This window comes from Macaca nemestrina, chromosome 13 (genome assembly GCF_043159975.1).
Source record: "Macaca nemestrina isolate mMacNem1 chromosome 13, mMacNem.hap1, whole genome shotgun sequence".
NCBI lineage: Eukaryota > Metazoa > Chordata > Mammalia > Primates > Cercopithecidae > Macaca > Macaca nemestrina.
The window spans coordinates 66,279,364-66,423,542 of record NC_092137.1 but is presented as its reverse complement, the minus strand read 5'-3'; positions in this window follow the sequence as shown (position 1 = coordinate 66,423,542).

Here is a 144,179-nt window from a genome sequence, read left to right as displayed (position 1 = left end):
AAACCTGTTTGCCTCCCACAGCCTGGATCCCAAGGCATGCTATTTGACTCACATGAATGCTGAAATCCACTACCGGTTAAGGTATAAAGAGTGTAGAATTGGCAAGCTCTGAAAGGGGAATGGGAAATCATTTACTGTCAGAGTTGCTGTGATGGACAAAGTGAGAAGAAGCAGGCCCGGATTTCACAGTCAGCTTCAGCCTGTGCAGACATCTGGCCTCTCAACAGACACTGAGGCTCACTTAGTACTCTACATACTCTAGGCCTATCCCGGGCTCCCATTGTCTCTATACATTGAAATGCATTTTCCATTATTTAAAGGCAGCTTTTAAGGAAGTATTTGTGGGTATGATGGATGCATCCCCAAGGACCTGCTTCTGTATTCTTCCTGCAGGCACACCCCATTGCCAGTCACATTTGCATTTGTCATGAGAAATCCTGCTTTCACCAGCCTCTTCAGCTCATGTTGATTCCTGATACAGTCACTGCTTCTCAAAAGACTGAGTCTCCCAGGCCTCTGCTGGAGAATTTAGTTAAGTCCTCAATCCCTGGCTTGGCTTCACTCCTGGTAGCCTGACTTAGCCATATTGCTAAACCTGGCTGCTCCAAGTGATGTTTGACAAGTGCTTTCTCTCTCAGGGTCTCCAGGGCAAGTCAGGGAAAAATGATCAGGTTCAGGTTCCTTTTTTTACCCCTCTTCATAAAAAGTCTAGAGCGTAAAGCCCTAACTTTAAACATGTTGCATATTCAAAGGGTTCATCAGAATTGCGGAAAGTCGTTGCCTCTGGAGAAGATCATGAAGACCACCAATCTGTCACCTCAGTCAGAACTGAGCACAGCGAGGCTCACAGGGGGGTATCTATGCGGTCCCAGGCTGGTCAGTGGTGGAGCCAGGAGGACCACAAGTCAGCCAACCCTTTCCTCTTCCCTGTGCTCCATAGCTAGAGCCTCTCAGAATGAGAGAGAGCCAGTCTACGGCTACTTCTTCCCTTCTCTCTTTCTTTCTTTTATTCTTTCCTTCTTTTCTTCCTTTTTTCTCCCTTTCTTTCTACCTTTATTTTCTTCTTCTTCTTCTTTTTTTTTTTTGGTGGCAGGGATGTAAGGAGCTTGGAATATATTACATAAAGGAAGAAATGCTGAAATAAGTTTAAAGAAAATTTTATATATTTTATACATTTGTATTTAAATTGTGCTTTTTATAAGAGATGTAGAAATTTTTTTAAAAATAAGGCATAGCGCACTCTGAACAAGACCATATATAGTCATGCCTTCTGCAATAGTTTGAACACTTATCCTCTCCAAAACTCATGCTGAAATTTAACCCCCCATGTGGCAGTGTTGAGAGACTGGACCTTTAAGAGGCGATTGGGTCAGTTGCAAGGGCTCTACCATCATGAGTGAGCTCATCCATTCATGGATTAATGGGTTATCATGGAGTGGGACTGGTAGCTTTATGAGAAGTGGGAGAGAGACCTGAGCTAGCATGCTCAGCCCTCTTGCTCTATGATACCATGTGCCACCTGGGATTCTGCAGAGGGTCCCCACCAGCATGAAGGCCTTCATCAGATGTGACCCCTTGACCTTAGATTTCTCAGCCTCCATGACTGTAAGAAATAAGTTCATTTTCTTTATAAATTGCCCAGTTTCAGGGATTCCTTTATAAGCAACTAAAACACCTTCTTTCAGTCCTTTGGTGTATCTCTGTGACATGTATATGATCTTGTCTGGGGATAATCTCTGAACTTGAGCCCTACGGGGATGCAAGACCAGTGACATGACCCTCTCAACTCAGCTTCTTGCAACTCAGCTTCTTGTTTCCCTCCCAGACCCCCTGGAATGGGCTTTATCTACACCACAGCGTTTTCCATTCTGAACAGAGGGAGAAGTTAAGATGTCAGAGAAGGTGATCACAAAAGGAGTAGAAAACAAGAGAGTGAAGAGGAGGAAAGAAAAGGAAAAAGATAGCCAGGTGTGGTGGTGTGCGCCTGTAATCCCAGCTACTAGGGAGGCAGGAGAATTGCTTGAATCTGGGAGGCGGAGGTTGCAGTGAGTCAAGATCGCGCCACTGCACTCCAGCCCGGGCCAAGACTCTGTCTCAAAAAAAAAAAAAAAAAAAAAAGGAAAAAGGAAAAGAAACACCTGGTTGCCTTGCTTCTATTCTCATTCATTTAAAAAATTATTCACAGATAAAGCACCGACAGGGGATTACAGTGGAAAGGGAAGCTGGATTGAAGAGGAGCTCTGTGTAAATGTGCACCCTTCAAAAATGTGTGAAATAGAATTCAAGCCATGCAGATGAGGCAGAGTGTGTTTCTGGCCCCACATGTTCCCCCAGCCTCAAATGCAGCCTGGAGCTAATGAGTGCTGCTCAGGTCCTCAGCTCTTTCCACCCAGAGACAACCTTTCACTGCACACACACACATCTTTATAAATAGATAATATGGGCTTGTTATATTATTGTAGATAATTGTTGAATCAAAATTAAAATGAACTGGCAAATGCATTAAGCAGTTCAGCATATTTTCCTTTTTAACAAAAGCTAATTTTAAATGAAATGGGAGCTCTAGCTACACCATAAGAAATCACAGAAAAACTCAAAAAGGGAGTAGAGTCCTCATTTTGAATAGAGTGGCTGCATTGCCTATGCAGCATTCCATATTTAGAGAGGTGTACAGTTGGTTGGATGGTAGAATGGTCAAGGAGATGGGGAGACAGGAGGGACCATGGAAGGGTCTTCATTCCCAAGGAGGGTCCTGGATGCACAGGAGCAGTAGACGAGTGATCCAGCTTTGCTGTCACAGAAACTCCAGGTCAAGAGAAAGGATTTTTTATGATCAGCAAGAAAGATGTGCAACAATGAACCCTCCAATGAGCAGAAGGTAATAACAGATGAACGTGTACAAGTAATTGAACATGACTCCCCAGTCAAGACATCCTGAAGGGAGGGGAGAAACACAATAAGAATTTGAAAAGTCTCCAATATTTGGAACCTTTGAAAAGGCCAACAATAACAAAAACAACTTGTGAAAAATCTAAGAGATACATTGCATCTGGGAGGAGATATTTTCTCACACGGAACATACTTATAATAACCTGGCAATATATTTCGATCTGAATGTCTAAGCCCAGAGTTCAACACAGCATTTTGTAGTTTCAAATAGAGAATTTTCCCTTCAATATGGTTTGTGACCCTATTCCTGACTGACATCTCTTAGAAAATAAGAAGCATTTTACATTGCAGTTAGAAAAAAAAATTATATATATATATATTTTTTACCCCAAAGAATAGGAGTTGATATTTAATGTCCTTTCTGACTCTAAACTCAACATCTTTGAAATTCTAGTGCTTGTCTCTATCCACCATCATAAGCAAAGGCTGAGACTGGAGGAATTTTGTTAACAGCATAAATATTAAAACAGCATTGGTCTTCCGCATACCAACAGCATAAATAGTATAACCTAAGAATTAAGCAAAGCACATCTTGCAAGTCTGTACAAATGTGCAGGAGTATATAAACTCCTTTCTCTATTTCTGGAACCTAAGAAATCTCACTTGTAAAACAGTTTTTCTTTCCTGCCCTTTTGTTAGTACACCCCCTCCCAATAATTCTCTAACTTCAACTGTTGTTACTCTTACTGTAAGTGCAGTATTTTTGTTCATTGTTTTTTTTTTCCCTGTTGCAAAATGCCAACTCTATCTCCATCTCTTTTTCTCATGACACAGTTTGCACTTTATGAAGTGAAAGGTTATTTTTTAAAAAAACTGAATGTCTAGTTAAATTATTAAAAAGATATTTCTATTTCCCCTTGATGTGGTTGCTAAACAATTCTCATATTGGCCAAAATTTTGGAAAAGCTATAATTGAAATGTGAAAAATATTTTGGAGAAGATCTCCAGAAGGTCCCTAAGAAGGGTGTCTCAATTTTATATTCAGATAAGATATGCATGGTACAATAGTAAGCCTACCATGTGCCTGCATTCCATGGAAAGATTGAATGAATTTGTGGATGTTGAGTATCGTGTCTGATTATCCAGATTGTAAATTAGCAGGCTCTCCTGCCTTTCTTCATTTCCTCTTGGCTGACCTTTCCCTGCCCACTAAAAACCTCAGGTTCAGCAGACAATTTTGAGCAACTACTGTATATTGTAGGTACTTGCTAGGAAATGCCTAATTTGTCTTCTCCAAAAGTCTCCAGATTCTAAAAGTCAACCTTTTCCCATTATATCACAGCAACTCCTGTCCCAGGTGGTCAAGAGGAAGGAAGAAAGAGGGTGACCCTCACATGAATTTATATGCAGTTCTGGTAAAAGACTTGAAGAAGCCTAAGGCCAAACAGAAACTTCTGGCCAAAATGAGGCTTCTGAATTAACTGTGCATCCCAAGGACCTGCTTCTGTATTCTTCTTCTGTATTCTGTATTCTTCTTCTGTATTCTGTATTCTTCTTCTGTATTCTCTATTCTTCTTCTTTCCTTCTTTTCTTCCTTCCTTCTCCCTTTCTTTCTTCCTTTATTTTCTTCTTTTTTTTTTTTTTTTTTTTTTTTTTTTTTTTTTTTTTTTGGTGGCAGGTGTGTAGGAAGCTTGGAATATATTACATAAAGGAAGAAATGCTGAAATAAGTTTAGAGAAAATTTTATATGTTTTATACATTTGTATTTAAATTGTGCTTTTTATAAGATACGAAATTTTTAAATAAATAAGGCATAGTGCACTCTGAACAGGACCATATATAGTCATGCCTTCTGCTATAGTTTGAACATTTATCCTCTTCAAAACTCATGTTTGAACCCCCCATAGGCTGGGCGCGGTGGCTCACGCCTGTAATACCAGCGCTTTGGGAGGCTGAGTCGGGCGGATCATGAGGTCAGGAGATTGAGACCATCCTGGCTAACACAGTGAAACCCCATCTCTACTAAAAATACAAAAAATTTAGCCGGGCGTGGTGGTGAGCACCTGTAGTCCCAGCTACTCGGGAGGCTGAGGCAGGAGAATGGCGTGAACCTGGGAGGTGGAGCTTGCAGTGAGCCAAGATCCCACCACTGCACTCCAGCCTGGGTGATAGAGCAAGACACCATCTCAAAACAAAAAAAGAAAGAAAGAAATTTAACCCCCCATGTGGCAGTATTGAGAGATGGAACCTTAAGAGGTGTTCCCCGATAATGGGGAAAGAGAAAGGTTGTATTTCTTCACTTAATAGATGAGATATTCTCTGCAGAGATAGTTCTCCATAAGAAGTCATTTTTCAAAGATTTCTGAAAGCAAACAGGCTTCTAAGAAAGCTACACTTGCTGAAATTCATGATTACATATGGGTGAAACCAATCCTAATATACAGGAAAGGGACCAAGAGACATTGTTCAAAAAGTTTAAGACTGGTTTACAAACAAGCTATGGCTTATTAGATTCTGTAGGTTAAGAATAAACATGAAACGTCAGGACTAGATGCTTTCTAAGGTCTCTGGAAGCTCAGACCAGCCACAGTCCCATAAGATCAAGGCTGACATATGGCCAATACATACTGGTTGTTAAAATATTGAAGTCCTCCCATATCAGTTTTGAACAACTGCTGCTTTGAGTCCACTGATGCCGCCCCACTAACCTGACCTGACATGACAGGAGGCTCCATGTCCTGTGCTGTGGCTGGCATCTATGCCATGATGGTTGTTTAATACTTTTAATATTACCCCTGTATAAGACATGAATCACACATCTATCCTGACTCAAAAGTCTTGGATGCTTAAATAGCCTTTGATCATCAACATCATTGCTGTCATATTACAAACCCGCAAAAATACTTAGCACTTTCAGTGAAATGGTAATCATTTATTCATTCATAGTAAAAAACCAAACATGCAAGTTTCAAAGACACTTCCATCAGTGAGTTAATTGCTTCCTTGCAGCCAGGAAGACCCTTGTGAGCATTGAGAGGGAAACAGTTGATTTCTCCTTCTTTTTAAAATATGTCCAGTTCTTACCTAGTTAACATGAAGAAACCACTGTCTCCAGAAGAAAGCTTTTTTTGCAGTATTAGTGAATCACTGAATAGCTTAAGTATGACTATCTAAGTTATAAGTTAGCCTTTAGTGGGTTTTAAGTAGGTTTTCTGACCCTTTTGAAAAATAACTACATAAGTACTTCTTGTTGCTGGATGAGAAATACTACTTTATAGACAGTTTTGGTTTTCTATTTGCAGATATGATTGATGTATTACACCAAAATAAAGCATTTTTATGTTTATAAAGTGTAATTTTATGTTCACTTAGAATGTATTTAATAAGTTAAAATTTTTTGGCACATTGTTAAATGCAAAAACTCCTTTCAAAACAAGAAAGAACTACCTTATATTCAACATTTAATGTTCTTGGTCTCTGCTTTTATGTCTATGCAATATACTGAGCTCAGTATGGTCTCCAAGAGTGTCCTGTATGGATAGACACATGGACTCCTTCCAGCAGTGGGTACTAATTCCAGACTACAGATGCCTATTATTAGTTAGGCTTCTGATTTTGAAATCGTACTGAATGTGTGAAGAGCAAAATAAAACCAAATCCTTATTTTTTTTTTTTTTTTTTTTTTTACAGTTTTGAAGTTTATACTTAGAATTGACCAACTCCCCAGTCACCTGGAGAGCTGTGCAGTGTGTAAACCTGCCTTTACCCTGCATTGATTGGTACGGTATTTTTGCATCTGTGGGACCTACCTTTTCATTCAGTAGTTTGAACTGTATCTAAACTGTACAATCTGTACAGTTTTTATAGAATAAATATTCAGGTGTGAAAACTGGCTAAATAAAACTAATATTTCTTAACACACACATATGCACAAAAAAGAAATTTGGAGATTCCCTTGTAGCCGTGCTGATAGAATTCTTTAAAAACTACCTAATGGTATTGAACTATAAATTGAAAAAGAGATCATTCCACTGTATCCCTTCCCTAAGGTTTCCCTGCGGTGCTGAGGGAGGGATTAAATCATGGCTTTTGTTTGTTAGATAATTCAGGGGGTCTGGATGTGGTTTGTACAACTAGATATATTTTCTAAACTTACATCACAGTCATATGTATGCATCTAAATGGACACACACACATATTCGCACATACACACAGTTTGAGTAGTTACCTGTTAGAACACACAGGATGGCATTTTAGTGGAGACCTTACTATACTAAGCTAACTATTGTGACTATGAATATGGCCATGGTTTCCAGCCTGCAGGAGAGAATAGGAAGGTATTTCAGCAGGAGATAAAGAACAGAGATATTACCCAACCAATCAACAAATACTTTTAGAGTGTCTATCGGTGCCAAGCACTTTTCTAGAACAGGGTCCCTGCCCTTAAACAGTTACATTCTAGAGAATAAAACATAAACAAATCAATAAACAAAATAACTTTAGGTTCTGGGAAATATTACATAGAAACATTTAGCTGAGATAAGAGAAAGTATTAATAACTGAGAGTGACCAGGGAAGAATCTGGAGGTGGAACATTTGAGCTAAGACCTGAATGGCGATAAAGTGCGACCATGTGAAGAATTGAAGAAAAGAGCCTTTTCAAGAAAACAAATAACAGGTGAAAAGGCTCTGGGACAGCTGTGAGCTTTTATGTGTTTGAGTTATAGTCCAGTGTGGCTGGCATGAAGTGAAGAAAGTGAAGGTCCAGGGAGATGAGGTCATAAAGTTAAGTAGAGGATTTTGCTTCCAGTGGTGTAGCACATCCGCTACTCTGAAAATCAGTCCTCCTGCTGCAGAACCCCTGGTACAGAATCAGTTACAACATATTGTTTAATGCACAGCTGAAGTTGCCTAAAAATAGGGGAGACCCACATGCGTGAATAGCCGCCTGGTGAACTGATGGGTTCACCTGGTAAGCTAATGTGCGAAGCTGGGTCTGCCCTGAGGCAAACACTGTTAGGAGTCTAGTGCTTTGAGGGATTAGTGGTCACAGAGGGCACAGGAGACTACACTGAGAACACACAAGATTGGGGGAAGACACACAAGATGAGGCCCCCACATTCAGTGAAACAACAGGCCAGAAAAGGCAGCCACAATGAAAACTTGTATTCTGCAATTCCAATTCCAGCTGGAAAAATACTAGTCTAGGGTTCAAAGTTATTCTATCCTGGAGAGTAGGGAAACTTCAAACTGAGAAATGAAACTAAAATGGCCCACTATTGTGCACTCGGATCCCTATAAAAGGAAACACAAATTTTCCTAGAATGATGTACCTTCTATGCAGATCTATCTGGATCTTACTTCAGTGAAATAGGAGATCTTGATTAAAAATTACTGAGTTTGTAAGAAAGCAAGCTACTGAAAGAGCCATCAGAAACAACAGACATTTAGACCTCCATGAACTTTAGCTGATGGAATTCTTAGATACAGAATATACACTAACTGTGTGTAAAATATTTAAACAAGGGCTGGGCACAGTGCTCACACCTGTAATCTCAGCACTTTGGGAGGCCAAGGCGGGCGGATCACGAGGTCAGGAGATCAAGACCATCCTGGCTAACACAGTGAAACCCTGCCTCTACTAAAAAATACAAAAAAAAAAGTAGCCAGGCATGGTGGTACGTGCCTGTAATCCCAGCTACTTGGGAGGCTGAGGCAGGAGAATCACTTGAACCCAGAAGGCAGAGGGTGCAGTGAGCCGAGATCACACCACTGCACTCCAGCCTGGGTGACAGAATGAGACTCCATCTCAAAAAAATATATATATAGATATATATGTGTGTATATATATGTGTGTGTGTATATATATATGTGTATATATATATTTAAACAAGGAAAAATAGAATAGAAAAACATAAGCAAAGAGCAAGCATTTCAAATGATCAATATGAAAAAAAGATTTTCTGGGAATGAAAAATATAATAGTTAATATTAAAAACTCAGTGGATGATTTTCCATGAAAAAGTCACCTGGATAATTAAAAAATAAAGGCCAGTATCACACACACACACACACAAAATAAATAAATAAAAGGAGAGAGGAATGTTTTAGATTAAAAGACTCTAAAAACAGATGATAACCAAATGCAATTTGAGAACCTTGATTAGATACTGGTTTTTAAAAAGCGCTATAAAAACATTTTACTGACAATCGATGAAATAAGAATGACTACGAATTAAAGTATTAAGCTATTCTTAGTGTTCTTATTGGATGATGTAACCAGTAAGATGTTGTAACCAATTTTTTACATATCAATTTGTAGTCCCAGAAGAAGAGACTAAAGAGAAAAGGGGAGAATAATTTTTTGCAATAGCTTTATAGAGATACAACTTGCAGACTATACAATTCACTCATTTAAAGTATGCAATCGAAAAGGGGTGCACCCAAGATGGCCGAACAGGAACAGCTCCAGCCTCCAGCTCCCAGTGTGAGTGACACAGAAGACAGGTGATTTCTGCATTTTCAACTGAGGTACCGGGTTCATCTCACTGGGGCGTGTCGGACAGTTGGTGCTGGTCTGTGGGTGCAGCCCGACCAGTGAGAGCTGAAGCAAGGCGAGGCATCGTTACACCTGGGAAGCACAAAGAGGAAGGGAATTCCTTTTCCTAGCCAAAGGAAATTGAGACACATAACACCTGGAAAATCGGGTAACTCCCACCCTAATACTGTCCCTTACCAAGGGTCTTAGCAAATGGCACACCAGGAAATTATATCCCACACCTGGCCCAGAGGGTCCCATGCCCACGGAGGCCCCCTCATTGCTAGCACAGCAGTCTGAGATCTAACTGCAAGGTGGCAGCGAGGCTGGGAGAGAGGCGCCCACCATTGCTGAGGCTTAAGTAGGTAAACAAAACCCCCGGGGAAGCTCAAATTGGGTGGAGACCACCACAGCTCAAGGAGGCCTGCCTGCCTCTGTGGACTCCACCTGTGGGGACAGGGCATAGCTAAACAAAAAGCAGAGAAACCTCGGCAGAGGTGAATGGCCCTGTCTGACAGCTGTGAAGAGAGCAATGGATCTCCCAGCACAGAGGTTGAGATCTGAGAATGGACAGACTGCCTACTCAAGTGGGTCCCTGACCCCTGAGTAGCCTAACTGGGAGACATCCCCTACTAGGTGCAGACTGATACCTCACACCTCACATGGCTGGGTACACCCGTGAGACGAAGCTTCCAGAGCAAGAATCAGACAGCAACACTCACTGTTCAGCAATATTCTGTCTTCTGCAGCCTCCGCTGCTGATACCCAGGCAAACAGGGTCTGGAGTAGACCTCAAGCAAACTCCAACAGACCTGCAGCTGAGGGTCCTGACTGTTAGAAGGAAAACTAACAAACAGAAAGGACACCCACAGCAAAACCCCATCAGTACATCACCACCATCAAAGACCAAAGGCAGATAAAACCACAAAGATGGGGAGAAAGCAGTGCAGAAAAGCTGGAAATTCAAAAAATCAGAGCGCATCTCTCCCTCCAAAGGAATGCAGCTCATCGCCAGCAATGGAACAAAGCTGGACGGAGAATGACTTTGATGAGTTGAGAGAAGAAGGCTTCAGTTGATCAAATTTCTCAGAGCTAAAGGAGGAACTATGTAACCAGCACAAAGAAACTAAAAACCTTGAAAAAAGATTTGATGAATGGCTAACTAGAATAACCAATGTAGAGAAGTCCTCAAAAGAACTGACAGAGATGAAAACCATAACACGAGAACTACATGAGAAATGCACAAGCTTCAGTAACCGACTCGATCAACTGGAAGAAAGAGTATCAGCAATTGAAGATCAAATGAATGAAATGAAGCGAGAAGAGAAGTGTAGAGAAAAAAGAGTAAAAAAAATGAATAAAGCCTCCAAGAAATATGGGATTATGTGAAAAGACCAAATCTACGCCTGATTGGTGTGCCTGAAAGTGGCGGGGAAAATGGAACCAAGTTGGAAAACACTCTTCAGGATATCATCCAGGAGAACTTCCCCAACCTGGTAAGGCAGGCCAACATTCAAATTCAGGAAATACAGAGAATACCACAAAGATACTCCTCGAGAAGAGCAACTCCAAGACACATAATTGTCAGATTCACCAAAGTTGAAATGAAGGAAAAATGTTAAGGGCAGCCAGAGAGAAAGGTCAGGTTACACACAAAGGGAAGCCCATCAGACTAACAGCAGATCTCCCAGAAGAAACTCTACAAGCCAGAAGAGAGTGGGGACCAATATTCAACATTCTTAAAGAAAAGAATTTTAAACCCAGAATTTCATATCCAGCCAAACTAAGTTTCATAAGTGAAGGAGAAATAAAATCCTTTACAGATAAGCAAATGCTGAGAGATTTTGTCACCACCAGGCTTGCCCTACAAGAGATCCTAAAGGAAGCACTAAACATGGAAAGGAACAACAGGTACCAGCCATTGCAAAAACATGCCAAAATGTAAAGTACATTGATGCTAGGAAGAAACTGCATCAACTAACGAGCAAAATAACCAGCTAATATCATAATGACAGGATCAAGTTCACACATAACAATATTAACCTTAAATGTAAATGGACTAAATGGCCCAATTAAAAGACACAGACTGGCAAACTGGATAGAGTCAAGACACATCAGTTTGCTGTACTCAGGAGACCCATCTCACATGCAGAGACACACATAGTCTCAAAATAAAGGGATGGAGGAAGATCTACCAAGCAAATGGAAAACAAAAAAAAGCAGGGGTTGCAATACTAGTCTCTGATAAAACAGACTTTAAACCATCAAAGCTCAAAAGAGACAAAGAAGGCCATTACATAATGGTAAAGGGATCAATTCATCAAGAAGAACTAACTATCCTAAATATATATGCACCCAATACAGGAGCACCCAGATTCATAAAGCAAGTCCTTAGAGACTTTCAAAGAGACTTAGACTCCCAAACAATAATAATGGGAGACTTTAACACCCCACTGTCAACATTATACAGATCAACGAGACAGAAAGTTAACAAGGATATCCAGGAATTGAACTCAACTCTGCACCAAGCAGACCTAATAGACATCTACAGAATTCTCCACCCCAAATCAACAGAATATACATTCTTCTCAGCACCACATCACACTTATTCCAACATTGACCACATAGTTGGAAGCAAAACACTCCTCAGCAAATGTAAAAGAACAGAAATTATAACAAACTGTCTCTCAGACCACAGTGCAATCAAACTAGAACTCAGGACTAAGAAACTCAATCAAAACCACTCAACTACATGGAAACTGAACAACCTGCTCCTGAATGACTACTGGGTACATAACGAAATGAAGGCAGAAATAAAGATGTTCTTTGAAACCAATGAGAACAAAGATACAACATACCAGAATCTCTGGGACACATTTAAAGCAGTGTGTAGAGGGAAATTTGTAGCACTAAATGCCCACAAGAGAAAGCAGCAAAGATCTAAAATTGACACGCTAACATCACAATTAAAAGAACTAGAGAAGAGCAAACACATTCAAAAGCTAGCAGAAGGCAAGAAATAACTAAGAGCAGAGCAGAACTGAAGGAGATAGAGACACAAAAAGCCCTGCAAAAAAATCAATGAATCCAGGAGCTGGTTTTTAAAAAAGATCAACAAAATTGACAGACCACTAGCAAGACTAATAAAGAAGCAAAGAGAGAAGAATAAAATAGAAGCAATAAAAAATGATAAAGGGGATATCACCACCGACCCCACAGAAATACAAACTACCATCAAAGAATACTATAAACACCTCTATGCAAATAAACTAGAAAACCTAGAAGAAAGGGATAATTTCCTGGACACTTACACTCTCCCAAGACTAAACCAGGAAGAAGCTGAATCCCTGAATAGACCAATAGCAGGCTCTGAAATTGAGGCAATAATTAAGAGCCTACCAACCAAAAAAAGTCCAGCACCTGACAGATTCACAGCCGAATTCTACCAGAGGTACAAGGAGGAGTTGGTACCATTCCTTCTGAAACTATTTCAATCAATAGAAAAAGAGGGAATCCTCCCTAACTCATTTACAAGGCCAACATCATCCTGATACCAAAGCCTGACAGAGATACAACAAAAAAGAGAATTTTAGACCAATATCCCTAATGAACATCGATGCAAAAATCCTCAATAAAATACTGGCAAACCGAATCCAGCAGCACATCAAAAAGCTTATCCACCATGATCAAGTGGGCTTCATCCTTGGGATGCAAGGCTGGTTCAACATACACAAATCAATAAACGTAATCCAGCGTATAAACAGAACCAAAGACAAAAACCACATTATTATCTCAATAGATGCAGAAAAGGCCTTTGACAAAATTCAACAGCTCTTTATGCTAAAAACTCTCAATAAATTCGGTATTGATGGAACGTATCTCAAAATAATAAGAGGTATTGATGACAAACCAACAGCCAATATCATACTGAATGGGCAAAAACTGGAAGCATTCCCTTTGAAAACTGGCACAAGACAGGGACACCCTCTCTCACCACTCCTATTCAACATAGTGTTGGAAGTTCTGGCTAGGGCAATCAGGCAAGAGAAAGAAATAAAGGATATTCAGTTAAGAAAAGAAGAAGTCAAATTGTCCCTGTTTGCAGATGACATGATTGTATATTTAGAAAACCCCATTGCCTCAGCCCAAAATCTCCTTAAGCTGATAAGCAACTTCAGCAAAGTCTCAGGATACAAATTCAATGTGCAAAAATCACAGGTATTCTTATACACCAGTAACAGACAAACAGAGAGCCAAATCATGAATGAACTCCCATTCACAATAGCTTCAAGGAGAATAAAATACCTAGGGATACAACTTACAAGGGATGTAAAGGACCTCTTCAAGGAGAACTACAAACCACCGCTCTTAGTGAAATAAAAGACGACACAAACAAATGGAAGAACATACCATGCTCATGGATAGGAAGAATCATTATTGTGAAAATGGCCATACTGCCCAAGGTAATTAATAGATTCAATGCCATCCCCATTAAGCTACCAATGACTTTCTTTACAGAATTGGAAAAAACTGCTTTAAAGTTCATATGGAACCAAAAAAGACCCTGCATTGCCAAGACAATCCTAAGCCAAAAGAACAAAGCTGGAGGCATCACTCTACCTGACTTCAAACTATACTACAAGACTACAGTAACCAAAACAGCATGGTACTGGTACCAAAACAGAGATATAGACCAATAGAACAGAACAGAGCCCTCAGAAATAATACCACACATCTATAACCATCTGATCTTTGACAAACCTGACAAAAACAAGAAATGGGAAAGGATTCCCTATTTAATAAATGGTGCTGGGAAAATTGGCTAGCCATAAGTAGAAAGCCGAAACTGGATCCTTTCCTTACTCCTTATACGAAAACTAATTCAAGATGGATTAGAGACTTAAATGTTAGACCTAAAACCATAAAAACGCTAGAAGAAAACCTAGGTAATACCATTCAGGACATAGGCATGGGCAAGAACTTCATGTCTAAAACACCAAAAGCAACAGCAAGAAAAGCCAAAATTGACAAATGGGATCTAATTAAACTAAAGAGCTTCTACACAGCAAAAGAAACTACCATCAGAGTGAACAGGCAACCTACAGAATGGGAGAAAATTTTTGCAATCTACTCATCTGACAAAGGGCTAATATCCAGAATCTACAAAGAACTCAACCAAATTTACAAGAAAAAAAACAAACAACCCCATCAAAAAGTGGGCAAAGGACATGAACAGACACTTCTCAAAAGAAGACATTCATACAGCCAACAGACACATGAAAAAATGTTCATCATCCCTCGCCATCAGAGAAATGCAAATCAAAACCACAATGAGATACCAGCTCACACCAGTTAAAATGGTGATCATTAAAATGTCAGGAAACAACAGGTGTTGGAGAGGATGTGGAGAAATAGGAACACTTTTACACTGTTGGTGGGACTGTAAACTAGTTCAACCATTGTGGAAGACAGTGTGGCGATTCCTCAGGGATGTAGAACTAGAAATACCATTTGACCCGGCCATCCCATTACTGGGTATATACCCAAAGGATTATAAATCATGCTGCTATAAAGACACATGCACATGTATGTTTATTGTGGCACTATTCACAATAGCAAAGACTTGGAACCAACCCAAATGTCCATCAGTGACAGACTGGATTAAGAAAATGTGGCACATATACACCATGGAATACTATGCAGCCATAAAAAAGGATGAGTTCGTGTCCTTTGCAGGGACATGGATGCAGCTGGAAACCATCATTCTCAGCAAATTATCGCAAGAACAGAAAACCAAATAGCGCATGTTCTCACTCATAGGTGGGAATTGAAAAATGAGATCACTTGGACACAGGAAGGGGAACATCACACACGGGTCCTATTGTGGGGAGGGGGCGGGGGGAGGGATGGCATTAGGAGATATACCTAATGTAAATGACGAGTTAATGGGTGCAGCACACCAACACGGCACAGGTATACATATATAAAAAACCTGCATGTTGTGCACATGTGCCCTAGAACTTAAAGTATAATAAATAAATAAAATAAATAAATAAATGAAAAAAAGAAAAAGAAAAAAGAAAGAGATGGGAAAAAAAACTCATCAACTGCAGGACATTTAAGTAAATTAATCTTTCTGATTGTTCTATGAAGGAGATCTTTTACTGTAAAAGTTCACTTTTAAATGTAATCTTTTAATAATAGATTCTTTCTCAATTTTGTCACCCGATTTCAAGAAAGGAATCTCTAATTTCCCAAAAATTAGACATACACTTGCAATATAGCAAAATGCTTGTGATCCGAAACAGCTTTCTGTTGTTAAAGAAAGCACCCTCTTAATCAAAAAAAAAAAAGTATGCAATCAACTGTTTGTAGTATATTCACAGATATATGCAACCATCATCACAGTCAATTTTAAAACACTTTCATCACCTCAAAAAGAAACTTCATATTCTTTAGCTATCATCTCCCTGTCCCTCTAATACCTCCCCACCAACCGTAAGCAACCATTAATCTACTTTCCATCTTTATAGATTAGCATATTTTCAAAATTCTTTCATACTGTATCATGTATTGGTATTCATTCCTTTTTATGGCCAAATAATATCTTATGGTTTGGATATACCAGATGTCATTTATCTATTCATCAGTTTATGGACATTTCAATTATTTTCATTTTTTAGCTATTATGAATAGTGCTCCAATAAACATTGACACAAAAGTTTTTGTATAGATGTATGATTTTATTTCTCTTGGAATGTTTCATTTGAGGAACTGCCCAACTGTTTTCCAAAGTGGATGCACCATTTACATTCGCACCAGCAGTGTGTAGGATTCCAATTTTTCCATATCCTTGCCAATACTTATTATTACCAGACTTTTTGATTATAGCTATCAGAGTGGATGTGAGAGAATAAATTTTTGAAGAGAAAATTTTCTAAGATTAAGGGCAGAAATGAATCTCCAAATATAAGAAGAATAAATATGCTCTTCAAAGGAACATGGAACATTCGTCATTATAAGTCATTTTCTGGGCAATAAAACAAACTTGAACATACTTAATTATACAATTGAAATTGTATAATGTATGTTCTCTGACCACAGTTAAATTAAACTGGAGGCCAAGAGAAGAAAGATATTTGTTAAACTCCTAGTGTTTGAGCATTAAACAATACACTTCTAAATAACTCATGCTGGCCAGGCATGGTGGCTCGTGCCTATAATCACTGCACTTTGGGAGACCAAAGCAGGCAGATCATCTGAGGTCAGGAACTCGAGACCAGCCTGACTAACATGGTGAAATCCCATCTCTACTAAAATTACAAAAATTAGCCAAGCATAGTAGTGGGCGCCTGTAATCCCAGCTACTTGGGAGGCTGAGGCAGGAGAATCACTTGAACCCAGGACGCAGAGGTTGCAGTGAGCCGAGATCATGCCATTGCACTCCAGCCTGGGTGACAGAGCAAGACTCCATCTCAAAAATAAATAAATAAATAAAACTCATGCTTCAAAATAGAAGTCACAAGGGAAACTACAAAATATTCAGAATTAAATTAAATGAAAACATAATATACAAAAATTTCTGAGATGTGCTTTACCAGAAAAGATGTAGGGATGGCAGTGAAGCACATGAAAAGATGCTCAATATCATTAACCATCAGGGATTTGCAAGTTAAAACTATAATGAGACATCCCTAGTCACCTATTAAAATGGTTAAAAATAAAGTCCTGAAAATACTAAGTGTTGTCAAGTATGCTGAGCATTGGAATCTCTCAGTACTTGGGGGTGGAAATGCAAATATTATAGCCACTTTGGAAAACAATTTGAGAGCTTCTTATAACCTTAAATATGCACTTACTATACAATCCAGCAATCTTACTCGTAAGTATTTACTTACCCAGAAGAAATAAAATGTATGTACACATATAAATCTGTATGAAAATGTTTTATATCAGCTTTATTCACAATCACTAGAAACTAGAAACAACCTAAGTGTCCATTAGCTAGTAAGTGAATAAACAAACTGTGATTGTCTTAGTCTGTTCAGATTGCTATAAAAAAATACCATAAACTATGTAGCTTATAAACAACAAAAATTTATTTCTGAAAGTCCTGAAGGCTGGGAAGTCCTAGAAACAGACAAATTCAGTGTCTAGGGAAAGCCCATTTTTCACTGTGTTCTCACATGGAGGAAGGGATAATGGGTCTCCCTCAGGTCTCTTTTATAAGAGAATTAATCCCATTCATGAGGGCTCCACCCTCAAACCTCCACCTAATAACCTTCCAAAGGCCCCACCTCTTAATATCCTGAGCGTGGCAGTTAGGATGTGAATATATGAATTTGGGGAGGGATCACAAAGATTCAAGCCATAGCAGTAGCACACCTATACAATGGAATACTTATACTCTAAGACATGAATGAATAAATCTCGAAAGTATTATGCTAAGTGAAAGAAGCCAAACTGAAAAGGTAACATTCTCTCTGATTCCATTAAGTCATATTTTGGAATAGGCAAAATTATAGGTACAGGAAACTGATGAGTTGTAGCTCGTTGTAGTTTACATCATTATTGGGGTGGAGCTTACATGACTTTATATGACAATTCGTAGAACTGTATACTTAAAAACAGTGAATTGTACCTTAATAAAACTTACTTTCAGAACCTGTTAAGGTGACCAGACATAGAGTAGACAGCTTCCAAACAAGAAAAAGGGGGGAAATGCAACAAACAAGAAAAACAACTCAATCTAAGAAAAAATAGGCATAGAAAAATTTGGACATATAAAAGCCGAAACATAAGATGGTAGAAATTAATCCACATACATTTAAAATGATAAGAAGTAGAATAAATGAATCAATTTTTAATAGACTTGGTCAGATTGAATTTTTTTTAAAAAGAACAAAATCCAGTCATATGCCATTTTCAAGAGACTCACCTAAAATACAATGGCGCAAAAATTTTACAAGTAGAACAGGAGAAGGTTTTCTTAAACAACAGTCTCCAAATACAGAGGAAAAAAGCAAAAACAAAGAGGTAAAAACCACATTAGGCTGGGCGCCGTGGCTCACACCTGGCCACTTTGGGAGGCCGAGGTGGAGGAATCACCTGAGGTCAGGAGTTCGAGACCAGCCTTGCCAACATGGTGAAATTCCATCTCTACTAAAAATACAAAAATTAGCCAGGCATGATGGCAGGCACCTGTAATCCCAGCTACTTGAGAGGCTGAGGCAAGAGAATCGCTTGAACTCAGGAGGCAGAGGTTGCAGTGAGCCGAGATCACACCATTGCACTCCAGTCTGGGCAATAAGAGCAAAACTCTGTCTCAAAAAAACCCAAACAAAAAAAACAAAAAACAAAACAAAACAAAAACAGATTATGCAAAGTCTTACAAGTTATGACAAGAAACTTGGATTTAAGGCCATGGGAAGGCATTGAAGGATTTAAAGGAAAGGAGTAATGTGGGTCTAATTTATGTTTTAGAGAGATCCCTCTGGCTGAAAAAGGAGAAAAGGGAAGCAGGGTCAAAGGAAGAGGCAGGGAGAGCAATTAGGAAGCTATTGCAATGATTTAGGAAGAAGACGATGATGCCTTGAGCTAGATTTGTAACAGTAGGGACGATGAAAATGTTCTGATTTGGGAGATGTATTGAGGTGAAGCTGATGAGATGTACTCAAGGGAGGCGTGAGAGAATAAGGGAATTAACCTAGATTTTAGGTCTGAGATTTTAGAGAGTGTGGTGGTTCTATTTACCAAGATGGAAAAGGCTTGAGTGAGCATGTGATGAGGTGGAGTACTTTTAGAATTTAGAGAGGTCACAAAAGATTTGGGCCATATTAATTCTGAGATGCCCAGTAGGTATCTAAGTGGAGATACTGAATAGGCCACTAGATACAGAAGTCTGAAGCTCAGGGATTTACATTTGAAAGTCATTTACATACGACTGGGATTTGTACTTGAGGGAATTGAAGATTTCCAAGAAGACAGTGAAGAGAAAAGAACTAAGGACAAAGTTATCCAGCGCTTTAATAGTATGAGGTTTGGAAATTTGGGAGGAGTGAAAAGAGTAGGAAATCAATGAGGCAGAAGGAAAACCAGGTGAATGTGGAATATAGATAATCTAGAGAAGAGAAGCTTTCAAGGGAGACAGTGTGGCTTACTGTGTCAAAAAGTATTAAAAGTAGACTAAAATAAGAACAGGTAGCTGATTATTAGTTTTTTAAAAAGTAAGTTATTGGTGACCCTAATGTGAAAAGGAGTGTTCTATTTTAAAAAACTATTAATCCTATGAAGGCTTTTATATGCTAATGGTATAATTCAGTAAACAGGGAGAATTGACGATTGAAGGAGAATGATAGTACAGTCAACCCTTGAACAACACGGGTTTGAACTGTGTGGGTCCACTTATACAAGAATTTTCTTCCACCTCTGCCACCCCTGAGACCAAAAGACCAACCCCTCCTATTCCTCCTTAGTCTACTCAACATGAAGACCATGAGGACAAAAACCTTTATGATGAGCCACTTACACTTAATAAATAGTAAATATATTTTCTCTTCTTTATGATTTTTTAATGACATTTTCTTTTCTCTAGCTTGCTTTATTGTAAGAACACAGTGTATAATATATGAAACATACAAAATAGGTGTTAATTGACTGTTTATGTTATTGGCAAGGCTTCTGGTCAACAGTGGTGCTATAGTTGGATATTTGTCCCTCAAACCTCATGCTGAAATTTGATCCCAATGTTGGAGGTGGGGGCCTAGTGAAAGGTGTTTGGGTCATGGAGATGCATCCTTCATGAACAGATTAATGCCCTCCCTGGAAAGGGGAAGAGTGAGTTCTCACTCTATTAGTTCTCATGAGAACCAGCTGTTTAAGAAAGCCTGACACCCCCCCTCTCCTTGCCTCCCCTCTCTCCATGCTGGCTCCCCTTTGCCTTCTGCCATGGATGGAAGCAGCTGGAAACTCTCATCAGAAGCTGGCACCATGCTTCTTGTACAGCCTGCAGAACCATGAGCCAAATAAACCTCTTTTCTTTGTAAGTTACCTAGTCTCAAGTATTCTTTTACAGCAACACAAAACAGACTAAGATAAGTAGGCTATTTGTAGTTAAGTTTTGGGGAAGTCAAAAGTTGCATGTGATTTTTGACTGTGCTCCTAACCTCTGCATTGTTTAAAGGTCAACTGTCCAAAGTGGTTACAGGCAAACCTAGAGGTGGGCTGGGGGCATCTCCTTACATGAGTCTTTGCTGCGGCTGAAACCCCTGCGTCTCTGGCCCAGCCCTGCTACTCTCTATGTACTAGTTCCACTTTGAGGTCCATCAACCCTGGGTCACAGTCAGGATAGAAGAGTTGACTGTGGGCCTCAGTGATGCCAATCTGACCAAACCAAGTGCTCTCCCCTTCTTTGGGGAATCTCCCCAATACTCCTCCTCCTCCAGCTGCTGTTATTCTTCCCATGGCCTAACTTGCAAACAAGTTAATTCCATGTCTTCCCCTTCTAGAACTGTCCCTCCTTCCAAGGGTGTGTGTGTGTGTGTGTGTGTGTGTGTGTGCAGAATGAGATCCTAAAACCAGTTTGTTTCTTCCTAATATATGAATATATGCCATATATATATATATGGTATATACCATGTATATATATACACACATATATATATGGTGTATATATATATACCATCTGCCCCAGATGCCCCCAGCCCACCTCTAGGTTTGCCTGTAACCACTTTGGACAGTTCACATAAACACTGACAAGCTGCCATCTTAAGTTCCTGACCTCATCTAAGGCCAACTTCTCCTCCTACATTTTATCAGCCATCTACTCAGAGATTTCAATTCTGCAATTACAGTTGACCTTTAAACAATGCAGAGGTTAGGAGCACAGTCAAAAATCACATGCAACTTCTGACTTTCCCAAAACTTAACTACAAATAGCCTACTTTTCTTAGTCTGTTTTGTGTTGCTGTAAAAGAATATATATATATATATGGTGTATATATATGGCATATATTAATATATACCATATATATATATATATATACACACACACACACACATATATATACCCAAGCATAATGACTGGTAGGGCACCTGTATCACAGGCTTGGACTGACCATGGAATCCTTGGTCAAGAAACATTTAGTGTCTGCCATTTCTATTCTGTAAGAACTAACACCCGACCCACCCAAAGAAACCAGTTGTGATTGTTGAGATCAGCAAATCTAGTTTTGAACATTATCTCATGAGAGCTCCAGCTTATGATGTATTTTTCTCGGCTGTTCTCTGAAGGATAGAGGTCAGATTGTTAAAGACGGTGTCACAGGGACACACAGACAGGGCTCAGGGGTGCTTGCGACAGCTGAAACCTCGTCTCCAGCTGACTCACAAAGCATCTCTTTTATAACAAGGGCTCTTTGGTGAAAAACAATATGACCTTTTTCATTGACTGTCAAGTGGGTGGAAGGTTACCTTTGCTTCATGAAGGAGTGAAAATGGTTTGATTTTAAGCACCAGGAGCCTAGCAAGAATGAGGAGAGGAGGCTTGTGTTTTTGGACAGGGATCCCATTCTGTATCTTAAATGGCAGTGGAGAGTGGGGTGGGAATCTGGCAGAGTTGTGCATCTTATCAAGTTTATGTCTTTTGTCTATTAGGATGCTACATCAGATTTGTTTGCAAAATGCATTCCACTTCAATATAAGCTTGAATATCTCTTGACTCTATAATCTCTATGGTTAATTTTTTTAACAATCATTTATTGTTTGTATTAATTTTATAAGTAAATTTTGGTTTTTAAAAATAATCATTATTTGTATTAATTTTATAAGTACCTTTTCCACAATTATGTTTCTTACACCCAGTAAGTTTAACTGATTATATTCAAAATAATCATAGTGCTAACAGATGCCAGGCATCAATTTCTTCGGATTTTGAAAAAAAAAAACTTAAAGGTGTTTGAGGATTGATCACTGTCTGACTGGAGTTATTTAAGTCAGTGGCTTGCAAGTGTTTGCAAGCAAGTTCTCCTCTATCTATCTGCAACAATGCCCTTCTCAGCTCCATGTGCCCTTTCTCTGTGTCCTTGAGGCCTCTTCTAAATCTTAGGGTTCTGGGAAACACGATTTGCAGAGCCCTAATTTAGTCATTTTATCACAGAGAGATGCTTTGCTATCAGCTGGTAGATCCCAGCCACCCAGAAAGACACTTTCTGCTTGGCTTGCTTCTGGAGACCTAATAGAAAATGTAAATAGAGCCCTAATTTTTGCTTCTATAAAATGGGGATGTTTCCTACATAGCAGGGATATTACAAGAATCAAATGAGATACTGCAGTATAAAGTTATAGCTTGGTCCCTAATACAGAACACACGATGTTGTTAGGTTGCGCTCTTTGTTGTATCCTCAAATAGAAGATTCCAGGGGTCTAAAGGCACATGATTGATTTAACGAAAAGTACATGCTCTATTTTACTAACAAATACTAGTGCATATATTTCTTGGCAACAACATATAACTTTAGTAGTGCAATTTAAGTTTGAGTCCAAGATTTTTTCACATTAGGAATGAAATAAATTTTGGGACCCACTCTTGGCCATGTGCATCCATGCTTAGTATCACAATGGAATGGGGCTTTCCTAACCCGTGCTAGTACCTTTGACCTCTGCATCCTCAGGCTTGGCAGGAATTGGAGGCAAACCAAGTGAAACTAGGATTTCATCTGCATTTGTGACTTGGGTAAACTCATAGTTTTGATATCTTACTGGACATGAAACAACATCTCTGGAGTGTAGTTAGGAATCTCTTCATTGAGAGACAGTCGCCACCTGGCTGAGACTCCTGTTCAACCCACAATCCGGCTAAATGACTTTTCCAAGCTTTGAGAAGTCTATGATATCTCATAAGACATGTGATGATGTCTCCTTTAAATTGCCTGATATGTACACAATAATGTATTTCTCTGTGGTCTGTAATTCATGATCATTGTGAAGATACTGACACATAGTGATTCTCAAGGTTTGTTGTGCATTAGAATCATCTGGGGAGAACAATTGCATCAGAACCTCTGTGTGTGAGACCTAGGCACCCATGTTTTTAAAGCTTTCCAGATGAATTCAATGTAGAAACAAGTGTTTTATGGAAGTGAAGAAATTTGACCTCCATGTGGTACCCCAGCATGGACAACTGAGGTGACAAATGGATAAACAAGTTGTACAGACCACACATTTCACACATCTTCAGGCAACAACTCAGATGTCACAAATTAATCTTTTGCTTAGTAGCTATACAATTTTTTATATGATTGCTACACACCAATTTCAGAAAAGTGAACATGCAAAGAAACATATAGCTTAGAATTTGAGAAATGCAGTATTAATATTGGTACACAGAGGGTAAATGTCCCTCACACCTTTTCAGCCATAATATTCTTGTTTTAACTTAAAATTTGGATTCTGACTTTAAAAAGTTTGGCCAGGCATGTTGACTCACCCCTGTAATTCCAGCACTTTGGGAGGCCGAGGCAGGAGGATCACTTGAGCCCAGGAGTTCTAGAATAGCCCAGGCAACATAGTGAAACCCTGGCTCTACAAAAAATTAAAAAATTAGCTGACTGTGGTGGCACTGTAGTTTCAGCTACTTGGGAGGCTGAGATGGGAGGATTGCTTCAGCCCAGGAGGTTGAGGCTGCAGTGAGCTGTGACTGTGCCACTGTACTTCAGCCTCAGTGACAGAATGAGACCCTGTCTCAAAAACAAAACAAAACAAGCTATCACTCAGTGAGGTCCAAGAACTGACAGCCTTGCATTGCCTGAGAGCTTGTTAGAAATACAGAATCCTTTCACTACATGTGGTGGCACATGCCTGTGGTCCCAGCTACTCAGGAGGCTGAAGCAGAAGGATCACTTAAGCCCAGGAATTAGCTATGATCATGCCACCGCACTTCAGCCTGGGTGACAGAGTGGCACCCTGTCTCAAAAAAAAAAAAAAAAAAAAAAAAAAAAAAAGATTGCTGCCCCACACCAGACCTGCTGACTCAAAATCTGCATTTTTAACAACACTCCCAGGTGACTCAAATGTACATTTAAGTTTGAAAGGCACTGATTCAAGGCACTACAGGGAGAAACAAAACCAAGCGTTAAAATTTGACAACTCAAGAGGTTTAGATATTTTACAAACTCACTAATGAGACCCTTTAAAAGAGTGTTTGGATTTCACTGCTTAAAAAGAAAAATCATTTTGTTGTGGTTTCATCTTCTACCTCTTACCAGCTGTGTTTACAAGACACATCTTTCTTGGAAAGCTTGGAGAATGATCGCATCGAGCAGCACAGGGGAGGCTGATGTGCCAGCGTCTTACGTTATATATCTCTCCTGTAATTTTGGTTACTAAGAATATTTACATGATAATGGGATCTTTGTTGCTTAGAAGTCAATCTGCTCCTTCAGTTGATTACCCACCTGAAGTCATTGTGCTTGGCTTGTGACATCATGATTGCCTCCCTGGCAAATGACTATGATTTCATAAACTGAGAATTAAGATTGCAGGTGAAGGGTTAGCAGCAAGAGCTGATGTGCTCTTAAACAGCAAAGCCCCTGTGTTCATATAAACGACCTAAGTAAACAGGCAGACATAAATACTAAGCATTACACACACATACGCACACAGGAAAAGGGGAGGCCAAGAAAGAATTTGAGATCATCGTGATTCAACAGGGTGTTTTTCAAAGTTGTGACTAGTCTTTAATGCTTCTAGGCTTATAAAACTTCTAAAACAACGAGATGACATATCATCCTACCTTTGCACATGATTATTCCAACCCCTGCTTTTTGCTTTCTCTGGCTTTGCAGGATGACAACATTTAGCTGAAAGCACACAGCCATAGGCTCTTCAAAAGGAAGCAGGCTAACCTGCCAGAAGAATTGTTTTATTTTTTCAATATCCTGGAACAAATGGAGCATACCCACCTCTCCAATGACCAAAACACACATGCAAGACTGTGCATCTGTGCCTTCATATAGTACATCTCCCTAAATATTGACATGTTTTGCTCATTTCAACAGATATTCCTCAGACACTTACTATGTGAAAGGCACTCTGCAGGGCTCTTCAGGGAGCACCCAGATGAGTCACAAAAATACCCACTGATATCTCACAGTACATTACATTTACATGATGCCTGCCACATTCGATAAAATCCTTGAGCTTCAAAAGAACACTGTGAGGGAGAAAGGGAATTATAATAGCAGTAGGTAAACAATATGGGAGGCATGCCTTCCATGTGTTGTTGCATTTGACCATTATAACTAGTTCTGTAGGTTCTGGTTTTTATCTCCTAATTTTGCTGATTCTGTTTTGAGGACAAAATGACATGCCCAAGGACTCACAAAGAGAAACTGCCAGAGCTGGGATCCGGACCCATTTCCCATGCTCTGCCCATGAGCCCCAGAATTTATAATCCAGAGAGTGACTATATGATCTAGAAACATATATAACTTGATCATGTATCTTAATGTAATATTAGTGAGTCATTTATTATTTACCTACCACCCTGCAGTGTGTGTGTGTGTGCATGCACATGTGTCTGTGTGCTGGCATAAAGGAGGAGGGTATCACAGCGAGTAAGGTAAGCGCCAAGAGAAAAGAAAAATAGTAAGGTTTCCCACACTTTGGATCACTTTATGGAGAAGTGGCATTTGAACTGACCCTTTATAATAGCTGAGATTTTAATGGGCAAAGGCAGAGCAAAATAATCCAGGTGAGGAGAGAACACACACAGGAAACAGGGAGACTACCAAGCTCGTATAGTGGGTTGAATGCACATCTGATTTCCCTCCTTTCAGAAACCCTAAACCATAGTAAACGAATATGTTTTGCAAAGGATGTAAAGGAAGAGGAGACGATGACAACTAAACTCTGAAAGCTAGAAAACCAGTCAGCGATTGAGCAGACCTAAAACAGGCAGAGGGGAAAGCTGAGACCCAACGCCACTTGTACTGCAAGATCGTCAAAATATTCAGCAAAGTGCAGCACCAGGTCCCTCTGGAACTGAGGACAAAGAGATTACTGTAAGGAAGACTGGGGAAAAGCTGTTTGATGACATTTTTTTGGTTTTATTTTTTGAGTTAGATTATAATCTCTAATTTCCTTCCAATACTCCAAGGTGCTGTAAGGACCCCCTTCCCCAACGGGTGAGACACAGAGACGATAGTTTTCTGGGGAAGGTGTAACAGAGGGTCTCTGGATTGTGAGCTGCCATGGCAGCTGAGGACATGGGCGCTGTGCCAAAAGAACCACATCAGTGCTGCTGCTGAGACCCAGTCTTCCTCCCCTACTGGATCCCAGAAGCTGGAAGCCAAACTCTCGTCCTCCATGCAGAAGATCAGAAAATCCTCTGTGGGGAATTGGATCAGCCCAAGAGGAAAGATCTACAAGATACTGACTTTAGGCCTTTCCCCAAAGAACAGGCCAAATTACTCCCCAACTCAAGGTGCACAAGCCACACCCACATGCTCAGAATTGTTATCATCTGTTTAGCTCCCCAATCTTAGGCATGGGCAGAAAGACATGAATTACCAAATTTCTAAGGAAAGCTTCTAATACAAAAGGTGGACACACACACACACACACACACACACACACACACACACACACACTCTCTAACATGTTGAAGAAACTTCAAAAAAAATCAATAATATCTTCAGACAGATAAGACGGTATATTGTATCTATGAAGCAAAACTAGAAAGCTATATAAAAAAAGAACATTTATAAAATTTAACTAAGGTTCTTGGCAATTAAAAATATATGAGCAGAAATTTTTAAAATTCAAAGTAAAGGCTGGAATATAAAGTTGAAGAACTCTTTCAGAAAACAGAGCAAGAGTTGGAAAACAGACAAAAGGCAATCAAAGACCAGTTCTGGGAATTGAACATGTTAAGAATGAGAGTTTCAGAAAGAGAGGAGAAATAAAATAGATGAGACGAAGTCATCAACAAAATAATCACAATATAAAATTCATAACTACAAGATATGAGTTGTGAGACTAAAAGGGTCACTAAGTCCCAGGCACATGGCGGGAAAGCAGGTCCACATCAAGGCACATCACTAAAAAATTTGGACACAAGAGAGACAGTAGGGATGCGAGTGCACAGAGGAAAGACCACACGAGGAAAGAGCAACCAGGGATAGAAAGTGGATCCCATAAGCTCCCAACAAGAAAGTTCAGGAGGACGATGAAGGAGGATTCTGGGATAACAGCTGAACACTAGATACAATGGCAAGTAGCTCAGATAGGAGCACTTTGACACAAGAAAAAATATTCAGGGCTTTCATCACCAACATCTCCTATACCACTGTACTGCCTTTTTAAACCAAGAATGGAGTGCCCAGGTGCACTTGACCCACATTCTGATCTGTACTTGGCTTGTCTTTACCATGTGCAGATCAAGTTTCTACCATCCACACTCTGCTGCCGGATCAGATGATGACGCCCCTTTCACCCATAGAAGACTTGCGCCTGAGAGCTGGAGCTAAGACAGAGCATAAAGGGCATCCCCTTCTGTGCTAGTCTGCTCAGGCTGCCAGAACAAAATGCCACCTACTGGGAGGTGTAAATAACAGAAAGTGATTTTCTCACGGTTCTGGAGGCAGGAAGTCCGACATCAAGGTGTAGTCATCAAGACTGGTTTCCTCTGAGGCCTCTCTCCTTGACTGCCTTGTTGCTCTTTCCTCATGTGGTCTTCTGTGCACGCACATCCCTACTGTCTCTCTTGTGTCCAAATTTTCTTTCCTTAAAAGGACACCACTCAGATTGGATTGGGTGAGCTCCACAAATGTACTACATACTTGACATGTGTGATCTCACTATCTCTGCTTTGATAGTGAGGTAATGGAGCAAGAATTGTTATACCTCATTTTACATATTGGGAAACTGAGGAAACTGTCCTTAGTTCCTTCCCCAGGTTCATAAGGCATTTCATGGTAGATTCGGGAGCTACACCCCTTTTGTCTGCCTCTGAAGCCCATGCTTTTTCTGTGATGCCATGAGAGATTTTATCCTTCCATTTCCAGCCATAGCCTTCTCACATGGAGTGATGAGGAAATGCAGAGATGAGCTTTTACACCACATAGCAAACCCGCCTGCAGCATCTCTGAGCCATGGCCACCACCCACTGCTTGCAACCTATCAGTGATGGCAGCTTTCTCCACTGTGCTGCCCAGCTGTGATCGACCCTCCTGTAAGTTCACTTACTGGTCTTTGCTCTGTGCTCAAGAACAATTCAGAGCAGATTCATCCATCTTCCCTGTGGTAGCTTTCAGATATTTGAAGGCAGTCATTTCCATATGACTTGGGCTTCTCTCCTACATGTTCAGTGCTCCTATTTGCTCACAGAGAACATCCTCAGGCTGTCTTCTTACTTGTCAATAACCTTCTAAATATGTCACAGAGAGAATGGACCACAGTACTGCAGGTGTGGGCTGGCCACTGAGTGAACACCATGAATTGTTCATTAGCTCCTCATGTATGTCTTATGTCCCTCACCAGATTCTGGAAGATTCCGGGAGATTCTGGATTCTAAATGACTCATCGCTCTTTTTATTTCACAGTGAATTGCGAATAAAAGATGCTCAGTGCTCAGTGGTATTTCTTGATCACCTGACTCATTTGTTCAGGGATAGTCTTTCTGTTTTGGAGAGAGTCTCATTCTGTTGTCCAGGCTAAAGTGCAGTGGTCCCATTATAGCTCACTGTAGCCACCAACTCCTGGGCTCAAACGATCCTCTCACCTCAGCCTCCCAAGTAGTTGGGATTACAGGCACGTGTCACCACACCTGGCTGATTTTTTCCTAATTTTCATAGATAGAGAGTCTTGTTATGTTGCCTAGCTTGGTCTCGAACTCCTGGATTCAAGCAAGAGCACCCTTTCAGCCTCCCAAAGTTCTGGGATTACAGGTGTGATCCACTGTGCCCAGCCCAGGAATATTCTGTTTTCATTGTTCCTTGGAGCCCTTCATATGCTCTATATTTTCCAAAGAACAGGCTTGAGGAGTTAGGATCAGCATGGTCGGGCTGCTCCCTATAAGCCATGTACATCTAAGAACCTCTTGAGGGTAGTGATAAATGTAACAAGGTCCATAAAAATGAAGGTCTATGATGAATCATAAATGCAAAGGTCTATGAAATACTTGTCAATAATACACATAAAACTATTTTATGTCAATATTTATTGTACTTAAATGATAATCTATCAGAATACACTCTGAAACACCAGAGTCAAATTCCTTGTGTATTAGTTATCTATTGCTGCATAACAAATTATTCCAATCAAAATTTAATGGCTTACAAAAATAATAATTGTTTTTTCTGGACATTGCTCGTAGTTTCTTAGGATCAGGAATTCAGGTGTGGCCTGGCTGAGCAAGTCTGCTCAGGATCCCTCTGGAGGTTGCATCAGACATCAGCCTAGGCTTGACTGGGCCTAGCCTACCTTAACTGGGGCTGGTGGATTTGATTCCAAGGTAACTCACCTACATGGCTGGCAAGTGGTGATGTCTAATGTCAGAAGGCCTCAGTTCCTCTCCCCATGGGCTTCTCCACAGAACTGCAAGGGTATCTTCACAACTTGGTGACTGGCGTCCTCCAGGACAAGCAAGCTAAGAGACTCCAAGGCATAAACTCCAATACATTTTCTTTTTAATTTTTGGACTGGGCCTTGAAAGTCACATACTGTTATACCTGCCATATTCTATTGGTCACACCAACCATCCCTGATTTGAAGTACAGGGGTTACAAAGGGGTCACAAGAATCCACGGAGATCATCTTAAAGGCTTTACTGGGTATTTTATAGGTAGCCCTCGGCTCCAATTCCAGTTGTGAGGCTGTGCACCATCTTCACACAGACAGTTGATTGCTCAAGTATAGGGATTCATTAGAAAAAGATAAGCCACTTACATTCATGAGGTATGAACATAATGAGAGCGATCCAGATGTCTACAGTTCATTCATTAATTTGACTAAATACTTATGGGGGTTTTACTGTATGTGAAGCACTTCTCTAAGTGCTAGAAACATATCAGTGAGCAAAACAAAATAATAAGCAAGTATATTGCTATGATCTGAATGTATCCCCACAATTCGTATTTTGAAACTTAATCACAAATGTGAAAATATTCAGATGTGGGGCCTTTAGGAGGTGATTAAGTCATGAGGGCAGGGCCCTCATAAATGTGCTTAATGACCTTATAAAGATGTTGAAGAGAGCACTCTTCCCTTTTTGTCCTTCTCCTGTTCATCATGTGAGGACACCAAGCCACCATCTTGAAAGTAGGAGACACAAATTCTGCTGGCACCTTGATCTTGGACTTCCCAACCTCCGGCACTGTGTGAAATAAATTTCTGTTGTTTATGAATTACCCACTCTCAGGTATTTTATTATAGCAGTACAAATGGACTGACAGATATCCATTCCTCAGCTGTCCTCTCTCAAGATTTGGTACAGAGGAGATTGACATTTTCTGATTTCTGAATTTCTTGAAAGCCACTCTGCTCATTTCAAAACCTGGTCTCCATACATGTGAAACTAAAGCAAAAATAACAACAACAATTATTAGTATTAAATAGATAGTACTTGTTGGACATTTACTGTGTGCCAGGTATGTGCTAAGCAGTTTACATTTATTATATCATCTGATACTCTTAACAGCTCTATGAAGTAAGTCCTATTATTATCAGCATTTTTTTTCTTACAAATGATGAACAACCTGAGGCTCCAAGAGGTTACTAACTTGTCTAAAGTTATTACTTACAGTTAGTAAGTGGGAGATCGAGGATTCACATCTAAAACTGTCTTACATCAAAATCTGTGTTCTTAAGGTTGATGAATCATCCCCTAGCAGACACTGAAACTCAAATGCCTCTAGAGGCAAGGTAAGTGATGTAAGGGGAGAGAGCTAATGGGAAAATAGGGAGTAGTGAAGACATTGGTGAGCTATCAACTCACGTCTGTCTCAAGGCATAAAAGTTCACATGTTTCCAAAACACTGTGTTAGCCAAATAAAATACATCCCAGGGCCAGATTCAGCTAGCAAGACCCAGGTTTAAAATTTAGGTGTCTTGTTTTATGTTACATTAATTTCTCAACCACAAGAATCGTTAACAATCTTGTGCAGCTTGGTTTTCATCCAAAATTCAGATTTAAAATATTGGTTTCTCATGATGAATAAGACAGAGAAGATAGCAAATGACTAAGGCTTCATTCCTCATTTATTCACTCAAGAAATACTGAGTGAGAGCCTTCTGTAGCCTAAGCTCTGAGGTGAAAGCAGTGAACATAACAGACATGGTTCTTGCCTTCTTGAAGCTTACTCAGGTCTAGTTAGTGAGTGTGGCATGGACACTTTTCAAGAGCAATACTCAGTGTTTCTCAGACTTATTTCAATATTTTGCAAGACCCAAGTGTTCCAAAGGAAAAGTGTTTGGGAAGCACTTTGCCCTATACCAGAAGATGTAAGATGGCAGTATATATGCTGCAGACCTGCCTTGTTTGGCCGGCACAGTGATTGATAGAGCTTTTGGAAATGTCTTTAGGAAAAAGTCTAGAGCCTGTACTCTGCTGTTGGCTAGTGTCACTAGCTGCTTTTCACAACACAGAACCTCTGATGCTCTGATATGCTCACGGCACTCAGGGAAAACTAAGAAATAACAAAAATTGGTAATGTAAACCTTCCAGGTAGAGGTGAAGCCTAGGCAATCACTGGGAAGCAAGAAAGTACAAGTCAAGATAGGGAAACAGTAGCAACTCCAGGCATCTCTGTGGAGTAGGAGGAAGCTGAAATGTTGTCATGGGAAAATGACTTGGGAGACAAACCCACAGGGAATAAAATGAAATCTGATCCACATTGCGCTGGGGTGCAGTCAAAATGGGACTCCTCAAGAATAGGATTGCCAGATAAAATACAGAATTTCCAGTGAAATTTGAATTTCAGACAACCAAGGAATATTTTTTTAGCATAAGTATATTCCAAGTATTGCATAGGATATACTCACACTAAGAAATTTTTCCTTCTTTATCTAAAGTTCAAATTTAACTAGTGCTAAGGATTTTTATTTGCTAAATCTGGCAACCCTACTCAAGGGACAACTAACCAGTGACTGGTGGCAACCTGTGGGTTTTATTTTTTTCTTTTCTTTTTATTTATTTTTTTGAGATGGAGTCCCACTCTGTCCCCCAGGCTGGAGTGCAATGGCATGATCTCAGCTCACTGCAACCTCTGCCTCCCAGGTTCAAATGATTCTCCTGCCTCAGCCTCCTGAGTAGCAGGAATTACAGGCACCTACCACCACACCTGGCTAATCTTTGTATTTTTAGTAGAGATGGGGTTTCGCCATGTAGGCCAGACTGGTCTCGAACTCCTGACCTCAGGTGATCCACCCACCTCGGCCTCCCAAAGTGCTGGGATTACAGGCATGAGCCACTGTGCCTGACTTTTTTTTTTTCTAATGTAGAGGAAATAAACTAGAGGTCACCTCCCCACTTTAGGGGCTCCATCAGTGGCCTGATTCTGGTAGGAAAGACCTCAGGCTACTGCAACCATCAGAAATGCAGGGAGGCTGAAGTCAAACCATTTGAGAGTAGAATCAGTGGCTATAGGGCTGGAAGTGAGCCTTACAAGCCATCTAATCCCACACTCTGAAGGAATCTTATGGAAATGGCCAAAGTGCTGGCTTAGCTATGAACCAGATGGAAAAAAAATCTCCACTCCAGGGCATGGACATAGTCCCCTGGATATGTATCTTGTTTCTGGACAAAGAGGACATATCCAGAGGCTGACCATACAGAACACCAGTCCCAACACTGGCCAAGAGTGAGAGGAAGAAAAAACACCTGTCAGATCACTTTCTTTCAACATCATCAAAGTTTGCTGTACTTTCTTCTAGGTGCTTAGAAAAAAAAGCTTTTCATTCATTATTGTTGTTGTGTTGTGTTTTGTTTTTTCCTGTTTGTTCATTTAGAGAGGTAGTCTCGCTGTGTCACCCACACTGGAGTATAGTGGTGTGATCTCAGCTCACAGCAACCTCCACCTCCTGGGCTCAAGCAATCCTACCACCTCAGCTTCCTGAGTAGCTGGGACTATAAGCACATGCCACCACGCCCAGCTAATTTTTGTATTTTTTATAGAGATAGAGTTTATGCCATGTTGCCCAGGCTGGTCTTGAACTCCTAAGCTCAAGTTATCTGCTTGTCTCGGCCTCCCAAAGTGCTGGGATTACAGGCATAAACCACTACCCCTGGCCATTTTTATTCATTACTTTTAATATAAAGTATATCAAATTCTGTAAAGACGTATGTGTCTTTAAGGACACAGTCTTGGTCATTTCTTAGACCAAGTTTTACTTCCTTGGAAAATCATGGAATTGGAATGAGGACCACTGTTGCAATTTAACATTAAGTTGGGATTCACTGAAGAAAATTCTCATTATGGTGATCCATCATTCTCAAAGACTCTCATAAACAGACGGGAGTATCACTGTGCAAAGCTTCCTTCCCCGGACATACTGATATTTGAGCTGCAACAGTTTTCTAAAAAATCAGACTTTCACCCTAGGAAATTCTAACAGGAAAGAGAGAAGGGTGTGAAGAGTTTCCAGGGCCAATTTTTCCATTTCTTAGCCAGACAGAGGAAATGTATGAGACATAGGGGGCTGTGTACCTCTGATTTCCTTTATTTCCAGATTGCTTTATTGCCCCAACGCTCATTTGCACTTTTAGGTGGATGTGCTTGGGGCACATGGACGTGTGTGTGTATGTGTGTGTATGTGTACGTGTGTGTGTGCATATATAGATGTGTGATAAATTTATTTAGTTCTGCTGTCTCCTCTGATATAGAGACTTTTTTCTTTGCATCCCAGTTCTTTTGCCTCATGGAAAAACACAAATATAAATATTCTTATGCTAAGGTTTTGTTATGGTTAATTGTATGTGTTAACTTGGCTAGACCAAAGTAACCAGATATTTGGTCAAACATCAGTCTACATGTTGCTGGGAAGTTATTTTTTCGATGAGATTAACATTGAAATCAGTAGACTTTGAGTAAAGCAGATTACTCTCCATAATGTGGATGGGCCTCATCCAATCAGCTGAAGGCCTTAAAATAAAAAGACTGAGGTTCCCCAAGAAAGAGGGAATTCTACTAGCAGGCTGGCTTCAGACTCCAGCTTCAGCCTCATCTCTTCCCTGGGTCTCCAGGCTGCCAGGCTACCCTGGAAATTTCAGAATTGCCAGCCTCCAAAATTGCATATATACATGAAATACACACACACACACACACACACACACACACACACACACACAGACATATTATATATACATACACACATCCTATTGGTTCTGTTTTTCTGAAAAGCCCGAATACAGGCCTCTTCCCCAACATTTAATCAAATAAGATAGCCAAATTCCACTTGATATTATTTAATCCATTCATGGTATCCTCCTAGAGTCTTCTCTGAGTTTTACATGGTTTTCTGGGCTCTTTGTCTTGAATGAGAGGAGGCAGCAGAAGCCCACACATACACATAGCCCTCATCAGAGATCTCAAGGAGCAGAACGACCCCTCCTTCCTTCTCTTTTGCTGCTTCACTCAGGAAAGGCGAATCCACCTACAAGCATGCCTTCTCCCCCACAGCCTGCAGCTTGAGTTTCAGTATCAGAGATGAGACAGGGAGTTTATTTGAAAAGCTAGCCAAGAGGCAACTGCTGCTACTCTCACAGTACATGTAAAATTTTTGCACAGCTGCGGGTTTCAAGGACCCTGAGTGTGAGGATGAAGAGCAGCAGGCTGGATCCCAAGCTTTCCAGAAATTTCTGAGATATGAATCAGAATTCAGCTGAGTTGAGGAACCTCCCTGAAGATCATGGGGCCATGCTGTGGGATGAATAGGAGTCTGTGGCCAGGCCTCTGTGGACGACATCGCTGTCACTCAGACGACATTAAAGAGTTAGGCTCAGCTTCAAGGGGACGCTGAATCATGTATGCCCCGGGTGTGCTAAAAAATACACCGGTGAGTTTAGCCCAAATGCTCACATTTTGCTTTCCTATGCATAAGTATCAAAGTAAGTGCAGGCCCCTCAACACCATAATCCATTATCAAAAACTGAAAGCAGCTGGTCAGATTTTTAAACTTTCTACACAGAGAAACGCATCTGGTCCCAGTTTGCTGCATAGAAATCAGTTTCATTCTTTTACTCAGCCCAGCTACAGAAACCATCGGGATAGCCTGGACCTCATTCACGTGCAAGAATTTGCAGCCTTTCCCCACTGCTGGTGCCATTCTACCTCCAGCTTGGGAGACACCGCAAAGTAGGGAGTCTAAAATTCCACCAGTTCAGAATGACGAGACTGGGAATTAGCAAAGCAGCTCTGGTTCCTCAGAGAAATCTCTAGACAGATCATATGTATGAAGGGAAAAAAATCATTTGTAATGGATTGTCTCAGAACCAATTTTTTAAGATTGTGCAAAGTTGAAGTATCGACTAACATTCTGTTCATTTCAAAGGCAAGCCTTGGCCATAATTTATCTCTTTGATTCCACTGACCATCAGCAGTTGTGGCCATTTTCTGTCCGGTGGTGGAGAACAGTTAAATGATGATGCCGTATCCCCCTTGACTTCCCTTCCAGCCTGTTTCAGCAGTCTCACCAGGCACTTCCTGTCTCCCCAGCCCCACTGTCTGGCACTTATTTCAGACAAGTCAATATGTTTAAATTATATCTGAACTCAATGTAATTAATCATAAAGCTTTATGCTTTGTCATGTGCTTTTTTAAAAAAATCTTCTCGTTGGCATTCCACTGAATCACAGTTAAAAAGAAAAAGCTATCCACAATACATTGTGAATATCACCTAAACCTTCAAGCTGGGAATCCTTTCTGGAAAAGGCTGCACAAGGAGCATGCCGAACACCTCTGCTCTTTTAAAAGGGATCCAAATAAGAGGGTCAGGATGGCATTTCAGGAAATGTTAAGCAGATCAGAAGAAAAACACACATGTGCTGGCTGGGTCCCAGTGAACAAAAACAATTTAATTTGAAAACCTAAAAGTCAGGTGATGGGTTTTCTCTTTAATGCATTTTGCAAACAGAGCAAAGGCTTTGAAGCTCACCACATAATTATGCCATGGAACTGTATTGGATACATGTTACTGAAGATTGATAGGTGCTTCCTTTAAGTGGATTGCAGCCTTCTTCAGTTTTAATGGCCATCTTATATCACATGACCTTTGTATTCAGTTTCATAATTCCTATCTAGTCCAGAGCTAGTATTCATAGGATGTAATCATTCTTGACTGTCTGGAAAGTAGATTGGCTCTCAATCCTCAGTGAAAAATTTCCCATCTAGGAAGTGAGTGAGAATTACTATCTATTATGATTTGTTTCTACCCACAGAACACTCTGATGCCAAACGTATAAGGGTTTTTTCCCCCACACCAGCTACTTCCCTGATACCAGGTGGGTGTCCTATAATTCAATTGTACTCAATTTTGACACTATCTACCTGGAGTTAGTGTTAGATCCCACAAGTTAAGGGCTTAGTCCCATAAGACTGCTCCCATTTCAGACATCAATTGCAAGTCCCAGGCCTCTCATACTTATGACCAACTGATTAGGTATCAGAGGTTCCCATGACCTCCTCTCAGATTTTGCTAAACTGGCTCATAAAATTCAGAAAAATAGTTTACTTACATTTACTGGCCTATTATAAAGAATACAACTCAGAAACAGCCAATAGAAGAGATGCACAAGACAAGGTTTGGGGGGGGGGGCGGTTCATGAAGATTTCATGTCTTCTCTGGGCATGCCACCCTCCCAGTATAATCAGCCCTCCATGGGTCCCGCATCCACAGATTTAACCAACCTCAGATAAAAATATTTGGGAAAAAAATTTAAAATAACATTACAACAATAAAAAATGATGCAATTTTTAAAAATACAGCATAACAATTACTTATATAGCATTTACTGTACTGAGTATTATAAGTAATCCAGAGCTGATTTAAAGTACATGAGAGGATGTATATAGGTTATAGGCAAATACTGTGCCATTTTATATACAGGACTTGAGAATTCTAAATTTTGGTGTCTGAAGAGGGTCCTGGCACCAATTCCTCTAGTGGATACCAAGGTAGTCCTATACTTTGATGTGTATACCAGCCTGGAAGCTTTCCAAACTCCTTTATTCAGAGTATCTATGTAGGGTCTATCACATAGCCATGATGGATTAAGTCACTGGTCATTGATGATTAATTCAATCTCTAGCCCCTCTCTCCTCTTGGGGTGGGGGGGTGGTCAGGAGATGGGATTCAAAATTCCAACCCTCTAATCATATGGTTGGTTCCTCTGGCAACCAGCCCCCATCCGGAAGCTATCTAGGGGTCCACCAAGAATCATCTCATTAGCATACACTCAGGTATGCTTGAAAGGAGCCTATTATGGAAAATCAAAGACATTCCTCTCACTTCTATCACTCAGGAAATTCCAAGGGTTTTAGAAGTTTTTGTGTTAGGACATCTGTTTATTGCGGCACTGCTCACAATAGAAAAGACTTGGAACCAACCGAAATGTCCATCAATGATAGACTGGATAAAGAAAATGTGGCACATATACACCATGGAATACTATGCAGCCATAAAAAAGGGTGAGTTCATGTCCTTTGCAGGACATAGATGAAGCTGGAAACCATCATTCTCAGCAAACTAACACAAGAACAGAAAACCAAACACCATATGTTCTCACTCATAAATGGGAGCTGAACAATGAGAACATATGGGCACAGGGAGGGGAACATCACACACCCGGGTCTTTCAGGGTTCGGGGGCAAGGGGAGGGATAGCATTAGGAGAAATACCTAATGTAGATGATGGGTTGATGGGTGCAGCAAACCACCATGGCACATGTGTACCTATGTAACAAACCTGCAGGTTCTGCACATGTACCCCAGAACTTAAAGTATAATTTTAAAAAAAGAAGTTTTTGTATTAGGAACCAAAGAGAAGACCAAATATACATAAACACACACACACACACACACACACACACACACACACACACATATACATATGTGTTTAATTTTTTTTTTTTTTTTTTTTTTTGGAGACAAGGTCTGGCTCTATCATCCAGGCTGGAGTACAGTGGTGTGATCTCAGCTCACTGCAACCTCTGCCTCCCCAGCTGAAGCTATGCTCCCACCTCAGCCTCCCAAGTAGCTGGGATTAAGGCATGTACTATCACACTAACTTTTGTATTTTTTGTAGAAACGGAGTTTTGCCATGTTGCCCAAGCTGGTCTCAAACTCATGAGCTCAAGTGATCCATCCGCCTCAGCCCCCCAAAGTGCTGGGATTACAGGCATGAGCCACAGCTCCCAGCATAATATATATTTATTATAGCACAATGTCACACCATCTAAGACACTCAAAAGAGATGGGGAAAAGATAAATCTAAAGTTCAAAAAAAATGGAACTGGGGACTCATTTAGAGACACAGCCTTCCAAAAACCATAACTTTACATGCATTTCAGAATTTATAAAAATTAATACATGCTATATCATTAGTCAGGACTCAGGGTAGCAAACAGATACTCTATGTATTTTAAGAAGGAAGAAATATAATACAGGGAATCAGGTGATTTCAAAATCATTGGAATGGCTGCAGGAGCAGGTTCTGGACTGGCCTTCTGGAATGACTCCCAGAACCACGTAATGCTGATACCCAGGTAGAATGATGAAAAAGCATTATAGAGGCGATTGCAGGACAGTAGCCATTTATCTAAATAACATCTTGAATTAGGATTAGTCCTACTAGTTGAAGTACCATCATCATGTAATGTAGGTCTTGATGTAACAACAAAAGCAAAACTAAAAACAATTGGCCTGGCACGGTGGCTCATGCCTGTAATCCCAGCACTTTGGAAGGCAAAGGCAGGCAGATCACTTGAGGTCAGGAGTTCGAGACCTGTCTGGCCAACATAGCGAAACCCCATCTTCATCTCTACTAAAAGTACAAAAATTGGCTGGCTGTGGTGGGATATGACTGTAATCCCAGCTGCTCGGTAGGCTGGGGCAGGAGATTCGCTTGAACCCGGGAGATGGAGACTGCAGTGAACTGAGATCATGCACCTGCACTCCAGCCTGGATGACAGGGTGAGACTCAGTCTCAAAATAACAACAACAACAACAATAATAATAATAATAATAATAAAATAAAATAATGTTTTAAACCTTCCTCACCCTGATACTCATGCACATTCTCCAAGGCCCATTTTTTTCTATGATTATTGCTATTCTGAGGTAGGCATTGTAAGACACATGCACAAGTAATAATAAAATAGTTTATCTAATATTGTAAGGAAGTTAACAGTATGTATTTATCTGGGCAGATCCCAAAGGAGACAAATTGAAAATAGTTGGCTGTCCACATTATAATCACAACATCATAATGAGAAAACATTAGTTAATATTAGTCAATATATTAATTGCCTTAATCAAAATTTGAGACATCAGGGAGTCATTAAATGTATTCTAGGACGGGGTGGGTAAACTATCACTACACCTATTTTGTAAATAAAGTTTTATTGGGGCATACCTACATCTGTTTACCTGTTGTTAATGGCTGCTTTTGGACTCCAGTGGCAAAGTTAAGGAGTTGCAACAGAGCTAGTATAGCCTACAAAACTTAAAATATTTACTATCTACCCCCTTTAGAGGAAAGTCCACTGACCTGTGATTTAGAGTAGCAGGGACCACCTAAAAGATTCACAGATGCTAGTTCTCAATATTAGTACAGATTGAAACACACTAATTGTCACCAAACCATTCAAACACAGAGTCACAATGAAGAATCACGTTTTCCACAAGAAAAGATTATTTGACGATGTTTTATATTCAAGCAGTATAATACATCTGAACTGAATTTTTAATTTAATTTAATTTTAATTAGTTTTAATTTAAATAACCACATATTTCTAGCGGCTACTATATTGAATAATGCAATTCTAAATCATAACCTTAAGTCTTACATTCTCTTCTTTGTTATGTCATTAATAAAACTTGTTTAAAGAAAAAAGATTTCAATGTAACTGATAGATATATGGACAGACTCACAGATGAATAAAGATCTAAAAAATATGTTACAAAATTCATCTGGAAAAATTTTGTATAAATGAAAAATGCTCTCTTATTTACTGCACATAAAAATCTGTAAAGGCAGTGAAATTTGGTAGAGTGAAAGGGTGCCATTAGGCCTCAAATGTTGAAAACATTTTCAGCCTTTGGGGGACTTTGGTTTCTAGGACTGAGTCTCTTTTTGCATGAACTAGAGTTCAAGTCTTTAACTTAGTTCATAAAGAAATATTTTAAATCATTGATCAGTTCCAAATATGCAGATTTACTGCTTACCTGTTCCTTTCTGGCTCACATCATATTTGTTATTCTTACTAACTCAAATGCTGTTCTTTCTCATTTGGACAGCCAATTACTTTTAAGGAAGTTACATCATATCTGCTTTTCACCCTTAACCATCACCGCAATAGAAAACACTTAGTGTACTACCTCAAATTATGTCTGGGTATGAACATTCATTTCTCTTCTTCCCTATTGCATCTCTCTGGGTATGAAAGAAACAGATTGGAAACTCCCAACATACCCACTCCTGACCAACTCTAAGGAATATGAGGAGCGACAACCCAGCTGCCAACTTCCCCTGTTCCAGACTCACATGTCTGTCAGATTAACAGGACATGGGCCACATTTCTCCAGCTGGACTTCTGGGCTCTGAAGCTGCTGCAAGGACCCCATGTGGTTAGGAATGTCAGCCTAGCTGTGAGATCGAGTCAAGGAAAAGAGAAATGGCAGGATTCTGTGTACCTGAGCCACCCCGTGTGATCACTCCTACCCCATACCTTTTTCAAATCTCAGAGGATACAATATACACCAGAGCCAAAACTGTGTCACAAAATGCCAAAGTGCCATGTTTGGGAAATAAGCAATAAAAAATTGTCCCTATGGCTCAGAATAAGTTCTGTGGCTATATCCAAGCTTAGGGGCATTTGTTCTTTTTGAAACTTAAAATCTAAGGAAAGAAAAATGACTTGAGGTCTACTTGATTATGTCTAACACCCTTTCTTCTTCTAGGTAGAGACATTGACAAGGTGGGCTATATTCAACACAGCAGTGTTCAGTGATTCAGTTTCTCCACCTTCAGTTGACAATCTTTACAGCATTCTCCTTTCAAGATGATAAGGACTTCTCAAGGAAACCTCATGCATTTAAGTTTCCGAACAATGGAGAAATCTAGAAAGTTCTAGAAAAGAACAATGGAAAAGTCCTCAGCAGCAGCAACCTTGTTCACTAGGTGTTAGGACAAGGGAGATTTCTTGGATTTCTTCCTCCACCACCTCAATTAGAAATCTAAAGGAGACCTATTATGCCTGTCACTGAGAGTCTTATTTCAAGACCATGCCATGGCTTTAAGGCCCTCAAAGGGATGTTTTCACTCTGCAGCAGGCTGGAACTCTCGCCGTAGGTGTAATGATAACTGTGGAAAGTCAAAACCACCAGTCCATTCAGGTTCCAATTGTAAACAAAACGTCTGTGTGATGGATACAATTTCTGACTGTGACTGTTTCTACATTCGCCACGGCAGTGCAAGTTTCCAGAACGATTGTGGTTGGAATTTTGGTCTAAACTGATCAGTCATGGTTCCCAAAGTCACTGTAAGCAGAGTAACCAATACTCCTGTGTTTCTGCCAATTGTGCTACTGTGTAGACAAACCATGGATGATAAGATTGGCTTAGTTGCAACTGGAATGGTCTCCAGTGGGCTAAACTGCCACATGCAAAAGGCCTTGTAATTTTTGTCAAGGCAGAGGTAGCTGCTAAATCCCAGAGCTACTGTGCTTGAGTATGTTGTTCCTGGATTTTCAGGGGAAAGTCCCTCAATGAGGGCACAGATGAAAGAAGAGAGAGTGCTGGAAGTCAGAGGCCCTGAACCTACGAGTCTCCTAACCTCTCTGTGCATCAGTTTTATTATTTGTAAAGTGGGCATATGAAAAGCTACTTTACAACTTGTTTTAGAAATCAGACAACATAACATACATGTCCTTGTCAACTGGTGAGCAATGAAAAGTACTAACTATAACATGCCTTGATTTTACTACTGAATGGGAAATAACTGTATGATGCCAACCAAAAATTTCTGCCCAAACCAATTGCTTTCAACTTCTCTTCTATCTGGAGGTATAATTTCATACCTCCAACCTTGTCCTTGAGCCATACAAGCAATACCTATTCTGGCTGCCCCATCTTACAGTGTGTGTATAAAGTCAGCCTTAATACTCTGATGAGGCTTGTTCCTATGGCTCACTAGAAACTTATTTCCTACTGTTGTTGCAGTAACTCCATTTTCCCCAAAGGGGCCATGATATAAAGGAAGTCACTATGTAGCTAAATCAGCCTGCAGCTAACAGACAAAATCCCCAGATGAACATTCAAATTCTAATCCATTATATAGCATTCCTTACCCAATCAGTGTCATACCCACTTGCCATGTGTTGTGGGTTGAATTGTACTCCAACCACCAAATCCGTATGTGGAAGTACTAACTCCCAATACTTCAGAACATGAACTTATTTGGAGATAGTATCTATGCAGAGGTGATTAATTTAAAAAGAAGTCATTAGGGTGGGCCCTAATTTAATAATAAATGACATCCTTATAAAAAGTGAAAATTTGGAGACAGACACACAGGAGGAACACAGCATTAAGATGAAGGCAGAAAGCATAAAGAACAAATCTGGAGGCATCACATTACCCGACTTCAAACTATAATACAAGGCCAGAGTTGAGTTACCAAAACAGCATAGTGCTGATATGAAAATAGGCACATAGACCAATGGAAAAGAATAGAGAACCAAGAAGTAAACCCAAATACTTACAGCCAACTGATCTTCGATAAAGCAAAAAAAAAAAAAAAGAGTACAGTGGGGAAAGGACACCTGTTCAACAAATGGTGCTGGGATAATTGGCAAGCCAAATGTAAAAGGATGAAACTGGGTCCTCATCTCTCACCTTATATAAAAATCAGTTCAAGATGGATCAGAGACTTAAATCTAAGACCTGAAACCATAGAAATTCTAGAAGATAACATCAGAAAAACTCTTCCAGACATTGGCTTAGGCAAAGACTTCATGATCAAGAACCCCAAAGCAAATGCAATAAAAACAAAGATAAATAGATGGGATTTAAACTATAAAGTTTCCACACAGCAAAAATAATAATCATCAGCAGAGTTAACAGACAACCCACAGAGTGGGGGAAAATATTCACAATCTATAATCCAACAACAGACTAATATCCAGAATCTATAAGGAACTCAAACAAATCAGCAAGAAAAAAAACAACCCCATCAGAAAGTGGTCTAAGGACATGAAAAGACAATTCTCAAAAGAAGATACACAAATGTCCAACAAGCATATGGAAAAATGTTCAACATCACTAATTATCAGGGAAATGCAAATCAAAACCATAATGCAATACCATCTCACTCCTGCAAGAATGGCCATATGCAAAAAAATAATAGACGTTGGCATGGATGCAGTGAAAAGGGAACACTTTTACACTGTTGGTGGGAGTGTACACTAGTACAGCCACTATGGAAAACAGTGTGGAGATTCCTTAAAGAACTAAAAGTAGATCTACCATTTGTTCCAGCAATCCCACTACTGGGTATCTACCCAGAGGAAAAGAAGTCATTATACGAAAAAGATACTTGCACATACATGTTTATAGCAGCACAATTTGCAATTGCAAAAATATGGAACCAGCCCAAATGCCTATCAATCAACAAGTGGATAAAGAAAAAGTAGTACATGTAAACTATGGAATACTACTCAGCCATAAAAAGGAATAAAATAATGACATTCACAGCAACCTGGTTGGAACTGGAGACTATTATTCTAAGTGAAGTAACTCAGGAATGAAAAAAACAAACATTGTGTTTTCTCACTCATTTGTGGGAGCTAAGCTATGAGGATGCAAAGGCATAAGAATGATACAATGGATTTTGTGGACTAGGGGGAAAGGGCAGGGGATTGTGAGGGATAAAAGACTATACACTCGATACAGTGTATACTGCTCAGGTGATAGGTGCACCAAAATCCCAGAAATCACCACTAAAGAACTTATTCATGTAACCAAACACCACCTGTTTCAGAAAACCTATTGAAATTTAAAAAATTTAAAATAATAAATAAAAACAATCCAATACCTTTTTTTAAAAAAAAGATGAAGATACACATTGAGTTGATGTTTCTATAAGCCGAGGAATACTAAAGATTATCAGCAAACTACGAGAACCTTGGGAAGAGGCCTGGAATAGATTCTTTCTCACCATGAGAAAGATGAGGTTATCAGTGTGATGATAAAATGGCTAAAGAAGGAGCCAACCCTGCTGACATCTTGGCCTTGGATTTCTAGCCCCCAGAACCATGAGTCAAATCTGGTGTTTAAGCCATTAAGTTTGTGATATTTTGTCACGGCAGCCCTCACAAACCAATACCCACTGAGGGGTTATTCTCTGAGAGATATGGGTTATTTTATAGAAGAGAGAGAAGAAATATTTTATAATATTTTATAGATATTATAAAATATCTTCTATATTTTATAGAAGAGAGGCAATCAGGGGAAGTGTAGTAAGCCATTCTCACATTGCTATTAAGAAATAATTGAGATGGTGTAATTTATAAAGAAAAGAGGTTGAATTGGCTCACGGTTCTGCAGGGTGTACAGGGAGCATGGTGACATCAGCTTCTGGGGTGACATCAGCTTCTGGGGAGGCCTCAGGAAACTTACAATCATGATGGAAGATGACGGGAAAGCAGGCACATCTTACATGGCTGAAGCGAGAGGAAGAGAGAGAGAAGGGAGATGCTATACACTTTTAAACAAACAGATCTCACAAGAACTCACTCACTAACATAAGAACAGAACCAATGGAGAAATCCACCCCCATCATCCAATCACCTCCTACAAGGCCCCTCCTCCAACAGTGAGGATTAAATTTGACATGAGATTTGGGCAGGGACACAGATCCAAACCATATCAGGTAGGATCTAACATTGCTTGAAAACATACTTCATTTCAAAGGTTTTGCATTGTTATGTTACACCATTTGATCCTCATCAAAACCCTGCAAAGAAGGTATCATCTCCATTCTGCAGATGAAGAAACTGAAATTCAGAGAATTTAATTAATTTCATAATACGCAGCAGGCAGCAAATAGCAAAAGTAAGCTCTGTCCCTCGGTCCCCAGGCTTGGCTCTGAAGACCTACATGCTTCCCACTTTCTCACTGTGCCATCTGACCTTTGGAGTGGAGTCTCACACCAGTTCTAGACATTTTGGAATTTCTTCTGTCTTATACTGTCCTAATAAAAATTCAATTCCTTGCTCCAGTAATTGAATTTTTATTTTATTCAACTCCTTACATTCACACTACCTGGAAGCTAAACCAACTGCAAAAAGAGAAGGTGATGTTTTACATTTGACATTACCTTCTGGTTGTGTGATCATTTTCCAATCTGCTCAACTGTAACCAGAATTTTCTTTCTTGAAGAAAGCAGGATTGCGTTTTTTCTAATTTTCTTCAGAGTTTGAAATGCAGAAGGTGAAGTTGCCTCTATGACAGCGCAATGGCTAAACCATGAGAAGAGAGTTGATACCAGTTTCTGAATGGCTGGAGTGGCATGAGAAAATCTGGAGACCTTTTACATTAAACCCAGTCTCCTGTCAGAACTCACCCAGTCTCCACTGGGAATTCAAGTGTTTTTTGCACTGACCATTCAGAGAAACACACTTGATATTGTTTCTGCTCTTGCTTTTATATCTTAACTTTTTGGAGGCTGAGGGGTGGTGGAGGAGAGAAATGTATTAGCTTTGTTTCTCATGTACACAATAAGAGTTCCTATGGAGACCTGTTGGAAGCCAATCCAGAGAAAACATAAAAGATCACAACTCCTCTCTGCCATTTGCAGTCAGTGCAACATCGGTTGCGTAGCCAGCATCGGTTTTCTGGTTTTGTTTTTTTGTTTTTGTATTGTTTTGTTTTGTTTTGTTTAGGAAGGAAGTCATGGAAAAATAAGGTAGCTATGAAGATGTCTGTCCTCAACTCTTTGAAAGCTATATTAGCTTTCAAAGTGATGGTGCTACACTGGAGAGCAGCATGGAAAATGAAGTGGGATGTTAAAGTGGTTAAGAACTCAGGCTTTGGGGTCAAAACTGGGTTTAGATTCCAGTTCTTCTTTATTATCTGCAGGAAAAGTACTCAGTTCCACCAAGTTTAATTACTTGAGCTTTAAAAAATGCACTGGGGAGAGGGGAAGGGTTTTTATTCAAACTCCACAAGACTGGCAAAAATAATTAATTTAAATGATACAAAAGTATAAGGGGCGTGGCATGCATTAGGTGCTCAAAAATAGTAACTTTTAAAATGATGAGATTCGAGAGTGTGTTCCTGGGCTTCCTCCCTTGTCTGAGCCAGGGTGGACAAGTCATGCTCCCTGCACCACAGATGCTGACTATAAGGGGGGACTGGCACCTCCTTTGCTCACTTAAACCATGCTGCATTTTGGGAGAAATGCCCAGGTGAATTTTGGCCTTTGTAATCTGTGCTATGTGGCAGTTATGCAGCAATGCACTATATATGCAAGTTGGAGAACTGCTGGCAAAGACTACAGTACATGAGCTCAAGCTAGACCCTAGCCTTGACAACAACCAACCAGTAGCAGCAATCTGCCATTCGGTCAGGTATCCAGTATGAAAAAGCAGTCAGAAATACATCTTCCCTCCACACCCTACACTTTCCCACCAAACCACAATGAGTGAGAGCACTGCCACCCCTCCCAAGAGGGCAAACAGGGAAGTCCAGGAGGTCTGGGTTGTTGGCCTAGAGCTATAAAGCAAGATGTTGGAAGAGTTGAAAAATGGAGCTCAAGCCTCAGAAATGGGGAAGGAGGGACAGCATCCTCCTCTTAGGGGGATGCTGAAAACTCCAAACAGATGACTCCCAGGCACTCCTCCATCCCTGAGTAGTCCTCCTGAGGACCTAGTTACACAAGGACCCCTGGATTTCCCATGGCTGTCATTGCCTTTAAGAGATTTGAGCCAGGAGGCCACCTCCCTGGCAGTGCCAAGGGTGAGTCTGTCTCTGCAGCACAGAAGGAAGAGGATGTCCACCAGACATGTGAATAGATGTCATCCAGACACCCAACAAAACAAAAAAAAGATGAAAACCCAAGCTGAATGGTATGATTTAATTTCTAAATTGAGATGATTTTGAAAACTTACCAAATCTCCAGTGTCTAAGCATTCATCTATTTGTTCAATAAATATTTTTTATGTACTGAAGACACATCAGGCTCTGTGCTAAACACTGGAGATACAAAGGTAAATGATACAGATATGTCCTGACCCCATAAAGGCTGCAATCTAGTCAGCAAAGATGGACAAGTGCAACATTAGGACACTAGATGGTGACATGCATTATTTATTTTGGTTTCCCCGGTAGAGGCTGCTCGGTGATAGGCACAGAGCAAGAACTCAATAAATGATGTATAAGTGGCTGAAAACAACTCACATTTATTAAGTATATACTATACTCCAGGCATTGTTCTAAGCACAATGTATGAACTCATTTTATACATGTAATATATATTTAATGAATTAATATACATAATTAAATAGATTTAATTCATTCATTTAGGAAATAAAAGTAGTAAACAAACAAGTGACGGACACTTGGTCCCCAAAGCTTCCATCCTGAGCACATTTTGAATCCATACAAGAGAGGACAAGAATAAACAATAATGCAGATGAGCTTTTGGTTAGGCATCAAGAGATCTGGGTAAGCATGAGAAGGAAAATGGCTTTGCAATTGCCACAAGTATAAGCTGGGTTCAAATCCTGACTTCACCCTATAGCTGAGTGATCTCATTCAAGTAATTCAACCTCTCAGACCTCCAATTCCCAATCTGTAAAACAAAGTTAGTGCACCCACCTGATGGGTCTGTTGTGAGGGTCACATCAGGTTCCATATACAAGAAAGTGCTCCAGAACTGGGAGGCACACTCAAAACAGTAATTGCTATTATTAAGGCCCTATTGAGAGGCAGCCGAACATGGAAGAGAAACTTAGAATGAGAGTCCCTAGTTCTAAATCTGGTCTCCATTAGCCAGTTGAAATATGTAAACAAAAGGATTAATTGAGATGATGTGGGTGCCTTAGGACAGAGCTACTGTTGTATAATGGGTAGGGGGAAAGCAAGTCCTTCCTTGGGAATGAGTCACCAAAGGCTTTCTAAGGCTCTCTGGATAATCTCTGTGAGCCAGTTTAAAAGAACCAAGTGAACTGGGTGAACTACCAGGCCCCTCCTCTCCTGGGAGCCAAGGATCATCCCATCTGGGCGTGAGAAGCATGTGACTGACTCAAGATAAACAAGACCCACCTGTGCCTGGATTCCTGGCGTCAGCTGTGGCTAACAGAGGAGTTGCTGCTTGCTTAACAAGGAAGAGAGAGGGCAGGGAGCTGCAGTCTTCTTCATTGTCAGAAAAGGGGTGTCTGCAGGTCCAGGGCAAGTGTGGGGCAGTCTTTTTCAGAAGCAGTCCTGTTAGAGAAGGCTTCTCGCACAGTAAATCCCCAACCCACATAGCTAGAGGAAGGATAGTGCTCTTAACTGAGAGGAGAAGTAGCCAGGAAGCTCAGTTAGTATCTGGGTGGGAGCGAAACACACTAAATTGTTAAAGAAAACTACCCATTTGCACAACAACATCAGATTTGGTGGGGAGAAATTAACAGAATGTCCTTGCTGTGAGCCCAGAGTCTCTTCCTTGAATAAATATTCTCAAGGCATAGGCACAGTGGGTTAAAAGTTCATACAGGCAGCATTGTGTGAACTTTACAATAAATTCTTACTTGCTTGTCCTTGACTCACTGAACATGAGACATGTTTTGTATATATTATTTTTGATGTTTTATAAAGTGAATGCAGACTCAATAAACCTTCAAATGCACTGCATGAGTTAATTAGGTGTGTTTGACCCTTCACTTTTGAATGCTTGTGTATTAGAAAAGAACTATGCTACATCTGCAGTTGGGTTTAAAATTAATTCACTAAGACCTTGGTTCAAAAAGAGTTAATTGATGTCAAGAGCCATCTCTTCAGACTCTAAGCTGCTTTTGAAAATGGACTTGATACCACAAGAATTTCAATTTGGGGTTTCAAAATCTCTAAACCTGTGATGTTACAAACTTGGCAGAACCTGCTCTGCCTTTGCTGTGAACAGAACATGTGCTATTTTGAAATACAAACCTACACAAGCAGACTGTGATTTTGATCCACACAGCTGAATTTATAACTCCTTAGGTTAAATGTCAGAGAAGTTATAACAAACTGGAATATACGTGCAGCAAGTAATTGTTTGATTTACAGGGGAATATTGTAATGGGGCCCCACTCACCTAGTGTTTTAGAAAGTTTATTTTTAATTTTTTAAATGTTTTTGGGCTACAAGCCCTATTGCTACTGTCCTGGTCAGGTGAGAAGAGCCCTTAGAACTGTACACCTGGGATCAATATAATGACTCACCTGATGTTAATTTTCAGCCTGTGCCTGCTAAAATTCAAACCAAAACACCACTGCAGAAGTTCCAAGACACCTCTGCCTGCCACGCAGCCCTTCATCACTTATACTGATGTACTGTGTTACAAATTCTATCTAATCAACTGACATTTTAAGGAGTGGACAATTCAACAAGAATAACAACGTGGTGACAATTTAGTCTTCTGCCCCTTCCTTCGTAAAAACAGCATCTTCTATTTGTTCCCCACCCAAGTCAAGGCATTTCACTAATTTGCTAGTCATTAAAATGATATTTTTATACCCAGCCTGTAATATTATACTCTTCAGTGATTACAATAGCTGCCAACAGAATTCCAGACTCAAAAATGAAAGCCGGGAAGCTGAATTGCAATTATGATACTTCAAGTAATCCCACAAAAGTAGAACCACTGTTAGGTAATTTATGGTCTTTGATCTTGTCACAGATCTACTGAAACTTTCACATCACTCAAGCTAAATATTTTCCATCAGAAAAAGGATAGTTACTTTCCCCTCCACCACCCACAACCCCAAGCTGAAGATACAAAAATAAAGGTTCCAGATGTTTGTTTTGTTTTGAGGTCAGACCCCAAGAGGGGCATTTCTGACAGCCTTGTCAGATACCTGCCAGAATCAAGCATTTTGGTCGACATTTGACTCAACTTGTCTGATTTAACCATCTCTAAAATAGAACTGAGAGGAGATGAGAGAACACATAACTTTTGATTGAATTTATCTGAAGTTTTGGAAGAACTAGACCAGGGCTATCCAATGTTTTGGCTTCCCTGGCCACATTGGAAGAAGAACAATTGTCTTGGGCCACACATAAAATACACTAAAAACAGCTGATGAGAAATAAAAAATAAAAAATAAAAAAACTAAAAAAACAACCCTCATATTTTAAGAAAGTTTACAAATTTGGGTTGGGTTACATTCAAAGCCATCCTGCATGTGGCCCATGGGCTGTGGATTGGACAAGCTTGAACCAGACCTATGGCTCTCAAAACTCACTATGCATTAGACTCACAGAGTGGCCCCAATTCTAGAATTTCTGTTTCAGGAGATCTGGGGTGCATGCAACAATTTGCCTTTGTCGTAAGTTCCCAGGTGATACTGATGCTACTAGTCTAGGGACTGCATTTAGAGAACCCATGAGCTAAATCTATGACTTCTCTTTCCTTAGACAGAAGGAAAAAAAATTATGACCTAAAGGACTTTGAATTCTTAGACTCCATCCTGGCTGTCTTGGGATAAGTGTCAGGAGGAAACGGGGCAGGGCTAAGTCTCTCCAAGGCCAAATCTAGAGTTCATTTAAAGAAGCAATCCTGTTAGAGGAGCCTGCTTACATTGTAAGCCCCCAACCCACATGGCTAGGGGAAGGATAATGCTCGTAACTGAGCGGGGAAGTAGCCGGGAAGCTCTGTTAGTACCTGGGTGGGAGTTAAAGACACCAAATTGTTAAAGCCAGCAAATTCATAAGGAAAATACAGTCTCATCTCACTAGAAGGGAGAAAAATCAAACAAACAAACAAACAAATGAAAAACAGGAATAACAAATCAAGATGGCTCTGGCTCAAGCCCTTCCTGTGACCATGTTTCTTATCCTTAAACAACTCTTAGTTATGTATTTCAACCACTTAACTTTTACAAATATGATATAAAAATGAAGTTTACAAATTTAGTTTGGAAGTCCTTCATTTGCAGACATTGGCCATATCTTGCTTGGTAATTCATATGACAGCAATGGTTGCATGGAATTTGTTTACTGAATTTGCTTTCTTTACAAACATTTTGGGGATGGGTGCCAAAGAGATTATCAGGACATTATTTAGCTTTAGAAACAAAGAGATCTCAAACCAGATGGAATTTCACAGGCTTTCTGCTGATTTGTTTGCAAAGTCTGCACTAGGAATCCTAGCAAAGAGTTAAGTGATTGTATCACTGTTCCCTGACAATCCCCCTGAGTAATTATCCCCATTTTTGCCTCAGGGATCTAGAGAACACTGGCTAAAGCAGGTGGTTTGTTTTGCAATAATTTTCCAGATAACGGTAGCTGAGTGTATCTGGACAGAGTAAAAGAAAAATACCTATTAGAACAGAAAATGTTGAATTATGTTTGAATGACTTTGAAAGAATATTTACAATTGTTAACTTATAAGCAAACTGTAAAGGCAGACTCTACCTAGGGTAGAGGGAAAAAAAGGATAACAATCATTTTTTGCTTGTTTTTATTATAAAGGAAATGTTATATGTTAACATTTCCAAATAAAAGTAAACTACCAGGAGACATCCAAAGCCTATGAAACCAAGCTGGTAATAGTAATAATATCAGACCTTTACTGAGCACATACTCTGACCTTCACCACAATCCCAGGACAAGACACAGACCTGGAGAGATTGGGTAACAAGCCCAGGATCACATGGCAAGTGGCAGATCTGCAACCTGTGTCTTCTGACTCCCAAGTCCCTGGTAGGCCAAAGAGCAGTTCAGTATTTGTAAAATAAAACCGTTTGTTTTCCACAAAGAGTGTTGTTGCTATTTGGGGGAAAAGTGAAAAGATGCATATAGAATATTCTTTTGTCTTATAGTTGTGTACACAGGTGGAAGCTAAGCTAAGAACTCCAGTCACTATGGAGACAGCAAATATCAGCGGTCAGGTGCATGGGAGCTACACCCACGAACCCAGACCTCGGAACCCAATTCAGCTCATTTCCATTTGCTGTCATTTAGGCATTGTCTCTAATGCTTCCTTGTGTCACACAATTTGTTGAAGGAACTGGGTGCTCTGCAAACCTCGGACTAAACATTTCGTCTTCCTTGTGATCCTACCAAATCTCTTTCCCAGATCTTGATAGCCCCAAATGAGAAACCACTCAATTATTAACATTCTAAACACTCTTGGTTTAGTAATTTTGACCATTTTTCAAAAGGCAGAAAATATATTTAGCATTTGGCAAGTATGATGTAGCTGAAGTTCCCTGTGAGTTTCTCAGCTCAGCGTATGGCACCTGTCTTTACCAAGCTGTAAACTTAAAAGTCATTCTTGTCTCCTCCTTTGTCCCTCTTTCTCTACATCTGACCCACCAGCCACTCCTAAAAACTATCTCCAGACTGTATCTTGATTCCATCCACTCTTGTCATCTCTATTACCACCTCCCTAATCCAGGCTGCTGCCCCTTCCCACCTAGACAAATCCAATCACCTCCTAGACACTCTTCGCCCAGCAGCCAGGGCCATGGTTTTCCACTCACCCTTCAAAAATACTTTTTCTTTCTAATTATACAACAAGCACATAAATGCACTGTGGTAGTCTGAAAATAAGCCCCCAAAAGATAATCCATATCTTTACACCTGCTCCTGTATATGCGATCTTATTTGGAAAAAGCGTCTTTGCAGATGTGATTAAGGATCCTGTATTGGAGGGATGACCCTGGATTACCTGGAGGGCCTGAAATGGCATCACAAGTGTCTCGGTGAGAGAGAAAGGCAGCGGGATATGACATACACATAAGAGGAAAGAGCAGTGTGACCACTGAGGTAGAGATTGGGGCAATACAGACCCAAGTCAAGGATGCTGGCAGCCACAGGAAGCTGGAAGAGGCAAAGAACAGATTTCCCTACCAGCACCTTGACTTCGGCCCCATGAAACTGATCTCAGACTTCCAGCCTCCAGAACTGAGAGAGAATAAATATGTACTGTTTCAAACCATCAAGTTGCAGTAATTTGTTACTGCAGCCTGGGAAACTAATACATGCATTATGAAGATAAAATTGAAAAATCATAGATGAGATTCAAATACCTCTCAATCATCTTCTCCCCTCCCACCTCATTCCATTCCCCTCATCTGGGGTGTCCACTCACCTAAGTTTTAAGGTCTGTTCTCATCAGCACAGTCCTTTTGCTCTGCGTTTATATCACATGGATATACTAAAGAAGGATGCTATTTATCGTCATATTTTAGCGAACCCAAATGGCTCCCCCAAAATGTGTAGTTTACCTCAGTCTGCTTTTGAACTTTACATAAATGAGATAATGCTGTGTTATCTTCTTCTGTGACTTTTTATTTTTATTTTTATTTTTATTTATTTTATTTTTTTGAGACAGAGTCTTACTCTGTTGCTCAGGCTAGAGTGCAGTGGTGTGATCTTGGCTCCCTGCCACCTCTGCCTCTTGGGTTCAAGTGATTCTCTGGGCTCAGTCTCTTCACTAGCTGAAATTACAGGCGCACGCCACCATGACTGGCTAATTTTTTTTTTTTTTTTTTTTTTTTTGTATTTTTAGTAGAGACGGGGTTTCTCCATATTGGCCAGGCTGGTCTCAAACTCCTGACCTCAAGCAATCTACCTGCCTCGGCCTCCCAAAGTGCTGGGATTATAGGCATGAGCCACTGCACCGGGTCTTGTTCTTCTGTGACTTGTATCTTTCACTCAAGGATATGATTTTAAGATTTATTCATATTGCTATGAGTACAGATTTATGGCCCATTTGCTTTCTCTATCATATATTCCATTCTATGGATACACGATAAATTGTTTATCCACTTAAAATCTGGATTGATTTTAAACAAGGATAAATTTCACCATCATGCTTCCTGCCTTGAGCCTCCACTGCTTCCTACTACAGTTGCAGTAAGTCAGACCTTTCCCAATGGTCCACCCTGTCTTTCTCCCATCTCATTTCATCCCAGTCCCCCTGATTCTCTGGCTTTCTCTGGGTTTCTTGAACACATCAAACCCACTTCTACCTTAGGACACTCCCAGGTGTCCCTCCCTGGACCACTCTACCCAGAAATTTGCATTTTTGGCCCTTTCTTTTTATTTAAATCTTCTCAAATTTCATTCATATCACCTCTGCAACCTTCCCTGAGCCCCACCGCCCAATCCAAATTACCACCACCTCCAGTCATTTGTTCCCATACCACTTGTCTTACTTTCCTCTGTGCACCTCTCCGTATCTGTATTTGCTTCCTGGTCTGTTGTCTGTCTCTCTCCCTAAACTATAGATCTGTGAGATCTCAAACCTGTCCTATCCACCACTCTATGCCCAACAGCTAGAATAACACCTGGCATGGACTGTATGGTTAGCATATATTTGTTGAATGAATAAATGAGTGAGTGAATGAAACGGTGAAAAAATGAATATCCTGAGAGTAGATTAGAGTGAACCAAAATTCAATTGCCATTCATTCCTTACACAGATTTTACCAAGTGCTTATTTTATGAAAGCCCCTGAGTTGGTACAGGCCCTAGGAAGACACGGTGTGCTCACTACAATGATTTCTTGATCAACAGACCTGGTCAGTAAGGGAGATCCCATGGAATGTGGGGAGCTGCCATGGCATTTATTGAAACGGGGTTTAAACTTCATCTCTAACAGCATGCTTTTCCCCTCTCCTATATTTTCAAGTAGGGTCGAGTGCGTGCTCCAGGGGTGACTAAGCCACCTATTATAGGCAAACCAGGAGGTGCTGGCAACCACACCAACCAGGCCTCTCCTGGGGCCACAGAGAGAGGCTCTCCCTGAGCCTGTCTGTTGATGTGTGCAGGATTCCACCAGTGGAGAGACTGTCCCCCAACTAACCCTGCCTCCAAGGAAACAAAACATCACGAGAGGCCCAAGACCAGTTTGGGGACTGGGAAAGAAAATGACAAAAAATAATTTGCCTTATTATTCACTTCACAAGCTTTCAGAGTCTCTTATTACACTATACTCCAGGAATGTGATTCCAAAATGTATCTAGTTTTATTGTGGACAAGTAACATTGGTAATTCCTTCTAGACAATCCACTTTTTAGACCTTAATTATTTCATCATCTGTACAGCCAGAAAATATACTCACTGAAACCTGTGCAGGAGAAAATTATGGCAAAGGATTTTAGGGTATCTCTCACACTCCCCCCTTTCTCAGCAGTGTTTTTCTTCTTGCTTAAAAAGTAATTCTTAACTATTAGGCTTTCTTTATTTTGATGTTAACTTCAAAACCCAAACACCAAATTAGTATAACAAAGAAAAGCAAAGGGGACAAGTAGTTATAAAATATATTAACTCTGGGGGCTCTAGGGGAGAGGATGACTCAGGAGACTAGGCACAGAGAGCAACACCTCTCAAGTCTGAACCACAAGTGTGAGGCCAAATCTCCATGGACAGAAGCCACGTGGAGTAGTTGGATACATTAGGTAGGGGAGAGAGGCTTGTAGTGGAGCATTTACCTTGTGGATGAAGTAAGTTGGGTTCTAGTCTTCTCAGCACAACTTACACCATGCAGAACAGAGAGATGACTGGCAGCAAGGTCACCCTTACTAACAACTCATGCTGTGTCTAAGGCTCACAAAGGTAAATATCCATGGGCACCAGACAGACACTTCAGTGAGTCAGTTTGGCTGGGTTGAGACCATGCTGGATTGGAGAACTGTTGTCCCTCCAAAGGGGATGGGGTCACCAAGACCATTCATAGGCCCTGTATTTCTGGATTGTCAGAATTTCCAAGAAGTCCGAAATGCAGACATTTTCTGAAGAATCTCTAGTTCTGAATGTTGGCAGCACATCTAAATTCCTTTCAAAACATTCTGCAGCCCACACCAAGCATGTCTACAGGCTGAATTGGGCTTGGGAGCCATCTCTTGGCAACCTCTCGCCTGAGAGTGGAGGCCTCCGGGGCACTATGAATTTGGTCACAGATATCAGTGGCAACCCCTTTTTTAAGAAATATTTTTAAACATCTTCCTTCCCATCATAAGCTAAAATTTAAAGATAACATAACCTACCTATATACCTAATTCAAAAATTTAAATATAACGTTCTAGCTATAATGCAAAGGAAAAGTAAAGATTGGTACTTTAAACTAAAAATATATGTATTTCAACGTGTAAATGCTGAGACACAACCACTCTGGAAAACACAGTGAGGCTGTCAGATGCTTGCCCTGTAGAACAAACTGCTGAGGATGTGACAGCAACAAATGCTGTGATACAATATGTTGGTTAGCAACTCAAGTATAATCATGAACAAATGTTTCGTTTACAAACCTCGACATCCAGTAGGATGTTTTTAAGACATGCAGGATGCAGGACAGTTCCCTGTAGCCTAGGACTGTCCCACAGGACTGTCTTCATATTGCAGGCTGCTCCTGGCTGCTGATCCAGGAAATGTTCCCTGCAAAACCCCAAAGGTCCCTTAGAGGGTGGTGCCACCCCTGTTAAGAATCACTGACACAGACTGACCAAAGGGACCAATACACTTGGGTTGGTATCAGATGATACTCTAAGTCATCATTCTTCAGTCTGAAACGATTGCTAATCCTGATTATTCTTTGCTAGAGTTTGTTAAGGACATGCGGGCAAAAAGGCAAGTCCTACAGAGATGCAAAGCCTCATTCATGACCCTGAACAAAGTTTTCCATCATTTTGCTGACTCAAATTCTACTTCGAGGAAAGCCACAAAGATAGTACTGTGTCCATTTTTTTCAAGCTCTTTTCATTTCAGCACTTTCTGTTTTTACTGTACAAGAAAATATAAAGTGATATTGCTACCATATCACATGTGATAAATCAATTTTCTCAACTTGGCTCATGGTCTCTTCAGAGAAAGGCCCAAGTATTGTATTATACTTTTTATGCCATTACCTGGTAGCTAACATGGGACTAAGAACAGTGAGGGTTCTTAATTAACACGTGACAGTCATATACTGGTGGAAATTTTCTGTCCATATCTATCCATCCATCTACACACACACACAAGCTCCCCCCAACACACACACACACACAGAGAGAGAGAGAAAGAGAGAGAGAGAGAGAGAAACCTGAAGCTTAGGGCTTCTATTTCTTGTCTCCCCAGCCCCACCCACAAGATATCTGAGCATTCCCTGGGGTTTATATGGGCACTGCTGGCCTGAGTGTCTTCTCCTATGAGCTGATCACCCTCACTATCACACCAGCCCTGAGTCTACGGCTGGCCCCTTCTCCACACTTTGTATAGACCCTGGTAGGGAATTCAGCACTGTTCTTGATTTCTGCAAAGCTTAAACAAACAAACAAACAAAAAACCCAAAAAGCATGCACACAGAGAATTTGTATCTATTGCAGATTTACTGAAGATCTGTAGCAATACAGGACGTTTACAACTCGGAGTTGCAAATAATGCATTTGAATGTGAGATCCCCATTGCTTGAAGGTTTTTTGGCCACCCTGTCATGATACTTTACTCGCCTCTCTCCTTCCAGTCTCTCCCCATCTCTAGCGACCCCCAGAATCCTTTCACTTTGGTTTGAGAATAACTCCACTGTCTGTAGCCCCTGCCCCCATGCCAGACCCTGTCAGACTGCAAATCTCCACACATACTGTAAAATCTGCTCCAGGCCTCCCCATTCCTGGCCTCCCCATCAGGCTCAGCTAGGGGAATTAAGCCATCCCCCTCAAAAGGCAAAAGAAGCCAAAGCCAGCAATGGCTTTAAATAATCATTTTTCCCCACTATTTTAGAGGGCATTTGTCACTGAGGCACAATGTCTTGATCTCAAAAGATGAGAGAGTTTTCAGGTTTTTACTCTATTGTGAGATACTTACATGGTATGGTAGGTTCTCAAAACATAACAAATCGTCATCCAACTATTTGCTCTAGATAATAATTCCATGCTTGATTTGTGAACAGAATTTGTCAACCCGACCCTGTTGCCCCAGAAAGGAGGTGGCTGGCTGTGAGCCAGGCGTTGATATGCTGCACCTCAGACTCACCTTCATTAAAGAGTGTGGAGGAACTAAATGAGCCCAGTAAACTTGGGATGACAAGTCATCATGTGGTACAGTGGACAAAAAGGCTGACAGGCACTAAGCACATTCTGATAAATACCTGCGAAATTAAAATCACGTTTTTCAGGACATAGTAAATTAAAGGTGTTTTTATAGCTCTATATTTATATTTTCAATTCCTGTTACTTCTTATAATGGACTTAAGTCTACCAAACTGAGAATGCAAGCTAGAATAAAATATAGAAAACACAAATATTAACATTTTCAGTGAAGTCACCAACTGAGATATTTTTTCCCCAAAATTTAGGCCCCAGTGCCATAAATTGATTCAGTCAGTATTGATCTTACATGTTTTTCTCATATTATTGAACCAGAAATGTATGAAACAACAAAATATGCTTTGAGCTAAGCCTAAAACAAGCTAATAGTTTATTTAGTTCAACTCATGGATTTCCATGTTAAGAACAAACAAAAACAAGCAACATTGAAATATTTTTCTTCTCTAGAGGAAAGTAAAGTAAATATTCATGTTTTTTCTTCACTTAAATTCTGTTATTCAGTGATTAAAGTGCCAAAAGAGAGAATAATTTCCCCTGGTCCGCAAAAGGTTGATTAATCATAACTCAAGTTTTATTTTCTCCCTACCCTTCTAAAAAAAGGAACAAAAGTGACAACTTTTTAAGTAACTCAAATGTAAGACCTATAGATATGCAAAATTAAAAATTTGAGGCAAAACCCCAAAGTAAACAGACACAATTTAAAGATCTAGACAGAATATAGCAAGAAATCTCTTCCAGCCCTGTGTTCCTTCTTAGTAGTACAAGAGATACTTTATATTTTCTTGGCTGTGTTTAAGCCATTCAAGCACTACTGCTATAACGTTTTTGTCACTTCATAACCTTTATTTCACAGTTTCAACTTTTAAAAGAACTTTATTCATCACCCCAACTCAAAAATGTGTAGGCACATTTTAAGCATGCTGCCACCAAGTGGCAGTCCTGCTACAGTCACCTGATCTAAATAATAAACACTGGCTTTGCCTGTCATTCAGAAGTAGATCTCTACTAACATCTTTCTCTTTAAAGACTTACTAGGCCTCTTTACTAACTTATTTTCCTACCATGGACACATCAAAAATAGCTACACTTGCAGTTACCTAATAATATATTTCCTTGTCCTCTACTATAAATTCCTTCAGAATGAAAATTCTAAGTAGAAAGAGAATTGTCTTCCATATGTGAGACACAAATAGCCAGGTTTAAATGAATCATCACAAAGATTATGTTTTATATCAACTTTTAAAGAAATGAACATCTAAAGTACAACTAAGTACCTTCTCCACAAATTCTTAGCTTTCTTTAAATTGCCTTGTCTGAATTGCTAAGCTTGGCACCAAAATCCCTTCTCAGCAATTTGTTGAAAACTTCTGAGTTTCTTTGAATTCAAATAGCCCCGCGGGCCTTGCTAACACCCATATATTCTCTTCCTGTTCCACTAACAGATATTCTACGCACCTCATCCAGGCTAATGGAATGAATTCAGTGCTCAAAGCCTCTTCTTTTTTTTTCATGTGACAATAGAGAGTACGCAAGCTTGCTTTTTTTTATTTCTCTACAATTACAAGTAGCTAAGTTTTCACGTTATTCATTTTTGTCCCAACTTTCCTAATCCCCATACAGCCATAACCAATAAGGGCATCTGGCAGAACTTGCTAAAACTAATTTCTATAGAGGACTTAATTAGTTACATAAAGCTCTCATCTACCTTAGCAAAATACGGTTAGATCTCTCAGCCTTGTGAACTGTCTTAGTGTTATTTTCTTAAAACAAAAACTTCAAAAACTGTTTTCTGGAGGCATTTATATTCCTTAACCAGAGCAGATACCTTCTACAAAAAAAAAAAAAAAAAAACATAATTTTTTGAGCAGAGACTTAAATTGTTTCATGATAGAAGAGTTTTCCATATTGCTTTGGGATATATTTTACAATCCATTCAAACTCAAAACAACTATATGCTCAGCTGCTGGAAGAAAATGAAAACGGGATGACTTAAAAAGTAACATTAATAAATTGTCTACAGAGGTAATCTTTATCTAATATAAAATGTATAAATCTTTTCATTCCTCTTCTGCATTCTCCCCTTTCTCCACCACCTCGCCCTTCCTCCTCTACCTCCCTTTCCCCAGTCTCTCATCAACCTCTTCTTTCTGTTTAATCTTTTCTCAAAGCCCAACTTTGCCTGCAATTCTTTGGACTGGGCTCAATATCCAGCCGTGTTTCAGTCAGACTCCCAGTTGACAGCAGCTCACATATTCAGCACCCTTAAAACCCCTGCCTCTTCCCAGCAATTCCAGCCAGTCCCATTGACAGTCCTGCCCCATAAGAAAAACCCCAATTGAGACACAAATTTGTCTTTTTATTGCAAAGAAATAAAGGTTTGATTCGCCCACCAATAAAATCTTTACATTTTATTCTCTCTCCCTCATTGCAATTTCCACAGATCTAGAAGCCAAGAAGACTGTTTCTGATACAAACTCAACCTCTCTGGAGTTTTTTTGCCTGTGAAGTTAGACAATCAGACTAATTGAACTGTAAAAAAACTTCCAGCTTAAAATTAATAGACACATCCTTAACAAAATGAATTCCAACAATGTCTAATTAAGAATAACAATATATAATAGAATATCATTTTTGGACTGCCTTTATGTACCAGGCACTACATAGTCTATATAATCTCAATAGCCATTAGTTCTATTGTGTAATCACCACATCAAAGCACTTTTTATTCATTATCTCACTTGGCCCTTCAACAGCATTGTGAGGCATGTACTATCATCATCCCCTTTTTTGCAAATGAGGGAACCAAGGCACAGAGAGATTTTAAAACTTGCTCAAGGTCACACAGCTAGTAAGTAATAGAGACAGAATATGAGCCCAGTCGGTCTGACTACAGTATGCAAAGTCTTAATCACTGCACTCTACTCAGAAAAAAACTGTAAAGGTGGTATTACCACCACCATCTTCTAAGTGAATAAACATTCACACCCTAAATTACCACCCAGGAACTATCATCAAGTCATTAACTGAGACCATGCATAAGTTCTCACTGTGGTTGGAGAGTGTCATATTCATGTATGAATTTATAGCTAAATGGAAATGTTAAGCTAAAAAAATGGAGTTGCCTTAACCAAATATGGTATCAACAGAATGTTTCACATAAATTAAGACCTTATAATGGAAATGGTATAAAAAATGTATCAGTTATGACATTCAATGTAAAATGGTCATTAGAATATTATTGTATTTTTTACTTCTAGAAACTCTTTTTACTAATCTGTTTACTCTTTAGTAATATTTTATTCCATCTTATAAAAGATATTATTCTGTATTCTGTGGTGGATCTTTCCAAAATCTGAAGGTTTTTTAAGGGTCCTGTTCTATCTGTTGTTTCTGCTGGCTCTTGCTAATGTCTTCTTTGTAAACTTTACTGAGTGATTTTTGACTGTAAACAGCTAATTACTCTCAGAATTTTACCTGTGAAAAATTTTGAGCCCTAGAATTAAGATAAAATTTTCAAATAATGATTTAAATTTGTTCTCTCAGTGAAAGGAAACATTACCACTACTGGAAATTTTTTTTTTTTAATTTCATCAGTTTGATAGTTTTTAGGCCATTGAGGTGATATCAATTTGATCTATAAAGCTTCATGATAGATGGCTTATGGTTATCAATTTTCAAGGAAATTTTTTCCCTTATTAGTTCACTGTATGGTTTGAGATAGTTTTTTTGAGGTCCCCTTAGTGGGCTGAGAGGTTGTTAGTTTTATTTTTAATGTATCCTGGCACTGAGAGTAGAGCCTCATGGAGCTCCAGCTTTCCAGAGGGTCTTCTATTGGATTCCTGCTTCTGGTTGGTCATGAGCTTTGTCTTCCAAACCTTAAGTCCCATGAGGCCTCAAAAAGCTATGCTCAGTTTTACCCAGAAAAGTGACCTCATGTCAGTAACTGGACTTTACTACCTCTCTGGGCTCCTATTTTCACCCAATTTTTGGTCTGAGTATTCCTTACTTTCTTGTAAGCTCATGGAAAAATTATAGAAATATTTCTTAAAATTTTATTCTGCATATTTTGTTGTTTTCAGTGGAGGATCAGTTCAGGCATCTTGCCTACCATTTTACCATCTGGAAAAGTTATTTTATGTCATTGAAACACAGTTTGCATCTATACAAATGATGGATTCAAATTAGTGATAATATTAAGTTCATAACTTGTTATTAAGATTGAGTGAGATTAGCTATATGAAAAGCACTCTGAACATTGGGTGCTACAAAAACATTAGCCATTCATTTACTCATTCTTTTAGTCATTCACAAATGTTTATTAAATGCCTACCATGTGCTCAACACCATCCTAGGTGCAAAGTATACAGCAATGATAGAGAAGAGAGGGAAAGATGGGGTGAAGAAAAAGACAGATAGAAATAATAGTATATTTTAATCTTTTCAAGTTTCTGAGGCCCCACCTACACAGCGGAAAATAGAGCTATGCATTCTGATTAAACCCCATTGATTTCCCTTGGCCAAACAGGGCTTGGGTAGACAGCCTGAGAGCATCTGGGTGTTTTATGAATTAGCAAGTCTAAATCCACAGTCAAAGGAACCTCCATGCTAGGGCTGAGGGTGCAGGTGCAGGGTGGGAGATTGTTGCTTTTCATCATAATTTTGAATTCTCCGATTTCTTGCTATGGGTATATATTGATTTATGACCAGTGGCTAATAAAATCTAATGAGTATGATGCACATATATAAGCAGAAAAGGCCTGGAGCCTGTGTTGGTCACTATCTCCTAGAGATTTCCTAGAACTGGGCATAAACCCTGAAATCTCCCTATGGATATTTGTGAATGAGTCAGTGGGCGAGCAACTTGAGGAATGAATGAAATCAAGTCATGTTGTGAGTGGCAACATAGGTAATGGTGAAGCTGGAAAATCACATAGTCCACAGGTTGCCTACATGGGAATTACAAAAACACTCTTCCTGTAGTAGCAAATATACCTGTGCCAGGGTAAAGACTTGGTGAATTGAGCTTGGGCTGAATTCCAGTTCCCACTAGTCCTCTAAGCTGAACCTCTTTAGGCAGCAAAAAACCTGCTCAACTGTACAAGGCAGCTCTGAGTTAAGAGTGAAGGTTTGAAACCAGATGCATGGGTTCAAATCCTATCTTCTCTTCTTACTAATAGTGTGACCTTGGACAAGTAATTAAACATCCAGTTTCCTTGTGAGCAAAGTGGAAATAAAGTACTTCTCCAGTAGACTTGTTATGAAATTCCAATGAGTGAATGCATATAATATAGCACTGAGAACATTGTTTTTAGATAGTACTTGGTCAATCAATGTTTGCTATCTTTCATATTCCTACCTCATTAACTTTGGGTACATTTGCAAAATATATTTCAGTTTGCACCATGACTTAACTGTAGTAAATACATGGGTTTTGTCTTCCAGTGGATAGCGCATTGAATGTGGAGTATGAAAACCCCTTTCCCAGTGACACTTCTTTCACACATAAACTCAAAGCTAAGTGACTTGGAGCAGCTCACTCCACCTCCTTAAGTATCAAGTTTCTTCAGCTCTTAAACTGAAATCATAATGCCTCATAGTCTTGTCTGCAGTTTCAATGAGACAGTGTATAAACAAGGGTTTTCTTTTCATTTTAAAGCCCTATACAATCTGAAGATATTAGAGGTAATTGAAGAGCATAAAGCATAAATCCATTCCTACTCTTCTCCAGTAGCCATAAACATAGAAGGCATTCAGCACATATGTCTGAATGAATGAATGAATGAATGAATGAATGAATAAATAAATAAATAAATAAATAAATAAATAAATAAATAAATGTGTCAGTGAATGAGAGTTTAACAGTGTTTTTCAAAGGGGGATATAGATCACCTGTATCAATATTATCTGGAGAACGTGTTAAAAAATTCCCTTGGGGGAGGGCTAGACCAGAGGTTCTCAATCTTCACTGCACACTGCACTCACTAAGGAGCTTTAAAAAACGGCCTGTATCCCACCCCCAGAGACTAGAATGAAATTTGTCTGGGGTGTGGTTCATGCTCTAGGATTTTTAAAGCTCCCTTGGCTGATCTAAATGTGCAGCCAAGGTTGACAATCACTGCTGTAGTTTACTGAGCCTGATGGGTAAGGCAGACACTAATATTTGGCAACTCAGAAGTCATTTCCCATTCCTTCTTCCTTACTACTTCCCTCCATGAAGCCTGGAAAGAGAAAGGACTCATTTCCTCAACCTTCACTAAAGGTAGGGTGACTGTGTGCCCAGGTCTGGACTGAGGGTTGGGACCTTCAGTGTGGGAGGTGGAGGCTCCTTCCTGCTTTTACTCTTCTGATCATAGTGCCAATGTGTCTCCTCTTCCTTGATCCCCTCCTGCCTTGAACACCACTGTATGGCTGGACCTGCCACAGACCATAAGAGAAAGGCCAACCAAGTGGACCTCAGAGATATCATCCTTGACACTGTAGAGCCTCTGAATCAACTTCAGCAGTCACTCACCTCTGACCTTCTTGTTATGTGAGAAAATCAAACTCCTAATTTGTTTAAGCCACTGAAATCCAGCTTTCTGTTGCATGCAACTGAACACAATCCTAACTGACAGAAGAAGATCCTGTGTATTTTCTTCTGCTGCAATCTTCAGAAATGATGCCAATATATTAAATACTTTCATGTAAACGTGACTACAAGTTTATTTACAGAGTGAGGAGTTTGCCTGAGAAGGAATCTGAAGAGTGGCTTAGTTGAAGGTGTGGACTCCTGTAATTAAAAACACTCAGAGATTGTCTTAACTGTAGAAATACCCATGACGGAAGAGGGACTTTCATCAAATGATTTCCTGGACATTTTTCTCTCTTAATTTTTCCTTTACAGAATTGCAAGGCTTTTAGTTTCTCTTTGTGAGTACCTGTTTCCCCTTTGACTTTCTCCACCATATTTTGACATAGCACAGAAGCCCTCACCAGAAGCTGAACAGATGCCAGCATCATGGTTCTTGTATAGCCTGCAGAACTATGAACTAAATAAACCTCTTTTCTTTATGAATTACCCAGCTGCAGGTATTCTTTTACAGCAACACAAACTAACACATCTGGTGATTCTAATGAGTGTCCACTGGCTTTTTATCCCACCTCACACCATACTTGTTTGGGAATTCCTGTATTCATCATACTATGAGGTCCTTGAGGATAAGAACAGTATCTGACACTTGTTTCTAATATGCACATGGCTTTACATCACCTTGAGTTTTGTGAAATGAGTGTTCTATCAAGATGTGTGGATTGTTTGATTAATTGATCGATTGCAAAGGGTAAGAAATGGCCTCTGCAGTATTCAATAATTAATATTCATTCTGCTTCTATTCCTAGTCCCTATACTCATAGTATGCCTGTTAGCTACAAATTCTAAAATGTCTCACTAATCCACATGTGAGAATGTAACCACAGATACTCAAAATCAATAAGAGGTGCCATACACGTTAGCCCAATGGATGACCTCCTGCTTTTCCTAGTGCAGCAAATCAAGGGCACCCTCACCAATCCTAATGTCATATACTTTGGAAACCCTGGGGCCAATCCAGAGGCACTGCCAGTATGAACATCCAACCTCCATGGAGGTTTTCAGCTACCTCAAAGGCTGCTCTGATGTTCTTCAAAAATATTTCCAACAAGGCTGAATTGAAATTGCTTTGACTCTTACATTGAAACAGGTGCCATCCAGCAGGTAACAAAACCAGCAAACAATAGCATGTCACTGGGGTCAATCCTAGCAATTAGGTAAAATAATATGGAAGTCCAGAAGGTATATTCTATAATCGTGAAATTGTATAAAGGCTTTTGCATGCTGAAAAATCCCTTCACTCTTGAATTGCCAAGGAATCTGTTGTAGCAGTTCCTTAAACTGTAGTGTGTTGCTAATTAATGGCAACCAGGCATTCACAGTACATAGTGATTGATTTGTCATATTGGTTTTAGTTACTCATTAGGGCTTTGAGGACAAAAACAGTAAGACAGATAAGTTTTGATTAACTGGGAGACACTGGCAAGGGCAATAGGGCTAATTATGCCAGGGAAGGTTCTGGTTGGTTAGGACATAAAAATGCTGAAAACCAGAAAGGGCTGAAAGAGGGGAAGGGAAAGTGCCAAAAAGAAGTGATTTAAGAATCGAAGGGGACATACACTGACTCTGGGTATCATCGTTCTGAAAAGCACTGGGAACATGGATGTACCATGTTTGGGATTATGAAAGTAATGTTTACGAAGTTGTATAAATATAATTTCTAGGATCTAAAAGAGACCATCCAATGTAAAGCTCCCGAAACTCACACACACAGACCATCCACTACACACAGACCATCCACTACAGATGGCAGTCACCCAGTGGACACATCTGCTTCACTCCAAACATCAGCCAGCATTCACTCCACTGGACCACTGAGACACTCTTAGTGTAATGGGTTCTCTCAAAGTTAAACTGCTCATTAGTGGACCCATACCAACAGTTCCACTCTCATGGGCTGATCTCTCATCACTGGGGCTGTTTATGCAGGGACAAACTATTTCTTCAGTATGGACTTTTTAAAAATAAGAAATTCTTGAAAGCCCAATGAAATAAAGAAAGTGGGAAAAAGAGAAAGAGGAGAGACAAAACCAGAAACTGGGCAAAAGGAAAGGAAAGATAGCAGGAAGGGAGAGAGAAGAGAGGAAGGAAGGGAGGAGGGAAGGAAGAAAGGGAAGAGGGAAGAAAGGGAGGAGGGAGGGAAGGAAGGGAGGAGGGAAGGAAGGGAAGAGAGAAGGGATGAGGGAAGGAAGGAAGGAAGGGAGGAGGGAAGGAAGGAAGAAGGAAGGGAGGAGAAGGGGAAGGAAAGAGAAGGGAAGGGAAGGGAGGAGAAGGGGAAGGGAGGAGAAGGAGAAGGGAAGGGAAGGGAAGGGAAGGGAAGGGAAGGGAAAGGAAGGAAGGGAAAGGAGGGAAGGAAGGAAGGGAGGGAAGGGAAGAGAGGAGAAGGGAGGGGAGGGGAGGGGAGGGAAAGGAAAGGAAGGGAAAGGAAAGGAAGGGAAGGGAAGGGAAGGGAAGGGAAGGGAAGGGAAGGGAAGGGAAGGGAAGGGAAGGGAAAGCTGTGGTGTTCATTTTATCTAGAAGCCATCATTCACATGGACACACAATGACACAGTCCCATGAACAGGCTTTAGGGAAGGGAGGGAAGGAAGGGAAGAGAAGGGAGGGAAAGGGGAAAGGGAAGGAGAAGGGAAAGAGAGGAGGAAGGAAAGGAGGAGAGAAGGGAAGGGAAGGACAAGAGAAGTGAAGGGAAAGGAAGGAAGGGAAGGAGAGGAGGGAGGAAAGGAGGAGGGAAGGAAGGAAGGGAGAAGGCAGGAAGGAAGGAAAGAAGGAAGAGAAGGAGACGAGGAAGGAAAGGAGGAGGGAAGGAAGGAAGGAGAGGAAGGAAGAGAGGAGGGAAGAAATGAAAGGAGGAAGGGGAGAAACAAAAGGAAAAAAGAATTCCAATTCTTTGGTCATAGTGTTCATATGATCTTGGAAGTCTCCATCGGGAAGGTGTGGCCTGAGGTGAGCAGAAATTGATAGCAAGAGCCAAGAAGCAGAAAGACGCTCAGGGACACAGTCCTTCTCATGGCCACTCTAAGGCCCTAGCCTTGAATGGCTTCCTCAAATCCAAATCGTGTCTCTCCAAGTGTTTAATTAGTTTCTTGAGCTGCTGCCAGAGCACTACCTCTGTCTGCAAGGTCTTTAGAGTGGATGTGGTTCAGTCTGCCTGGGGTGCTGGAAATTAACACAATTCTAACAGTAGTCCACGTTTTAGCATAAACCAGAATTATCTGTGAATTCTGACTTCCCTGTCAAAGCAGGATCCTGTGTAAAATACTAAATTTATGTGGCTATGTCAGATCCCTTCCAAAGAAAGACAGAGTAAGTGAAGAATTCTGCAAATATAGAAACATGGAACCTCTGAAGGTCCTTTCTGTGGGGAAAATCTCCTGGGGGATGAGGAAGAACTGAGTCTTTAAAATTACCTTTATTTATGTATATACAAGGAGTTCTAACTGGACTAATCTTTAATTGTATGAATTTCTACAACTCTTGTCCTTAAAACATTTCCTTCATGTTCTACTACAGTCATGATTGAGCATATATATTATAAAGTATGAGGCCTAGAAATTAACAATAAAATTGAGAAAATGAATTGTGGTGCTCATTTTATCTAGAAGCCATCATCCACATGGACACACAATGACACAGTCCCATGAACAGGCTTTAGGGTCATTAGAGGGCATCAAAGTCCAGGCTCTGTAGTCCACCAGCTGTGTGATAAAGAGAAAGTCCTATAAGATGGCTAAACTTCAGTCCCTCTTCTGTGCGGTGAGAACTACCTTGTAGGGCTGTTCTAGGGATTCAACCATCTAAATGATGCTTATTATGATTGTGTGACTGTTAAGTTTAGTGTTTCAACTTGACTGGGCTAAGGGATGCCTAGATAGCTGGTAAAACATTATTTCTAAATATACCTGTGCGAGTGATTGGAAGAAATTAACATTTTAATCAGCAGACAGAGTAAAGAACATTCCTTTCACCAGTATGGGTGGACATCATCTGATCCAGTGAGGACCTGACTGAACAGGACCTGACTAGTCAAGAGAAAGGGTGAATTTGCTTTCCCTGCTTGAGCTGGGATATCCATCTCCTCCTGCCCTCAGATATCGGCATTACTGCTTCTCAGGTTTTTGAGACTCAGCTAAGACTGAATGACACCACCAGTTTTCTTGGTTTTCCAGCTTGCAGACAGCAAACTGTGAGGTTTCTCAGCCTCCATAACTGCATGAGCCAATTCTTACAATAAATCTCTTCTAATATGTATCTCTCTATATCCCATTGATTCTGTTTCTCTGAAGAACACTGACTAATACAGACAGTGACCACGGGTCTTGCCAGGTGCTGGAAGCCCCTGCGATACACTGAGCCACGAGTCAGACAGCCTAGTTTATGCCTGGCCACGTGGCCTTCATTTTCTCTAGTTCCCCATCTGTGAAATAAAAGTCTGACTAGCTGATGCTGTGCTAGCTAACTAGAAACACAGTGATTCTTCTGAAAATAGTTTTTTTTTTTTCTTTTCAAGATGTTGGGGAAAACAGCGGTAGCTATAAAGAGGTCATGTGAGAGAAGTGACACCTCTTGGAAGCGCGAATAAAGATGATCTTCATGGTCTTCCTCAAGGCACAATTAGACATGAGTTAGATACTCGTAAACTTTGCTCCCAGAAAGAAGCACTTCCAAAATGTTACCCTATGTCCACCTTCTTCTGCTGGGGCCTTGATAAATTTTTCTCTCCTGCATCCCTCCCTCCCCCAGGTTAGCAGCTGCTAAAAATTTTATACACCTCATTTGACCCCTCCATTCCCTCATCCCCATCTCCCAACCCCATCTCAATGAGCCAGAAGCTTCTGCAGAACTGGTTTAGTGAAATTATTGGGTGGGGAAGTTCATTCTATCAACACAAAATAGTTCACTGAAACCACTCCAGTCTAGCATTAGGTGGGAGGCAAAGGCTCATAATAAAAGAACGTGATTTGGATGGAATTTCAAGACAGACACAAGCATCATATTTCTCAATGATGAGAAAGGGATGAAGTCAGAATCCCACTGGGTGGGGCAATGTGAGGAGGGAGGAACAGAGCTACTTAGTTCCAAGGCTAAGAGCTCTCAAAAAGCTGATATAAGTGTGTCTACCCTGAAAGTAGACTCTTTAAACTTGAAGGGTAGATGTTTACCAAGCAAAGATCAGAGCCTGAAGTTAAGGTCTCTCTACAGAAAATCCACAAGGGGTAAATAAGTCAGAGTGACAATTTTTAGAGAGTTCAAAAAAACTGTAATGAAAGTGTCTCTTGATATGTATTCTTGCTGTGTTGCAATCTTCCCAACCATATTAAAAATGACAAATCAAGTACTTTTAACTTGTAACAGGGTTGCAAGTTAATCAGTCCAAAACCCTGCCTCCTTGTAGGCCAAGTTTCCTCCCTCGTTTCCCCCATGAAAAATTTAGACCCTGAAACATTAAGCTAAAGATGCATGGTCACACCTATAGTTTGCAGTACATAGAAGACGGAAGTGAAGTGTATTAGGGTTGATGTCTCATAAGGGCACTTAAGTCCTGGTGAGGTCTTGGAATAATTTTTATAATCATCTGAAAGAATTAGTGTCAGTTTAGATCTTCCAGGGACTAGCCTAGATCAGTGCTTCTCAAACTTGAGCATGCATCAGGATCACCTAAAGAATCTGTGAAAACACAGATGGCTGGGCTCAACCCCAGAGATTCTGACTCAGTAGATCTGGGGGGCCTGAGAATGCATTCCTAAGAAGTCCTGTGGTGATGCTGACTCTACAGGTCTGGGATTGGCCTAGATAATTTGGTGGGGAGGGGCGGGGGGTCAGTCTGATTCACTAGAACATTTCTTGGAGCCTGATTTTTATAACTAGTAGGCAGTGTCCGTCCAATTTACTCCACTCAACTTCCCACACAAGTTGAGAAAAGTAGTTTCAATCTTTGACACAGAATGATGTCCATGGCATGAGGGGGTAAGCAATTCAAACACATGAGCAAAAGCTAGAAAATGATGCATGTGTGTATCTACTTTCAGAACTCCAAAAACTCTACAAATAGGCTTTGCCTCAACTCTGGGTTGAATTCAAGATGTGAGGCCTAGAGTAAGTACTATTTATATATTGGAAATAATACATGGGTTCTGTAAATGCCTGCCTTTTTCCTTCCTTCCTTACTTCCCTCGTTCCTTCCTTTCTTCCTTCTTTCCTTTCCTCTTTCCTTCCTTCCTTCCTTTCTTCTTTGCTTCTTTCCTTCCTTTCCTCCTTCCTTTCTTCTCTCCTTCCTTCCTTCTTTCCTTCCTTCTTTGCTTCCTTCCTTTCCTTCTTCCTTCCTTCATCCTTCTTTCTCTCATCCTTGTTTCTTTTCTTCTTTTCTTCTAAAAATTACTGAGTCAAAAATAAATTTTAAAAATTAAGCTAACAAAGCACAAGTTGGAACTCATCTCAAAGCTATTTATCCTGAAGGCCACCATTCTGTTTTTCCTAAGTTTTTTCCTAATGAGAAAAAAATGACAGTCCATCTTGGAGACCTCCCCAGCATCCTTTACAAGCTGTAAATTCCCATGGCTCAGTCACCATCCTACTTGAAGTAGGACTTTAGGGTCTGGCCAGCACAAAGACAAGGACAGCCATGAAAGTCAGAGGTGGGGGAAGTCATCCATCTCACTATCAATGGCACGTATCACTCTGATGTTTCAAGCCCTATACACACACATCATTTTGCGTGATTTATGGCCCTAATTAGATCCCAGTGGCAGTATTTCATCAGAACAATGCATATCCTAATCACCTTTTCTTCATACAAATGATTTCCTTAACTTTGCATGCATAACTTAACAGCTTTTATTTTAAAAACTCATGTTAACAGCTTTCCTGTGGTAACCAGTAGGGGTGCTATGATAAGAATCTAATTTGCTGTAAAAATGACTCATTTGTCAAATAAGCATTAAAATAATTGTTCCCCTTTTGACTGTTACCCTGCTGTTTCCAGTCATTTTCCAAAACTAAATTATTTACTCATTTGAAAGTTCAGCTGTGCATATTTTAATTGATATTCCCTCATAGGACTCATATTGTTAATGACAATAATTAACCCGAAAAGGCTGCTAAATAATTATACTGGAAAGATATGAAGTATTTGCACAGAAAGTAAAATCAGCGTTTGAAAAACTATCAAAATGTAAAACTTTCATATTTTATGGCAAAGCATGGTAATAGTTCATAATCAAATTAAAGAGAGAAAGGGAAAATGTAGATTATATGATTTGATGCAGAGTACTTTATGTTTTCAATATAGAAAAGTAGTCTAGCTAACAAGATTACTCTGTCATCTCAGTAAGCTCCCAATATTACTATTGTAGCTGGCAATATAAATTGTTCTGCAGCACTTAGCATGGTTTAGAATTGGAGCAAACTAGCTCTTAATAACACCTAACACATATTTGCTGCATCTCTGCTAGATAAATCTCCCCTGTGATGGACTCAACAAGCTCCACCCACACCTAACAGAGACACAAACAGTAGACAGACTGTAACCCTTCCCCAAGAAATGCAGCTGTCTCTTAATGTGTTAAGAAGTTCTCAACAGAAGTGGCAACTCCTTACTCTCTGGGACACAATAAGAGTAGGAATCAGAAGAAGAACCATTTGTTTCTGGAAGCTTGTCAAATTAAACAAAGAAGAGAGAACAGAGGGTCTTAGGCTTATTAATATGGGGTCTTCTCTTGCCAGCGTACCAGGCTTCTGGTCTCTAGAATCCATCAAGGCTAATATGCCAATGGAGATAGTTGGAGACCATTTACCTAAGTGGACAGTTAGGACTGTTATACTCACAGAGGTCTTGACATGGGGTTCAAGACCTGGTTATGCATGTCACATAAATGCTTCTGAACTAAAACAGGAAGCAACTTTATAAAGCACAGAAATGATAGAACTTCAGTTAAGGTCTCCATTGCTATATTGATGCATGCCTCTAATATGGCAAGAGCAGGTAACTGAACATCAAGAAATGCCTCTGTCATTGCGTCAGCTCCCTTTATTTCTGCCTTACTGGTAGCATAATAATGTTGTAATAAAAGTGATAATTAGCACTTTTTTATTTATATTGTTCTATTTATTTTTCTCACAGGTGCAAAGACTAATGCTAATAGGAGGCAGAAGAGTAACTTATGAACACATGGCCTTGCCCTACTTCCACAAATATCTCCTGCAAGCACTGAATACATGGGATAAATGGATGAGTAAGTATGGTCCTAATTATGCTTGTCATTAAAATAATGCACCTTGCATAAAGAATAAGATTTGATTTTAATACATATATAGATTGTTCATTAATTATTACCTATATTATTTCTTTGTCATCTATTATAGAAACATGAATTTAGCAGCTATTCTGTGTTTAATACCAGCAATATAGTGGCCAACAGGGTAGACAGATGCTCTACTCTCAATTTGCTTACATTCTGGCATTTAAACCAGTAATTTTTTTCTGGTCAAGATGATACAGAGTGAGAACACTTTGATGTAATCCCTCTCTCCAAATCTTCAGAAATCATCCAAAGACATAACTGAGCTCAGTAGTAAGATAAACATTCTTGGGCCAGAAATACAAAGTGGTGGGCTTGACTACAGCAACTGGCCAACAGGGTTCCAGGTCTGGAAGCAAGCATCGGAGCCAGGAACCCAGCTCCATATCAAATGAGAGGTTGAGACTGAAAGTAGGGGAGGGAGACTACTGCCATATTGTGCCTAGCATTAGGGATATGAGCACATGGAGCTAGGTAGAGATAATAATCAGCTTCACAAACAAGAAAGGAACTAAGCCATCCATCCACTGGCTTAGTGCCTGGCTCTGCCACATTCTTAATATTATCTTAAGGAGAAGACTAAAATGCTGTTATTACAAGATCTGATCCTAAACTTAGGGCAGAGGGAGGAAAGGGTAAGGCGGAGGCCACAAACCCACTAGACAAGGAGAGGTGATCACTAAGGGAGAGAAGTGGTGTGTGTGTGTGTCTGTCTGTCTGTGTGTGTGTGTGTGTGTGTGTGTGTGTCTGTGGTGTGGAGGGGAGGGGAAGGAGCCCACTCAAAATGAGCTTCTATAACAAAATTCCAAAATATGTGAGATAATCCAGTGTAAAAAAATGTAGCTAAAAATTAGCAATAGGAGTATGAATTCCTGCCAGATAAAATTAATTTTATAGAACAGCATAACAAAGACTTTAAAATAAGTATATTTAAATTACTCAATTAAAAATAAAGTCATAGTCTTTATTTAAGAGAAAAAAGATTGGGCATTGTGGCTCATGACTATAATCCTAGCACTCTGGGAGGCCAAGGCAGGTAGATTGCTTGAGCCCAGGAATTTGAGACCAGCCTAGGCAACATCTCTACAAAAAATACAAAACTTAGCTGGGCATGGTGGTGTGTGCCTGTAGTCCCAGCTGCTTGAGAGGCTGAGGTGGGAGGATCGCCTGAGTCCGGGAGGTTTAGGCTGCAGTAAGCTGGAATCATGCTACTGCATTCCAGCCTGGGTGACAAAGCAAGACTCTGTCTCAAAAATGCACACACACAAAAATATCAGAGACAAGAAACTATGAAACAAGAACAAGCAGAAATAATATAAGATTATGTAAGTCTGCAAAAGAACCAATTAGAAATCTTGGAAATGAAAAATAAAGTCACAGAAATTACAAAAGAAACTTGTAAGGCAAGTTAAAATCTAGACTGGAAAAGATCAAGAGTAGAATTCTGGAACTGGAAGATATTATTGAGGAATTCATCCAGAACAAAGCCCAGAGAAATCCAGGGAACAATAGGAGAGAATAGCTAAGAGATACAGGTTATAGATTGAGATGTTCTAACGCTGGGATTAGTGAATTATGACTCACAGGCCAAACAGCCCTCTGCCTGGTTTTGTACAGCCTATGAGCTAAGTGGTTTTTACAGTTTATAATGGTTGGAAAAAATCAAAAGAATAATATGTTATGACACATGAAAACTATATGAAAATTCAATTTTGGTATTCATAAATAAAACTTTATTCTCATAGTGAATACCATAAATAAAATGACCACATCAGTCTGCTTTAAACAAACACATGGGTCTGTTTACATATTGTTTATCACTACTTTTTTTTTTTGGTTTTAAGGAGCAGAGACTTTAAATAGGCAAGAAAAAAGGGAGAAGAAGGAAGAAGCAGCTCCCCTGTAGAGAGACGGGGGCAGCGGGGAGGGTTCAAAGCTGAGAGAGTAGACCTATTGCTACTTTTAAACTACAATGGTAGGGTTGAATGGTTGCTACAAGAACTAAATGGGCGACACAGCCTATTTATCCAGTCCTTTACAGAAATGTTTTTAGATCTCTGCCCCAATATCCCAGTTTCAGAAAAGAGGAAGGAAATGGCATAGAAGCTAAATGTGAAGAGACAATCACTAAGAACTTTCCTGAATTAAAGAAAGACTTGGTGAGAGAGATTTAATACTCTGCAGCTCCTTAACTGTTCCTTATTTTAAGAATATTGATGGGACATTTGTTGGACCACCACTGAGTTTTATAATCTAAGGTTCCTGGTCAATTGTACTATATCACTGAACTGACCCATTAATTAGACAACTCGTCAATCCAGTCAACCATCTGTTGTTGGTCCACTGAAATGGTAGTTTAATTCTCCTCAATGGCATCTAGACACTCAAACCTTATAAATCTCAAAAAGTCTCCAGGCTTCTATTCATCCTTCTCATTAAATTTCTGCCCCTTCCTGAGACACTGCCCCATGAGTTACCTTGCTCAGTCAATACTTTCTTCCAGGCACGTCCTTTCCATGGTTCTTTATGCTGCTATCTTTCAAGTTTCAATCTTTCCAGATGTAGCTAACACATTATCTTATTCATTCAGTCTTAATCCTGCAAATATTTATTGAGTGTCAGCCATGGAGTAAGTGCTCTTCTATACGCTAGGGAGATAAAGGAAAATAAGTAACAGTCCCTGCCTTCAAGGATCTTACTGTATTTGAAAGACAAGCAGGCAAAGAAAATACACAAAAAGTGCTGAAAGAGGAGGAGGAGCAGATGAAGTGCACATAATATTTGGTGTCTTGATGCAGTCAAGAAAGGTTTCTTGAGAAAGTGAGATCCTAGTTGAAACATCAAAGATAAGTAGGAGTTAACTGCACACAGGTGGTGAGGAAAAGAAGAGAGAATACTAGGCAGAAGGTATATTATATGCAATGGCCAGGAGGTAAGAGCATATGAAGAATTTCAAAAGCTGGGCAGTTAGAAAGTAGAGGCTGTGGTACAGGTAGTGAGTTAGTCATAAATGAATCTGGAAGGGCAAACAGGAGCTAGATCACTAAGAACCATTTTAGATCTGGAGTATTGGGCAGGGAGCAATGTGGTCATATTTGAACTTTAGAAAGATTTCCCTCAGCAGAGAGGAGGCTGGCTTGGTAGGGGCAAGATAGGCATGAATACAGGCAGATAAGTCTATTTGGAAGGTAGAGACATACTATTTTACGCCTTCTATTTTCTCTGGGAAGTCAGACACAATGCCATCTACTAAGAGGAAGGAGAAGATTGTTGGCTAGGTGGAGGATCTTTGTCATAGTTGTCATGAAAATTAGGATAAAGAGATACACAGCTGATTAGGAAAACATAAAGAACTGCCAAGCACATTGAGATTGTAGACCTTGAATTTTTAGCAGCCCATTTACTCAGCAGTCTGGCATGGAGATGACAGATAGTGAGAATCCACAGTTCCGAGTTTTACTCAGCCTATGTGATCAAAGAATATTGAACCCAAGGAGTGGAGAGGCTTGCAACAGAGTGGTTTTAAATGGACCATGAGACTAGGATGATTAGGGAAGAAAGTGAAGATAAGAGAAACTAGAGACCTGGAGGACTGTAAAATGCTAAGCCACCTGAATAACAAGGACTCTGAGAGACCCAGAAGGAGAGGAAGACATGGTTAGATTATAACATGGCAGTGGTTTCATCAGCAAAACAGTAGTAGGTGACACCAAGGTCAGAGATAGCCATGGGAATAGATACATAAAACCAAGAAGAAGCCTTCAGTGAAACAGAAAGAATCATGCAGAAGGTGAAACATTACAACAAGGAGAGGCAGAGGGCAGTTTAATTGAATGGCATAATTGTCAGAGAAGAAAAGGCACTTTTGGCCGGACGCGGTGGCTCAAGCCTGTAATCCCAGCACTTTGGGAGGCCGAGGCGGGTGGATCACGAGGTCAGGAGATCAAGACTATCCTGGCTAACATGGTGAAACCCCGTCTCTACTAAAAATACAAAAAACTAGCCGGGCGTGGTGGCGGGCGCCTGTAGTCTCAGCTACTTGGGAGGCTGAGGCGGGAGAATGGCGTGAACCCGGGAGGCGGAGCTTGCAGTGAGCCGAGATCACGCCACTGCACTCCAGCCTGGGAGACACAGCGAGACTCCGTCTCAAAAAAAAAAAAAAAAAAAGAAAAGAAAAGGCACTTTTGTATATAAAATGATAACGGAAGTGTCATCGTCAAAGTACCTCCCAGACCAGAGTCCTGTTATGTGAGGGTGGTGGAAACTAGCTGCAGAAAGCCATGTGTTCAGGGGAAACCTGGGTTTTTAGCTGGATTAGAAAGTGGATACCAGTTTAGGGAAGAGATTGAGAATATAAAAGAAAGAACTTATCCCCAAAGGGGGATTCTAGAAGACAAAGTGGAAAGGTTTTGGAGAGTGGGAATTCTGGAGAGGATGAGTCAATTCAGTTTCTATCACTTATTCATTCAACATGCAGTTGTGAATTCTAGCCCTTGGCATACATGTAGTTGGTGCTAAGGACTTATAAATGGAGAAGACATGGACTCTCTCCCTGAGGCATTCTTCATTCATTCATCATAGGCCATATTGGAGTTCTTTCAGAGTAATCTCCCCATGACATCATGGTGGAAGCAAAGACTACTGGGAGACTTCCAAGAAGAGATCATGGTTCACTGTCAGGTTCCCAAGCAAAGACGAGATGGTGAAGGTGTTAACTTCACATGAGTATCCTACAATGATTCTATTGCCATCCAAGAAACAAGGTAGCACAACCTGCTGCTGACTCCATACAAATGCAAGAGGATTGAGGAAACCCCACACCAGGTGTTCCCCACTTCCATCTCCACCAAATGCTTTCTTTGAGGTGCCAGCATGGAACAGTGAACAAAGGGAACAAACATGAACTTCACTATCACAGGGATAACTGTGCTCTGTTTGTGTGATTATCTCCTCCACCAGATTAAAAGCACCTCAGAAATAGGTGTCCTGCCTTCTTTCTCTGTACCTAACAGCGCACTGAGCACAGCATCTGGTACATAGTAGATAGTCAATAAAAATGTGTTGAGCTGAAATGAACTGAACCACACAACTGACATTTGCATGATATTTAACAGTTGACCAAGCAGCTTCACATTAAATATTCCAGGGTTATACAAACTTTGCAAAGTAATCATTTGCATAGCTCTACTTCCTTGAATGCTCTCTACCTGTTAGAATCAGCATAATTATTTTCTTCACTTTACATATGCAAAAAGTGAGGTTCAAAAATTGAGCAACTTGCTCTGGGTTATACAATTAGCCACCCATGGAGATAGAACTAGAATCCATAGAATCCTGGATAGTTTCTGTCACAAAATGCTGTAGCCCAGAGGAAGTTAATTCCTTGGTGGTCAGTGAGTGTGAAAAAGAAGAGAAGTAATGACATTATGTAGAACAGTAGTATTGATACAATTGTACTATATACAATAGTGTTGATACTATTACACTATAATAGTATAATGATATTACATAGTATAATAGTATTGATAGTACAGTAATGATAATATACTATTAATAATTATAATCATTTACTACACCTCTATTCTCTGCAGATTTTACCTATACAATCTCTAATATAAAAACATGTAGAATACCTATTATTATTCAATTTTACACAAGAAGAAACTGAGAATCAGAGAGCCTAATTTATCCAAGTTCCCAGAGCAAGAAAGAGGTACACTGCAGCTCCAAACCCAGGTCTGAATTCTTTCTCCCATTCTATTCTGCCTCACAAATCATCCCAAATCAGTCCCTGGATGTTCTCTTGCATAAATTTTCAACCCTAAGTATTCTGAAATTTATAGCCAGAAAGAATTTCGGCAGTTATTTTTTTTCTTTTTTTTTTTTACACCAGTGCTGAGAGTCAACCAGCTACACTTAACTGACTACTATTCATTATTGCTTGGGGAATAAACAAGGAGGTGAACAGAAAAAAGAGACGATCATTAATTCTTTCTTTCTTTCATTCACCAAATATTTAGTGAGTGCTCACCATATGCTGGTCACTGTTCTGGGCATTAAGGATGAAGAATGAAATAAAATAGAAAAAAATCTCAGTCCTCATGGAACGCCTATTCCAGCCAGTCACTGTCCTCAGTGGTCCTTACTCTTGTTACAGGTACCCTCCCCCTACCACCCCCACATCCTCAACACACACACACTCATATAGAGCCTTTCCCACCTCTGCAAATGGCAATCATGGTCTGTGGCCCCCAGGTTCTGAAGAGAGACAGGCTGCCCTGTAAACAGAGCATCCACAAATGATATCCAGGGACTGGATTTTTATAGGGCCTAGAAAATTGTACCCCCACAGCTATTTGAGAGAACCTGCAGCCACCATTTCCATTAGTCACGTGAATGTAGAGATAAGGGAAGAAAGCAGATGGCAGGCAAGCTTCAAAATACCATAGCTGAACCACACATGCTCAAAAAATGAGCTGCTCTACCAGACCTCAGCTTAAAGCTACCAAGCTGAATCTAAGGGTTATGTTGAGATGTTGCCTTGCAACCTCAGCTCTCAGAAACGGTTGTGTTTCCTTTTAATGTTGTCTACCCCGCCTCCCACGTGGGCAGAGCTTCTCATTGCCAAGCCTATTTTTATGGTTCGTCTCCAAAACAAGTGCAAAATAGTGTTGGTCTCAGATGAGTCCTCCCTCTCGCTGGCCACTAGAACACCATCTGCAAGTTGAGTGGGAACAGTAAACACTGCAGGTTAAGTAACTTATTACTAATATTTTCCTTGAGCTCTGAAACTTTTTAAACAAACAACAACAACAATTGTATCATAATAACCTTCCAGAGGTTAACAGCCGGCAGGTGGTCCAGCTCAGTTGAAATGCAAACCAGACAGCTGTTTGATTATAAACTGTGGATTCTTATGGTGATCTTGGGAAAACTTCTTGCTGAAAAAGGGTCTTCTCTTAAAAATCCCTAATGAAACAACACATAAATGTCAAAATGACAAAAATAAGGAAGTGTGTCATAGACTAAGCATTTTAATGTCCTTTCTGGCTTCCTCCAGAGTGTATGTACTCTAGACCTGGCCACATTTAATGGCACAGATCCTTAAAGAGGCGGTGCGCAGCACGAATTTTTACGACCCAAATAAAACTTGGAGAGTCACTTTCCCTGCCATAGTCAGTGTCCTCAGCAGATGTGTGGGAGGCTCATGTTTCAAACTAGCCACCCGAGCCAGCATTTTACCTGGACCCAGAGGCTATGCAAAGAGCGAACATGTGAGGAGGATGTTAGGAAACCCGAAGCAGTGTAGCATTATCCTGTCTGTCTCCAAGCCATTAAAACCTGGTGGGGATTGCCCTGGGAAGTCTTGGCAAAACTAGAGAAAATTTCAAGGACTGATAAAATGGTTTGAGAATGGAGGATAAAAGTTTCTAGTCAAAACCTTATATTAACACCACAGAGCCCCACAGATTGATGGCCATGACTGTTTTCTTCCCCTGATGATGAAATGAGACAAAAGAAAATCACTCTTTAAATCCATATTTAATTACTGATCTATTGTATTACCATCAGAAACATTTCAGAAAGTTTGCAAAGGAAAAAAAGTCAATCTCATGTTCCCCATAGATATGTGCATAAAAATTTTTTTTTAATTTTAAAAAGAAAAGAGTCAGACTTTTTTATACTAAAATCTGTGGCAAGTGGTGAAATGCAAGAACCTTAGGACACTAAAAGAAAAAAACTGAAATGACAACCATCTTTAAAAAAAAAAAAAAAAACAGAAATAAGGAACAAAAATGAACCATCTAAAAGGGAGAAGATCGTATGTCCTAGCTTAGTTGCAATAAATTAGTAGACACTTGAGATCACAGGGTGTGAAAGAAAGATGTTACTTGGTTTTGCTCCATGTGTGATGGGGTTTTCTGACCTGACCAAGGGCAAGAGCAAGGGGTAGCAATGAGCTAGACACCCTGGGATAGGATGGGTAGGAAAGAAGGAAGCACCCAGCAGGCTTAGCAGGCCCTAAATACCTTCTAATACCATCAAAGGAAAAACAGAACTAGAAGTAGTTAAAGTGCTAAAATGAGATTTTATTCAGAAAAATTATCGCAATGAGTGAAAAGAGACCTCAGTACGGAACTAGGCTCAATTCTGAACACAACAGAGAAAAGTGGGAATTTGTAGCCAAGGAGTGGGTTGGGGGAGGCAGGGGCATATGGATGGAATATTCCTAAGAGCAAACATGAAGGGAAGGGGAACTCTGGCTAAACAAACCTAACAGGACTCTTGCTGAAGGCAGGCAGGGTGACCAGACATCACCTGGAAGGCGGTGGAGGGTGGGGAACCTGGTCAGATATGGAGGGGGTCAGAAATCCAGGACGGGGGATTCTGGCTAAACTTAATAGGATTCTTGCTAAAATTGGACAATACAGGCATGAATATAGAAGCCTAAAAGTGAAGATCTGTTGAAAAAAAGATTCAGAGGAGCCTGATTAAAATGTGTTCAAGGAGAGAAAGTTTATCACTAGCTTGTAGAAACAGGGATATTAGGGTGGTAATGATACATTCTGATAAAAGTCTAAACCCTTTTGAGGGTTTTTCAATTTTACCGTACCAGAACCAGACTAGGGTTGCTTCTTAATTCCTGAAGCCTCTGAAGGTGAGAGAAAATATAATTTAATAAATATTTACTGATGCTTGGCATACAATATATACTCTGCTAGGCAATATGGAGCTACAAAACCCAAGTCAATTCTATCCTGTCATGTTCACTGCTATACTCCAGAACTCTTAGAATGATGACTAGCACATAGTAGGTGCTCAATAAGCATTTTTATGCTAAACAAAATATCAAGGACAGTTCTTGACCTCAAAGAGCTTTCAACCCCCAAAGAAGGAAAAAACACATGAATGATGAACTAGAAGAGAAAACATAAAGGCAAGAAGATTCTTTCCCTGTACTTTATTGTCATGTTTGTTATATTTGTATTTGCTATGTAGTTAAGGAGTTTCCAGGAATGCTGCATGGGGGAGGGACACTTTGAACTTGACCTGAAAGTTTGAGAAGGATTTCAACAATGAAGGTTAATTCCAGAGACACAGTAAGCTAAGAAGCATAAGTGCAGATAGTAAAAACGGATACTGAATTTACCTAGTCACAACACATTTCTTCATAGATTGCTCCCATTCCTTTTAAAACTCTAAATATTAGTAATTGATACCTCTACATATCTTTTTCATGTTAAAGAATTTTTGTTTTAAAAGTACAATCATGAAGTTTCTCTCTGAAATAGAGTCATCCCTCAGTATCCCTAGGGGATTGGTCCTAGGACTCTCTTGGATACCAAAATCCATGGGTGCTCAAGTGCCCGACATAAAATGATATAGAATTTGCATATAATCTATGCACATCCTTCCATACACTTTAAGTCATCTCTAAATTATTTATAATGCCTAGTATTATATGGCTGTGTCCCCACCCAAATCTCATCTTGAATTGTAGCTCCCATAATCCCCACATGTCACAGGAGGGACCTAGTGGGAGGTCATTGAATCATGGGGGTGGGCTTTTCCTGTGCTGTTCTCATGATAGTGAATAAGTCTCTCGAGATCTGCTGGTTTTATAAAAGAGCATTTCTCCCACACATGTTCTCTTGCCTGCCACCATGCAAGATGTGCGTTTGCTTCTCCTTCACCTTCTGCCATGATTGTGAAGGCTCCCCAGCCATGTGAAACTGAGTCAATTAAATCTGTTTTTCTTTGTAAATTACCCAGTCCTGGGTATGTCTTTATTAGCAGCCTGAGAACAGACTAATACATAATACAATGTAAATGCTATGTAAATATTTAATATACTGGATTGTTTAGGGAATAATGACCAAGAAAAGAATTCTGTACATGTTCAGTATGGATGCAATCACCCTCCTTTTTCCAAATATTTTCTATTTGCAGTTGGTTGAATCTACAGATGCAGAGCCCAAGGATATGGAGGGCTGACTGTAGTTGCTTACCCTAGAATTAAGCTAATTCAGATATGATTATTAGTTAGCTGTTATTACTCATAATGTAACCATAACCTGATTTCTTGAAGTTATATCGAGCAATTCCCATCCCACATGTGCAATATAAATGTACAATTCAGACCTTCAAGCCTCCTTGGTATACAAAGGTGATATTTGCATTTTTGACATTACCTCTCAGTACCTTCCTCAAGAAGTCTGGTGAGTACCAGGGCTTCATTTGTACTACTCTGCTCCTTTTGTTTCGTGTTGCTTTTGCCCTTTCTGTTTGGCTCTCACTGCCTTCTAGCTCCTCCCATCACTTGGCTTAACTCTCATTCCATCAGAGCCTTCCTTTCGTTGAGAATCACAACTCTTGAGGTTGGTAAGACTTCAAGAAAAGTTCTTCTGCTGACCCATATAAGCCTCTTGTATGAGTTTGGTGGGGCTGCTATAACAAAGTACCATAGACTGGGTAGCTTCAGCAACAGAAATATATTTTGTCACAATTCTGGAAGCTAGAAGTCCAAGATCAAGTTGTCAATAGAGTTAGTGTCTTCTCAGACCCCTCTCCTTGACCTGTCACTGGTTTCCCTCTCCCTGTGTCTTCATCTGGGCATCTCTGTGTGCATCTGTGTTCTAATCTCTTCTTCTCATAAGGATATCAGTCATATTGCATTATCTCTTTAAAGCCCTATAGGGGTTAGGACTTCAGCATATAAATGAGGGAAGGGGGACATAATTCAGTTCATAATAGTACCACATCACTAAAAGTCCCTGATTATCCATTTCCATCTCTCTAGAAAGAGGCAGATTCTTTAGAGAATGACCTAGGTATGTTTCAGTTCTACGAGACCAAGGGTTGAGACACTTGCCTACCTATGGCCTATTCCCTGGCTACTTCCTATAGGAATCACTAGTTTGTCTCAGGTCTGATGTCATCATTAAGTAAAGCATGAAAGTTCCCACTTGATACCAACAAGGGAGCTAAGATTTAAAATAGCTAAGGGATTTGACAGAAATCTTTTCAGTTAGTTGAAAAAGAAACGGCTTTACAATGCAGTGTCTTATATAAAAACAGATAAAAATAAGCTAACATGTCCACCACTTTTTTTAAAAATGAATTTTAACATTAGTTTTCCAGACATATTTAACACCCAAAATTAACCCTAAGCATCATAATTTAAGCCGAAGTAGATGTTTATCTTTATGGTATGTTTTTGAGATGGTCAGGAAGGCTGTGTTACTCAGATATTTAACTCTTCTACTTCTTGCTGCAAGATGGCTGGAATTTTGCCCTTAGAGTATAAGTTATTTAAGCTAGTGCTTTGTTTTGTTTAAGTGTATTGCTTTCGATAATGGAAATTCTCAAATACAATAATAGAGAGATTATATAATAAACCACCATGTACTCACCATTCAACTTCAATAATTATCAATATAAAGCCAATGTTATTTTATCTCTATCCCATCAACTTCTTCCTCTTTGGATAATTTTGAAGCAAATTCCATATTTCATATGTGTAAATATTCACATATATAATATATCATATGTGTATATATTAATATGATATATATGAATATGATAAAAAAGATATATACTTATTTTAAATCAGACACTAATGATCATTATTTAGGTTAGGGGTCTGCAAACTATAGCTTATAGGCAAAATCCAATCATGTCACCATGTTTTTGTAAATAAAGTTTTATTGGAATACAGTATGTCCATGTATTTACACATTGCCCATGGCTGCCTTCACATTCCAACTGCAGACTTCAGTATCTGTAACAGAGACTGGATGTCCTATAAAGTCTAAAATATGTACTATCTGATTCTTTACAGGCAAAGTTTCTTGACCCCGCTCTAGGTTCATCAAGAGTATAAAATAGTTATTTTCTAATTCTATCATTTCTCCTTTTTTATTAACTGAAATTATTCTTACAATAAGAAACTTTTCATAAAACTATTTGGTTTTCTAAAGTACAGAACATGTAGGAAAATCAGGAAACATGAATGATTATTTTCCTCTACTTATCAGTTTTTAAAATGACGCTGTTTCCTAGTATTCCCCAAAGGTGACCAATAAGGTATTTTAAGGTTTTTTGGGGGGTGGGGAGTTTTTTGTTGTTTGTTTTTGTTTGTTCATTTTGTTCTAAAGTATCATTATGAACCCATGGATTTAAACATATTTGTTATACCCAAATTCATTATACTCAATTCTTATTCATGCTGAAATAGTCCTGTATTTTCTAAGTGGAAATTATTTATCAAGATCTTGAGTCCTTTTGAAATAATCCCCATGTGACCAAGAGCTTTATTAAAAGACGTTCTCAACTCATCTTGTACATTTCTTTCTCCATACATGGAATTACTACTTGCTCCAAGGAGCTGTAGTCTCTTGATGGGAAATGGCATTAATATTTAGTAAACAGTATCCGGAGACAGAGTACACATTAGCACTGGTGTAGTCATTATATTTAAGTCTTTTTTGAGAATAGAATATAAAGTACATCTTTCTAAAAGAAATAATATTATGAAATCACATGAATTATTTTCATTTAAATTCAAGACTACAGGATTGTTCCTTTATCTCATTGACCTTTCATCTTTATTTCCTTAAACCTCTCTGAAAACCTCAATTCTAAGCAAACTAAAATAAATACTCATTTGAATTATCCCATACAAACACACAACTTCAGGATAGCAATATCAGCACTATGAGCAATAATCTGATGTTGAAACTACTAAATTTGGACACTGCAAAATACTTTAAGTGGTTTTTCTTTTTGTAGTTCTTTTTGCTATTAAAATACCCCACTGGGGTTATCCAGTCAAATCACTGTGTTATAAAGGTAAGCTAGAGTTTTTGATGAAACAAGACATTTTGACATGACCATTTCAAAACAACTCAAATTGCTGAAGCATTGTTTTTATTACCAAGGTATATTTGCAACAGAAACTACAATCCCCACCCAATCTCTAAACCACACCCCAGATGGGGTGAGGTTCAGAAATGAGGTGTGTTCATTGTATACATTACAAAAATATATTTCTTAGGAGGAAATATCAGGTTCTTTTATTTTATTTTCTTTCCAAAGTAAACATTCTTCCAGGAGGAGTAAAAATCCAAACCATTACTGGTAACTTACCCTTTAGTATTAAGGGGCTGTCAAAGAACTAGAGGGAAAAGTTTGAAGTCACTAACTAGCCAAGGGAAGGAGGATCAAAGAAAAATGTACATGCAAAAAGTAGAACATTAAGATCCTCAGATTGCAACTAAGAAATGTTTCTTTCATCCTACTTTTCCCAAGAGTCATCTCTTATAAAAATTACCAGATAGAGAAGTGGGAGAGATTTCATGGCAGTCAACATCTTTAAACCTCCTCTAAATCACTAAATTGCATTTGAGAGGCACAACTTTTTCCCTATAGTTATATTTATGTTCCTTCAATTTCCTCCTTCTTTTTTGACCTCTCTTTCCCCATTTCCTGAGCCACCGGGTTGGCAAATTCAGTGAGTGGCCAAGCCCAATTGATACAATTTTTTTGTAAATAAAGTTTTACTGGAACACAGCCAGGCCCACTCATTTACATATTATCTATGGCAACTTTTCCACTCAAATGGCAAAGTTAGTAGCTGAGAAAGAGACTGTATGGATCATGAAGCCTAAAATATTTACTATTCGGCTCTTTACAAAAAAAGTTTGCCAACAAACTTTTGACTCTAACTAACTTCAACTTCCCAGTATTTGGCCCCTCTGAGCTTGAAAGATTGCTAAGCTTTTATTTAAACTTTCCAATGAGAATAAGCCCACTATCTAAATAGGGCAGACTATAGGTTCTAGAAATTATGCTAAATTCAAGCTCAAGAGCAGTGTCTGCTGGAAGTGATTCAAAGTCCTAGGTTCAGCTTACAATTTTTTGAGAGTTCTGAAATGAACTCAAAAGTTTCTTTTAGGCAGAATATAACCAGAAATATTTAAATATTTCAATTAAGGATAGTAATGACTACTATCATTGCACGTGTTTTATGTGTTAGGTACCATGATACACACTTTATAAGTTATTATTATTTTCTTTAATTCTTATATCAACTTTAGGAGATGGGCACTATCATCATCCATATCTTATCACTGGAAAAATAGACTTAGGAAGAGTAAGAAACTTGCCAAAGTTCATACCAGTAGAAGGCAATGGAGCTGGAACACCTACTCAAGCCTTCTTTTAAAAAGTCTATGCTTTAAAACCATTAGCCAATGGCAGTCCTAAGCCAGGACGCTGGAGTTTTCCACAGCCCAAGTCTAGAATTTCCTGAGAAAGAACTGACCCTTCTTGTTCAGGGCTCAGACTGCTTAGAGAGAGAACTAACCACATGAGATGGAGAGGAATTTGTCATCAAAACTATGAGGTAACTTCTTTCATTAAAGAGACTTCCAGTTAAATACGGCAGCCCAACCACAGACATGTATCTTTTCTTCTATTTAGGTCCACTAAAATGATGAGAAAGAAATAAAAGGGTATAAGTTCTCATGAACTAAAGAAACAGGAGATGAGGCATGAGCAGATAAAAAAATTTTAAGACATTCTTAGAAGGAAAAAAAAAAATCAAGAAAAATGAGTACTGACCAATCTAGCTGCTTTGGAAAATTAGAACCAAATGTCCCTATAGAAAGAGATTCCGGTAGGAAGAAGGTGATCATCCCCAACAGAATCCCTAAGAGACTCAGGAACTAGAAGTTATGGATATTGCACAAGGCAGGGGTCAGGCTCATGTCTCAACAGGGATTTGGTGGGTGATAGTAAAGATCTGATTATAAGGTGGTTGTATCCCTCAATCCCTTCCCTCACACCACATAGTCCCCAGGCAGAAGGCTGTAGTCCTTCTAAAAGGAATAAAATGAGAGACTCAAGGCATAGCAAAGGAAAGGGATAACATAGGAAGATAAAAACTGGAGGCTTAAGAAAGCTTTGTGGGCCTGCCAACTAGCCTACTTTACTTGTCCTGTCCCCAGAACACCTACAGCAACGTATATGCCCCACCTTCAGGGCTCCCACTGTCAGATTCTTTGCTGGAGATACTAAATATCCCCAGACTACCATGTGTGACATGTGAGGCATTAACCAATGAGGATACCTCTCTCTGCCCAGTGACCATACAGGGAAGTCCATCACTTGACAGGCCCACAAAGCTTTCACAAAAACTTTATTCTTAAATAGAAACAGAAATTCAATGACCAGACTTGAGGAAGGCCTCCAGAATAAAAGAGATAAGAATAAGAATAAACCAACAGAGAAAAGGGGACACAGTTAAAATACTGATGATGTCGAAACAAACAAAAGAAAGCTTCACAAACTATAACAAATAGTCTCAGAAAGATAAGAGAATATTACATCTATAAAACAAAATTGGATGCCACAGAGGAAGCACAACCAGAGAAAAAGAAAGGGTTCTTGAAAATTAAATTAATGCTAGATAAACCTTAAAAAACTCAATAGAAGATTTGGAAAAAAGGTCATGGAAACTTCCTTAAAAAAATAACAGACAATGGAGAAGTGAGAAATAGGAGAGAAGCAAGGAGATAATAGAGCATCAATCTGATTATCCTAATGTCTAATTTATTAGAAGTTCTTTAAAAATAAAACCAAAAAATGGTGAGATGGAAACTATCAAATATATAATACAATTAAACTTCTCTAAATTAAAGTTATAAATCTTTTGGCTACCCCACCCCCTACCACCACACCACAATCCCAAGTGAACATAGAACATCCAGGAAGAAAAAAAACATTTTTTAAAAAACTCATACTAAGGTCCATTATTGTGAAAATTCAGACTAAGAGTAAAGTGAAAATTCTAAAAAGATTCCACTGAAAAACTTCAGGTCATGTGCAAAGGTATCAGAATAACATAAGACTTCTTAGCAGCAATAAAATTGTGAATGTCAATGAAATGATCTCTTTAAAATTCTCAGTGAGAAGTGATTTTCAACACAGAATTCTTTATCCAGCTGTATTAGGCCATTTTTGCATTGCTATAAAGAAATACTGAAGGCTGGGTAATTTATAAAGAAAAGAGGTTTATTTGGCTCATGGTCCTGTGAGATGTACAGAAAGTATAGTGCTGGCATCTGCTTCTGGTGAGGCCTCAGGAAGCTTATGATCATGACAGAAGGTGAAGAGGGAATAGGCATGTCATATGGCAAGAGTGGGAGCAAAGTGGGACGGGCCTAGACTTTTAAACAAACAGATCTCACGTGAACTGAGGGAGAACTCACCACCAAGGTGATGGTGCTAAACTATTCATGAGGATCTGCCCCCATGATCCAGTCACCTCCAACTAGGCCCAAACTGCAACATTAGGAATCACATTTCGACACGAAATTTGGAGGGGACAAACATCCAAACCGTATCACCAGCCAAAGCAAAAATCAGATGGAGATATGGGAGGGACAACTGCTATGAAGAACTCAGATATCACTTCCCTGGATATTATAGCTGCCTGTACCCTTCATAGGAATGTGCTGGAATGGTACCTCATTATTAAAAAGGAAAAATCAAGAAGGAAAAAGATTTAAGGAGATGTAGAAAGCAGTGGATCCAATCCAAAGGAATGGCAAAGGGAAGTCTTCTTTGTGGCAGCTGTGCAGTTCCTATGTAGGAAGCCACTGAGTTTTGTCTTTTTTAATGGAATTGATTAAATGACAAAATCACACATTTGGGGAAAACAGAAAACTGAGAGATATATAATAGATGTGACAAATCAATTGGGAGAAAATTAAGAAAAGATTCAATGGTAATCTTAAATGCTTTTCACAAATATTTTTAGCTCCTGCCTTTCAAACGCATGATAGAGTTGCTCTTCAATGGTACCTTATGAGTGGTGGAGCCACTTAACCGGTTCTGACCAACAAATTGTGAGTAAAAGTGATGTATATCACTTGTAGGACAGAGCATTAAAATTCTGGTTTGTTGCTTTCCAGAGCATTTTCTTTCTGGCACAGAAACTGACTGGGTTCAAGGTGATGGTTGCTCAAAGAGCCTAGGACCCTTAGTAACCACAATAAACAGAATCCCTCCTCCATCCCCTTTTGTCAACCTACAGTAGACATATAACATGAACAATACATAAACCTCTGCTGTTTTAAGCCACTAAGATGGTGAGGTTGTTTTTTTACTAAACAAAACCTGGCCTATCCTGACAAGTACATAGAAATCCATGTGTAAAAACAGGACAATAGTTAAAATCATTAGGACAAATATCTAATGCATGCTGGGCTTAAAACCTAGATGATGGGTTGATAGGTGCAGCAAACCACCATGGCACATGTATACCTATATAACAAACCTGTACATCTTCACATGTACCTCAGAACTTAAAGTAAAATTTAAAAAGTTATAGTACACTACTGCTTCTACACTGATAATGTTTATATCATTGTAATAATGAAAACTCTGACTACTGATTTAATTAAAAAATCTGTATATGACTATAGTGAGAGGTGGGAGGAGGAAGAAGTAAGGATGGTGGTCATCAAAGAGAACCAACTCACTATCTGTCATCAAAAAGCTCCTACAGAAAATGCCTAGAATTGACAAATCAAAAAACAGTAGTTTAGATTTCTTATTTTAGTAGTATGGAGATAAACACCAAAAGAATCAGTTCAGAGTATTAAAAGAGATTTTTTTTCTCTGGGTAATGGAACTAGGTAGTCATGAGAATGGAAGCAAGGAGCTGCTCTCTTTATATGTGATCTAGTGTCATCTGATTTTAATTATATGCATGTATCACTTAAATCAAAATGAATCTCAACAGTGATTCTGAACACTTAGTTTTATTTGACATTTCTATCTTAAGAGTGGAGCACTAAGTTGGGTTTTCTCCCCATTTCATTGAGTTCCTACCATAGAAGGCAGAGTTGTAGACATTCTTTCTCACCCTCTCTCTTGAACTTGAGATTCCCAAGGCTAAGGGGCTGTACATCAGGACTGACCAAGGCATCCCGGGTGCCCCGGGAGCACAACAGTAGCATCAAGTCTGACTCATCTGAAAGATAAACCCTTCTCAGAACCAAGCCTGTAATTGTTGCCGGGGAGAAGGCGGAAGAAACCACACACTTTTCTGGATGGATCATGATGTCTGGCAACACAGTAAGCGATGATGTTCTGAAATTAACTCCTGGTCTAAGAGTTTCATCTTTGTTCATAAATTCACCCATAAATAAATATATGGGTAAACTTCAGTATGGATTTACCCCATACTGATAAATATTATGCACCCATAAATAAATATATGGGTCATTTAAGTCAGGTTTTCAAAAATATCCATCCTTTCAGTGGCCTGCATCTCAAGTGGGATAAACTCCTAAGAACCAAAGAGCTCAAAGTAGCATGCAAGGTTGTGACCCTTGCGTGCTGCACCCTCCCAAGCTGCACCCCAGGCTAGGCTTTGTTGCCAGAAGGGAAGAGAAGTGAAAATTTGTGGGGTGCTAACCCAGAAGGATAGAAATAGCAAGGCTCAACATGCCATTCAAATAAATGGCTGGAAACACTCTAAGAACTATGTATCATTAGGAAGAGTCTTAGTATTTCTTTAATAATAATCGAAGAAAGAAATAATAGCCTTGTTATGCCCTAGGAACTGTTCTAATTGCTTTATGTGTGACCTCATGTGGTTGGTATTATTATGATCTCCGTTTTACAAATAAGAAACTGAGGCACAGAGAATTTCAATATTTTACCCAAAGTTACAAATCTAGTAAGTTGCAGAGGTGCAGTTTAAATCCAGCTAGCTGGCTGGACCCAGAATCTACAATGAGTCAGTGATAATATTTGAAGAATCATTTTCCTAAATTCCACTCAAAGTTCTGCACCAGATAGAGTGGGGGCTGCTTTTCAAAGATGTCATCGCTACTGGCAATTCACAACGCGTGGATGTATGTGAAACAATCATTCCCTGACTGCATAGGTCTACTATTTATATGAAGCTATTTAACTTAATTACAAATAATTTAGGCTACAGATGGGAGCAAAGCAACATTAAGGATCTTGATTTTGAAACCGTTCTAAAATAGCTTTTAAAATCTAGGAGGCAAATTGTCTTTCCAAATCGAAATGAATGTGTGATGCAGTGAAGTCTTAAAGTTATTAGCATCTTTTTGCTGAGCTCCATCTATTTCCTTTGTCATTTACACAATGTACAGTCTTTAATTTCAGCTCTGTGATCAAAGAGATGAAACTTGAGAAGCTCACTGTTAAAATCAATGGCTGTCCTTGGCGTGAGAAATGGTGGCAACGTGATGGCTGCACCTCACCTACAAGGGGACACCATACTCTCTTAATGGCTTCAGGCTCTAAAGAAACCCTAGCCCAGGCTCTAAAGGAGGAGCATGAGGTCAAACACACACACACACACACACACACACACACACACACACACACACACAGGTCAAGAAAGGCAATCCCGCACCCATCCCATTCCACCGTACCTGCGAGGGCTCCATTGCTGCAGGCAGTGCCAGGAAACACGTTTTTAGGAATTCAAAGTATCACGTTTCATAATTTGATTTAAATCAATTATCCCATCCCTCCCTGGAACAGGCACAAGCTCCAAAAATACAAAATGTAAATGGAACCAGCTGCAGCAAAAGCCTTTTGCCAGGATGGATTTCAGTCAACGTAATCAGCCTCCTTTTCGAAGTACATTATTGTCGAGACGCAGAGATTGTGTGAAACACTTCCAGTGCTCTGGGAGGGACCAGAAAGGTAACCAATTATGGGAGAGAAGAAATAGAAGGAGCTAATCTTCTCTGTCCTGGCTTGCCTTTGCCCCGAACTCTTAAAAGAATTAATTCACTTCTCTGGGGGATACTGGGAAACTGAGGTCGTTATTGGCATCCTTCAAACACTATCCTTAATTTATGGATATTTACTAAACCACATAATCACTCTGAGTTATCCCATTACAGGGCTCAGCACAGCCCAGGTCTGCAGCCTTCGGTGTGAAGCTCAATTGTGAGAAGTTTTGAGAGTGTTTATTAAAGAGGGCATGAGTGTGCTCAGCCATCATGCGGACCATTTAGGCTCCCAACACACAGCCCAACGAATGGATCCCATGAATAGGATTTGGCATTCTTCCATTGAAATCCTTCCCTTTAATTGATTTAAAATGATAATTCAATTAAAATAATTATTCTAATCAAACTTCATATCTTTGTGGCAGGTTCTGGCGGGGGGCTCTGCCCTCAGTGTTATTTTAGTATTTGCTTCATTTGTTTTCTCACCAAGCTGACTGACTTGGGCTCTCTGACTCTTTGGAAAATTTGATGTCATTGGGCAATCACTGCACCCTTCTGGAGCTTTCCACTCAAGATGCAGAGAACGAGGGAAACAAAATATCCCAGAGAAATGTTATACTTTGAATTCTGACCAGCAAAGGCCAACAAATAACTGAGAATGGGGCACAGTCAGGGTCACCCACTCGTTCACCTAAATGCAAACCTCCAAGTGGCCAGCCAGCCTGTGTTAAAGCTGTAAGGTGAGGATGAATGATAGTCTCACTCTCTGATTCCTATCTTTTTAAATTTTTTTCATTTTTCTTTCAATGGCTGTTGTACTCTTGAAATACATAACAGTTTTATCAGATCTCAGCAAATCTCTGATATGGTTTGGCTCCATGTCCCCACTCAAATCTCATGTTGAATTGTAATCCCCATATGTCAGTGGAGGGACCTGGTGGAAAGTGATTGGATCATGGAGATGCTTTTCCCCCTTGCTGTTCCCATGATACAGTTCTCATGAGAGCTGATGGTCTAAAAGTGTGGCACTTTTCCCCTCACTCTCACTCTCTCCTGCCACCATGTAAGATGTGCCTTGCTTCCCCTTTGACTGCCATCATGGTTGTAAGTTTCCTGAGGCCTCCCCTGCCATGCAGAACTGTGAGTCAATTAAACCTCTTTTCTTTACAAATTGCCCAGTCTTTGGTAGTTCTTTATAGCAGTGTGAAAACAGACTAATATAATCTCTATAACATTCTAATTTTTAAAATATAACCGTTATCTCATTTCATTTTTTTCTTTTTTTTTTTTTTTTTTTTTTTTTTGATACAGAGTTTCACTCAGTTGCCCAGGCTGGAATGCAGTGGAATGATCTTGGCTCACTGCAACCTCCACCTCCTGGGTTCAAGCAATTCTTCTGCCTCAGGGTCCCAGTAACTGGGCTAATTTTTGTGATTTTAGCAGAGATGGTGTTTCACCATGGTGGTCAGGTTGGTCTTGAACTCCTGGCCTCAAGTGATCCACTTGCCTTGGCCTCCCTAAGTGCTTGGATTACAGGCATGAGCCACTGCGCCCAGCCTCATTTCTTTTATAAAACTATCTCGGAAGTTACATAAGGCAGATCCTGTCAGGTTCATTTTAAAGAAGAAAACAATGTGACACACAGAGAGTAGGTAGTTGTACCAACACTGCACAGATAATATCAGAAGGGCTTACAGTCTCTTTCCAATTGGGCTACCATACAGCAATGTGAATGAGTGAAAAACAAACTGCTTTTGTGTTTTAATTTTTCAGCATTAGTACAATTTGCAAAGACCTTGGGTGAATACGATTTGTAAAATTACCCATTTTTGCTGTGAAAAATGCTTGTCTGTCCTGAAAAGAAAAGCAAAGACTCCAAGTGCATTTCTGCCTGAGGGATGCCATCCTCTCAACCTAAATCACCGATGCTTGGGAACTCTCTTACTCCTCAGACGTTCTAATGGGCATGCTCAAAAGATCTGCCATAGAAGAGACAGGCCATTTTCTGGGATGAATACTGGACCAGGAGTCTGGAGACTGGATTCACCAGCTCTGCCGCTGACTTGCTGTGTGACTTTGGGAAATTCTTATCTCTTTGGGTTTCCGTGTGCCCACTAGACCAGATGATTTATCAAATTATATTCAGATTCTAGAGCCTCAATTTTCGAGATTGCAATATTAATCCTATTTGAAAATTCTCTCTAAGAGAAAAAATTAAGTTTCAATAGTGCAGCAGGCCAGGCTTGATTAGCACCTTCCTGGCAGAAATTTAACCTCTTGATCCAAGGGAACTAAGTATACTTTAAAAACAAAATAATAGGAACGCTTTTACACTGTTGGTGGGACTGTAAACTAGTTCAACCACTGTGGAAGACAGTGTAGTGATTCCTCAAGGATCTTGAACTAGAAATACCATTTGACCCAGCCATCCCATTACTGGGTATATACCCAAAGGATTATAAATCATGCTGCTATAAGACACATGCACACATATGTTTATTGCAGCACTATTCACAATAGCAAAGACTTGGAACCAACCCAAATGTCCATCAGTGATAGACTGGATTAAGAAAATGTGGCACATATACACCATGGAATACTACACAGCCATAAAAAAGATGAGTTCATGTCCTTTATAGGGACATGGATGAAGCTGGAAACCATCATTCTGAGCAAACTATCGCAAGGACAGAAAACCAAACACCACATGTTCTCACTCATAGGTGCGAATTGAACAATGAGAACACATGGACATAGGGTAGGGAACATCACACACCAGGGCCTGCCAGGTGTTGGGGGCTGGGGGAGGGATAGCTTTAGGAGATACATCTAACGTAAATGAGGAGTTAACAGATGCAGCACACGAACATGGCAGATGTATACATATGTAATAAACCTGCACATTGTGCACATGTACCCTAGAACTTAAAGTAAAATAAAAATAAATAAAAATAAATAAATAAATAAATAAATAAATAAATATAATAAACTTGGAGCATCTTTGGTGATGCTTTGATGGAGTATACATTTTGCAGATAGCAAAATACAGACCTGGAGAGATGTCATGCGTAGCTTCTCATGTCCCTGAAATCAAGGCAGAGTCTGAAAATGAGGAAGAGGAAGGTGTCGTGGCCCAGGGAGCCAGAGCAAGAAAGTCAGCGAGAAACCCATGCAAGGGTTCAGGCACTTCAGTTCCCAGTCCTCTAGCCACTCGGTTATGGTGCCTCTCTGTTAACACTGCTCTGAGTGGATCCTATCTCAGGATTCTATTAAAAGCTGTCTGGGTGGATCACGAGGTCAGGAGTTCGAGACCAGCCTGGTCAACATGGTGAAATGCCTTCTCTACTAAAGATACAAAAAAAAAAAAAAAAAAAGCTGGGTGTGGTGGTGCATGCCTATAATCCCAGCTACTTGGGAGGCTGGATCAGGAGAATCACTTGAACCCAGGAGGTGGAGGTTGCAATGAGCCAAGATCGCTCCATTGCACTCCAGCCTGGGTGACACGACAAGACTCCATCTAAAAAAAATAAAAATAAAAAGCTATCTGGGAAAACCGGGGGGAGAAAAAGGGGGTGTAGGAAAGTAAGGGCATTAAAATATCATTTGAAAGGAAACTCAATCAGACAGAGTTTCCTCCAAGTCTCATTCTTTCCCAAATTACTTCTATGCAGGATGACCCATTTTAGAGGAGCCAACTGCCAGAGAAGAACCCTTTGTGCAAACACACACACATGAACACACACACACTTGTCCATCACAATTGTAAGAGTCCAGCAAATTAACAATGATTCCTATGTATATGAAAACAATTTTTATGTACATATATATGACTCAGACCAGATTGCAAGTTCACAGAAACTAGTGTTTTAAAAAGTGTACTGTTCTTTTATTCTTTTTCATGACATTTTAAATATCCAGAAAGATGAAAAGCAACATACAAAAAGAAAGGCCCCTTAAGAAAGTAACTGAAGGGAATGGAGCTAAATCATCTCCTAAGACCTTTTTTTAATGCAAAAATCTATCCGATAAACGTTTCTACTGTTGGAAAACATTTGACCAGCTGGCCCATTAAATTCATGGATATGAGTATGACCTAGGGTATGTACAGAACATGGAGATTCCTGGGCTGGGGCATGGTATTTTATTCAGTAGTTCTGAGGAGGAGCCCAGGAGTTATGCTTTTTCTTTTCTTTTCTTTGTTTTGCTTTTCTTTTTTTTCTTTTCTTTTCTTTTTTTCTTTTCTTTTTTTTTTCTTTTATTTATTTATTTATTTATTTTTTCTTTGAGACAGAGTCTGTCTCTGTCGCCCAGTCTGGAGTACAGTGGCACGATCTTGGCTCACTGCAAACTCCACCTCCCGGGTTCAAGTGATTCTCCTTCCTCAGCCTCCCAGGTAGTTAGGACTACGGACATACGCCACCACACCTGGCTACTTTTTTTTGTATTTTTAGTAGAGATGGGGTTTCACCATGTTGCCCAGGGCTGGCCTCGAACTCCTGAACTCAGGCAATCCTCCTGCCTCAGCCTCGAGTTATGCATTTTAAATAAGAGCTCAAGCTGCTTCTCATGGCACGTGGCCCACAGACCATATCATCAGAACCAGTACCCTGGATACTATTTCCTGAAGACTCTAACTTATTAGATGCAAATAAGTTTATTTGCAACTTCTCTCACTTACCAGAACTTTACTTAGACTTGTCTCTAATAGAATTGCAGAGGAACAAGTACTGGGCTAAGAAACAAAAGCCGGATTATATTTTCAAATCTGCCAATAAAAAATTGGATGGCCTCATCTCTCCTGCTGTAAAATGAACTAATAAATGCAATTATTACTATATGGATGATCAATCTCTTGACAGCAAAAGCCAGGTGTCTCTTTTCTAAACAAAGAAAATCAATAGCAGGTATTGCAGTAACCCTGGTGTGGTGCTTTAGTCCCCTTCCTAGGCCTAGTATTGCTTCACCTGCTAGATATTGGGAGGAAATATTCAACTCAGTTGAATGCAAATGATATTTTTCAAATACCCATTCTGGGCCAAACCCGAACTCTGAGCAGGGAATGAAATAAATAAGACATGCCACGTCTCCTGGAAAGCTCACGTGCAACCTCCCAGAATTGATACTTTATTAGGATTTCTTAGAATTAGATGCCATTTTGTGTTGAAGTTATATAAAGTGCATTCAGAAAGGCTGGGAGAGAGCAAAGAAAGAAGTGTTTGGTATGGAAGGAGTGAGTTTGGGAGGTCTTCATGGAGAAAGTTAAGTGATGGGTAAGGTTTTAACAAGACATGAGTGTTGAGTTCCTTAGCAGGTATAGAGTCTTGAATCCTGACGATGGCTGTACTGAGGCTACCTAAGACCATGGGCATAACAGCATGTCCCTCCTTGACTGAAGCAGCTCTTTTCCCTTTCCTACTTTATTGTCCAAAACTAGACTGATGCTAAGAATAGACATACCTACACACATACATACAACCATCATTCATTCATTCACTGTCAGTCTTCATATCAAGAAGGACTATGCTTTTTACTGGAATGCAAATCAGATGAGGCTACTGTGCTGTTCTCAGAGTTTAAAAGAGAATCACTCAATCTATCAGAGAGAATTACTCAGTGGCCACTGGGGTGTCCCAGTGAGTGCAATTAAGTAATCCACAAAGGTTCTCTCTCCTTTATACATTTTTGGGGGATCAATTCATTCTGCCAAGTAGAATAGTGATTGGAGAGATAGCATAAGGTTATGATTCAGGGTATGGATTCCGGAGCCTGAATCCAGTCTTGTGTGAATCCTACCTCTAAGTAAATCACAAATCTCTGCCAGTGGTATGACTCCAGATTACTCATAGAACTTCTCCAGGCCTCAGTTCCTCATCTGTGAAATGGGTACAATAAGTCAATTTATGTAAAGCATGGAGAGCAGTGCCTACAGTCTCCACACAGGCGTTATGGGAGCATTTGCCCTTAAGGGGGTATCTCCTACATGTTGTCAGTTGCTTGGTAGCAGGAAATTTGTAGCCTCTCAACTCCATCACAGACAGTCACCCCCAACACAAGAGCATCTAGTGTATTTTAAATACTTGGTTGTGTATGTGATCTTACCTGAGAGCTCTTTCTTTAAGCAAACCTGTATTTCCTTCTGATGTAAGGTTTGTCATCTTCAGTAAGACAGAAGAGACAACTAGCAAACACCCTTTCCACAATAATACTCCTAGCACTTGATACTACTCTCAGGTGATCCAGCAGGGTTTTCCCTTCCAGGCTAATCCATTCTTCAACGTTGCCACACACAGACACTCTCTAGCCCTTTACTCATCTCATGAGCCAGAGCCTTCCCAAGTTCTCTATATCTGTGTTGCCTGGGGAAGCTCCACATAGGACAAGCACATGCTATTCTCCAAAAATACCTTCTCCAGTTGACAGTTATGACAAATGCCTTGCTGCATTTAAACTGAGATATTTCTGAAAATATGACTCTATATACTTTCTTACTATTTCCTTCACCTTAACTGAATGGATCCAGAAGTCCCAAATGGAAAGGACCTGACTGTGCTTCAAACTGAGAAAATGTATGTAAGCTGATAAATATCCCTGCCCCTTAAGACTTATATCAGGGCTGCAAAATGGGCTTCATTTCATATGTCAACCCCAGTTCCTTGGGGTAAGGGTTCTGTTAGGGGGGATTTGGAGGTTGGGTCCAAGCTCAATAAGAAAATGTGTTGTGATCAAATATACTGTGTGCCATGGGCTCAGGGGTGGGAAGCAGCTTTGGCGTTTGTTATACCTCCTCTAGATCCTTTCGTCAGTCTGTGTACTAACCTGGTAAAATCTTGAGAACATGTTACTATGTATATGCTCTGATTTGAAGAATATGGCTCTTCAGATCAAATATTTTCTTAATTATTTTGACCTCTCATTCATTACTTTTAGAATTAAAGAGCTTCAACAAGGTCCCAATTAACTTTAAAATGTGTTTCTTGGAGGAATAACCTAAGGGGTTTTTTGTTTTGCTTGTTTGTTCGGTTTTTTCTGAGAGAGCTTTGCTCTTGTTGCCCAGGCTCAAGTGCAATGGTGCGATCTCGGCTCACTGCAACCTCTGCCTCCCAGGTTCAAGCGATTCTCCTTCCTCAGCCTCCCGAGTAGCTGGGATTAAAGGCATCGGCCACCATGCCTGACTAATTTTTGTATTTTTAGAGATGGGGTTTCACCATGTTGGTCAGGCTGGTCTTGAACTCCTGACCTCAGGTGATCCACCTGCCTCGGGCTCCCAAACTGCTGGGATTGCAGGTGTGAGCCACCATGACTGGCCTGACCTTAGTTTTTATTAGCTTATCACTATTCAGTCCCCAAGTAACTAGCTAGTTACCTAGCAAGGAGCTAAGGGAACGGGACCCAGGACAGATAAGTTTTAATGTGGAGAGATAAAAAAAAAAAAAAGAAAGGAGTTTGGAGAAGCTTCCCAACATAAACACAGTGATTGGGTTCCACAGTACAGCCTGGATAGGTGGCATGGGATATGAAGCCACACAGTATTAGGGAGAATTGTCAATGGAGTGCCTGCCACAACAATAAACTAGATTCAGCAAGATGGAGATGTCGGAAAAGCATATACCATCCATTTCACAAATTCGCTCATCTCAGAACTTTGAAGACAATTTTAACTTTCCAAAGCACATAGGAGACATGGAGAGGGCCAGAGCCACTTCTAATCGCCAGCTGGGTGAGATATACCAAGGAAGGCCTACTCAGCTCACTAAAGAGAAGCCCAAGGAAGTGCTGGACTTACACCTTAGTGTGTTGGTAAAGAGAACTGGATGAAGGGCAGGTCCTCTCTGCCGCCTCCTAGGATTTGTAGATCTTTAACTACTGTACCTCACCTATTCTTAAGTTGTTCATGTATTAGCATCTGTAAAATCAAAATGCATCTTACAACCAATGGCATAACATAACTTAATAGGTGACTATTTGTATTTCTTAGTGAAACATAAAATAATGGCCTCTATTACACTGGATGGATCCTTAGATACAATGAAATATGTATATGGTGAGGGGTTATAATACATAGGACTACACAAGAATCTTTCTCTGGGGTTCAGCCCCCATCAGCACAGCCCTCCAAGCCTCTGTCTTGAATCCATCAGGTGTTTGTGGAGTCCCCAAGTCTTCCAGACACAGTGATTATGCTTGTGTGGTTACATAAAAAATCTTGTCAGGGAGGGAAAAGCAAGGCAGCCCTATTTATTTTAATATGTCTTCAGATATTTTAAAGGCTTTTTTCTTACTTCTATGTTGGGGGTCTTTCTACTAGTTTACAAGAGTTCCCTTCTCCCTCAATTCCCTAAATGCACCAGTTAGACTTTAAACTTAAGCATTTTCTATGTGGTCCCCTGTTTCTACGAGATCCGGGAGAAGCCGCAGAGGAAGAAGGGAATGCTTTCAGAGTGTCACTTACACTCCAGAGGCTCTGTGCCACACACATTCTTCCCTCCCTGTCTCTCAATGGATCCGAGCAAAATTAAATATCCAAACTCACCCAAACACTCCCAGTTGCTCCTAGCCTTTGGTCCAGCCTCTGCTACGTGGTGAGAAGTACAGCTGAGTTGAGCTTTGGGAATATAAAATAAAGTTGCTATTTGTGCTGTGTCAATCAGCATCCAATCCCACACCATGACAGAACATGCAGCCATGTGCCTGCCATATGTAGAATGTTACTCAGCCACCTTGGAGAGGGAGTACAGCCCCTCCAGAGAAATTCTTATAGCCCAGACATTTGACTCAGGGATCCACAGGAGGAGTAGAGATCAATATTGACCATCCAACTATGCATGGGGAAGAAAAAGAAGAAAGAGAACAGAAAATAAAACCACAGAAAGAAGAAAAGAGAGAATGGATGTTCTCCTTCCAAAACATATTGGGGAGTTGGGGGAGTATTCTCTAAAAGTGTGAATTTTTTAAAAATGTCCTTAAAGTAATACATTGGCATCACGATTGTTAAAAATATGTATGGGTGAAAAAACATAGAAGGAAACAACGTGAATGCAAGGAGACACCTATGTTGGAACACCTAGAAGGAGAGAACAGGTTTTTCTGTCTTCATAAATCACACCACGTGGCAGCCACAACTGCTCAGGAGCCACGAGATGGTGATAAGAGAGAACCTACTTAGGTTAGGATAGTCATGCAGGCTTTCTAGATCAGCCTCAAGGAGCTTATACTCAGTTAAGGAGAAAAGTCTTATTAATTTTCTAACAAAAATTATATACATGATTATGTGCTTGCCCTCCAGAGAATATAGCGAATGCTTCTCTCTCCCTCACTTTCTCTCCCTCCCTCTGTGTCTCTCTTTCCTCTCTCTCAATTGATTGACCTGAATCAATGTCAGCTGGGAAACCCTAAAGGAGGATGACACCTTCCCCAAACCCTACCTTCCAGTATTATTTCCCTTCAAATTACATTTGTTCATGTCTACAGAGTATTAAGGCACTTGCTGATTTATCAAAGGCACTCATAGGAATGAAACAATCTTCAGACTGAGACTTCAACAGAATTGACGGATCTGGTGGTTCCCTATAGACCTACCTAAGACATGCAGAGGAACCTGAATATCATTGTCCTAAATTATCTAGAATAAATTGTCCAATTTCCCCACTTGTAGCATATGAACACATCTCTTTCTCTGGGAATTGTGTGAGAAGCAAAATACACCTTTCCCTGTCTGATCTACACCTTGGTGGATTTAAGTGGGGAAGAACAAGTAAGGTATCCTGATCAAAAAGAATATTTTTCTTTTCTAGCTGAAAAAGCTTAAGTAGCAATCATTCCTTATGTGTGGATAGAATTTTATAATCTTCCAAGTACTCTCAACTCTGTTATTACATCTGATAGTCATAGGCAATAAAGCCCATAAATGTGATGTATATTTACAGTCATCTTAGCATCACCTAGCAAACCAACAACATTTCTGGAAACATTAACACCAGTTGCTCATAGCCTCAAATCATCTGTCTCTCCATCCACTGTCCCACTCTTTGCTATTCTCGAAAGTTCTTTATCTCTCCTGATCAATTCTGCTTCTTTTCAAACCTTTCTTACTGTTGTTGTCACTGTATTATACACATAGGTGTTTGCATTTCTGTTGCTTCTGAGGATCTTTAATCATAAGGGAATGAGTCTCAACCTTTTTCCCTTTTTCCTTTCTTTTTTCTCCCTCCTTTGTATTGCAAAAACGCTAATCAAATAATGCTCACATATTTCACAACAGACGTTGTTTTGTCTTCCCTTCACAACCACCTTCTCTTGGCTGCATCCTTTGGTGCTTGCATTTGCTCTTGTGACTTGTGTATAGATCATCTCCAAGGCCCTCCTTGCCCCTTGCTGCTCTGCTTCTATTTCTGTTGCCACAAAGGTAAGTTGATGGTCTGTTCATAAATAATGCCACATGGCAGCCACAACTGCTTAGGAGCCAAGAGATGGTGATAAGGAAGAACCTACTTAGGTTAGGAAAGTCCTGGCTTTCTAGATCAGCCTCAATGACTTTATGCTCAGTTATGCCCAGCTTGGCCTCGAGTTTATCTATCAACTTCAAAATGAAAATTACTCATTTGTACAGAGAATTCTTTCAAAATTTGTCTTCTTACAAGCTCAGCCTTTATTCTCTACCCTTGCCTATGAGGTTTTAAAGCTGAAAGAGACCTGTGAAATCCAATCTAACTTTCTCATTTAGAGACAAGTAAGCAGAGATCCAAACCCAAGTCTCATCAGCCTTTTGGACTTTGGAACAGACATTGATACCTGGCCCAGTCAGATCTCTCATCTGATTTTCATACTCATAAATTACTTGACATTATCCCCTGGTGGCCCATGTGTGTTGTGAACTCATTTAAACTCCATAACTGAACTCCTCCCCTTTCCAACTCCCTTCTTTCATCTCAAAACCTGCTTCTTTGGTGAATATAACACCATCCACCAGATGTCATCCTTGGTTTGGGTGTCATTCAGATTTCTCTCCTCCCTCACTGCCATCTCCAGTTCATCTGATCTGTCCCGTCTCTGGATTCTCACTGTCACTAGCCAGTTCAGGCCACCAATACCTCTTCCTTCAGTACCACACAGCTTTCTGAGGGGTCACCCTGCTTCCCCTCTTGTCCACCTCCAACTACAACCATATCTCCTGGCAGCAGACAGTTCTCTAACATAAAAATGTGATCCTGCTACTACCCTGCTTAAAACCATCGATGAGTCCTCTCTGCTATTAAGGGGGAGTCCAGACCCTGAGCAGAACTTACAAGTCTGTCAGGTGTTTGGACCCTTCCTGATCTTTAAGCTCATCTTTGGCTGTCCTCACATTACATTTCAAACCAGACCCTCTTCAGTCCCTTAGATGAGATAAGCCATGCTCTTTCCTGCCTTAGGGACTTGGTACAAGGTATTTCCTCAATCTGCAAGATTTTTCCTCTTCTGTTTTATTTGTATAACTGGAAAATTCCTATTAATCATTCAGGTATCAAGTTTAGAAACCATTGCCCCAGATCTTAGCATAGCTCAGGCCTTACTTCATGTAGTCCTTTGCTCAAATGTCACCTTTCCAGAGAGGCCTTCCCTGAACCAGCACACCTTACTCATTGTCGCTCTCCATCTTCCTGCTCTGGTTCTTTTTTCTTCATAGCACATGTCACAGGTTCACAGATTATATACTCATTTGCTTACTATTTTCTCTGCATCTCCTCCAAAACCCACCACCAGCACATGAAACATCAAGCACCATCAGAACAGGAATTTTGCTTGTATTTGTCATTGCTAAATCCTTAGTGCCTAGTAAGCACTTTAAATATTTGTTAAATGAGTAACTATTCCTGGCATTTAGCATAATATTTTGTGTATGTTAGTAGCTTAATAAATATTTGAGATTGAGGGAAGGGAAGAAGAAAAGGAGAAAGGGACAGATGAAAATGAAACTTGGGGGTTCATAATGGCTTTCACATTTTCTTCCTTTAAAAGTTGCGGCATCTTCTTTGTGTATTTTTTTTTATCATCTTTCTCCTATTAGCCATTAAAAATAACTGCCAAGAAACAGATCAGGCAATCATCAAACCTAACACAGAATACAGCAAAGGCCTTCAGTTATGGGAGCACTTCCAGATATCAACTCATTTCTAAAGCTTGGATGCCTGCATCGAATCACTAATGTCTGCTTCTTTGATTGAAATGCCAGAATTAGTCCACAGCCTTTCCCTTTTCCCTGAAAATTTTCCTAAAAATGATGACATAAAGGACTTCTGTGATATCCCCTTCTTTTATTACCGCATCTCCCAACATACCCCCAGATGTGTGTAGGTGGTGTCATTATTTCTCCTTGACATCTCCATCCCTCATCACCTGCACCTCATTGACATAGAAGTCTCTCATTTGCTCTCTGAATTGTACTGTTTTTCTCCACTTAGTTCATCTTTTTTTTTTTTTTTTTTTTTTTTTTTTTTTTTTTTTTTTTTGACAGAGTCTCACTCTGTTGCCAGGCTGGAGTGCAGAGGCACAATCTCAGTTCACTGCAATCTCCGCCTCCCAGGTTCAAGTGATTCTCCTGCCTCGGCCTCCCGAGTAGCTGGAATTAGAGGCATGCACAAGCACGCCCAGCTAATTTTCGTATTTTTAGGAGAGGTGGGGTTTCTCCATGCTGGCCAGGATGGTGTCAATCTCCTGACCTTGTGATCCACCCGACTCGGCCTCCCAAAGTGCTGGGATTACAGGCATGAGCCATCAGGCCCGGCCAGTTCATCTTTATTTTATGAAGATTATCTGCTTCATGTTCTGAGTTTCCTTGGAATCTTCCCCTTAATAATTTGTTTGAGAATCTTGCTCACCAGGCTGAAATTTAAGGGCCTCACCTTCCTTTCTTTTTTGAAGGAACTGCGCTGGCCCAGCTCCCACGTGCTGATCCCTCTCTCATTCCCTCCACAGTTGGTCCATGAGCACTGGCAGTGACCTGCCTTCTCATGTGTAAGAACATAGAAATGCATCTGCTCCAGCCAGGAAATTAGAATTCATCCAGAGCAGGGAGGTCCCCGGATCTGTTCATTCACACTGGGCCACAGTTCCTTCCTACTGATGTTTGTTCTTCCTTCTACAGCCCCAGTCTCATTCCTTTTGGCAGAAAAGATGAATGTAAAATAGGACTGATGGAGTTTGCACTGTACAATCATTCATCAACAGTACCATAGTGCTGCCAAGCACCCAGCCAAAACCATTTCTTTTCTTCTTTATTCCATGCTTAGTTTTAAATCCTTTTCCCTATACTAAGCATTTTGGAAAGACTTGGTTCACTTTGGACTTTTCTAGCTTTTAAAAAATTTTTCTCTTCTATTTATTTTCTTTTTAAAAAAAAATGCTAGTCATTTTCTTTTATACATCCCTGGTTTGAGTTTATTCTTTTAAATTTGTATATATCTTTTAAAATCCAAGTTCATTACAGCTGGACCTATGGAGCCAATCTGATTCTGTGGTTTCTTTCATTTTTTTTTTTTCTTTCTCAGTTAGATCCATCTCTCTAGAATCATCAGAATAGCATCAGGATGGAATCAGAACTCAGGTAACAGAGAACATTTTCGTTTACTTTTAGTATACTCATTGCAGCTTGATTCATAGCACATTGTAGAAAATACAGGAAATTGGCTGCTCTGCCTATGGAGTAGTAATTCTTTATTTCTTTACCAAAAACAACAACAACAAAAAATACTAGAAATCAAAAAGAAAAAGATTGAATTCATCTAAAACCTAGCCAACGAGGAATAATCACCATTTATATTTTAAAGCATACACTTTCAGGGGTTATTTTCTCCCCCTCCCATGCACTAGCAAAAAATGAGATTGTTTGTGTATCCAATTTTGCTGCTTCCTAAGTTCACCTACATTCTACTGTGCACATTTTCTGTGTCACTAAATATTGGTCTACATCATTTTTAAAGGCTATATAGTATTTCATAATATAGATAAGCTATTATTGATTCACAAATGCCTATTGTGAGACTTAGGTTGGTTCTAACATTTAGTATTAGAAACAATAATTGTATAATGAACATTACTGTACAAAAATCTTCGTGTGTATCAGCAATTGCTTCTTTAGGATTCGTTCCTACAAGTGGACCTCCTTGGTCAAAGGATCTGAATGAAGTTTGGGGATATAGATCATAAAATCACCTTCCATGTGGGCTTTACATTCTGTATAAATGTATCTGTTTCTATTCTCTGGAGATGAGCATGTGTACTTCTCACTGCCAGGACAACAGCAGGTATTACAATTTTTTAAAAAATTTTATCCAATTTGCTAGGTCATAAATGATATTATTTGCTGCTTTCGATTGTATATATTTATTAGTATGTAATAATATTTTCTTTATATTTATTGACTTTATCCTGCTTTTGTGAATTATCTGTTTATGTCCTTTATACATTTTTGTCTTTTTCTTAAATCACAGGAGTTCTCTATACCTCAAGAATAGTAGTAGAACTATCCTTATACATATTTTATTCCTATTTTTTCACTTGCTTTTAAATTTTTATCACTTTTAATAAAAAAAAGTCTTTAGCAATTTTCTTTTTCTTGTATACTATCTGCCTTTGGTATCATGCCTTAAACGTCTTCCCCACCAGAAGATGATTGTTTAAAAAATCACTCATATTTTCTTCTAGTATTTTCACCTATTTAAACATTGAATTCATATGGAACATAATTTGGTAAATAGTGTGAGGTAGAAAATCTAATTTTTGCTCCAAATTGCTAATCATTGGTTTCAAAAACATTTATTAAATAATCCTTTCTTTCCCTAGTGATTTTAAGTACCATATTTATATTATACAAAGTAATATTTATACTTAGTTCTATTATAGCTTATTTTATTCTGTTAACTTGAAAAGAGTTGGTACTTTTGCTATTGTCTTCTTCTTTTCTTTTCTTTTTTTTCTTTTTTTTTTGAGACGGAGTTTCACTCTTGTTGCCCAGGCTGGAGTGCAATGGTGTGATCTCAGCTCACCGCAACTTCCGCCTCTGGGTTCAAGCAATTCTCCGGCCTCAGCTTCCAGAGTAGCTGGGATTACAGGCATGTGCCACCACACTCGGCTAATTTTATATTTTTAGTAGAGACGGGGTTTCTCCACGCTGGTCAGGCTGATCTCAAACTCCTGATCTCAGGTGATCTGCCCACCTTGGCCTCCCAAAATGCTGGGATCACAGGCTTGAGCCACCGTGCCTGGCCTATTGTCTTCTTATTCAGAAACAAGGTAAATACTTCACTCGTCAAGATATTGTTTCTCAATAAAGGTTATTTTGTTTTTTTCATATGAGTCTTTAAGATACTCTGAACACATTTTATGTTTCCTGTTGCTGTTAATGGGATTGTCATTCATCATATTTTTACTGGCTTATTTCTAGTATATAGGAACTGCAATGGACACTGTGATGTGCTGCTCAGGCTCTCACTCTTGGCTTAGGCAAGCATTTCATCGACTACTGGCTGTTGATGGATGACAGATTTAAGTTGACTTCCTCTCTGGGACTGCCTTTGGCAGAAAAGAGCTGCTATGCTTAAGGGCTCACTTCTCCCAGAGACAGCCGATATGCAGTGACTAGTAGATTGTGGGTATTGAGATCCAAATCCCTCACTTCACGGCAGGGAAATGCTGAAGAACCATCCCAGCTCCAAGGCTCCCCATGAGAGTGGTTATGAGGTTCTTGTGGCAGTTGCATCACAATTCAATATTTCCCTCTCCTCCCCTAGAGGTATTGATCCTGAGAGTACTCATCAATAAATATCCTGCATGGAAGCCTTCATCTCAGAGCCTACTTTCCTAGGAACCAAACCTAAAGCAATTGTTGCCAGGAGTGATCTGAGGAGGAGGAAAACCAAACTAAAATGCAATTTTGAAACTGGATCACCCACTAACCCACTGGCAATGAGGACCCCATTCCTAGTGGTAGGTGACTTGCTGAAAACTACAGGCATGCTGTAGCAGTGCAATCGTTAAAGCTTTTTATCAGCGACAACCTGGGATAGAACATCCTTGGAAGAAAATGCACTGGCAGGTGCAGTAGCTTAAGCTTTCAAGAGGTTCTGAAGAAGTACTAATTATAAGGACAATGGAATCCAATGGCTTGCTGAGTGGCACTGATGCAGTGGAGAAAGACAAGAAAAGTCTAAGGGTAATTAATCACTAATTGAAGGCTAAGTGTGAAAATCAGAGCACCTCCTTGGCAGCATGTAAAGAGGCTCTGATCCCTTGATCTCCTGGGGGAGGAGAAGGTTAAGGATCAAGCCCCAGACTTAATTATAAGAGTAGCAAAGCTCCAGAGAAAGTTGGATTCTCAGCCCTGGTAAGTCTCTCTTATGCCAGGGTTAGGGCCCTAATTGAGGAGGGGAACCCTGAGACTTGAGCTGGGTCATTTGGGTCAATGCACTTGAAAATCTTTACACTCCAGATTCCCCTGAACCCTTTGGGTCTATAGTCCGCAATTTCTTAAAAATGGTTCAGAGACTTCCACGCTGCAGAGCAACACACAGCCTCCCTCAAGTTCGATCCCCACCCAAACCCCTGCTGGGGTTTGTAACTTGACCTAGCATCAAGTCACAACACAGTCTGGCCAATGACATGCTGGGCAGGCAAAGGAAGGAGAGGGATTCTATTACCACGATGCTGTGAAAAACCTAGCCAACTTATACTGAGAGAAGCTGAAAGAGTGTATATGGGACTGGGTCCTGAGGATGCCGGAGCAAGAGTGGGTGTGGAATATAAAGTTGAGGGAGGGAGAGTTTATCAACATGGGAACACTCTCTCATAATATAGGATTATTCTGGCCCAGGAAATGTTGCTTACATATGGTTAGGACTGCTCTGAAGATGAGAGAAAGAAAGAACCCACACTTAGTTAAGTACAAATGCCAAAGCTGCCATAGAAGATGGTAGGATGAGGAGCTTAGAAGCTTGTGAAGTTGGCATGCTAGAGTGGATATGGTATGTAAAGCAAGAAAGCTCACCTGGTGGCAGTGTTCTACAGGAGGGCCAAGAGGACACCCCACTTAGCAAAGCAATAAGAAATGGGCCAGGGAGAGGGGCTGTCCTCTGTAAACCAGAGCTTAGGGAACAAGATGCTATTGCAGAACTGGGCTCACTAGTAATAAAGGAGATGGTGATGATGATCACCCTGGTGGTGGCCCTGACTTGTCAGAAGCAAGGAAGGCACTGTCTTAGTTTGTTCATACTGCTATTACAAAAATACTATAGAGTGGGTGACTTAAACAACAAACATTTATTTCTCACAGTTATGGAGGCTGGACAGTCTAAGATCTAGGTGCTGCTGTCAACACCCTCCATGTTTAGTAAGGACCTGCCTTCTGGTTCATAGCTAGCTGTCTTCTCTCTGTATCCTCACAGGTTGGAAAGAGGTGAGAGATCTCCTCGGGGTCTCTTTGATAAGGGCACTAATCCCATTCATGAGGTCCCCACCCTTATTTTCTAATAACCTCCTAAATGCCACACCTCCTAATACCTCACATTAGGGATTGGGGTTCAATACATGAACTATGAGGGCACACAAATATTCAGTCCATTGCAGGCACAATCACTGTGATATGTTGCAAAGCCCAAGTGGCAGCCAGGAGTATCTGACTCATGAAGAGCTGGGTAGATGGCTGACACAATAAGGCATGGTAGGGGCAAAATAGGTGGACAGCCAAGAAGCACATTGCTCAGTCTAAACCAAAGAAATCATGGGTAAATGATCAGGAGGCTAAGGACAGACACTGCAATAAGAAGGCATGATCCTTTGTCCAGTTTCTGAACCTCAGTTAGTTTTTAAATTCAGAACCATTGACTGAAGGAAAAGCTGGATACTTAGAAGAAAGGACTCTGCAATACCAAGGCAAGTATGCATACTAATAATTTCACTAATTCTTCTCCAAAGAGATCTATAACCACTATTCTGGTAATCATACACTGGGAAAAGTAGAATAAAGCAACTTTTCAAGAACTGTTGAACAGAGAAGCTGAATTGCTATCTGGGTACACAAGTGTCCTCATGGCTACCTGTTATAGTAGGAGCTTATAAGGGACAAGTAATCAATGGAGTCCTGGGCCCAACCTTGCTCACAACAGGTTCACTGGGTTCACAGAGCTACCCAGTGAAATTTCCTTGAACCCAAAATATGTAATTGGAGTATACATACTTGTTGGTTGGTAAAATCCTCCCATGGGCTTCTTAGCTTTTGAAGTAAGATCTATTGTAGTTGGGAAAGCCAAGGTGCAAGTCTCTAAAACTGTGCTTTCCAAGCCAAAAATTGTAAATAAAATATACTTTCATGTTCTGGGGAAAATGGAAGAGATTGGTCCCACCTCCAAAGGCATTACTGTGAACTAGTTTACAAGGGTGGTGGCCCCATTATATTCCTATTTAACTCACCAGTCCTATTTCCTTAAAAACAAAAAAGAGGCCGATCCTAGAGGATGACAGTGGATAACATCAAACGTAGCTCCAATTGGTGCTCCTGTGTCAGGTGTAGTACCTTTTCTAGAGAGTAGACCAACACAGCCTTAAGTACATGGCCATTGAACTGGTGAATGCGGCATTTTACATTCTTATCAGGAACAAGGATTAGAAACAGTTCTCTTTCACTATGGAACAGGATTGCTCCTGGGCTATGCTAACTCTCATGGCATAGCCCAGGAGCAATCATACTATAATTTAAAGGGATTGGAATCTACTGGACATTGTAGATATTGATGACACCACATGTAGTGGATAAGAGTAATAACAACAAGTATATGGAAGCCTTGGTCATACATATTTCCAGAGGAGGGAGGGGGCGGAAATAAACCTTATAAAGATTCAGGGACATGCCATATCAGTAAAGGTTTTAGAGGTCCAAGGATATTGGGGCATCCCTTTCAAAGTAAAGGACACATTACTACATCTCACACCTCCAGTCAATAAGAAGGAAGCACAATGCTTACAGGCCAGGTTCTGAAAGCAGCATGTTCCATATTTGGAAATACTACCTGACCTCCTACTGGGTGCCATGATAGCTACCAGGTTTAGGTGGGGCCTAGAGTGCAAAAGGGCTCTACAAGTAGGACCAAGCTGTACTGAAAGTAAGCCTGCCACTTGGCCCATATTACCTAGAAGACTCTGTGGTATAGAGGTATTGCTATGAGACAAGATGCCCTTTGGACTTGAGGAGAACCACAATGCAGACCCCAAGGGTGCTGGAGCAAAGTCATGCCACCAGTAGTGGAGAAGTGGCATCTTTTGAAAAACAGCTCCTATATGGGTGCTGGCTCCTGATATAGATACAGTATCTGACCATGGGACATCTAATGACCACTTGACTGTAACTGCTTACCACGAATTAGGTGTTGTCAAACCTATCAAGTAATAAGGTCAGGCAGGTGGAGCAGCAACTCATCAAACAACCAGGGCCAGAGGCACAAACAAGCAGCACAAGCAGGTGCTCCAGGCCCCATTTCATTCAGTAATCTTATGCCAATGTCTCGCCGTCAGCTGACATCTGTGGTGTGGGGAGGGTCTTTATGATTCCCTCATGTGACCAGAGGATAAAAAAGACAAAAGGCTGGGTTTGGATCACAGAGGTGTCTTCTCAATATGTAAATGCAGGATGAAAAGGACCACTGCTACACAAAAGCCCCACTCAGAGGTGGCCTAGAAAGGCAATGGTATGAAAAATCCTCCCAAGAGGCAGAGCTTCAGAAGATACACTTGATAATGCACTTTGCATGGAATAAGAAGTGGCCTAAGGTGAGAACATATATGGACCCAAGGGCAATGGTGAGTGGCTTGTCTGGTGTGTCAGGAATCTGAAGAAGAGCGATCAGAAGAGTGTGGACAAGGACAGATGGAGAGGAGGCATAAGATGAGTCTAGGGAAGTAAGTGTAAAATGTGAAGATCTTTACACCTCATGTTAACTAACCTACCAGAGAGCGTCTACCATAAAAGAGGAACTGAACAGCCAGGCAGGCAGGATGACTTGTCCAGTTGATGTTAACCAGGCCCTGCATCAGTCACCTCAGTGCTGGTGCAATGGTGCAGGAACAGAGACAGGGATAGGGCTGTGCATGGGCCTGAGAGTATACACTCCCAGTCACCAAGACTCACCTAGCTTCTGTAGCCATTAAATGTCAAGCCTACCAGCAATAGAAATGAATGCTGAGCTTCTGGAACAGCACCATTCCTCAAAAAGACCAACCAATGATTACACTGCACCCCTTCCATCCTAGAAAAGCCAGTGATTCATCTTGATTGGAATTGAAACACACTCTGGGTATAGGTTTCCCTTTCCTGTCTGCAGGCCTCAGCCAGCACCACAACCCAAGAATAGAATATTTGATCCACTGACCCGGATTCCACAAGTATAACATTGGACCAAGGTACACACTTTACAGCAAAGGAAGTACCACAGTGAGTGCATGGTCATTAGACTCACCAGACCTGTCACATACTGCATCGCCAGAAGTTGTTGGCCTGACAGGGCAGCAGAGTGGCCTTTTGGATGTGCAATGGAGGGGCCAGTGTGGAGACAATACTCTGAGGAACGCAGCCTCTCCAGAATGTAATAGGTTCTCTAAATTGATGAACATTGCACAGTGCTGAATCTCCATAGATAAAATATGTGAGTTTTTTAAAAAATGACCAGAAATAGGAGTCACATTATTTATCATCATCGCAGTGACTCACTTATGGAAATTTGTGATTTCTTTCCCTGGAACCCTAAGCTCTGTAGGTTTAGAGGCAGTAGACCCCAGAGGAGGAAAGCTTCCATCAGGTGACACAGCAAGATCCCATTAAACTATAAGCTATGACTTCCATCTGTTTACTTCAGGATCCTTGTGTCAAGGTACCAGTAGGCAATTTATGGAGTCACTAGGGTAGCTGAGCCAATCATCATGAGTAAGTAGGGCTGCTGGTATGCATGGGCCAGAGAAGAATGTTTAGAAATCAGGTGATGCGCTGGACCATCTTTTGGTACAACCTTGTACAATTTTGACAGTAAATGAACAAGCACACAGTTATTGCCTAAGAAGCACATGACAGCCTGGGGCTCTGGTCATCCAAGCGTGTGGGTCTCAGTCATCCCACCAGGTAAGCTACCTGTACTACAAGAGTTGCTATACCAGGCTAGGAGGAAGCTAGAGTGGACGAAAGATGAGAAAGACAGTGAATATCACTTGTAATCTGGAGACCAACGGCAGAAGCAAGGCCTGTCATTCATTCCACTTACTTCCTTCTTCTAAGTCTCTTCTTTCTTTCTTTTTCATTAAATTATTCTTTTATATTTATTGATTTCTTTTTCTTTTTTATGCTTTTTAGTATTACACTGTATGTGTTTTTTGTTGTTTTTCATTAAAAAATGACCAGAAATAGGAGTCACATTATTTATCATCATCACAGTGACTCACTTGTGGAAATTTGTGATTTTCACTAAAAAATGACCAGAAATAGGAGTCACATTGCTCTGCCGCCCAGGCTAGAGTGCAGTGGCGTAATCTTGGCTCACTACAACCTCAGCCTTCTGAGTTCAAGTGATTCTCATGCCTCAGCCTCCCGAGTAGCTGGGATTACAGGCATGTGCCACCATGCCCAGCTAATATTTTGTGTGTGTTTAGTAGAGACAGGGTTTCACCATGTTGACCAGGCTGATCTCAAACTCCTAGCCTCAAGTGATCTGCCCTCCTCAGCCTCCCAAAGTGCTGAGATTACAGACATGAGCCACCGGGCCCGGCCCATTTTTATTTCTTGAACTAAACGTTTAGCTTGATTATTTTAGTCTTTCTTCTCCTAATCAAAACATTTATGATTATAAATTTTTCTTTTATTATACCTTTAGCTACATCCCATCAGTTTTTGTGTGTGGTGTTCCCATTTCATATATCTCTAAATAGTCCAGAGTTTTAATTTTAATTTTTTATTTGAACTGAGATTTACGGGTGCTTAACTTCATTTTTTTTAATTTAACTAAAAATTTCTCTTGAACAAAGTTTGATTGTTTTTACAGACTTTATTTTCCAAATGTTTATATAGATTCAGTAATCTGGTATCCTTGTTTTCCATAACCAAAACACTTGGCTTACTGGCACATTACTAAGCATAAATTATTTCTTAGCTTCCAGTTTTACATTTTACCTTTTGGATTACCTTCGTTCCAGTTATGACCCACTTTTCCACCTTAAATTAAAAAAAAAAAAACTCCGGGGCAGAGCAAGATGGCCAAATAGGAACAGCTCCAGTCTCCAACTCCCAGCGCGAGCAACACAGAAGACCGGTGATTTCTGCATTTTCAACTGAGGTACTGGGTTCATCTCACTGGGGAGTGCCGGACAATCGGTGCTGGTCAGCTGCTGCAGCCCCACCAGCGAGAGCTGAAGCAGGGCGAGGCATTGCCTCACCTGGGAAGCGCAAGGGGGAAGGGAATCCCTTTTCCTAGCCAGGGGAACTGAGACACACAACACCTGGAAAATCGGGTAACTCCCACCCCAATACTGCACTTTAAGCAAACAGGCACACCAGGAGATCATATCCCACACCTGGCCGGGAGGGTCCCACACCCACGGAGCCTCCCTCATTGCTAGCACAGCAGTCTGTGATCTACCGGCAAGGCAGCAGCGAGGCTGGGGGAGGGGCGCCCGCCATTGCTGAGGCTTAAGTAGGTAAACAAAGCTGCTGGGAAGCTCGAACTGGGTGGAGCTCACAGCAGCTCAAGGAAACCTGCCTGTCTCTGTAGACTCCACCTCTGGGGACAGGGCAATAACAAACACAGCCGAAACCTCTGCAGACGCAAACGACTCTGTCTGACAGCTTTGAAGAGAGCAGTGGATCTCCCAACACGGAGGTTGAGATCTGAGAAGGGACAGACTCCCTGCTCAAGTGGGTCCCTGACCCCTGAGTAGCCTAACTGGGAGACATCCCCCACTAGGGGCAGTCTGACACCCCACACCTCACAGGGTGGAGTACACCCCTGAGAGGAAGCTTCCAAAGCAAGAATCAGACAGGTACACTCGCTGTTCAGAAATATTCTATCTTCTGCAGCCTCTGCTGCTGATACCCAGGCAAACAGGGTCTGGAGTGGACCTCAAGCAATCTCCAACAGACCTACAGCTGAGGGTCCTGACTGTTAGAAGGAAAACTATCAAACAGGAAGGACACCTACACCAAAACCCCATCAGTACATCACCATCATCAAAGACCAGAGGCAGATAAAACCACAAAGATGGGGAAAAAGCAGGGCAGAAAAGCTGGAAATTCAAAAAATAAGAGCGCATCTCCCCCGGCAAAGGAGCACAGCTCATCGCCAGCAACGGATCAACGCTGGACGGAGAATGACTTTGACGAGATGAGAGAAGAAGGCTTCAGTCCATCAAATTTCTCAGAGCTAAAGGAGGAATTACGTACCCAGCGCAAAGAAACTAAAAATCTTGAAAAAAAAGTGGAAGAATTGATGGCTAGAGTAATTAATGCAGAGAAGGTCATAAACGAAATGAAAGAGATGAAAACCATGACACGAGAAATACGTGACAAATGCACAAGCTTCAGTAACCGACTCGATCAACTGGAAGAAAGAGTATCTGCGATTGAGGATCAAATGAATGAAATGAAGCGAGAAGAGAAACCAAAAGAAAAAAGAAGAAAAAGAAATGAACAAAACCTGCAAGAAGTATGGGATTATGTAAAAAGACCAAATCTACGTCTGATTGGGGTGCCTGAAAGTGAGGGGGAAAATGGAACCAAGTTGGAAAACACTCTTCAGGATATCATCCAGGAGAACTTCCCCAACCTAGTAGGGCAGGCCAACATTCAAATCCAGGAAATACAGAGAATGCCACAAAGATACTCCTCGAGAAGAGCAACTCCAAGACACATAATTGCCAGATTCACCAAAGTTGAAATGAAGGAAAAAATCTTAAGGGCAGCCAGAGAGAAAGGTCGGGTTACCCACAAAGGGAAGCCCATCAGACTAACAGCAGATCTCTCGGCAGAAACTCTCCAAGCCAGAAGAGAGTGGGGGCCAATATTCAACATTCTTAAAGAAAAGAAATTTCAACCCAGAATTTCATATCCAGCCAAACTAAGTTTCATAAGTGAAGGAGAAATAAAATCCTTTACAGATAAGCAAATGCTTAGAGATTTTGTCACCACTAGGCCTGCCTTACAAGAGACCCTGAAGGAAGCACTAAACATGGAAAGGAACAACCGGTACCAGCCATTGCAAAAACATGCCAAAATGTAAAGACCATCGAGGCTAGGAAGAAACTGCATCAACTAACGAGCAAAATAACCAGTTAATATCATAATGGCAGGATCAAGTTCACACATAACAATCTTAACCTTAAATGTCAATGGACTAAATGCTCCAATTAAAAGACACAGACTGGCAAACTGGATAAAGAGTCAAGACCCATCAGTCTGCTGTATTCAGGAGACCCATCTCACACGCAGAGACATACATAGGCTCAAAATAAAGGGATGGAGGAAGATTTACCAAGCAAATGGAGAACAAAAAAAAGCGGGGGTTGCAATACTAGTCTCTGATAAAACAGACTTTAAACCATCAAAGATCAAAAGAGACAAAGAAGGCCATTACATAATGGTAAAGGGATCAATTCAACAGGAAGAGCTAACTATCCTAAATATATATGCACCCAATACAGGAGCACCCAGATTCATAAAGCAAGTCCTTAGAGACTTACAAAGAGACTTAGACTCCCATACAATAATAATGGGAGACTTCAACACTCCACTGTCAACATTAGACAGATCAACGAGACAGAAAGTTAACAAGGATATCCAGGAATTGAACTCATCTCTGCAGCAAGCAGACCTAATAGACATCTATAGAACTCTCCACCCCAAATCAACAGAATATACATTCTTCTCAGCACCATATCGTACTTACTCCAAAATCGACCACGTAATTGGAAGTAAAGCACTCCTCAGCAAATGTACAAGAACAGAAATTATAACAAACTGTCTCTCAGACCACAGTGCAATCAAACTAGAACTCAGGACTAAGAAACTCAATCAAAACCGCTCAACTACATGGAAACTGAACAACCTGCTCCTGAATGACTACTGGGTACATAACGAAATGAAGGCAGAAATAAAGATGTTCTTTGAAACCAATGAGAACAAAGATACAACATACTAGAATCTCTGGGACACATTTAAAGCAGTGTGTAGAGGGAAATTTATAGCACTAAATGCCCACAAGAGAAAGCAGGAAAGATCTAAAATTGACACTCTAACATCACAATTAAAAGAACTAGAGAAGCAAGAGCAAACACATTCGAAAGCTAGCAGAAGGCTAGAAATAACTAAGATCAGAGCAGAACTGAAGGAGATAGAGACACAAAAAACTCTCCAAAAAATCAATGAATCCAGGAGTTGGTTTTTTGAAAAGATCAACAAAATTGACAGACCACTAGCAAGACTAATAAAGAAGAAAAGAGAAAAGAATCAAATCGACGCAATTAAAAATGATAAAGGGGATATCACCACTGACCCCACAGAAATACAAACTACCATCAGAGAATACTATAAACACCTCTACGCAAATAAACTGGAAAATCTAGAAGAAATGGATAATTTCCTGGACACTTACACTCTTCCAAGACTAAACCAGGAAGAAGTTGAATCCCTGAATAGACCAATAGCAGGCTCTGAAATTGAGGCAATAATTAATAGCCTACCAACCAAAAAAAGTCCAGGACCAGATGGATTCACAGCTGAATTCTACCAGAGGTACAAGGAGGAGTTGGTACCATTCCTTCTGAAACTATTCCAATCAATAGAAAAAGAGGGAATCCTCCCTAACTCATTTTATGAGGCCAACATCATCCTGATACCAAAGCCTGGCAGAGACACAACAAAAAAAGAGAATTTTAGACCAAATCCCTGATGAACATCGATGCAAAAATCCTCAATAAAATACTGGCAAACTGGATTCAGCAACACATCAAAAAGCTTATCCACCATGATGAAGTGGGCTTCATCCCTGGGATGCAAGGCTGGTTCAACATTCGTAAATCAATAAACATAATCCAGCATATAAACAGAACCAAAGACAAGAACCACATGATTATCTCAATAGATGCAGAAAAGGCTTTTGACAAAATTCAACAGCCCTTCATGCTAAAAACGCTCAATAAATTCGGTATTGATGGAACGTACCTCAAAATAATAAGAGCTATTTATGACAAACCCACAGCCAATATCATACTGAATGGGCAAAAACTGGAAAAATTCCCTTTGAAAACTGGCACAAGACAGGGATGTCCTCTCTCACCACTCCTATTCAACATAGTGTTGGAAGTTCTGGCTAGGGCAATTAGGCAAGAGAAAGAAATCAAGGGTATTCAGTTAGGAAAAGAAGAAGTCAAACTGTCCCTGTTTGCAGATGACATGATTGTATATTTAGAAAACCCCATTGTCTCAGCCCAAAATCTCCTTAAGCTGATAAGCAACTTCAGCAAAGTCTCAGGATACAAAATTAATGTGCAAAAATCACAAGCATTCTTATACACCAGTAACAGACAAACAGAGAGCCAAATCAGGAATGAACTTCCATTCACAATTGCTTCAAAGAGAATCAAATACCTAGGAATCCAACTTACAAGGGATGTAAAGGACCTCTTCAAGGAGAACTACAAACCACTGCTCAGTGAAATAAAAGAGGACACAAACAAATGGAAGAACATACCATGCTCATGGATAGGAAGAATCAATATCGTGAAAATGGCCATACTGCCCAAGGTAATTTATAGATTCAATGCCATCCCCATCAAGCTACCAATGAGTTTCTTCACAGAATTGGAAAAAACTGCTTTAAAGTTCATATGGAACCAAAAAAGAGCCCGCATCTCCAAGACAATCCTAAGTCAAAAGAACAAAGCTGGAGCCATCACGCTACCTGACTTCAAACTATACTACAAGGCTACAGTAACCAAAACAGCATGGTACTGGTACCAAAACAGAGATATAGACCAATGGAACAGAACAGAGTCCTCAGAAATAATACCACACATCTACAGCCATCTGATCTTTGACAAACCTGAGAGAAACAAGAAATGGGGAAAGGATTCCCTATTTAATAAATGGTGCTGGGAAAATTGGCTAGCCATAAGTAGAAAGCTGAAACTGGATCCTTTCCTTACTCCTTATACGAAAATTAATTCAAGATGGATTAGAGACTTAAATGTTAGACCTAATACCATAAAAATCCTAGAGGAAAACCTAGGTAGTACCATTCAGGACATAGGCATGGGCAAAGACTTCATGTCTAAAACACCAAAAGCAACGGCAGCAAAAGCCAAAATTGACAAATGGGATCTCATTAAATTAAAGAGCTTCTGCACAGCAAAAGAAACTACCATCAGAGTGAACAGGCAACCTACAGAATGGGAGAAAATTTTTGCAATCTACTCATCTGACAAAGGGCTAATATCCAGAACCTACAAAGAACTCAAACAAATTTACAAGAAAAAAACAAACAACCCCATCAAAAAGTGGGCAAAGGATATGAACAGACATTTCTCAAAAGAAGACATTCATACAGCCAACAGACACATGAAAAAATGCTCATCATCACTGGCCATCAGAGAAATGCAAATCAAAACCACAATGAGATACCATCTCACACCAGTTAGAATGGCAATCATTAAAAAGTCAGGAAACAACAGGTGCTGGAGAGGATGTGGAGAAATAGGAACACTTTTACACTGTTGGTGGGATTGTAAACTAGTTCAACCATTATGGAAAACAGTATGGCGATTCCTCAAGGATCTAGAACTAGATGTACCATATGACCCAGCCATCCCATTACTGGGTATATACCCAAAGGATTATAAATTATGCTGCTATAAAGACACATGCACACGTATGTTTATTGCAGCACTATTCACAATAGCAAAGACTTGGAATCAACCCAAATGTCCATCAGTGACAGATTGGATTAAGAAAATGTGGCACATATACACCATGTAATACTATGCAGCCATCAAAAAGGATGAGTTTGCGTCCTTTGTAGGGACATGGATGCAGCTGGAAACCATCATTCTTAGCAAACTATCACAAGAACAGAAAACCAAACACCGCATGTTCTCACTCATAGGTGGGAACTGAACAATAAGATCACTTGGACTCAGGAAGGGGAACATCACACACAGGGGCCTATCATGGGGAGGGGGGAGGGGGGAGGGATTTCATTGGGAGTTATACCTGATGTAAATGATGAATTGATGGGTGCAGCACACCAACATGGCACAAGTATACATATGTAACAAACCTGCACGTTATGCACATGTACCCTACAACTTAAAGTATAATAATAATAAATTAATTTAAAAAAAATAAAAAAGAAAAAAAAATAAAAAAGAAAAAAAGAAAATTAAATTAAAAATAAAAAAATAAAATAAAATAAAATAAAAATAAAAATAAATAAAAACTCCAAAACTTCCTAGCAGGTAGAGAAGCCACCCTTCAAATTGCTACAGCCCAACTTCCCATTCATATTGCCAAGTTCAAACCTCAAAGCAAGCTGCTTTACTGGAACTGTTACCACAAGTAAATCCTCCTAAACAAAGTCATAGTGTTTTCTATACTTACTCTTTCATTTATGAATAGAATGAACAGAGCCTCTGACCCTAACCTGCTCTGTTAAAGCCCAACACATTCTTCCAGCAGCCCTTTTCTCCTGACAGAACCTCCACACCAAATTCAATTTGTCTGTGGCTCTGAACTTCACATTGAACTCCCTGCCTGCAGAATATAGTATACTATAAATAGCATCCATTCACTAAATTCATAATTATGGTTCTCACACTATATTGTTTTTCCCTGAGTAGCTACTTTTTGCCTCAAGAGGGAGACCAAAGACTCAGGTCCAGTATGTGCCCCAAAGGTTTATTCCTGTTGCTTCTTCCCTGCTCAGGAGCTGCACGTTGCTTTTCTTTTCCTGAAAACTCAGAAAAACAAGCAATGCCTTCGTGTTTTTGCTTTCTTCTTCTGCCCGTGCTCCCTATGTCCTTCCCATTTTGCACCATGCCACAATTTTAAAACATTTTATCTTCAAAGACCCAGTATGAATGACCACTAGGACTCCCTCTTTGCCACAGAAAAATACAGATGATGAAATCTTAGGGATACAGCTACATTCCCACAGTAGTGCTTTTTAACTCTCTGAGTAGGAGGACAAGTTGAACCCATCCCAGTCCCCATAAGCCCAAGCTGGATGCCTGGAAGGGGCACGCAGAGCCTAGCTGAGAGCCACATTAAAATGCCAAGACCAGAGCACAGAAGCCGAGCCAATGGCACATGAACTGGGCTGAAATTGAAGCAAGTTGGGCAAGACTGGCCACTGATTACATTGGGTACCTCCTGCTTCCCTTTGCTGATCAGTGAGAGTATCGTATCTGTGTATGGTGGGTTGACTTACAGAGATATTGTTGATGCAAACACATGCATCCTCCTGTTAATTTCCTGTTTGTGCCAGATTCTGCATGCCTTATACTCACACACTGCATTCCCCAGCTGCTGCCATTTCCTGAGGTCTTCCATTTTTACCACTGAGATATTTTATTGTTTTCCACCCACATACTTGGAGGTTCTGTTGTACAGCTTTGTCTCAACATGTACTGTGCCTTCATAGGTAAAGCTCATCTTATCCTTACAAAAATCAGGTAAAACATGCAGAGCAGATGTTTTGTCCATCTTACAGATAAGGAAACAGAGGCATTAAGAGGTTAAGTGACTTGTCCTAAGCAGGTTAGTAGCAGGGCACCATCTGAGCTAGAATTTGGATCTCCTAACTTCTGCTGCAATTATAGTCACCTGAGAATTAAACTGATGTGTAGGATTGTATTCATCCGCAATGAGCAGCTTCAGTGCTATCTAGCCTTCTGTGCCTACACAGTAATATGGCCGAAGCATAAACTCACCACCCTCTCAAATCAGAGGTGCATATTCTGTAGTCAGACATCCTCAAGTCACCAGTATGCTCCCTTATCATGCTCAGATGACTGTTCTTAGTTTCACAATATTTTACCTTCAACCAGCAATATAACCCAGTCCTGCGACCTGGAACTGCTGTCATTCCTCAGTAGATTTTCTCGTCTAAATACTAAATGTGCAAAGTTCTCTAAATCTTAGAGACGAGAGTTACCCAAGTCCCTAGGAGCAGCAGCCTTTCTCTCTTCTCTATGTTCAACCACATGGGCTCCTAATTTTCTCTGATATTAACTAGGTAATTTCCATGGTGCTGTGTAATTGGCAGCAATTCCATTTAGAAAGGGAAGAAGTTGTTTCCAAAGTCAAAGCTATAAGGAGGAAGACAAAAAAAACCCACAAGTCTTTGTGTTTAATTTCTCTTCTGTTTGAACAACATTTTGTGACTATGCCTATACACAGCCCATACACTGTGGCAGGACCACCCTGTAAATGAAATGTAAATTCTTACCATATGCCTTTCTGCATACTTCCTAATATCTGCATACTTCCTAATATGTGCATACTTCCTAATATGTCAGACCATTTAGGTTCCTTCTGCCACAGCACAACTTCTGGCCTCAGTGATGCATGGATAACTTCTGAATAATACACTCATGGCTGTTGTTTATAGCTGCTAACAACCATTCACTTTCTGCCAGTTCTGGGGGATATATGCATCAAAGGGGCTCCCAGCTTTAGAAGGTTCTTGGGAGAATCCACTCCAGTCCAGTCCACCTGATGGATTGATCCTAACGTCACCTGCTAAGGTTCTATGAGAAGAGAACAACACAACAAAGTTTTATTCAAAAAGTGTTCGGAACGAATATGCCCATTCTTTAGAAACTTATCAGCAATAGAGAAAATCAGGCTTTAGAAATGTGAAAATTATGTGTTACAGGAATCAAGGTGAAAATAACCTTTCTGCTTGTACCCACAGCCACATACACTCATAGTCACACAGAGGCTTCAGTCTTTCTCCAGCACAGCCCATTCCATACATCTATATCACAGCTATTTATCTGTGATATTTCTCAAAGTCATGTTCTTCACATTGCCCTGTGCGTTATCAGAAATCCCATTGCCTGGAGAGAAGTTTGAAATTCCCAGCAAAAGGGCTTCCATGCTCTCCTCCCATGTCTTCCTATTTAACCATTGAACTCTTACCTGCTGAACCCAACAGTAGTCTGACACTTCCAAAACACAGTACTACAGACAAATACTACCATTAGTTGCCAAGGTAGTAGAAATGTGCTTGCCATCTCTAGTTGAAATTAAATGTTCACTCTTTGTTCATATTCAAGGCTTAGTCCTTGACTTACCACTAATATGTTAATTAATTCATTAATTCATTCAACATTCATTGAGCTCCTATTATATACTGAGAACTATGCTTGATACTGAAAATACAGAGGTAAACAGATGCCACTGTCAACATGTCTAGTCTATCTAGCTCCATGAGCAGGAACCAAATAAAAACTTTTAAGAAGCCTTCCCAGCCAAACTCCGTGTCTCTTGGACCACTACTACAGTATGACCCACTAGAACTTGCCTTTTGCTTTCAAGCATAGTATTTCTCATTTCATGTATCATGCTATCTACTTGTGACCTAGGTTTCTCATGTTTCTCCAAATACTTTACAAGCAGCAGCCATACTTTCTACTGTTTTTTACTTCTTTATTGTCTTGGACAGCAAGATATACAGAGTAGGAAGTTAAAATTATTGATAAAATTATGTAAATCCATCATCTATGAACAAGTTAGAAAATCCTGACACATGTAGTCTCAAATCAACAGCTTATTTAATTAACTACCCTCGTTTGGCATCTTTAACACTTGAAAATCATAGTGTTAAAAGACTCAGATGAAAACAGGCAACCATTATTCACTTCTAAATCAGGTCTCATAAGCATCAGATTGCTGACTCTTAATGAATATTATCCAGTCGATAAATTAAGTACATGATATTTAATGTCTATTATTATTATGAGATAAAAATTAGAACTTTTTTTCATTCATTAGGATCAAGCTTGCAGTTCTCTGAAGAACAATCATGAGTTAGTTAGCTTCGATTTTTTTTTCTAAAATAAAATGTTTCTACTATGTCCCAGACATTATGCTAAATGCCAAGTATACAATAAAGAGACATAGTAGGTCACAACTTAGTTGGAGAGGTAGAAACATAAACAAACTCTGCTTTGCAGTGCTAAAAGTATAAATATTACAAGGTACAGTAATGATTTAAAAAAAGAGAGAGAGGAAATCCACTCTATTTAATAAGATAATGGAACAGGATCTTGAGGAGTTAAAAGGTCAACAGAGGGGGAAATATTACATGTTTGAAAAACTGCATGTAGCTTTATATAATTGGAGAGCAGAAGGTGAATGGGTAGTGGCTAAAGATGAAATGAGAAAGTTCACTTTTTGAAAGGTCTTGTGTGGCCAGGTAAAAAGTTGGACTTTGGCTCCGTAGTTAAGGGAACCGTCAAAGGGTTTAATGAGAAAAGTGGCATGAACTCCATAAGGGCAGATAGGGATCAAGTCTGCTTAATTCACCACTGTGTATTTTGTGCCTTGTGCACAGTGGGTGTTCAATAGTATGAACTGAACAAATGAATTAATCTGTTGGTGTTTTGGGATGATCACTCTAAGCATAAGTAAGCATAAGAGGAACAAATTGAAGCCAAGGAAGCCAGTAGGAAACCATATCAGGTGAAGGAGGGAAGGGAGAGATGGGTTTGATTTGAGAGTAGGGATATAGGCAGGTAACCAGGTTTAGGAGGGAGAAGTTGATGAATATAGGTTTGGGCATTTTTATTGGAAATTCTTTAATGACAATCAAGTAGAGAGGCCCATTAGACATTTTGATAGAAAAGCAGTAAAGGACGGACTCAATCTATAAATATGGGTGTCATCAGATAAATTATGTGGGCTGAAAAGGCTGCCAAGACCAGACCCAGAAGCACACCAGACTATGAAGGCTGAGGATAGGGCAAGAAGGATGCTGAGGAAAGCCAGAGAAGTGGATGAAGAATTGAAAAGGCATTGGGTCAAGATACCTAAAGGAGCAGAGATTTAACTGTTTAAAAGATACAAGACATAAACCTTTTCATTTCAACAAATTCTCTGGATTAAACAATCCAAAATATCTGTTATAGGTGTACCTTCAAGAAATATAAAATTTTACAGAGACTGTCCTGACCTTGTAAGACCTTAAGTCTTGGGGAGATGTACATGTTAAATAGACATGATAGACAGGCATCTTATTTCTCACCAACAGTGAGTAATGACTGTGGGTTGATTACATACAAAGTATTCGAGTTAATGACAGAAATGAACAAAACACTGGCAACGAATTGGCATTAGTGTTTTATCCTTTTAGCCTTTAAATTATATGTGGTTCGATTCCCTTAGAGGGATGTAAAGTCAGAGGAGGCACTGTCTCCTTGAAAGCATACACTGCAGTTTGTTTCCGGAATGTGGCCAGGACCAAATGGAACATTTACCAAAGGCAGCTGAAAGCAATATAACTGGAAGGACAGTCTGAACTGTGGTCAAAGAAGGGGGGAAAGGGCCCAAACTGGAGCAGCAGCACCAGACAATTAGGCCAAAAGGATGAAGTAAGGCCACCCACAGAAAACCCAGTCGTGAGTTTAGAAACAGGTTGGGAAGTCGAATACAAAGTGGGACAGGGCAAGGGTTCAGGAGAAGGCAGAAGGTCAGAGACAGGCTGGATGTGGAGGCAGATTCACAGCTCAGGAATATGCCTGACAACCTAAAGCAAGCTTGTCCAACCCACGGCCCATGGGCCGCATGTGGCCCAGGGTGGCTTTGAATGCAGCCCAACACAAATTTGTAAATTTTCTTAAAACATTATGAGATTTTTTTGTGTGAGTTTTTCTTTTAGCTCATCAGCTACTGTTAGTGTTAGTGTATTTCATGTGTGGCCCAAGACAATTCTTCTTCCAATGTGGTTCGGGGAAGCCAAAAGATTGGACACTCTTACCTAAAGAATTCTCAGGCTTGGATCAATGGCCTGAAACACATCAGCTTCTGCAGTTCCAGAAATGGCAAGGTCTCAATGAAATGAGACGTCTCTATGTTTGACAGGCAACTGATTCCTGCTGAGTGGCAGCATCCCATTTTCCCCCTTTGGAGTCTCACATTGGCCTGGGATTGCTACTGATTGTGGCCAGGGGTGACCTGTTTCCCTCTGTCTCCCAGGCTGCAATCACTGTCAAAGACTAGGTATTGATGATGTATTTGTAAATGTCTAATAGGATATTGAGTGATAGGCGTTGCTCAATACAATTATATAAGTAAATTAATGAAATATGCCAACACATATCACAGCAGCTGAAAACGGGGTTCACTTGCAAATATATCTTATTAAAAGGGAGGGTATGGAAAACTCTGCATGGTTTTTCCCTTCTATTCTTTTCATTTACCTTTAATTTTTTTCCCCTTGCAGGTTAAAGCTGACTCCACATCCTAAGGGACCAACACAAGCCATCAAGTTAAATGATGTCCCTGATAGCTCTGTGGATCAATAGTTATATAGGACTATTCCTCATCCAAGCTCTGTCAGGGACCAAATTATACACCATACATGAAAACCACCTCCTGGATTTACTGCCCTTGTACCCCCAGCCATGGCAGGTGGCTTATTGCCCTGCTTTTATTTCCTTTGAGCTTTAAATAAGCCTTTGCTACTGCTTTTTTAACATTTCCAAAGTGGCAGAGCAGCAATTAGCCAAATTCTCCTCCCTTCCGCAAAACTCCAATGATTTCCTTGACTTCCATAGAAACTCTTTAATGTCCTGTTTTTCTCACTAGGTTTGAGAAAATTTCTAGTTAAAAGACACACATTGGCAAAGATATTGCAATATCATGAAGAAGTAGACAAAAACTGGGCCATTTACAGTGCTTTTGATGCCCCTCAGATAATCCACTAGTATCTGGACCATCCACATTTATGGTAAGTGGCTAGTGAATGGAAAATTCTAGTTCTATTTTTGATACCCAGGTGCTGGGTAAATCACCTCATTTCTCTGTGTCTTCGTTCTTCTCTCTTAAATGGGAATTATTCTATGTCCATACATTAGCTAATAGAGAGAATACTAACCTAAATCAAATAGAGTACACATGAAGACATTTCATATGCTTGGGAGTGAAGGCATCCTATAAATTCTGGGTTCTATTATTATTTCATATTTCTATACTTCAGATTGAGCTGGTCTCATGAACCACTTTATAACAAAGTGGACATGAACTATATTGAACCGCTTTTTAGCATCCTGTCTCCCAATTGTCTCAGATGTCTGGAATTATAGCCCTTTGAATTAACGCATGAAGCATGGCTTTAAAGTATGGAGGCTGACTCTTATCTGTGGTTAAGAGACAACATGGCATGACTTTCTCATCAGTGTCCAAGACCAGAAGGCTCATGGAGGTCAGCGTGGTGGCCAGAGCAATGAGTTACCTTACTTCTATGATCTTCAAATTTGTCTCGGTTTGATCCATCTTTCTTTTCTTATCTTCTTGTATATGTTCTTGGGACACTTCTACATATTGAATAGCAATAATATCTACTGCTTTAATCATTTAAAAAATAAATAAACAAAAGATCTTGTGTTCTGTTGATCCAAATATGTAAATATGGTTTCAACATATAGTTTCCCCATGCCTCATGCTATTGTAAATATTGTTTTATGGTCTAGTGCCCTGTTATCCATTTACCATCCCAGTTAAAAATCTGTCTCATACAGCTTTAGCTGTATACTTTAACAATAAGAAAAAGTGATGCACTTCTCAATTTCAAGCATAGTTCTCATTAGCTACTGTACTCCTGTATCCAAGTATATCAACCCAATGTTTTATACACCATCCTCTTCTGAGTTCCCATAATTGCATTATGGCCTGTCATTTTTAGCTCATCTTAAACAGTATTTATTTAGCTAATTGAAAACATTTGAATACCTTCTGTAAGCCTGACTCAGCTATAAAATTGTGGGAAAATGGTCAGTGCTGCTTTTGTATTGCCAGATCCAGACCATAGTTTTGTGGTGATGTGTACAGGTCAATGTCTAAATGCTTGAATTTAATAAGCATTCAATTTGGCAATCTGTGTAGAAAACAAATTGCAGACTTTCGTTTACTCTCCTGCCTGTAGGACAGAGGATCCTTGCCATTTTTAGTCACAGAGAGTCATACCTTTTCCCCAGGAATCTCTGGAATTGCTTGGGGACCTCAAGGCCTGTGTTGGGCCATTTGGCCTCTCCTGTACTGATAGTGACAGGAGGCAGACAAATCCTAGGCAGACAGGAGCAAGTCCCTGGTGAAACCCAACCTTCAAGCCTAAGACAGTTTAAAGCCTGAAAACCAAGCTACAAGTCAAATCCATGGACCAGATTGAGAACCTCTTTTCTGATTTGGCACAGTTTCCTCTGACTGGTCCCCACCCTTTACCTGTTTTGCATATACCTACCCTTCCCTAATTGGTTTTTACAGTGTCATGCCCACCTTTGAGTGGTGCCTTGTTTTAACCTTTTTTCCATACTCACAAACCAATCAGTACACACTCCCAATTCTAACCCTATAAAAGCCCTGGACCCAGCCACATTGAGAGAGAAGTCACCCAACATCAAGTAGAGGACCACCCTCATGTCCTTCCCCTGAGAACTGTTCTTCACTCAATAAAATTATTCTCTGCCCTCCTCACCCTTTAATTGTCAGTGTACCCTCATTCTTCTTGGACACAGGACAAGAGCTTGGGATCCACCAAAATGTGGATATAGAGAAGGCTATAGTACCATAGCCCTTTGCCACAGGGCAGGGCTGTTAACATGCCACCTTCTGTTGGGTTGTGGATGACGGGACTAAAAGAGCTAATTAGCATGCTGTAACACTCTCTCTGGGGCTTCAGGGTCATGGGCACTCCTGCTGGGCACCACCACAGTCCCCTCTTCTGGACACCAGAGTCTACCTCAAGAGTGGCTTGCAACATGCTTGGTCTGGTCACAAGAACTGCTTGTGACCAGAGCCTGCTCCTATACCAGCACTTGGAACAGCCAGCCAGACTCCATACTCCCTCCCTCACACAACCCCTCTTGCTGGGGGCTGAGTACACAGTTGCAGCAGCCACGGGATCCATGCTGGAATGCAGGCCAGGGACAGCCCATTGGGCCTAGTGGACAGGGAGTCTCCTGTGGCAAACCAAGGCCTGAGCAAGGCCTGGGCAAGGGTGTCACCAGCTGGGGGTCTCCAGTTGACAAGTGACCAAGGAAACTCCTGTGTCAGTAATACCCAGTGAGATTTGGCACACAGAAATACGTTCCCACATTTTGTTCCTTGACCCCCTCTCTCCCTCTCTGTATCGTTATGAAACTTAAGTGAAGTAATAGAATAATAACTAGCATATAGACTTTTCTAGAATTTAAGATGTCTTTCATATAAAGAGCTTTGATATTTTGCCTGTTATTAATAATAAAAATAAATAAATGTTTCATTCAATTTTTCTTTTATTTTTGGGAGGCACGCTCTTCTGAAACACTGGTATCTCAAATGTTGATGAGTTCCTCATTTTCCCTCTGAGCTCAAAAGATTTGAATTTCCTGACTACAATCTAGCCATCAGACTAGAGTATCATTTAGATTTTATCGTTTGGATTGACTTGTATTTACTGATACCCCACTTCAACTGTACATCACCTGTAAGTTTCTTATTCCATTTAATAGCTACAGCATTGTGCTTTTGAGCTGGCAGAGAACTCAAAGTTGCCCATGCACACCAAATGGCCTATGAAGTTATATTGGTCCTGATGTCTGCTCTTAAACCCAAAGTCAGTGCTATTTAGTTTTCTCCTTTATGGATTCAGTCTACAAGCAGAATTATAAAAGACCATGCAAGTCTCTCTGAAATAGTCACCAGTTTAGGACGATAACCTTTAATTTGAAGGTACCTCCCCCAGCTGAAAGCTGTAATAATGGTTCATTCCATTTGGCAACAAAACAAAGAACTGGAGAATTTAAAACTGACAGATCCTCTAAGAAGTGTGAGTGACATTAAATTTGCATTCTATTACATGACTGGGTGACACATCTCATCACCTATTCTGACTTTGGGGCCTTATTAATAGCCAATTTGCACACAACCAATGGGCATGATGACCCAAATCAATTATAACTATGATGGAAAATTCTCCAAAGGAAAATGACAAAATCCATCAACACCCAGGTTGTGCAGATATGGCAAGCTGTGAAGGGCCTGACCTGGACGTGCTACGTCCTAATTTCTGAAGATTAATCCAGCTGGTCTGGCAAACTGAGGTATATGCCCTTCCTCACTACTCTACAAACATCCTCCTCCCCCAGCAACAGCCTGCTTATTGAAGGGAATGACTTTCTCAAATGAAGAAATCCAAACCGGTGGTTGGGGAGGGGGGCGGTTCTAATACTTTAAAATTAACCATGGAGAGGCCATGGTGGTGGCAGAGCACATCAGCAAGCCCATTTGGTAGCATTTTTAATGGTTAAAGCCAGACATTTGGTTTCTATATAACTGGCTCCAGTGTTGATCTTTCAGTTGGCTTTGAATTCAGGCAAGGAGGAGAGAGGTGTTATTTATCAGGATCTTCAAACCAAACATCTTCATTAGGTAGCCACGTGACTTCAGGCAACCTTAGCTGATATAACAGACAAATCCCAAAATTTCACTGGCTTAAAACCTTAAACTCATATAATAGTTCAATTTAGCATTCCTGGTTGGGTGGCTGGCCTCGAAGAAGTGAATCAAGGGCCCAGGCTCCTTCTGTGTTCAGGTTCTATTATATTCAGCATGTGCTTTCAAACGATCGTGAAAGTCAATGTCATTCTATCAAGCCAAAATGAGAAGGGAGCTGGGAAGATGCATATAGGGGGATTTTATGGGCCAGGCCTGGAAGTAGTGCATACTGCTGCTTCTCACATTTCTCTGGCTAGAACACAGTTACATGGCCACAAAAGGGAAATGTATTTGACTGTATGCTCAGTAGGAGGAGGAAATGGGTTTGATGAGCATCTATCAGTCTCTGCTATGGTGGCAGCTAGGAAAACAAAAAGCCAGTTGATTAGGTTTCAGATAATTGCCAGCACACTTACATTAGGATGGAGATACCTCCAGAATGGTAGGTATAAGAATCCTCCAAATAGATATACCTAATGTAAATGATGAGTTAATAGGTGCAGCACACCAACATGGCACATGTATACATATGTAACAAACCTGCATGTTGTACACATGTACCCTAGAACTTAAAGTATAATAATAAAAAAAAAAAACTAGAAAGACACTTTCCAAAAAAAAAAAAAAAAATCCTCCAAATAATCTTCTCTATATGGGAAAAAAAAAAAAAACAAAACTGTTATTAGACGACTCATCAAATGGTAGAGAGATTTTCTAAAAGCAAACCTTGGGATTAGAATCATCTACCACAGTACAAATTTCTCTACTCAGCCAGACTTTGAATTTCATCTGCAAAAAGAGCCCTTTTACATACATTGTCTGATTTTAATCTGATTCAAACCTTATAATAACCCTAAGATGTTGGTACCATTGGCATCTCCCATGTTTAAGATGACAAACAGTAGACTTTGTGGGGAAAAAAAAAAGTATTTTAGGAACATCACATTGAAGGGCCTATATTTGACTCCTGTTATTCCTGACTCCTAAATTTAAGCTCTGAAAAAAGCATCATATGTAACTAGCAATGATGAGACAGGAGTACACTAATATAATAGTAGGTTTCTGCGTGATATATATTGATGTTGTTGAATGGAGACAGTCTTTCAAGAATCATGTTATAGCTCAGTTCATCCACATGTACTCCCAGACCCTGTCACTTTTGGATAACCAGACTCACAGTCCCAAATGGTTTTGATTGGCTTTGCTGTTTTTGACCTATTTGGGGATCTGGTTGTTACCTCCTTGTCCAAATTCTAACATCTTTTCTATTTATTACTCATGACCTAATTTTTCTGACAATGTGAGGAAATCTCAGCCCCAAATGTCTGCCAATGATTTGTGGATGGCAGGTAAGCATATTAGCAGGCTATATTTAACGCAATTTGAAATTTCATTGTCTTTCAGTAAAAGGCAGCTGTTTCCAGATGTCATGAATCAACCTTTATGTCTGACTGACATGGCGTTCGCAGGGAACATCTTGCATTACTGTCATGCGTTATTGGGAGCTCTTGGACTATATTATTTGCAAGTCAGAACCTGCAGCTTTCTAGTGAAGTGTTATTTAGATTGCTTCAGTAACCTTCTGTTAAGATGACAATAGGTTGACAATTCCATGGCTCATCTGCCCAGATGATTCTCTCAAAACCACGATGCTGTAGCCATTAGATATTAGGAACTTGACAAACATTTGCCAACAATTCAATCACACATCATATTTGAGTTACAATCTTGGTGAGAGCTAATTGGTGTTATTGTCAAGCCCAAGAACATTTTAATTGGTTTTCCTGGAATTACTTATCTTAATTTTGCAAATCCTGAATTTCCTTCTATTTCTGTAATGTTTTGAGTACTGACTTAATTTTTGTGTGCATTTGTCAATTATTCCCATCAACTTATCTTCACTTAAGTCACTCAATGTAAGATATGAATTAGCTGAGCAATTTGACTGTTTAGTCTGTAAGATCTGTGGTTATTTTTATACCACATAAGCCTTCCAAGGCTTTTGGTGACTTTCCCAATTTTCCATCCATTTGTTTTACTGTATTTTACCCTATTCACTCATTTACTCCTATAATGCAAGTTAATGTAAGTCACTTTTCCTACTGCTCTAATAATCTAATAGTAAACGCTTTATGCATATTATTTTATACCTGCCATGTCATTTGTCTATAGAGGTAATGCATATTATTATAATAGCTTTATTACTGTAGAGTAGGAAATTTGGGGAGCATGATGTCTTTAAGTAGGTCAGAGTATGAAAAATATTCAAGGCCACAATGAGTATAATTCTTGCAAACAAGTGTTAGGTGCCATGATTTTCAGAAACAATCAGTTTAGTTACATTTTTGTACCTTTCCTTCTTTTTTTTTTTTGAGACAGAGTCTCGCTCTGTCACCCAGGCTGGAGTGCAGTGGCGCAATCTTGGCTCACTGCAACCTCCACCTCCCAGGTTCAAGCGATTCTCCTGCCTCAGCCTCCTGAGTAGCTGGGACTACAGGCACGTGCCACCACCCCTGGCTAATTTTTTGTATTTTTAGTAGACACAGGGTTACACCATGTTAGCTAGAATGGTCTCAATCTCCTGACCTTGTGATCTGCCTGCCTCGGCCTCCCAAAGTGGTGGGATTACAGGTGTGAGCCACTGTGCCCAGTCTCATTCCTTTTTTCAAGCTGTACAATACCCTCGACCCTTCTCCACTTTTTCATTCATTGTTCCCAGATCTGAGCTCTCACATCTGATAGTATATCCATTTCTGACTCAATAACTAGGCTTCCCTTTACCATGATCACCTTCAGATTCACCACATTTTACTCACTTAGCCTGGCTGTCAGCTCAAGATACGTGGTAATAAAATGTGGTTACCCTGCAGGTCTGCATATGGTCACTTCAATTCCCAATAGAAAGGTATCCAAATAACTGTGCATCTACTGGGTCTCCTTTAATACTCTGTCAGCAATCCCACTCAAGTAGATGACTGACTTTGTCTGCCAGAATGCTTGGGACAGTCACCGTTCACCGGGCTTCGGTGCTTCTTAAATCTCTGGTTCCAGACCATCAGGCCCATTCGGCCACTTGTAACTCTTTCCAGCATCTAAGGCCATTTCTGAGTGAAAGGTTTATCCATCTCCCTCTAGACTCACCTCTAATTCTCCTTTTCCCTGACAACGTGGCTACCGGCCCCATGAGGAGCTCCTAAGACCTTTGTGGGGTCTCCGAGCTCTGTGAAGTGACTGTGGCACAGCTTGCCTCTCATGCACAAGGACACTGAGCTGGGTTTTAAGAGGCTTCTAATTAGTATAATTACTTTATTTTGATTGCTGAGGTTAACAACATGGGCAATGCCCAAGTATATTATCATCATCAATTGATGAGCTGAAATTTTAAAAATCTGATTATATGACATATGTTCAACCATATCACCCTCTGCGCTGCTGTCGGGGAATTACTAATGCCCTTAAGATGCTTAAATAATTTTGCCCATGATGCTATGCCAGGTGTGAGCAAACCTAAAGAAATGAACTCCCTGAATGCTTTGCTGTGTGGGTGTGTTTGTTTTTGCATGGGTGCCTATTTTTAAATGCTATCCAAGACAGCAGGAAGCTCATCATTCAGTTGATCGGGAGTATGTCAGCAGAGTTCACAATATCTTTGTGAGAAAGACATTAGAGTTAATCCTTGACACCTAAAATGTAAATACTGGTTGAGTATTTCTTATCCAGGATTCCTTATTCCTTCTGCTGGGACCAGAAGTGTACTGAATTTCAGATTTTTGGATATTTGGGAATTTTCGTATATACATAATGAGATACCTTGGGGATGGACCTACATCTAAACATGAAATTTATTTAGGTTTCATATACATTATACACATAGCCTAAAGGTAATTTTATGTACTATTTTTAGTAATTTTGTGCAAGAAACAAAGTTTTGACTGTGACCCATCACGTGAGGCCAGATATGGAATTTTATACTATTGGCATCATGTCAGTGCTCAAACATTTTCAGATTTCAGATTTTTGAACTAGGGATATCCAACCTGTACTTGGAGCGGTAGACTTTCAGTCATCCACATCTTAGCCTGAGGTAGTTACAAAAGTTTGCTGGATTTCTTATACCTACTTCAGATAAGCGCGGGAAGGTCAGGAGATGGAGCTACAGATGAACAGGTCTCATAACCATCTGATCTTCAAAAATTAAGACCTTTCTTCCGAGAGGCCCAGGAGCTCAGAATCCTGGTTTCAGCTAGCCACACCACCCCACAAGTGGTCTAGAAATCTATACACACAGAGGACAATGGCGAGAACATTCATCCTTTGCTAGCAGCTGATGCTTTGGCCCCAAACCATAAGGTAGATCTCTAACCTTAGTTAGCTCTGCTGCCTGTCAGAACTCCTCTTTGCTAGACTGAGAAGTTTGAAGTGGCTTGTTTTCCCTTGAACATTACTTTAGCTTTCACTTAGCTTTTTAAAGGAAGTGGGAAGAGGACTACCTCTTTCATCATGGAAAAAGGGTACTTCTTACCTCTGGCCTCCTGAAGGGCAAAGCTTATAAAGAAAGAGTAGGCAACACAGCGGAAGAGAGAGAGAAATAGACAGACAGATTCTACGAGGCTAGGACTCTCTACACATAGCCAAGCATGGCCAAGTCTCCACACAGCCCCTGCCTTGTTCCTCTAGGTCCTTGGAAGGAGTTGTATCTGGAAAGACTAAGGGAGTGGTTGCCACAAAATGGGTTTATTTACCCCATTCTAGATAAGAATCTATATCTTAGAAAATGAGACCCAATGAATGCCTTCAAGCCTGACCATCTATGCACAGTCAAATTCTTCCTCCTTGGAGGTGGAATCAAAGTGTGGCTGGGGGAGCTAGGAGCCTCCCTTGCAGACAATTAACTAAAATAATTGACAGGGCTTCAATGGAAGTATGGAGGAATGAGGAGTCAAGCCATTCTGGATGTGATGCCTTTAAGGGGAAATAGGCCAAATGGACACAGAGTGTAACCAGGAGGCAACCTGAATGCTCAGGGCATGAGGAAAACAGGATCAAGGAGTCATAAAGGAGCACAGAAAATGGTTGTGAGAGAGCCAAAGACTTATTTTCAGACTTGCTTAGAGCAGCCTAATGTCTGAAGGTCTCTTAACGTCAACAGCTGTGTCACCAAGGTAGACATCCCTGCTCTCCAGCGATGACCCCTCAGTCAGCTCTCTTACAGAGACGTCCACCCACACCCAGAGCCTCTAAGCCAAGAACCAACTCTTCAAATTGCTTCTCAGGCCAATTTAAATTATGGCATTTTATTTCACAGCCCCAACCTATACAAATCAGAGGGTGCTGAGAAGATCTGAAGAAAACTCAGAAGATAGCTGCCACTGTGGATTTATGACCGAAGTTTCAGGAAGTAAGACAGGCTGCAGCAAGAGGTAGGTAGTTTGAGCAGGTTGATAGTTTCTGGAAAAATTAAAAGCCACTATTTGAGATTCACTGTACAATCATGTGGGCTCCACTTCAATATCCTGTGCAGGTTAATAATGGAAAGGGTTTTCACAAGTGGGGGATATTTCCCACATTGCCATGCTAGGACCCTGGGTAGGAAGCTCAGCCTTCTTGCCTACCAAAAATTTCTTCTCAACTACCCTTGCTTTGTCCCAAACCTGTGAACAAGCCCATTATTGGATTGATTTCATGAATTAATGGTTCATGAATGCTTTCTGCTAAAGAGGAAAGAGGCTGTAAAATGGCCCCAGAACTGCTGGCAGGAATGTGGAAGAAGAAGGTCTTAGGAAACTTCACCTAGCATATACGCAGCAAAACCCTTTATTCAATCTTTATTCTTGGAGATTTTTGCCTGGTGTGTCCTTGGGAGAGGATAGTCATAGATGGAATGTTAGCCAAAATTAAATCAGGAAATACAGAATTATTGCATTCAGGCTGAAAGCAGTTAATTTAGAATGCTTTAGGTAAAAGTGTTTGATTAGGAAAGTAATTGGGGAAGAAGTTTCCAAAGTAAATTTGCCCTTGGTATGAGGATACAAATGCAAGGCTGGCTGCTCCACAACAGGGAAGTTTCTTCAGCTTTCATCATCCCTTTGAATTGGGGTCTGTCCCAGGGATGCGTCCACAACTCTAAAGATATACATATGTGGCATCAGCTGAATGGGGCAGCTTGTTAGCAAGCCATGAAAGTAATTGCCCACCCAGCAGAGCTTGTCTCCGGATCTCAGAACCTGCCTTTGTCCTTCTGGCTCTCCTTCCCTCCACTATTCTCTCTCATCTTAGTTCCTTTTCCTCTTCCCCTTTTCTCCTCTGTGTGTCCTGGGCTCTTCCCTGTGGGGCTGATTTGACAACAGCAGCCAAGTTTTAGTTCTTAATTTGTTTCCCTTAGAGTTTTCCATTGTAAAGCCTTCAGAAATTTCCTCTCCTATTACAATTCCGATTAAGTGGCTCCTGTCTTGCCTCCCTCCTAGGCTTGTTATAAGGACAGAAGATGATTGGGTTCTTCATGTCTATAATGGGCCCAGAACTCCCCAGAGGGATGTTTTATACTTAAGGCAACAAAAATAACTCTCATTACAATTAATAAAAGAAAAATGAGGCTCCCCATGTAGAATCTAAATAAGCCTCCGGCATATTAAACATTCAGGAAAGGGGTTTGCTGAAGCTCAGTCTGTTATGGCCCAGGAGGTGCATCATCATTAATGGGGCTGGGAAGCAGGTAACACTGGGTGGTGTTCAGGGTTGCTAGGTGCCACCACATCCTGGAATATTTCCAGCAAGCTCTCTCACTCCTATGTTAAAGGGCCCCATCCTGGAAGGAGAGGTGATTCTCTGGCAACCATTCTCTAATGCCCTGTCCCTCCCCTCCATTAGGTATAAGGCTTGGAGAGGTACTTTTAATATATTCATCATATTGAACCTTATGCTTGCTCCAATACAGGACCCTTTTCCCGAAACAATAATGTAGCTTTGAAATGAGACGACCCATGGTTTGAATACAGCCTGTGCTATGATATTTCAGTGATTCTGGCCAAACTATGTAACCTGTTTGAACCTCAGCTTCTGCAGTTGGAGATTAGGATTGTGTGTTTGTCCTTTTTTGCTGCACAACAAATAATCTCAAAAATATCAGTCCCTTAAAAAGCAGTTATTCTCTTGCTCACAGATTTGCCAGTAGTTGAAGGTCCACTGGGATTGGCTGCAGTAAGCAGGGCTGAGCTCCAGGCTGTGGGTTGATCTTCTCGGACCAGTGGCAACACAGGGATGCTCTTCTCATGGCAAGCCGCGGGAGCACAGAGGGGCAAGCCAGGCTGTGCAAACGTATCTAAAGGCCTTGGGCAAATCACATCTCTTAAGATCCCATTGGACAAAGCAATCACATAACCAAATCTCAAGTCAAGTCGGGGGAAAGTGCACTCTGCCCCCATGAAGCCTTTGTAAATCCACAGAGGGAGTGAAGAATTGAGATCCAAACTACCACAATCAAAATAACTGTCTCATAAAGGTGTTGTGAAGATTAATGAGACCAAAATATCTAAAGCCCAGGACAGTATAGGAGTTAAATAAGTGATGACTATTATTATGGGTTAACAGTTTTTCTAATATCTATGCCTATCAACACACAAGTTTTAAAATGAGACTGTTAGATACTAATTTATAATCTCTTAATGAATTTTATTAACTGTAATTACTAAAACATAGCCCAAGGCTTGTGTTCTCTGTCTCTATGCAACTCTGATGATACAAGGAAGCCAGGGTAAGCTACCAAGGGGCTCTACACAAACTCAGAAGCCTGAAAGGATTGGCTTTTGAACACCCAGTCTCCCTGTTCTGAGCAGCTTCCTCCAATTGCTCTGACCTTATTTAACATAGCAAAGAAGGCCTCTAAACACTTAGTTCTCTGTCTCTGCCTTAATTAGAAACCATTAGTACCTCTGGAAAATTGACGCTCCCTTCTCTATATTCACAGAAGGCTAATGGGGGAGCAGGTATGGTGGTATGATGCTTGATGTATAGTTTCCTCTCATATAATTTCGTCTTTTTTTCTCCTCTTCCTATAGGGAAGGACTTTTTGGTTTATGGGGTCTGGTAGTGGGGGGCATGTGGGTTTTAATCTCTCAAGATGATCTTAGAGCCCCTTTTCCTGGATCCACAGCCCATCCCACCTGCTCCATTTCACATACATAGTCCCCTTCTTCCCACCCATCCTTCTTGGGGAACATAAAACCAATTTACCTTCAATATCAGGAATAACAGACCATCCAAGTTAGCAGGTACCTGTGAGGTTTCAGAACATCTCAAGCACCCTAAAAGAGTGAAGTCTTTTAACGTGCCATGACACTCCTGGGTTGAAATATCCACTCCTTCACCTCTCAGCTGGACTCAGGACATGTTATTTGAATTCTTTAGGACATCTTCTTAGTAATCACAAAACTGGATTTAAAACACCTGCCTTAAAATGTCACTGATGGAATCGCATGAGATCATTGACTGCTGAGAGAATGTTTATCGAGTGCTCGTGTGTGTCTGGCCCTAAGAATGGAAACAGGGCCACTTCCCTCCAGAGTTTACAGAATGGTCCTAGACACAGAGTGGGAGCCCATCACTATTATTTTCATTTGCATTGATCTAGTGGTAATGCACACTGTAGTTAACAAGTGGCACAGTCAGAGCACCCATCTACAGGAACAAACAGCAGTCTCAGAGCTGTAGCAGCCTTGCAGGAGGCCACCTGTTATGCCAGGATGATCAGAACATCCTGGAGGCCCAGAGGTAATGACAAGAGAGGCTGTGGTAGCATGACCACACAGGAAATGTAAGGCAGCAGCTCTTTACCACCCAGTAGAGAAGTGCTTCAACATTTTAACAAGTGGTATGTCATTGCCAGTGATATTATTACATTTTAAATGATAAGCATGCATTTGTCATTTAAAGTCATATCATACACTATTATGATTTTGTATTTCTCTTTTCTACCTAAATGCTACAATAAAGGAAAAACGCTGTCTTCCTTTATTGCAATGTATATTGCTTTTACTGACCAATGATGTAAGGAAAATTTATCCTGAGTGAAGTTGATATTTCAGTTCTGGCTTTGAAATGTGTACCTGGTATGGCAAAGGAGAAGCCATCCTGCCACAGGCACCAAAGATCCCTCCCCAACCATCACACACAAGCAGAATCAAATGGCTCCAAAGTCAACATTGAAGGAAGCATCTGTAGTTGGGTGTCAGGGATTCCAAGCCAATCCATTTGGACGCTCCACCCTCCCAGGAGCCTCCAGGGCAGCCCTCTATGAGGATTCACTTCCTCGTGGATGTCTGAAGTTTTTCCCTGAAGCCCTCAAGTTGATAAATGACAAAGAGGGGATAAGGGGTACCAACTGTAGAAGGAAGGGGGAAAGCACAAGAGATCTGTTCAAGATCTGTTCTGTTCAAGAAGAACAGAAGAGGTTTCAAGAAGAAACCTCTATGACATTTACTCCAACCACAGTAAAACACTGGCTTGAGGCAGCACCAGCCTTCTGCCAGTATCATGTGTTTACATGGCAGCATTTATCCCTTCCACAAAATACTGAGGACTGAGGCAAATGAAGTAACATATTTCAGCAAAAAAAAAAAAAAAAAAAAATTCCAGTCAATGAAGAGTGAAGAATCAGAAAATTCCCATGCATAATGCAGAAGATTCTTGCGAGGATCTCAGCAAGTAATGGCACATTCTTACCTAATTCTGGCTTAGGGTCGTGGCAGTTCAGGGCTTAAAGAAATCATCCGGTCCATTTAATCTGGAAAACTGAAGGCCAGAGAGGTAAAGTGCTAACTGAGCACTCCTAATCCTCAACCTAGAGGCTGTTTACATCATACAAACATTTCTTTCTCCCCACTGTGGAAAACAAGCATATACAGAAAAAGAAAAGGAAGACACTAAGGAATAACCAATGCATCATGAGATAGGCATTCTTGGAAAAGATTTGTGATAAAATATTCTCCAAAGAATATACAAACACAGACACTTAAGACTATTATTCCAGTTGCCAAGACAACAAAAGAATAAAATCAGAGAAAGAAATAACCCAGAAATCTTCCCAAAACTTCTACATCCAAAGCACATTGAGACTAAGTGTGAGGCCCCTCTCACCTGGGGATTGTCGACCCAAGGAAGGCACCCAGAACCAAGGTATGTGGCCCTCATCACAGAAACCTGGGCTGCCCACAACCAAGGAAGTACTACAGACTAAAAGTATTCAACAATAGTGTGCAGCAGGTCAGAGTGATCAGAAGACTAATTCCATTGACATGTGCCTAGGAGATTTGTTGAGGGAGAAACAATCCAAAGGCCAACTGCAGAGTTCATTAGAATAGCACTGAGGTTTGTGTGCATGTCTAATCATGAGATCAGCAAATTACATGCCTGGTGCACCGACCATATGACCTTTGTGGGATTGTGGAACAATTGAGTGCATTTGGGAGAAACACTAAGAATGGAAAATTCACCGAGCAGAAGGCCAAGTTCCAAAGCTCTTGCACAGGGCAGATAAGCAGCAGTGATGAGCAATGTGTTATTGAGCATCTTCTAAGCCTGGGGCACTGAACTAGGCACTGGGGGAGAATTAATTTCCTCCTAAAGTCACCATAGAGGAAACTGCATTAACTCCTTTAATGAATGGGCAGCCCTCAAAGGAGGCTGTAAATGTTCATCATTAAAGGCTGGCCAGAGACTGCAGAGGGGAAGCCAGTTGGGAACAAATCTCCTTTCATCCCTGTCTGCCTGGCTGTGCCACCTCCAGGCTCTAGGAATTCATGGAATAAAAAGAACTGGAGGTTCTTGAACATTTAATGGCCCTAGTAATTAACTAACACCAATTCGTTAAACAGACAAAACATTAACAGGGTCACTGATGATGAGTTAAGAAAGAAAGAGCTAAGTTACACATCATTCCTACTCTCTCTTTCATCTAGCTCTGGTTTCCACCCTTCTGTCATTGTACTCATCATTTCCACACATGAACATGGGCAAGCACACACACATATGCATATATACATGCATGCATGTATACACACATACATGCAAACATATGCATGCACTTATGGGTTCACATATATGTATGTATGCACACATATGCATGTACACCTACACACATGCAGGCATGCACATGCATGCACACACACATATACAGATACACACATATGCATACACAGAATTATCAATTTGTGGTAGCAAAAAGACTTGGGCAAGATTAAGTCCTAGAACTTTGATAATAAGCTATCTTGAGAGATATTGGGGATGTCAGGAAACAAGGAAGACTATACTGAGTAAGCCTGAATTATAGAAAACAAATGTTTAGAAATCTTTTCTCCAAATCTTTCCACCTTTTATTTATGCTTCCCAAGGATACAATCTTTGGTAAGGACTCACTTCCGAGCATCTAAGAAGCCAGACTTTGTGAGCCCACTAGCCTCCGAGTTCCTCAAACGCACAGGCTACATTTCTGTCATCTTTGTGTATCAGTACCCAGTACATAATAGGTCTTCCTAGATGCCTACTGTTGGAATGACTGCCTAGCCCACCTGTCCACCATATAATGAGGCATTCAACTCCCCAGTGCACACCTCTGCCTTTTACGTGAGATTAGGCAGCACTCAGTAAGCCACCCACTATTATCATTTACATTGATCTGGTGGCAATGAGTGAGATGGTTATCAAGTGTCATAGCACAAGGACCCGCTTACAAGAATGAGCAGCAGTCTTAGAGCAATGTTGCTGCAGCTATATTCAATATTTCTGTAGCATGGTACTAGAGGCCAC